The sequence below is a fragment of the Echiichthys vipera genome, assembly GCF_963691815.1.
Source record: "Echiichthys vipera genome assembly, chromosome: 2".
In the NCBI taxonomy this organism is placed as follows: Eukaryota; Metazoa; Chordata; class Actinopteri; order Perciformes; family Trachinidae; genus Echiichthys; species Echiichthys vipera.
This window is the reverse complement of record NC_139827.1, coordinates 30,017,550-30,139,445: the sequence shown is the minus strand read 5'-3', so window position 1 is coordinate 30,139,445 and position 121,896 is coordinate 30,017,550. Positions and strand designations below refer to the sequence as shown.

Here is a 121,896-nt window from a genome sequence, read left to right as displayed (position 1 = left end):
ACCACTCCAATAATACTGACTAAAACTAAATAAATCAAAAACGGATAGTTCAAACAGGGACTTCAGGGGAAAACTTTTCATAATGACTCAGTAAGGTATTACTTTTCTTGTTATTTACCAATATCAGAGAGTTAAGCAAAGAGGTCAGTTCTGGGAGGAAATGAGCAAATTTAGGTACACATTTTGCAACGTTTTGTTTATGAATAAAGAATTTTGCGTAAAGGATAACAAAGTTCATCAGGCGTTCAAGGGTATTCTCTTCGTGGTTAACAAAGTAGTAAATAATATCTTCAAGGGTAAGAGGGTAGAAAGAGTTAGCAGCATCAAGAAAATGAGATTCAACATCACTCCAAAACGTCTTAGATATATGACAATAAAAACAAACAGATGTGACAGTGTTTCCTGTGGTCTGGGGCTGCCACTGAACTGAACAGCGGTGGTGACGTCAGACAGACAAGCCTGAGCAACCTTGCGCGCTCGCGACGCCGACGAGCACGAGCCGAGGCTTCCTCCACATCCAGAGCCAGAGCCAGAACCAGGAAGTGAAAGTATACACATGGAGGGTGTGTCGTTCCCTGCCAGTGAATGTTTTATTTTTAAAAACGCAGTCCTCCTCGGATAAACAATGGGGGACTCGGCCAGGACCAAGCGGCGGGAGCAGCTGAAGCGCTGGGCCGGCTCATGCACCGACAAAGCCCCGGCCGTGCCCAGGAGGAGGTGGCGGGGCGATGCCGAGAACGGAGCGGAGGAACCGGGGGCCGAGCTCAACGACCCTCCGAGGGACCAGCCAGAATGTTTAGGCAGAGATGAAACCAGCCCCCTCCTCAAACGACGGTGAGAAAACGTTTCCTGCCACATTTGAACAGCAGCAGCAGGCGAACATCAGCTAGCTTAGCTTAGCATCGGGAGATAAGCTGCAGGAGGAATGTTGTGCGTGGGCTTGGACCAGGCTGGACTAAACATGATACTAGCTCCCCTGCTGCTCAATCTACTGTTTCATTAAGATAGCAATGCTCCGTTTCTTTTTAAAACTGCCAGAGATCCTAGTTTGTAGTTTTTGTGTTAGCTAACATTAGCTAGCTAGCAAGTTAATGGCATACAGTCACATAGTCTGCTTGCCCATCACTGTGTTGCTAAGTCACACATCATGGCTTTTGGGACTTACGGTACATAATACGTACTTTTGCAGTGTTTGTGTTTAACCATTGGGCCGACACAGGCAGGTGCTATCTCTTTAAAGGTGACACGTCTCACTGATAATTGCTGTTCAATTTAGATTTCTTTATACTGTAGTTGCTGCCTCGGTTGCAGGTCCATCCGTCATAAATACTGCAACAATATAAAAATTGGTAATGAAAAGTCAATATTTGGGATTTGAGCAAACAGTAGTCACCAGAAGATCCTCCTCACCAACATTGACTGAACATGACTGAAATGGACATTTGTGTTACAACACAACAAGCAGGAATGGCAGTGATACAATCTTGTGTTATTTCATATCTCGCTTGTATCTTTCCATAGACTCACACCATTTTACAAAAACTATTATAAACACATTGACTGCAGTGGTTCTCCAACTTTGTACATGATGTACCACCTCAGCAAACATCAGGGTCTCTCGAGTGCCACCAATGTTAGAATACAGCAGCGTAGGCCGACACTGTTCAGCTACGGACAGGAAGGTTGATTCCTGATCAGAAGGTTATTTATTGTTGACTGTCTTCAGCCACAGCCACGCTGTAGGAAGGGGCAGCATCAGAACGGACATGTCAGTGTTTGAAACCAATCATTTTACCTCTGCTTACTCTGCCATCACAGTTTAGCTCCTAACTCATGAACGTGGCTACGTAGCAGGCTGATACTGAAACAAAGATATGAAAGGGAAAGGCTGAACTTATTTTAAATGACATTTACTAGTTTCTTAGTGTTAATTTAGTAATTAATGTTACTTTTTTTGTTGTTTTGGAGATTCCCTCAAGTACCACCAGAGAGAGCTTGATTATCACCAGTGGTACACGTTTACAAGTTTGTTTTACACAGTTTGAGAATCACTGATCCACACGCACTGTTTAGCTGGGTGACATGTTCCTTCAGTAACTTGAACATGGCCACTGCGTTTTGTTTTTTTACTCAATTCCACATATACCGTCCTGCGGCCTTTAAATAATCACCACATCCACAGTTTTGACAAAAGTCACAAATGCATAATTTGCTCCTGTTTGAGTATTGTTTGCAGAAAGTCTAAAAGAAGTCTTCAGTAGGAACAAATGATCTTGGGGCTAAGATCCACACGCAGGGTAGCAATAAAAATATAAAGGATAAATAAATCTTAGAATATTGCCAGTCTAATCCTGTAACTAAACTCTATTAACAGTCTGATCAAATCTCACTAGCTTTTTCTCAGGGCCACTGCGTTTCTTTTTTTGTCTATTCCCTGTATGAAACACTGGCGCTTCAAGTCACTTTTCTTCTTTAAAACGGCAAACCAGCTACCACAGCTTACCAGGGAGGTCATCTCGCTGCATGTGTCCTCTGTCTTTAGGAAAAGGGTGAGGTTTGACAGGGCTGCAGAGTTCCTGGCTGCCTGTGCCAGCGGAGACACGGAAGAGGCCGAGGTGATGCTGATGGAGGCCAAAGAAACCAAAATGAGGAATGGAGAGGATGTTGCAGAAATTATCAACTGTTCCAATGCCGATGGGATCACTGCTCTCCACCAGGTGAGGCAGTTTCTCCCTGAGGTTCAATTAAAATGACTGGTTGATGCTGAGACAAACGAGAAACATTTACAGTTGCATTTTGGTTTTCCTCTCTTCTACACAGTCCTGTATAGATGGCAGCATGGAGATAGTCTCCTTCCTTTTGGAGCATGGTGCAACCGTGAACCAGGTTGACAGTGAGGGATGGACACCGCTGCATGTTGCTGCCTCCTGCGGCTACCCTGACATCGCAGAGTGTGTAGTATTTGTCTCTACAGTTAGCAGAATACAGCAGCGTAATACAGTACTATTTGCCACTTTGGGGACGTCAGAATGCATCGTGGGTGCCAGAGTATTTGTGCATTTAACAATACTTACGTTGTTGTCCTATTTGGCAGGACAACAAGTCAGCTAAAGCATGAGTGGGCTGGCCTGGCACACAAATGCTTGCAGCTCAGATGATTTAACAATTGATGCACCTTTTTTTGCCTTTACCCTCTTGTTCTGTGCATTTTGGTCTGGGGTAAAGATAATGTGATGTAAGGTGTGTCTGTTTAGACTTGGTTGTTTTTTTTGTAGACTTTGTAACAGTTTCTGCATTTAAATTGATTCTGACTCTACATGTTTTTTTTGTTAGTTTTCTTTTGCAGCAAGGCGCGTCTCTCTCTGCTGTGAACTGTGATGGAGACGTCCCTCTGGACATTGCTCTGGATGAGACCACTGAGTCCCTCCTTCAGGCGTACACTCTGAGACAAGGTGAGTGCTGTCCTGCTGAGCTAGCACACATCTCTTTTAAAAAGATGTTTCATTTTTGTGCCTAATCCTCAGCATATTTCTTTCAATAACATGTTCTGTTGAATTCAAAGCATTTGCATGCATGGTGGTTGGCCGCCCCAAGCGTTGAAAAAAAATGTTTTGTATCATGCTTGGCTCTCCTATTGCGTGACACAGGCACGTTGGTGTTGTTCCCAGTTAAAAGCAAAATGCTCACAATTAATTTCTTTGAGCATTAGTGTGATCATTTAATGTGTATCTTTAGTAATGCCATCAACCATTTTCACCATCCAGTTGTTTCTTGAACATCCTTGCTGATGGTGGGACTTGATGTGCAGTTCATGGGCTGGTGGACAGAGGATTTAAAACAGGATTATGCTTGGAACAAACTAGTTAGCATGATATGTTGTTCGAACGCGCCAGGAAGAAAAGGTGTTAATACCTGGTTTAAACGACACACTCAAAGGCGGGGTGATGGTTGGCCCTCAAAAAGAGGGAGCAGATACGATAATTGTTTAATGCTTTTAAACCGTTTTTTCATGACAACCTTTTCTAGAAGGCATTCAGTGTTGCCCTTGTTTGTGCATAAAGGGACAGAAGTTGTTGTGTAAAGAATGGAAAAAAGAGCTTAAGGGTGCGCTCACATTTGGCCTAGTTGATCCAGTTGATCCGTACCGTGCTTAAGCCCGATCCATCCTCCTCCGCCACTATTCCTCCGTGAGTACCGTAGGCTACACCGCGGCTAACACAGGTACTATGCAAAGGCACCTGCAGCATCACCACAGCTCTCTGCTAAAATCAACCCCCCTGTAAAGAAAATACTGACATTTTTCAAAATAGTGTTAAAATATCTTCGCTTCTCGTGGACAATGTCGTGTATCGTCTCGTCACACCCCTTAGTTTGAACGTATGGTATATTTTTTTATATTGTACTGTCATGACAGTGATGGTGCTGTCGGTTAACCTTCTATTTTGCATCTTCAAAAGAGCGCAATAAAAATGTGACTCTGAATTTGAAACAGGTCATTGTAATTTGTGCATCCATTATTGATTTATCGTGTGTGCCTCTAACATTTCTGGTTGCGCCCCTAAAATTTTCAGTTGGGGGCCACAGTGCTCCTAGTGAAAAAAGTTAGTCTGGAGCCCTGTCTCCTTTGCGGGGAACTGTCGCATATAAATGGTTGCTAGGACCGCCTTTTGTGCTTGTGCAGTCGCACTGTGCCAAAGCCTACATCTCTGAACTGGTCCACGGCTGGGAATTGCTCCATGGCTAGGCATGATACAGCTGCTCTCATACTGGTCAAACGAACTAGACTTTGGCTGTGAAGGGTGCTTGGGCACGGTACGAACGGTAAGTGTGAGTAGACCATAAGAGAGAAGCTGAAACCCTGCTTACTAAGAGAAAGCATAATTATTTGGGATGGACCGGTATGGGCTTTTAGAGCTGATAATGATATATTACTATATATATTACTCTATATATAGATATATATATATTACTATATATATATTACTATATATATATATATATATATATATATATTACTATATATATATATATTACTATATATATATTACTATATAATGTATGATAATGCTGAGCCTCCATATATATATATATTACTATATATATATTACTATATATATATATATATATATATATATATTACTATATATATATAGTAATATATATATATATATATTACTATATATATATATTACTATATATATATATATATATATATATGGAGGCTCAGCATTATCGAACGGAATCAAGGCTGAAATGCCATTATTGTAACAATAATTACATACTCTTGCTCATCATCCAATGAAATGCATAATAACTAAACGAAACGCTAATAACTAGCTAAATGGAAAGCCTCCTGAATGTGTGTGCTGCCTTATAATGTAGACAATGATAAAACAAGGGACGCATGTGTTCATGTGATCATTTCTGTTTGTGTCTAGGTGTGGACTTGGAGGCAGCCAAGCGGATGGAGGAGGAACAGATCATGACAGACGCCCGGACCTGGCTGACTGAAGGCCTACCCACTGATGTAAGACACCCCAGGACCGGGGCCACCCCACTGCATGTGGCTGCTGCCAAAGGCTACTTAGAGGCACTCAAGTAAGCATCTCCTGATGTTTTTAATAATGGATAATATAACATTTGAACTTAGAAATGTTATTTTCTTCTTCCGGAGGTCTATATTCCATTATACAGTGTCTCTGCTGTTGTCACCTTGCTGTTGTGTTGTCCAGGATCCTGTGTCAGTGCGGGCTTGATGTATCAGCTATGGACTTTGATGGATGGACACCTCTCCATGCTGCAGCACACTGGGGTCAGGGGGAGGCCTGTCGCATTTTGGCTGAACAGCTGTGTAATATGGAGGCCCGCAGCAATGCGGTGAGGCCCAAAATATTCTGAAGACTTTTCTCTACATCATACTTCTATGTTCAGTGTTCTCTTTCCTTTACAAAACTGGTATTTTCATTGACATTTATGTAATTTATAGGGAATTTATACCGTAAATCAAACAAGGATTTCATGTTTGATTTTTTCTCACTTGTAGGGTCAGTCCCCGTTTGATGTAGCTGATGAAAGTGTCGAGGAGCTTCTGGAGGAGTTGTCACAGAAACAAGCAAACGTGAGAATGAGTTTGTCTTTCCTTGGAATGAAATGCATTTACTTAATGTGATTTAAAAGATCACTGATAGCTGCCTCTGTCTCCACAGTCCATATTGGACAGGCAAAACCAACAAGGCTCCACCGCTGCAAACGCACAAAACAAACGGCGGAGGTTAGTATCCATCTGGAACTTATGCTGAATTCAATATTTTTATATATTGTCAAAGGGATATATAAATGTCTTATTGTATATATTTTTTCTAAATCATTTCTATGGCAAGGTAAAACAAAAACACTGGCTAAACTCTTTTTACGGCAATATTTCCGTCATTTTGGACATTTCTGAACCTTGCAGGAGCTCAGTGTGCAGGATGAGCAGTAAAGAAAAGATGAACGTGCAGGACCAGTCTAAAGAGAGGGGAGTTTCAGGAGGCCTGGAGCTGAGTGAGGAGAAAGAGAGCAGCCCCGGTAAGCAGCTGCTGTGTTGACAGTTTGATCAGGAGTACTACATATTCTGTACATACACGTGATTGTGCGAACTCCAAATGATGCAGGTTCTCTTTTCTCAGAAAGCTCCACTGGGTCCAGTCCAGAGAGTGGGACCACATCCGCAGTCAGCCCCGCTGACAAGGTAACGGTCACTGAGTACAGCCCAACATGTCACACAGAAAGCTTTCTTTCTCAGCCAAGTGCTTTTATGGACTACATCTTTTGGTGCTTTTGTCAGTTCCTGCATATTGTGCATAATGAAAACTAAAGTGTTGAATAAGTTATGATATCAGATATTTAACAGCCTTTTCTACTGCCAACACATTCCCCTTACAGCATTGAAAAGAATTGATTTTAACATAACATTACTAATTTACGTATTTTTCAGACTCCAGCCCAGTTGTTGTCATTACAACTAATTTGAAAATGTTCCTACAACCCCCCCCCCCCCCCCCCCCAAAAATTTTTTTTTATGGCAGTGGAAACACAGCTGCTGTTTGGCTGCATGTTGCCATATAATTATATAAATATTTTTTTGTTTTCATTCAATATATTTCTTACAATTATGTTATAAAGCGGGGGAAAAGTCAGAGACTATGGGCCTCCTCTCAGAAGAAGCTTGGAAATAGCCACCCCTTACCTTAGTCACTCAATTCCTGGATGCCTGTGGGATCGTAATTGTTACAGTATTTGATCCCACAGAGACTCAACACTTGAGCCAAGATAGTCTACATATCTCACAAGCTGACATAACTTTAGACTACACCAAAAACACAAAAAAGATCTGTCCTGAAACATTGTTTTAGTTTCGGACTCTGGAAAAATGGAAAAAACTGTAAAATTCCCAAGACTACTGTATCTCTGAACTATCTTTTAACCAATCCACACACATTTAGGCTTTTCTGTGTGATCTTATTATTAATGTAATGTTTTTTCACGTCCATTCAGTGAGCCTTCCCTGAAACTGTTTGGGGACCCCCCTCCCACTTTGAAATCCTCTGGTATAAGGAACAAAGAATGACCAAGAACAATATTATGAATATTAGGAAATCAGGAAAAAAAAGTGTCGACTACAGTTAAGATTTTGGCCTTTTTGTGTACTGTGTGGTTCAGACACCAGAGGAGAAAGATGAGGAGGAGAAGGAGCAGGACAAGGCGAACCGCACTGCCAGAGTCCAACCCACTCCTCAGACGAGGGATGCTGCGGCTGAGAGCCCCAACACCCCCAACACTGACCGGCGCAAGTAAGAAACAACAGCAACATAAAACATTTTTGGATTCAATAACAGTTCATTTGTAGTTAATGCTGTACCCAAACAACTGTGATTTAAAAAGCATCCTTTTAAATATATATATTACTGTGGATGTGATATATCATTTGTGGATGTTGGTGTGCTTAGGTTCCAGGCTCCAGTCAGAGACGAAGAGTCTGAGTCTCAGAGGAAAGCTCGCTCTCGGCTGATGCGACAGTCTCGGCGCTCCACTCAGGTACTGCTTCTTATCACCTCATAACTGTGCAAAAATGGTGTTTAAAACAGGTGATTCAATGTATATCTCAATATAACAAAAATTCTTTCTAGACAAGCAACAGTATGCTCCTTCAGGAAAAACCCAGACACCCACTCAGAGAACTGACCTTACAGTCCAGATGAAATTCTGTGACATTTTTGGTTTTCATGATGGTGCCCCATAGTGCTGCATTAATCCGGTATTCGTCTTTGTAGAAATAGACCTTATTTTGAAGCAGCGAATCAAATCTTGCATAAAGCAGTAACGTCACACTGTCAAACATGGACACACGTCTTGTCCTGAAGCTTACCTTGTTGAACAAGCCACCAAACAAACATTCAGTGTGGAAAAGGGCACTGCTTAGTTCGGTGTGCACTAATGCTTCAGTGCCACTAACAACACACTGTCTGCCCGTGACCTGTAGCTACAGCACAACTGTGTTGACTTTGCACTGTGGCAGCCTGCCAGCTGCTGTCAATCAAACAGACACCGACAGCATTTCTGATATTTTACCCAAAACCCCTTTCCCAATGATTAACAATACATAAAAATCCCTGCATTGACATTAATTAATTTGATTTCAGTTTAGACTTTGAAAGATCTCAATATTCTTACAAATTTAGAACCTGTATCTTTCTTTCATTCATTCTTTATTCCAATCTCTATTTACCCGTAGGACCTGGAATCATTCAGTAACTGTGTAACCTTTGTCTGCGTGCACATACATGCAGTGTTGCATACACCGCTATATTAGGACAGTCGGTTCAATAGCCACTTGCCTTCTAGCTGGAAAAAGGAAGCGTGATCACATAACACCAGTATTGGCCTCCCTCTACTGACTTCCTATTCATTTCTAGATTGATTTGAATTGAGTTGGTTTTTTTTGAGTTGAGCTTGATACTTTGGCTTTTCTCTTGTACGGCAATTATTAGACTAATTATATTTATTGTTTTCTCCTGATCTTAGTCTTGTTTGCTTTTGTCTTTATTTATGTTAGTATGTCTGTTAAGCACTTTGGTCAACCGCAGTAGTTTAAATGTGTTATACATATATAGTTTGACTTGACAGATACTAACACGTGACTGCTAAAATCAAACATTGTGTCACTTTTTATTGACTGATACTCAGTTGGCTGGTGTAACAATCTCACTAACGTGTGTAGGTGCTACCGATAGTTTGCATGATTAAGTATTTGAGCAAACAGATTATGTTAATTATGATGTGGTTAACCTGATTATTTATTGACTAAGTGGAGCTTCATGCTCTAATGGGCTGGACAAAATCTTAATACAAGTCATTTCATATATCTAACGATATACAGTGGACATATAATTAGAGAACACATTATAAATACTTGATTTATTCATAAATACTGTTATTTTTTTCATTGTTCAGAATTTGATAGAATATCAGATGTGGCTATACCACTGCTGTACTAGCATGTTTTTTTTGTGTGTGCTTGTTATTGTCGATTTAAACAATGTCACTGTGTTTCATTAAATCTCAATATGAATTTTTCACAATATGGATTCCATTGAAACACAATAAATGATCATATTGAATTATCGGCCAGCCCTGCTGCACACCTCCTGAGCTGCAGCTGATGTACTGCATCAATATTTTCATTCTCCATAGAAAGGCGGTATATTTTCACTAAAAAAGATGTTGACTTCTGCGTGCAACATAAAGCCTCTGAGTGATTTGTTTTTGCTCCATGCTGGCAGGGTGTGACTCTGACAGACCTGAAAGAGGCAGAGAAGACTGTGGCTAAAGCTGCTGATCCACCGCCGCGCAACATCCAGCCCGTCAGCCCCATTGTTACTGTCACGCCTGCTGAAAGGGGTGAGTGAGGACGCAATGCTCGAGTCACTTCTGTTTACTGTAATACAAGACTACCAAATATAAACATGATGTACATTTTGGGTGGAGTGCTCTTGTGGAGTTTTTAAAAGGAAATGAGGTTTTCTCACATGGGTTGTAATGACCACCGCTGCTGGTGTGGAGCATTAGGTGTGGTTTCTCTGGCAGGGTGGTTACCAGAAACATATCATTGAGAGTTCAGCATATCTTCCTCTCATCATGTTTTGTCACCCCACCCCACCCCACACTTCACCCTTGCTTGTTTTTTGTGGGGGAACTAAGTATTTCCTTGTCTGATAAATGTGATCGACCCCGTGTTTACATAAATCAGCACATCAGGTCAGGTAAGAAAGATTTTGCTTGAACAGTAGCTCTCAAAGCCAAATAACATTCTGTTCATGTTGACTGAGCTCGCTGCTCTCAAGCCCCAACTTGCATCGATCTGGAGTAGAAAATGAAATCGGAGATAGGACTGTTTCCTCTTATACAAAAAGCTGCATTTGGGGACTAATCTACCTGATGACTGCATTGACTCTTGAACCGAGCTCCAGCCTCACTCAAACAACATCTGTCAAGCACATTTTGTGTTCCAGCTGTGTAGATTAATTTTGATCTTTACGGTGGCATGGACCATGATTAGTTAGACCTTTGACTCAACCAAAAGTCCTTCAGTAGTGTTTTTTGTCATCCCCCCCATGTGTTTCAGATACAGACCCGGTGAGCCCAGTGGAGCCGGAGGGAGATAAGCGTCTAGGAGTGAAGGACAGGAGGAGAGGGAGGAAGGAGAGACGCTCCACTGGCATCCATCAACCAGGTGGAGAGGTAAGAAAGAAACAACCGTACATCATTCCAAACACGGCAGAGAGCTCACCCTGCTCATTACGTCACAGATTTGTGTTGAACTGTAGAGGTTTGCTTTACAGCTTAACAGTTAGCAGCTGGTTTTAGCAAACACAATAATGCACTTTTGCAGCGATGTGTGACAGTAGTGTGAAAGTAGGTGAAAAGACAGCCAAACCAGTTCTTATTTTGTTGTGATGTAACTGAATATTTGATGAGTCTTTTTAAAAGATGGAAATGTTACTGACAGGAAGTTATAGGCCCTGTTCAGACCTGCATTAACGTGCGTCTTGGATGATCACTGATCTACGGTTGGACAGCTCAGGTGGGAATGCACCCAGGAAGCATTGAGGACGCATTGAGATCCGATCACTCCGACCGCATGTTGTTTTTGGCCACATTCTTTTAGCAGTGTGTACATGACTGTGTCCTGGACCACACTGAAGGGCCGCCTTCTCAAGTCACATCCTCTGTGTAAGCGGAAGCATGAGCTCCTTCATTGGCTTTTCCACAACGTCTGAATAAATCAGCCAATAGACATATCCGAGAGCATCCTTGAGGTCCCTGGAGATAGCCAGAAGGCAATAACCTTGTTTATTTAGGTTCATAACATGTACTCAAATTCACAAATATGCAGACATTCCTGTAATATTACATTGCAGCGTCGGCCCTGTAAGCCATGTGCTTACTACGCCTTTATTTGCATATAGAACGCACAAGTGGTCAGTCAAGTCACAAACAGTCAGAGCAATGAAACAATGTAGCACTGAAGGACACATGAGGCAGTGCTCGGTCCGTTTCAAGCAGGAAAACAATGGCAGCCGGGTCACAGACTTCATCAAATTACAATTAAACATACAGCAGTAAAAAGGGTTTCTCAAAACATTTAAGGTGAGATGCGCTGGATGCAGAACACAGGTTACTTTAGCAACTATCTATCTCAAACCCTCCCCAAATGAGATACACGGCTGTGATTGGCTTCCCCAGGAAGGATCTGGACGGATGGAAATGTGCCTGATGAACATGAGCTCAGCAGATTCGTCTGGTTCCCAGGCTATGATACATTTGTATATCATTTTTATACGTATAAGTGCCCAAACCAGCTGATTATACGGTATATGATACTGCCAGACAGTGCATAATAAGATCATTTTCACAACTTTAAAGTTGTACTTCGTAAGATTTTCTTCTAGTTAATTGTCTTTTAAGTTCCTGTCTATCAAAGCGTGAGTTAAAACAATGGAGATTGATCATATGACCCACTAATGAATGTCTGTAACGACTTTCCCTCCCTTTATGCAAATTTGCCGCCATGTTAGTGACGCTGCTGACAGTGGTTGGTCTGCTGGTCGAGCTTGTCACTGCCAATATTGCTGCGTTCACCTTTAATCTGAAATCTGGAATTTCTGAGTTAAGAGGTGACGTAACGCCCTCTCATGATTTCCGGGTCCAAGCTGTTCCCCGCCTCGTATTATTACAACGCTCAGAGTTTTTAAAAAACAACGTAATTGTCATTTTACCTCTTTCTTATGGATGAAAAAAGGTGTAATAGTGTAATAGGAACATGTGTGTGCGCGTATGGATTTAAGAGAGTAACATATAGGGGACAGACCAGGTGAATGTGTGTCAGTGAAGTTTACAAAGGAGCAAAAAAAAGTCAACACACATAGTGACCCTGAACTTGACAAGATAGAGGCTCTGAAAGAACAGACTCGCCTGCAGTTACATCTTACCGCCAAAGAGGCCGCTAGAAACAAGGTATCTCAAATCTTAGGGAGTACAACTTTAAAGCTACTAAATGGGAAATAAAGTGGGGAAAGCACATGGTTGACGGGCAGATTAATAATTCCAGTCTTTGAATATTTCATAGGCGTATCAGATGTGGAGTGACCTTCCTTGCTGTGTGTATTATCTCAGACATGCAGTACTTGCTAGTAAAGGGCTGCTCTAACTGTAGTGGTGTGCAGCTGACACTATGGACCTTCTTGTTTCTCAGAATGAAGATGAGGATGGTCCTTTGGATGACACAAACAATAACAGTAATTCAAAGTGAGTGATACTAGTTTCAGTCCTTAACTTTTTTTCTTCTCTGTGACATTTTACACATTTCAGAGACAAGCTAGCAGAATAGTTAAAAACCCTGGATGTTGATCATGTTATGACTTGTTACTTTTCTTTTAAGATAAAGGTCTTATATGAGGGCCGCAGGGGAAGACTGTTAAACAAATATTTGACTATGTACTCAAAATTTGCATGTGCACCTGTAGGTTATGACCTGAAGTAGACAAGATACATGTGTATCAGTATCAGGACACAAAGATGAATTTTTAGTTTTATAAATGTATAAAACATTTGTGTGCGTGGAGGATTCCCTGTCAGGCTTTAAAGGTCTCTCTCGTGTCTCTCTCATGTGTTTTGCAGTGAGAGTCCACTGGAAGACTCGTCAGCTGTCTACAGAACGGTACGTGTCTGACTTGTCACAAAAAAGCTCAGCTCACACATTCCTGAAAAAAAACACACCTGAGGGGCTGAAACTGAATTCTGAAATCTAAACAAACCAAGACAGGAATGATACCCAACAAGCTCTAGAGAGAAAAGAACAGAATCCCCGGGTAGGCTGTGCTGTAGCATGGGCCGAGCTATTTGCTACCTGCACATATGAAGCTTTTGTCTTCTAAGGTTGTCACAAAACCAGCATTTTAAAGTCCCATACAATATTAGCATAAAAAAACGATGTCTTTGACATACAGTAGGATCTTTTTTTCTTTTTATTGCGATGCAGATGCAGAAAATGTCACTGAACACACATCACAACTGTTCAATTTTCTTTCTTTCTTTTAATAGCTTTGATACTTTTGATACTATTGAATGAGGAATATTGTGTCGTTTTGAAACACGTAGTATTGAAAAGCATTAGAGTGTCGGACCTTTGATGACCTTATATTTTTTAGGTTGTTGTAGTCTGAAGGTCTTTGATTTTATATAGCTCATTTTCGGTGCCCAGATTTAAAAAGAAACAGTAAACTGTGGAGACAATAAATACGGGAACGGCATGTATCAGTATGTGGTGTAGTATGTTTCCTTTAAAAAAAAAAATATATATATATATATATATATATATATATGAAACAAAAATGTATGAACATAGGGACTAACTTCCTGTTAGGTTCCTTCCTTTACTGAAGTCTTTGTTGTGTGTGCGTGTTTTCCTGCAGCTGTACTTTGAGGTACTGCAGGAGAACATGGCTCTGAAGGACCAGCTGCAAGAGAAGGAGCTGCTGCTCAGCCAAAACAAAGTGGAGCTGGAGAGACTGCGACAGGTTCGGCCGGTTTGCTGCTACATCTTTGTGTGTGTGGACATAATTACCAGAGGGATACCATGCTGGCACTAATGTTTGTCTGAGTCAGCCATAATAAGGAGAGTGTGTGTGACCGTGGACAGCAGCACAAATCAGCTTTTAATAGTTGTTTATGTTTCTTTTCTTATTTAATTTAACAGCAGCTGCAAGTTCCTAAAGCACAAACCCTCCCCTCTGTGAATGTAAATCTGATTCTTTCAAAGGTTTTATTCTTTCTTAGAAATCAAATTTGAGCATTTAGGTTTATTAGGATCATGTGTTTAAAGTGAGGTTGATAACTATAAAATCAGTGTCTGTTGTATTTGCCATAGACTGCAGCAGTTGTGTAGTTCCACAGTCACATGTATGAAAACGGTTTCTCTGTGTGGCAGAGTCAAGAGAGCAGCTCGGACAGACCGGCCCTGCTGGAACTGGAAAGATTTGTAAGTCTGCTTTTTTACTGTCTGTTCTTCCAGGAACAAACCTCCTCAACTGTATACATAAATACTAATATATACTGCATATTTAGTGTTGTATCACAATAAAGAGAAAAGCATAAAGGTTGTTAAAGTAAGCGTTTTGTTCTTGAGCCGTGAGGCTGAAGGTCGCTGTGTTCTCCACATTTACTGTGTATTTGGTTTTGTATGGTGTGATCAAATATGAGACCAGAGAATGACAAGCAGCAACACATAAGTTGAGTGAAGCGTGAAGCCAAGGTGTCAGAAACAATATGAGCCCTTGCTTACTGTTGCGTTTGTGATGTGAACCTGTTCACAGGAGAAGTTGGCCCTCCAGAGGAAAGCAGTGGAACTGGAGGATGAGCTCAAGGTACAGACTTTCACTTCCAAACTAATTACTTAGTGTACTAAATTAAAGTTGTACTCTGTCAGATTTTGATCTATTTGTTGCCTTTTAAGTTAATATCTATCAAATAGTGAGTCAAACAATGGTGATTGATCATATGAGCCACTAATGAAAGCACTTGTTGCTGATTATTCCAATGCCTGTGTCTGTGGCGACATTCCCGGGCCAGATTTAAATAAGCCGCCATGTTAGTGACGCTGCTGACAGCGGTTGGTCTGTCGGCCCAGATCGTCACCAACGGTTCTGCTGCGTTCACTTGTATTTGAAGGAGGCTCTAAAAGAACAGACTTGCCTGCAGTTACATCTTACTGCCAAAGAGGTCGCTAGAAACAAGGGATCTCAACTCTTATGGAGTACAACTTTAACTTGATTGTAATCAAATGACTCTGTTCCCAAATGTTTACACTGAGTGCAACAGTTGCACAACAAATGTTGCTTTCAGATTGAAACATCAGAGTGAACCTCCACAAAGAAACATTTAGAGAAAGGGAGTCTATTGGACTTCTTATGTGTTACGCTGGTGAGCATCATATAGTAGAGCCAACTACATCAGGAGCTTTGGTCCATTACAGGTTTTTGGATTTCTTTGCTCAGCAATGAAATGTCCTCAGTGTCCAGACACTCACTCTCAGCACTGTCCTCCATCCCTGATGAGTTCATACAATTGAGTTGAAAATCAATATTTCATTTGTAAAGCAAACTGGGAGCTAACGTTATTGATGACCCTGATCCTGATCAGTAGTCACATCACTGCAACATATCACTGCCCATCTTTTTGTATATGAGGCACATTTAATGTACGTTTATTTCATGGGGCCTGTGGGATTGTTGCCATCTCGTTGGCTTAGCTGCAGTTAGAAGTTTAAAGGGAAACACCACCTGAATGATGAAGTCCAGTCTGTTCTCTCCGTGGCCGGGGAAGTTCAGTCAATATTCATGAACATGAGCTTCTTTCTCTCAAAACCAGAAACCAGAGGAATAAGTCTCAAACTTGTGATGTCATCAAGTATAAAGTGTGGAGCTGCTCCATAGACAATGAAAGGAGACTGATTTAGTTTGTTTTCTGTTTTTAGACCCAAATGATCTTTATTCTATTGAAGTGTTGTCAGGTAAACAGAAAATGTTTCACAACATTCCCCTGGTGATCTCACTGTCATCTATAACTTCTGTCACAGTTCACTGTCCTGTGGAGCAGCTCCACTCTTTATACTTGATGACATCACACTTTTGAGTTTTAGCACTCTACCATTTCTATAAATGATTCAATTTAGCACCAAAGTTATGTGGTATCAACCCAAAAAATGCTGCGACAATAATGAGACACACCTGTAAGTGAGAACGGAAATCTTACATTTAAACCATAATGTTCTAAACCCTTGTTCACTCTAAACTTTCATATTGAAAAGGTGCCCTAAGTCCCTGTTCAGACCAAAGATTTGCGACGTGCAACGTGCAAGGTTCTGAAACCTGCCAGTTCACACCAGTAAGACGGTGTATCATCTCCATAGCATATAAAACATAAACGGGACAGAGACAGCTGCATTTATAGAGTTTTATTTCTCTGATTCACTGCTTTGTTTTCTCTCTCTCTCTCTCCTCTCCTCTCTCTCTCTCTCTCTCTCTCTCTCTCTCTCTCTCTCTCTCTCTCCTCTCTCTCTCTCTTCTCTCTCTCTCTCTCTCTCTCTCTCTCTCTCTCTCTCTCTCTCTCTCTCTCTCTCTCTCTCTCTCTCCTCTCTCTCTCTCTCTCTCTCTCTCTCTCTCTCTCTCTCTCTCTCTCTGAGCCTCTGTCCTAAACGGTCTATAGACCAGCTGCAAATCTTTGGTGGGCTGAACAAAATGCTGCTTAGTACATATTTATGACTATAATAACTTGACACACGGCACTGTGCTGCCACTGAACTGAATCTTCAGGTTCCAGCTTTCACGTGATGTATACTTCTATATGACATCTACTGTCGACCTGCTGTCCCCCCCTGAACATCCCCTGTCTCCCACCCTCACACTTCAGCCTTGCGGACGTACGATCAGGTTGTTAGCAGTGAATAAGGGTGAGATGTATTACTGCAGTGTTTTAGAACAGGAGTGCACCTCCTCGGCTAAAACAAAAGACCATAAAAATTAATTCACTTGGGAAAAAGTAAAACATTCAATGCTATGGTAAAAGATCAGATGCACAAGAGAACACTGTTGCTGTTATTAATTGTAATGCTTCATGATGTCTCTGCAGGTTCTGGGAGACCTCAAAGCAGACAACCAGAGGCTCAAGGATGAGAACGCCGCTCTCATTCGAGTCATCAGCAAACTCTCGAGGTGAACCTAAAAAAAACCAAGAAAACAACCTACACGGAGATAAAAAAAAAAAGTACAGGATTCTTCTTTTGTTCAGCTCAAGACACAAAGCGGGAAGGGAGACGGCAGCACGGGCCACCTGCACAGCACATTCAACAGTAACTGGAACAGTGTATAGATTTCAGGGTTCTTCGCCTGTGTTTGGGCCTTTATGTTTCGGCAGATCTACTGTATAACGAGCTGAACTGCACCTCCCGTGGACTGACGGGACGCCCCTGTCAGCCTCCACTTTTATATTAAGTCTTTATTGTTGTATTTTTTTAAACTGGAATATTAATGTGCTTTGCTCCTCTGATACGTTGCATAAAATCTGTATCAAGAGACCCGAAGCCATGCACCGTACGAGCTCACAGTAACGTTTTAGATAGCCTTTTTGACCTCTGATGGGACGGAGACAAAAAAAAATGCCAGTCAAGTGTATGGGGTGGTTACAAGAAAAAGAGAAAGAAAGACCTTCCGTAAATGTGCCAAAAACCAGCCCCAGTTCTGCATGGCCTTCGGGGGAAACTCCGAGGGGTCAGCGTTGTTTCTCAGGACGAGTCTTGGGTCGATGCTTTCTGTTCTGGCTGACTGCTGTAAAGGTGGACCAAATTTGCATGCTCATTTCTCCCCGCTTCTCTGAATGTATATTTAATGTATATTTATGTACAGGGGCCATCTGTCCTGACAGTGATGTAAAGGCGTAGCCGTGGTCTCTGTTGTACAAAGGACGGGACAGTTTTGGGTGCTAATCGCGGAAGTCAGGTGCAGCTCACGTTCCGAGGGATTTTTACAGAAAATGTGTTACAAACGTCAGATCTTTCAAGAGCTTAAGGAGAGCGCACGCGCTACCTTTAGTACCGTAAGTCAGCAGTAGTTTTGCTTTACCATTTTGACTGGACGCTTCTGAAAGCAACGACCCCTAAGCTAAGTATTTACCCTGTGACGGACGGCTGTTAGTATTCGACAGACAGGCCAGATGGGTCAACCTTTTAAACGTTTACTCCGATTTTAAAGTAAAAACATGCATGTCAAATTGTATTATGATGCTGTGCCTTTCGATATACATTTCTAAGTAATATTTCTATTTTGCTTTGGCAGACGTACACTGTTAAGTATAAAATACAGTATGGGCATAAATGAAGTCTCTGTCGTTTCTGTTCCTTTTACCAAAACACTTTACATTGTCATTGTTTCTTCATAGTTCATACATGTGTAACTCTGAAAAGAAGAGTGTGGAGATGAGAAGTATTACAGGGTGGACACGAGAGCCCAGGCAGCATATTTGCCAATATTATCTTACTGCAGATATGTCATTGGGGAATATGTAGGCTGGTTTGTAACATGACATTGCATTACTGAAATGTAAATATTGAGAGCACCTTTTACAAAGTCAAACTCAAGCACTTTTTAAGCATTTCAAGGTGCATTTTCAAACTTAACCATCACATTACAGCTGTGGTAAATTACATATTTACATACAGTATATACAATAGTATGCTGATATTAGAACTTGACCGTCATTCTGATCTCAACTACACACCTGGAAAGTTTTGTGACTGCATGTTGAATGGTTGTGCCGCTGTCAAGGTGACAAAACTGTCCACAGATATACAAACTGGCGAAACCCTTAAAAACCTCTTCTGTGCTAGTTCCTGCTGCAGTAAGTGTCTCCGGCACCACATTTTAACGCAATGACACACAGGGTGAAAACAATACCAGGATCGCTGTCATGCCTGGTAAAAAAAAAAACTGTTATTTGGAGGTTCAGTGTGTGTAGCAGAACTACAGTGGTGTACTTACTGTGAAAAGAATGTGGCCATATGTGGCCCAGAGCGGGTCACTGCATCCGGGGTCCATTCTGTGTGCCAAGCGTGTCCACTTGCAGTCAGGTCACTCAGGACGCATGATAATGCCAGGCCTGAACAGGCTGACACATCAGGGTTATTTTTATCAGACTTCTCCACAGTGACAGATGTATGTGTAATGCCCCTTTATTAGCGTACATAACACAGTCAAATGAGACTCCTGCAGCAGTGGTTTTCAGTGTCATAGGCTGTGGACCTCCCCTCAGACCAAACTAGGTAAAACAAGCTACACAGTTTCTTCATACCTATGGGATCATAATTGTTACTGATCCTATAGGCATTCAACGGTTGATCCAAGATAGCTTAATGCTGCTGTTTGACATCATTTCAGACTACACCTAATACATGAAAAAAAGTCTGTCCTGAGGCATTTATTAGTTTCTGACTCTGGGAAAGTGAAATTCCCTCAAACTAGCATATACAGATATCTATCTCTTTAACCAAATCACACACATTTAGGCTATTCTATGTGATAGTTTCATAAATAGTGTTATAACGACATAACGTAATGTTTTTCACCCTATTTACAAAACACCACAGTGCTGGAGGCCAAGTTGAGCAAAATCTTTATTGGCCAAGAAGAGCGATCACAAATGATTGAATATACAACCCCACCAGCATGCCAGCGTTTTCATAGAAACTGTACAATGTGAAGGAATGTATGGAGCAGGAATTCATAGTTATCATTATCAGACGAAAAAAAAAAGTTACATCCATATGTTCTGGTACAGTACAAGTTGTTCAAAGAAATGTTTCTGATCAGTTATGGTTCAAAACCCTAATCCTTTCTCATTTAGTATTGAGCATGTGTTTCCGTGGTAGTGTCACCTGACCTGGTCTCACTGGGTCAAAAGGCTGGTCAGCGTTCTCTCCTCACTACTAGTGTCTGTCTGTGGGTGAGACCAGACACCGCCGGGGTCTCCGGCAGCAGCAGACGGTGCCTGGCTCGGCCTCCTCCTGTGCTTTCTCTGGGGCTGGTGCTACTCCTCCACACCTGGGGTCGCCTGACTGCAGGCTACGAGTTATGAAGCTATCTGAACGAGCGGAGGGGGGCTTTGCGGGGGTAATGATGTACATTAAGGCAACAACAAATAATAATTAAAAAAAAGGCTTAATTAGAAATGTTTGTTTTACTCCATGTGATCATAGTTAGTGCTAAGGCCTCATGGCTAAAAGGAACAAGAGTGCTGAGATTCATCAATAGGGATTTTCGCTGGGTTTGTATCCCTTCTCCAATTGTTAACATTCAGTCTCCTCCAATTACAAGTCTATTTAGCAGAGCGTGTATCTGACTAACCTGTATAAACAGTCTCTACTACAACAGGGCTACAGATGGTTATTGGTTGGTAGTGAGAGTAAGCCCTTGATATACAGACTACCTGATCCAACGCACCGCTTGTACTTTCAGGCATGCTAAATAGACATTAATAGGTTTAGACATTAGCTGATACATAAGGCAGCTTTTTGTTTTTACCCTTATACTTTTTACTCCCTTGATCACTTTGGGCCCAGTCCCCACTTGAAGGGGAGTGGGTGAATACATTTAGGGAAGCGAGAGAGGCGCCATAGAGCAGCTCTGAATGAATTGTTTTTACAAGGCAGGTATTGGTAATTATATCAAAAGACAGCAAGCAAAGCAAAGCTGTAAGAGGGGCAGATGGACGTGGTGGGGCCTGCTATGAACAGCTGATTAAACAGTGATGTGAATACAGTCACAATACACAACCATTGATACAATTATATTAAAAAAGAGGCAAACCAAAGTTGATTGTACAGTTGCTTTTCCACATGTACTTCATACTGAGAGAGGAAGACAATTCTGGAGGTGAAACGAGGGGTTAATCTCTTCAAGCAGCAAAAATCCAGGACGAAAGAAAAACAGCTGGGTGTGGGTGAGAAAAGGTGCTACATGGCACAGCTCGGTGGGGTGGGTGGGGTGACAGGTAAGTGGACAGAAGTGGCTCGTGCAATCAGTGAAGCGCTGGGCGGATAAGGAGGTGCTGGATGGGCGGACGGATGAGGTGAGGTGTGGGATGAGGCGTGCTGCTGCGGATGCTGACAGAGAGGGGAGAAGGATGCTGGGGTGTTAAGACAGCAAGGCAGTAACTAAGGCATGAAATGCACAACAAAGTAATAACAAAGGAGGCAGAAATGGTGGACACAGGGCGGGGGTGGGGGGTGAGGGGGGGCTGGGTAACGCAAAGGGCTGGGGGATTTTGATTCCCTTGCCCCCGAACACAAAGGCCTCTTTTAGTCTTTCCAGTCCTTCTTGATGTTGAGGTTCCACTCCCAGCACAGGTGGTCGTGCTTGTCGTCGTCAGTAAACCTGGATTTGATGACGTAGGTGCCGCGGGCCATCATGCCTTTAGGAGCCTCCTCCACCGTGGTCAGGAATTCATATTCAGTGGGACGAGGCCCGTAGCTCCCCACCATGTAGTCCGATTTATCAACTGTCAACAGGTGAGAATGGTCATTGTGGTCAGAGAGAGTGTAGATTATACTTACCGGTCACTTCATAAATTACACAAATATATATAAGACGACCCAGACCTGTATTAATGCAACCCCCAAAAAACGCTGCGATTTGGGATTAAAAACTTTTGTATTCATAGTGAATGGATGGCGAGCACTTGTGTTGTGTAAACTGCTCAGAAACTCCTTTATTGTCAGTGTAACTAAGTGAAGCCATCCGTCCCCTGAAAGCTCCAGGTCTCTAGTTTGTGGTTGTAAAGTTCATGAGGCTGTGATTACCCTAGAGGTCAAGTTTCTCTTGCTTTTGATGATATTTGAATTATATTTACTTGAATGTCATTTGATATATGTTTTATCTTTATTGAAATATTTGCTTTTAATGTTTTATGTAAAGCTATTTGAATGACTTTATTGTTGAATTGTGCCATACAAATAAACTTACCTTGCCTACACTGAAATGGCTCCTAAGGGGACTAACATCATCACACATGGATACAGTTGGGTTCATTGAATCCACAAGAGTCTCAGCTTTACAGATATACATCGATGTAATTACAACACTGTTCATGGACCACAGTGTGCAGAAATGTTCAAACTGGCATTGCATTATACCAACGTGGGCATGTCTGTAAAGGGGAGACTTGTGTGCACACATAGAACACATCTCAATCAGGGATCTTGAGGTCAGAGGTCAGGGGACCCCTTTAAAAATGACCATGCCAGTTATCCCTCAACGTAACCCCTGTTCCCTGACAAGCTGGTGCAATTCAAGAGGCTAAGTGTGCAAGTAATGCGCAATTCATGGTGCTACCAGCTCCAAATGTGTCTATGAGTGTTTAGAGGAAGAACTTGTGTTTTTCAATTAGATCAACAATAATTGTTCACTCACTCTTAATTCCTTTCCTGAATGTCTGCTGCACATACTTCAGACCCGACACGATCTCCCTGTTCACCTGAGGAGACACAAACATCGTACAAGACAACAACGAAACTTTATAGAAATGTCAAAGGACGGGGAAATATGCAGGGAACCCTGTTTTCCATCCACCCGTTTCTTTCACTGAGAGATCAGAAGATAGACTCCAACTTTCCTGCTCCAGATACTATTCACACATTATCAGTGTCAAATTGAATCAACTTAAAAAAACAGTTAAAAATTGTATACAATCATATAATTTAAAATCCCTAACCCCAACGAAATAACTAAAAAGGTAGAAGCAAATAAAGCACACAGCAGTCATTAGGTGTCAGACCCCGACCCCACCGACCCCAACAAGCCTCGATCAACATGTAACATGGATTTCAGTATTTCTCTTCAATAATGGCAGTGAATAACAAAGACAGAGACAAGACCATGGTATAGTATCTACTTTAGCTCTCACCTTAAAGCTGATCTTTATTTTGTATTCGACGCCCTCCTTCAGAACAAACGCCTGCTCCTTAAAGGCTTCCAGGTCTCCTGTTAAAAAACAAAAGGGGAAAAAGCACAGGCATCAATATTTGCTTCATAATCACAATTCTCTATGTGTTCTCCTCAAATGTTAAAACTAACATATATTCAACAGACCAAACATCAATAACAGTAAGCGTATAGTTATGGTTTATGACATATGACATAAGCGTCCGTGTCACAGGGTGCATATAGTGCTAGCGGTGGGTTTTCCAAGTCTGCCAGTGTTGGCCCCTGTGCCCCTTACTGACCAAATTTAGTAACGTAACACAGTAACGTTCTAATGCTGCCATGGAGTCAGTAAGTTGTGCTTTGGGCTACAACTTGAGCCCTGTACTTTTTTACCATATACTTGTTTTACATTTTGGCATCATTCAAAATTTGCAGAACATTCAAAATTTGTAGAACTAGCAATTAAGCTATTAGCGCTACTAATGTTCTTAACCCTAGAACAATATTGCTCAAATTTAAAACACTATCACTAACGCCGGGTGATTTTTACCCGAGATCATATACCCAATAAAAAGTACTTCATCAAAACATATCAAAACAAGCCAATACATGACACATTTGAGTAGTGTTCTTTTATTTTGTGTCACATCTAACAAAATGAAAGAAAAATGCTAAAAAAAATTCAAAATTAGGATTAGGAATTTCGGAACAAGAAATTCCTAAAAAAAAGAAAAAAAGAAAATGAAGATGGAAACTTGGTTTTTTGTCCACCCATTCCAGGCACATAAATAACACTTTCCCTGGGTAGAATCCACCAACCAAAAACCTACTTTACCTTCTATCACTGCCATCAAAGATGTCAAAGAGAATGCTGAAGCTAAAGAGACTCATGACACTCAGATAAACGCAGCAGAATGAAAATCACATACATTTATTTGCCGGAAATGGTGTTCTAGAGTTAATAAAATATGAAAACACAAGGTATTTAAATCACACTTGAGTATTAAACAATAAGCTTTACAATGAAGTTATTTCATATGGATTATTTATGCAATGAATTCCCAGAAAAAATAAATGCAATATTGCGTCATGTTTTGAGAATCTCTATGCTAAATCCAACATCAGACAGGGTCTGGTATACAGAAGCTGCATTGATTCCTATACTGGTAGTGATCTGACTCACTAACTTATGACTAAGGGCGCACTCACACTTTCCATTCGTACAACTGTCCAGCGTCCAGGCACGGCATGCTTGCCAGCCACGGCCTACCTTGAGAGAGGTGGGCTTTAGTAAAGCATGGATGCACATGTACAGGGATGCTCACAAGTACGAGCACGAGCCCGAGCATTGACTTGGTGTCTATTTACTGTATATACGACTGTTCCCCACAGACATTAAAGATGCCGTCGAACAGTTTTAAGTGGTCCATGTGGAAGTGGAGTGGAGTTGAAAGCAGATTTGGTCTATTATTTCGGAATCAAAACCTTCTACTTGTCTCCTAGACTCTATTCCAACTAGATTACTTAAAGAAGTGTTACCTTTAATTAGCACTCCTGTATTAGATATGAATAATATGTCTTTATCAGCAGGTTATGTACCACAGTCTTTTAAAGTAGCTGTAATTAAACCTCTTCTTAAAAAGCCCAGTCTTGATCCTGAGGTTCTAGCCAACTATAGACCTATATCTAACCTTCCTTTTCTCTCTAAGATCCATGAGAAATTAGTTGGCAATCCGTTGCGTGACTTTTTACATAATAATGACTTATTTGAGGACTTCCAGTCAGGATATAGAATGAATCATAGCACTGAGACAACACTGGTAAAAATCCCTGACGACCTTCTAATAGCTTCAGACAAAGGACTTGTCTCTGTACTTGTCTTACTAGATCTTAGTGCTGCCTTCGACACTATTGACCATCACATCCTGCTACAGAGACTGGAGCATCTGATCGGCATGAAAGGAACCGCACTGAGCTGGTTTAAGTCCTATTTATCAGATCGATCTCAGTTTGTACATGTTAGTAACGGAGTCCCACAGGGTTCTGTCCTTGGACCAATTCTATTCACCATATACACTCACTGGCCACTTTATTAGGCAAACCTGGTGCTTAATAAAGTGTGGTCTTCTGCTGCTGTTCCCTATCTGGTAGAAAGTAGGTGGTGTTGTGTGTTCACAGATGCTCTCCTGCATTCCTCTGTTGGAACCAGTGGATATTTGAGTTACTGTTTCCTTTCTATCAGCTCGATCCAGTCTGGCCATTCTCCTCTGGCTAAAACAAGGCATTTGCCCCCACAGAACTGAATATTTTCTCTTTTTGGGACCATTCTCTGTAAACCCTAGAGATGGTTGTGTGTGAAAATCCCAGTAGATCAGCAGTTTCTGAAATACTCAGACCAGCCCGTCTGGCCCCAACAACCATGCCACGTTCAAAGTCACTTCAATCACCTTTCTTCCCCATTCTGATGCTCGCTTTTAACTGCAGCAGATCGTCTTCACCATGTCTACATGCCTAAATGCATTGAGTTGCTGCCATGTGACAAATCCTCCACTAAAATGGCCGGTGAGTGTATATTAATATGAGCTGACCCTAATCATCAGCGATTTGGGGTTCAGTGTCTTACCCAAGGACACTTGGACATGCGGAACGGAGGAGCCGGAGATCGAACTGCCGATCTTCTAAATGGAGGATGACCTGCTCTGCCTGAGACATTTTTTTCCTCCCAAGGAGGTTATGAAGGAGGTTATGTTTTCATCTGGGTTGATTTTCATAAAACTTGGAGGAAGGGTGGGGCACAGGCAGAGGAAAAACTTGTTTTATTCTGCAGCGGATACACTTATTATTTTTCATCATGTCAACATAGCAAGATGGGCATTTGTGCTGCATTCATGTGGTGTCAGAATAATGTGAAAAATTCACACTGTAGAGTGCAGAGTTCACACTGCATTAACATTGTGACATAGGGCATACCTTGGCAGAGATCTGCACTCTCCCATATCTGTGACAGGGACTTTCAGACCAATTTAACTGTTTTACTTCTATCAACAGGTTAGGCAGTCATTATTTTTTAGCTGAGATAGTAGGAGAATCAACGTGATGCAGAGAAAGGTAGGCACAGGAAAGAATATTCTGTATGGATGGAAATCTAGGTCAGCTGGGGCACGAGCAGCTCCGGAGGCAGGGTCTTAACTGCTAAATGGCCACTGGGAATATCAATTACAATTTTACAGCCATCAGCCAAACAGAAACAATAATCCAATCTATGCAACTCATAAATGCCTATCTATCTCTGTAGGAAATCAGTAAATCCATATTCATTTACAGCATGCTCAGCACAGATTCAGGCCTTCACAGATGGATCTGTAAGTACAGTAATGCTGGATGAAAGTCAAAATAGGCAGTGCGTGCTTGGATCAATAGTGATGCTAGATTTGACTGGAACAAATAGTTACTAGGAGAAACATTTGTGTTGATATTGTGTGTGGAAAATGTGCTGGAGTGACATATTGTAGATTATCAGCTTAACTATGAATGTTTGGATCCACAAGATCTCTTTTAATTTGATGCACAAGCTCTACAATCAATCAAAATGATCTGATAGCACTCATTTTGCCTATGAGTTCCATACTTTTCACTTAAGGTAAACATTATTGAATGAATTTAACACATAAAGCCTGGCATCGCCAGATTAATCGCAAGCGCTTATTAGTCTGGGCCCAGGCCGTGAGAAACTTTGGGTGCACCTAAATTATTTGCTGCTGCACCTAAATTAAACAGTTTGGTGCACCAGTTCAACCAGTGTATAAAGTTAGTCTGCGTGTCATACTTGATCAGTGCTGTCTAGTTTGACAGTCTGATCTGAGTTTTGTGAGCTTGAAAAACTGTGCTGAACAGACCTGCGGACTGGACGGTCATCATATTAAACCCGCCCCACATGAGATAAACGGTTGTGATTGGTCCGTACTATCTGCCAGAACCAATGAAACATAAGAATCATCTGGTTTCCAGGCTAAGTAATCTCCTTTTTGACTTCATAAACCAGTCCAAATAGAGACTCACCTTGCAGGTCCAGGATCAGGGGGTTGGGGGCGGTTTCACATATCAGAGACATCTGGGTCACTTGGACATTTTGAACACTGGGATCTGAAAGAAAGAGATGGTTCAATAAAGCTAACCAAGACACTTTTCAAATGTACTTTCCCGGATCTGACATTTAAGACACTTAAATGTCAGATCTGGGAAACTCCTTATTAAACACCTTTGACCAGTATTCACCACCATAAACCACCAATGCAGAGAAAAATGTCCCTACATTTCTGACACTGCACATTGTCATTTCTTTTGTCATACAATGCAGACTTTTCTTGAAATGCTTTTAACCATATAAGCCCTAAAAATCAGGATGCCAAGTAAGACACCAAAGTGTTTGTGTACAATTGTACAGGTTTTTGTTTTGACAACACTTGTCTTAGACCAGGCTCCAAACTAAAGGCCTGCACAAGACACAATCTGTAACAAGCAGCTGTCTAAGGCTACATCCACACAGCTACATTTTTGTAGCATATATTTTGCTCCATTCATGCCCGCTTATGTGTTTCCAAGCCACTATATCTTAAGAAGTTTGGAAACGCTCGGTCTGGACTAAGCAAGGGAGTGGAAACAGAGACCTTTGGAAGAGATGATAAGAGCCTTTTTTGTTCTAAAATGATATTTTCAAATGAAAAGGTAGTGCTGTGGATGTAGCCTAAGCATGCTCAAGGGAAGTAGAAGCAGGACAGTTCTGCTGTAGTTAGGGACAGGCTCTGCATTAATTACACTTTAACACTGGGTCGCAGATTCACAGAACCCCCTCTGGTTGTCTGATAAAGCTTTAAGGATGTGCAAATCTGGAAATCAGGCTCCTTAGCTCTCTGTCAAACTTCATCTAAATCAGGGGTGACCAATCCTGCTCCTAGAGGGCCACTGTCCTGCATGTTTTAGCTGCAGATGCTTCACCTGCTTGATAACGAGCACATGATTAGAATCAGGTGTGTTGGTGCAGGGGGAACCCTAAAACATGCAGGACAGTGGCCCTCTAGGAGAAGTACTGGACACCCCTGATCTAAATAAATAAGTCTCTGACATGACCTACATCCGTTCTTATGGTATGATATCGAACTTTGCTTGGCTGTTTTTCCAAATGTTAAGCTCATTTTGTTAAAAACTCAAATGCTGTGACACAAACAAGCCTTGAACTACAAAGCTACAACTCTGATTTAGGGCTGAATGATTGACAATTTTAATGGTAGTGACTCATAATAAAACCAATGTATGTTATGTTTCATATCCAATATTAGTCACGTGTGTCAAGTATAAGATTACGATCTTAGTAAATGGTTATGTTGATTCATTTTCTGTACACACACAGACACACTCACACTCACACACTCACACTCACACTCTCTCTCTCTCTTACCAGAGTCAGCGGCCGCAGCACCAAGCAGGGTTTCCTTGTATTTGCGTAGGCTCTCATCATCCTTATCCAGATCTTGGATCTCTTTCAATGACTTTTGGGCTGGTGGCTTGTAGTTTACTGACTCAGGCTCTTCATTTTCTGCGGCAATGGCTTCTAGCTGCTCCGGAGTCACCTCATCTTCAGCCATGTCTGGAGACAGAGTGGGTGCAATGGGAAGAAAGTAGTAGAAATTAGAATAGAGAAAAATAACAGGAAGAGATTCTCAAAAGCACAGCATGCAGAGAATTCTAGTTTTATTCTTCCACTTGCCTCTTGGAGAAGAGTTAGTGAATAACTGCAAAAACAGATGAACACTGAAAATAATGGAAGTGAGGAATGCTGAGGTGAAACGTCCAGTCCGAGGAATCTGCAGCAGCTCTGGCGTGCGACTGTGAGTTTGTGCTGATAAGGTGGCTGCACTAGCGTTTCCCCTTACACTCCTGCGGCTGATGACCTAACTCTGGCTGATGTGTGATATCACCTGAACACATTTCTCTGAAATAACATCATCACCACCAGGAGAATCATGAAGGTGGCGTCATGCGTCACATGACATAAAGCCCCTCACAGGCCCAGACAGTATTTAGGTAATAGTAAAAGGACTGTGCTCCTTTGGCCTGAGAAAAAGGAGCCAGCAGGGATGCTTTACAAAAAATGGGCCAATCAAATCCTCCTACTTCCAGGAATAAGATCCTACTGTAAATGTCCAACAGGTTGCTATAAAACATTTTTTGCCAGCTAGATGTCTGATTTTTTTTCTCCATCTGTATTGAAAACAATATTTTGTGAAGAACAATTTGAAGTACGAGCACAAGATAACTTTTGGGCAGAAAAAAAAAAATCTGATTAGTAGGCCATACCATTCATATCAAGAAATGTACACTCAAAATGAAACTCTGAGTTAAAGTTAATGGGTTTAAGTTTAATTTTGAGAGTAAATAGCATGGCTGAACATCTAAGTGCAATCCACGACATATTTACATATTACTCGTCTGTCGCGAGTACGTGCCAGAGAGGGAGAGAGATGGTAGATGTGCTTGGCGATCGCAGCAGAGAACAAATTAGCAGGAAAGTTGTGTTATATTATTAATAACAACAACACAGATAAATAATTAGATAGAGGTAGATAGACAATATTGGTCTAAAAAGATTGCAATTAGAGGATTCCCCCATATAGTTGAGCCCTAATACGTGGCCTTGTTTGTTCGGTCATCCCTTGCTAAGAAGGTGATAGAATATCCTTTGTGGTTTCTCCTGAAACATAACAAATAACAAAAGCAGGAAGACCGTTGTTTATGCAAAGACTCTTGCATTAAGGCCACCCCACCTGCTCAACTACACAGGCTTTGGATTCTTTGCTAAGCAATGCAGTGTAGACATGTGAACCATTACGATTTGTGTCCATTCCTTAAAGTAAAATTCTCCTACACCAACTTAGTGTTACCTGTTTATCATTTGAATGCTGTAAATAACATTTTGAACTATGCTACACCAGGAGAAACCTTAATGGTTGTTCTGTTTACAACAGTACTTTGCAGGGAGTCTAATCCTTCACCTGAGTGCCAGATATGAGGGTACTCAGCTGAGCTGCCCTGAACAAATGGCACTGTAGACCTGTGAGAGACTTGCAGATACACCAGAAGACATTTCGCATATAGCTGGAGCTGAAACCATTAGCCCATTAATCCATTTGCAATGGTTGTGACGATTGATTCATCGTTTAAGTATTTTTAAAGCAAACTCAGGCTGTACATGAGAATTGGTTCTCAATTGTTTAAATAAAGTTTTTTTTTCTTCTTTTTTTTTTAAAAACAGCCAAACATGCTGTGTATCTAAAAAGCTAAAAAGTGGCAATTTGTTGCTTTTTTCTCTATTTGTCTATATAATTGTAAACTTAATATATTTGGGTTTTAGACTGTTGGTCAAACAAAACAAGACATTTGTTGACATCACTTAGGGCTTCAGTAAATTGTGACGGGCCATTTTGACCATTTTCTAAACAACAGAATTAATACAGAACATAATCAGCAGATTTATTATTATAAATTAATTGTTAGTTGAAGCCATAATATCAGGGTCTAAAATGACCAATTGCAAAATGTGAGTAAAAATACAGTGTATGCTGGCAAATAAAATAAATTAGGTCAGTCGCTATTGGCGTCATGCTGAATTAGGCTTACTTCACTACAAACTCTCCTCAATCAATGTTATTGCCCACCTTCTGTTTTGCCTCGACTCTGCACACTAGCGGTAGCATCAGGTTTCCCCACAATTACAAACGTGTCAAAATTTGATCCAAATGTCAAATTGCATTTATATCTATAGGATCTTCTTTTTTCCTTCCCACAGAACGGGGCGTGGCCATGGCAATCTGTTCTGGTCTACCCCAGCTGCAAGTTGACCAGATTTGTTCCTGTGAACGTGATGAAACCCTGGCTGTCTGAAACTAGTTATCACTTCACCCATGAAGTCTTGCAGCAGGAGAATATAAAAAACACCATACAGACATGTTAACAAGGTTAAGAATTTGATGCATTATTTATTTTTAGACGCATTAGCTGGCTTTCTTAGCCCTCAATGTTTTAGACGGTTGGATTTAAAAATCAGGCAAAATGATGGCATGACGGGCTTTTTGTTTTTACTATTTTCTGACTAAACAAGGTGATAAGTCAGGAAAATAATTATTAGACATGGCAGACATAACTTAATTTCCCTCAAACAGTTGTATGCCAGTAGTAATGCTTTTAAACCTACTTGACATCAGTTTACATTACACAATGATAGCAACGATTGAAATTAGGGGAGTACGGTATAAACGGTGTAGATGGTAGGAATTTGCGCTGCGGTATGGAGTTTGTTTTGCAAAACAAAAACGGATCCAGCCCACGAGGAAATATTTACTGTCCCTTTGGGCAGGAACCTCCATGAAAAAAGTAATTTGTGGCTGATGTCAACTGCGTCAAATACGCAACGGTCGGCGTGCTTCTGCTACGTTCTACTTTAGCCTGTTGTTGTTCTTGCAATTGTTTCAGTCTGGTTAAATCAGTGGTTAAATCACCACCACAATATTTCCTTCTACTTTGAAAGAACGAAAGGTTGACACATAAAACCAGCAATTCAACAGTGAATGGACAGAAGAGAAGTATTTGTTTCTAACTGTCTGTGAAGCCTGTGTGTTTACTCTGTAACAAGTGTAATCAGTGTGAAGCAAAACATCTTAATTGGTATCAGATTATCAGATAAATGGAGTGGAGTAAAAAGTAGAATATTTCCCACTGAATTGTAGTGGAGTAGAAGTGTTAAGTAGCATGAAAAGAAAATACTTGTGTAAAAAACAAGGGCCCCAAACTTGTACTTCAGTACAGTAATTGTACAGTATTTCAGACGCATGTATATAGAAATTTAAAGTTGTATCAATATACTAATAATAGAATGTGATTTCTTGAGTTACCATAATACTCACCCTGTTAACATCTGTAAAGGTGGTTATAATCATCACTATATAGATTCCTCCTTCTGGTTTGAAGTGAGAATCTCTGAACATACCTCTACCGTGGTCTTTCCTCTGACCTGCCCAAACTAGCAGCTATCAGAGGAATGAGAATGCCAGCAGTAAAGGCGCAAACTCTGCCGACTGAGGAGCTTTAGTCTGCACTGCAGTCACATAAACATGCCTGAGCACGGCCCTTTGCTCTCCTTACTATTCCACCACTGTACATACACATTTTGGCACAGATAACAAGTCAGTAACTCAAAGAACCATCTGTAAAATAGAATACTATAACGCTCAAATTTACCCTCAACCAGTGGCACAGACTTTCTGTTATCAAATCTTAATTTATATAAAGATACATTTGCTTATACAAAGTTTAGTTGAGGCAAGTTACCAGGGCTCTTTGGATAAGAGGAATATGACTTCAAATGTCATTCAGCTTTTATGGAAATGATTCTGTAGGCCCAGTAGTAGGAGGATCAGTCATAAAACAAAAACACCAGACTCTCTATATTGATAAATCATTTGATCTCAACATTCCATTGTTTTGCATAACTACATTTTTATATTTAGAAGAGACAAACTTTGGATCAAGGGTGTCTGTAATGACATGAGAGGGGCTGGTGGAGGAGGGGGCTTCAGAGCAAATGTATTGTGTAACTGCTGGAATTCGACAAAAAACGAAGGAGCTACTCTTGCATTGTTATTGGGTGAAAAGTCTTCATGTACTTAACTGCAGTGGCAGGTAGTTAGTCTTAATGACAGATGATTTTTTTTCCAACATACCACTTTGAAACATACCACAATGTCTGTTGCACTCTGTCACATTAGTTATTGTTTGATTTATTTTATGCTAGCTTTCTTTTGATTTGATTTATGTTAGCTTGTTGTTACTCTGATCCTTTCCCATCTGTGCATTGAAACTGTTGCACAATAATTTACCTCGGGATAAATAATGCTTCTTGAATCTTGAATCTTGAAAAGAAAGTATGATTTCCTGATTTTCCTATTCAGCTTGATCGTGTGTGCTTTGTTTCTACAGTTCAAATGGGTTCATAAGGACAATAATTAAGAAATTGTCGAGCAAAACTAATGGAAGAGGCCTCGTCAAGCGCTGCCCTGCAAAACATTCATCAACATTAAGAAATGTCAAGATTGCACTGGAATCCAATGTGACAGGCCCACCCCACCCACCCAGCCAGCCAGCCAGCCAGAGGGAAAGAAGCAGCCTTCAGCCTGAACAAGACAGAAAGCTACAGCAGTGACTTCAGTTCCACATATATACAGAAGGATGGAGACCCATTGTCTCACTGTAGTTTGCATCTTCTGTCTGGCCTGGGCCCCTTCTGAGTAAATCTATTTAAGTATTAAACAATAACAGACTACAGGGCCGCAGCACTACCTATCCAGACTCTTATGGTCCCTGCTGGTCTGATACAGAGAAGAAATGCCAAGAATGATATGGAAACTAAGAAAACAAAAGAACTATCCTGTTCTCCCATTGTGATAAACGTGTGATTAAGTTCTACTGGCATATCGATGTTACAAACCACAGCTTTCAGAAATCAGTTTACATTTATTTAATAATGAAATAAATATTGTAATAAAATCGAAATGTCGACAAGTGTGTCAAGTGAGGATTGCTGTGAGGAGGCTAGCCGCAGCTACCACAGCGACACAACGGTAGCTCCGGTGCATGTCATGACTGTGGTAGCCGGCTAACGCTACCTCTGTAGTCCGGCATCTTCTCACACCATTGGCTCTTTTGACAGCACGCCAGGGCAGCGGCGGCACAACGACAGCTGCAACAAAAAGTTAACTAGTCCGAGTGGTTAATTGAGTTATAATCAACAATGCGGCCCCCACTTCTCTTTGCGCCGACCCTCTTATACAGGGTGGGACTGAAGAAAGGGACAAGTGGCTAGCTGGGAACAATTCAACCAAGCTAACCAGAGCCTGCGGCTAACATTAGCCTGATAAGTTATCACCAGTGGACGGAGAGCTTCAGGCCCGTGTGCCGGAGAGGATTGTTCTAGAAACTGTGTCGCTGGCCGCCCTTAAAACTGAGGGACTTACCTTTGTATTTAATGCAGTGGTGATTCCAGGTGCCTTTAAGTGCGTCTGTTGCTCTGCGCTCCTGTGCAAATATGGCGAACAAGGGAACGGCGCCGCCCCGTGCGCGACACGGTTCCGGGAACAGGTCCGCGCAAGTGACGTACAGTGCGGTGCGGTGCCGCGCTCCACCAAATATGTCAATTACATTGATAAAGAACATTTGAGAGACAGTTTACAGATTATTTTTTTTGTTGAAAGTGTTTATACTTTATGTATAACGTTACGTGGTATGGGCACCTGGGGGACACTGACTACCCAGAGCTGCAAACGTGGTCAGTGAAAGTATTGGGAAAGAGCAGAGAGAGCTGGGATGTGTATACAAAATCCTGTTTATCCCCTTTTTAAAGATTTCATAAAATTGCTCTTGGGAAGACACGTTTGGATTGAGCCTCTGCAGCACCAAGAGCTATGTTGTCATTTATTATCATATATAATAAATATATGAAAGGTGATTTACTACGCGTTTCAGCCAACATGTTTACAAACATTACATCCTTTTACCTTCAATATGAATTCTGGACCAGTTCTTGTTTCTTTTTATCTTGAGCACTTGTTCTAACTATCATTTGACCTAATGAAGGAACGTAATGTCTCCAGTAAAGATACCTAAATACTGGTCAGGTGTATTTAAAACTGAGAAAATAGACTGTCACTCATCTTCAACGGCTTATCCGGGATCAGGTCAGAAAATATACGATGTAACTTTCAAAAAGGTATCGTAAGAGAAGCCTCCAGTTACAGATGGTGGTATGAACACCAGCGTATGGTGGCTAAAGTAAGCACATTCTTAGTTGATGACACCTTAACTTCAGTAGCCCATTTTATCCCGACTCAGGACATTGGGATAGTTAAAGCTGACATATTTAAGAAATATACAATATACAGCTAAATTAAATCCATTGCTAGGCAAAAGCTTTGGTCCTTGTTAACTTCCTGTCAGCTGATGTCATTCACATTCACTGCAACAGGAATCAAACTTGGACACATTTAGAATGTTTACAACTTTGAAAAGTACTATATATTATGTTGGTTTTCATTTTGTTTAAAAGGCAAATACTGTCACACTGAAGAGAAACTGCACTTGTCCCAGGTAGAGGAATCTCAAAATAAACACCAAGAGAAACGATTCAGTATAACTATTTATGTACAAAACCCTTTGAAATATGTCTATGTCAAGTATACAGTACCAAATGACAGAACTGATGTACATGAACATTCAACATTAATTTAAACAGTATTTCAAAACCACTGAGTCATCTTTACATGATTTAAGAAAAAGAAAAACGATGATGTAGGTTTATGGCAATTGTCCATACATTTGGAAAAGAGCTCAGCAGCTGGTGACCGAGGAGAAAAACATTTCAAAACATAAAACAGCCCCAGGGAAACAGGTCTACAAAAATACTGAGAAATATTAAAAACAGAAAATAATGGTCCTTTCAGTAAAATGGCTTTAAACACAAAAAGTGTAATAGAGTCCAATCCTCAGAATTAAAAAAGAAAAAGGAAAAGCAGATCCCTTCTTCTAACTGGTGTCCATCTGAAAATGAATGAGAAATTGAATTAAATGATCAATAAATGTTAACAGTATGGTCACATTATACAACATAAATTATTGAATGCAACCTAAGTTTATACCTTGGCATTGTAAGCATCCAACTGTGCATCCAGCTCCTCAGCCGAAAGTTGGGGTCTGTTTCCACCACCTCTACCTCTTCCTCTTCCCCTTCCTCTGCCTCTGAAGCCGCCTCCACCTCCACCTTGCCGCCGTTCACTCCTTTCGCCCCCATCGGCCCTGTCATCCCTTTTACTCCAGTCATTTCTTTCAAACTTGGGCTGCCCAAGCCTGCTGCGGTCAAACCCTCTGAATTAAGAAAAAAGAGAAATGTTTAGAGTAAATTAACCAGATAAAACCTCAACTCACTAGTACATAAATGTTGTGACTGGTCGAGCAAGCTCAGTTCAATAATGTTGCCCGTCTACCCATCATCTTCTCAAACTGCAGTCAGAGTGCCTGACCATTTTCACACGACTCACCTTTGTGTGGATTGTCTACTCTGTGTGTCATCTTCTGAAGTCAGCTGCTGGATTTTCATGGGCTGGCCTAAAAAACAAACAAAAAAATGTACCGTTTGCTTTAAGTACGAATGACCAATCAGTCATAGTACAACAATGCTTATGTAACGTGACTGCCAAATCCTCACCATCAAGCGGGACGCCGTCATAGTGCTTCATGGCTTTGAGTGCATCTGCCTTAGCTTCAAAGTGAACATCTGCGGTCCCTTTACTACGACCAGACCTGTCGTAGTGTACACATGCTTTCCGTAACGGCCCAAACTCCAAAAACAACTCCTGGGGAGCAAAAAAGAAACGTCAGTCATGTTCACAACACGGTATTGCTGCTAGCAGCAGTGGATTTGCTGGGTTTAGTAAATTACCTTGATATCCGAGTCAGAGACGCCAAAGTCCAGATTGGACACCAGCAGCTTGCCGGTACTTTCTACACTTCTTTCGGCTGCTGTACTTTGACTTCTGCGTCCACCAGCGTGCTCCTCAAACATGTCATGTTGCCATTTGTCTGGTAACTCTCTGGGCTGTAAAGAGCAAGAAAAGACGAGAGGACAGGATGATGAGAAGTCTCTCAATGCGGAATCGGTTCAACACTGCAGCTGGAGTTTCTCGCCAGTTCAGTGCTGTTCAGGGCAAGGATCTGTCTCTGCACAGTGTATCGCACTGTTTAAAACTTTTTGGACTGAAAGCCCACTCTGCAGTGACCAAACCTCTCATTAGCAGAAAGAATAATAGGCGGGACTTATCTTTACGGAGGAGCATGTTGTGTGGACATTGTTCAACATTTGTTCTCTAATTCGATCTCCGGTGTATGGAAAACAGGTGTATTTTACTGGAGTGGGGGGGGGGGGGAATCGCTCAAACTCTTGGAAAACTAAAGGATTTGATGAACAGCTCCTACACACCGTGGGCCAGTTTTCCCCTATAGTTCACTTTCAAATTGTAAATTTGTAATAAAAAGGTATTTTTTATGCATGTCATTAGTGGAGTCTCCTCAACACTTAGGGTAAGCTTAATCAATACGTATTATTGTTTTCAACTTTCCCAATAAACAACTTGAAAGATGGGGATTTTTTGAGCTGGCAAAAAGTGTGATAAACAGTACGTGTAACTGTGTTCAGACACTCTTCCAATTGTTCATTGAAAATGTTGGACATCATATATTTCCAGTTTTTAATTCAACAAGAAGTTGTTGTATTTTCCCAGTGTACTGAAAGCCACAGAAAGGCAGAAGAGAACACATTGAAATATATAAGTACTTGCGAGTAATATCATTATCACGATATTATCGCATATTTTCCTAATATCGTGCGGCCTTCAACCAAACAAAGCGGCCATGTTGGCTAAAGTGATGTCACGTGGAGACGGACGCTTTAATGACGCCAAACTGTTTTGTTTTAACACACTTAAAGGTCGAGAGCACCCATATAAACAATTTAACACTAGGTAAATGTAATTCAGGAGGGGCATGGCGCGTGTATTTCAGGCAACTTTAATTCAGGAGCCTAGCTTCGCCCTGAACATTAGCTGCTAGCCTGCTAACCTGCTAACCTCCACAGTAGATGCTAGCGTTAGCCCGGGGAAGCCCGCTTAGCGCCGTCGATAAAACACGGATACCTCCTTGAGAAACATCTCGCCACGTTACTTTTAAATTATTTCCCCCTAAATAATGAAACCAAACGCCTCCCCCTAGTTCATACCCTGGTGTACGGCGTCGGTCTGTCGTTTCTCTCACGGTTGAAGTTATTCTGTCGACTCCGCACCGGCCTCGACGATCCACCGGCCCGACCTGAACCTCCACCCGGCCTGGACGATCCTCCCGCGCGGCCGCTGCCTCCTTTCTTATTGAGCTTGATAATGTCGTCCAGAGACATGTTCATCTTATCAGCCATCGTGTTGCCTCAGCGTTCAGCTAACCCCGAAGAAGAACAAAGAACTTTCGATGTGGAGACTCGGCTGCCGGCTGTTTATCAGTGGCTTTTCTCCGGTGGCGCGGCGCTAAAACAAGCGGAAACTGCGTCTATATTTTGCAGAAGTGACGACATACCGAAAGCCCCGCCCCCAAAAACTTTATTGACAACAGTAGCTCTAGACTGAGCTGTAGGCCTACACCTTTTTTAATAGTCTGTGGCCTACACTTATAAATCAAAGACACATTTTGCTTGACTAGTGATAGAAAAATTCAGAGCACCAAACCACTAATATCTGTATATGCCAGGATACATAGGATTATTATGGGACAGTGTTGGAGTTGTTGTGTAAAGGAAACAGAGATTCTTGAGTATTTGAAGTGTGTGTGCTGTGCGGGGGTGTTTTATGTGTGTGTGTGTGTATGTGGTGTGTGTGTGTGTGTGTGTGGGGGGGGGGGGGGGTGGCCGCCTGCACTTGCTAAGTCCGTGTGCTGGGAGAAAAGTGTACGGACTATCCCAGGAAAATGGGACATGAGAATGGGGTGTATATGCATATGCTAAACTGGGGTTATCAGAGAATGAACAGAGACAGAAAGGACAAGTGAAAAAAAGATGGCTGAAGAAGCCAGAATAATGTCTGAATGTTTCAGACAAACGTGACGTAGGTCCGTGACCGGATCCTCCTCCATATGATGTATGTCTGATGATATAGACTGATGATGTTATGTCTCTCTCTCCTGATGTATGCTATCGAGATAACCATCTGAGAGGTGGCTTCTGACGGTGAGGCCATGGCTGTGGGGGAGGAGCAGCCCTGGAGCCCTGCAGTTCTGCGCCCTGTCACGGAAAAACTATGTCAAGTCTAGCCTTTTCATTCTTTCTGCTGATGAGAGGTTTCTTAAATGACGAGACACTGTGTGCAGAGACAAATCCTTGCCCTGTTCAGCACTGAACTGGAGACCAACTCCAGCTGCAGTGTTGAACCGATTCCGCATTGAGAGGCTTCTCATAATCCTGTCCTCTTGTTTTAACTTGTTTTACGTGGACAACCGGCCTTTTTGAGGGACCTAAATTAATCTGTGTCCTTGTAAAGTTTCAATCTTCTTGAAATCACAGACTGTGAACACCCAACCTCTCTCTGATGGCTGAGAGGGTGGTCCCTTTGGCCTTCATCTGGACAACCTGCTGTCTCAGGGTTTCAGTCACCTCAGAGCAGCTTCCATCTTACAAAGTAACCAGGAGAGCTGCAAATAAATGTCCAACAATTAAGTAAACTGTCACCAGGTGCAGATTAACACCAGTAACTGGGAGGGATCTGAAAGAGTTCTCTAATTTTGCTTTTTCTTTCACAAAATAAAAGTTTTTGTTGAAGTGCCTTGGTTATTTAAAAAAAATGAACAATAATAATAATAATAATAAAATATATCAAATTCTTAACAATAAAAAAATACCAATATTTCAAAATCAACTATTTGTAATTGGTTCTCTAATAGTCAACTGTTAAAGGGCACTAGTGTGTTTTGATATCATGCATTTTAACCTTTTTTCAGTGTCAGAAATATAATTTTATACAAAAGTAAAAACAGGAGGGAATGTTGGAAAAATCCAGAACAATATAATGTGCGAACTCTGGCTGCATTCATTGTTTTGTGCATGTTGAGGAGTCGGCAGGAGAGTTGGCGAGACTGCGGATTGCCATGGGAAGAGCTGAGATAACTTACTATGTTTCTAAATATATCACCATGACAACCGTTATTGTTCAACTGCATGTTAATTGATTCAGTGGGACTGTCCTCAGAGCATGTTTGAGACACTGACACTTGATTCTGATTCCAAACTAGTCCTTATGTTGAGGGTTTTTCTAACAAAGAAAGAATCTCTTTCACAGCAGACTAATCTGACATTGTGACTTGTTAGTGTATTTGTTGTGTTACCCATCGAGAGTATAGTAACTGCAACATGACTCTACCAGCAGATACAACATGTAGATTTCAGATTCACAAACTATTCAGTGGTAAGTCTTATGGTTCCATATTATTTTGCAGCAAGGCGGAATGAAAACACACACACACACACACACACACACACACACTCCAATTTTCTCCAATTTCATAAAGTTTTTCTTAATACATTTTAGGCCTTTTCATGCCTTTATTTGATGGTGACAGGGGGGGGGGCTTGCAGCAGAGGGCTACAGGTGGGAATCGAATCCGGGCCGCTGCGTTGAGGAACCCGCCGAGACGCCAAATAGACTTTTAAGGCATAATAGATCGATAGGTGTCAGGGTCAGAGAGTGACACATGTTTACATTTGATTCTCATCATATTACTCAGAACTCTATCGTTCGGTTTTGAATCAAAACACAAAAAGCTTAGATTGGATTAGAGGAGATAACATTGGAGTAACAGTAAAAACAGTTCAAGTGTGACTCCTTTCAGCGGGTTTGACTGCACGGACATGGGGAATAACACCACTGAGGAGGGGGACGCTGCCGGCCCCACAGGCTCTTGTGGCACCTTGAAGAAATGCTTGAATCGTTGTGTGCAGAATAAGTTTCTGGCCTCAAGTCTAGCAGCTGTTGTCCTGGGTAAGTGATGACTGACTTACAAAATAAAGCTACACAATGTCACATAGACAGGAAAGTTATTTGCTAACGTTATTCACCTTACGTTAGTTAGCCAGTCACGTTAATGACGAGGCAGTACACTATTAACTGTTACATGTTATCAGAAACAACAAATAGGGTATTTAAAGTGACTGGAGTCGGAATTCAATCTTTATTAAAAAATAAAATGAGCTTTATGTGACATTAAAACATGCTTTAGTGACAAAATCACACTGTATATGACCCTTTTTAAAAGAAAATATTAAAAGTCATTTCCCGGGATGCACCTGCATAATTAGCGGAGCTGTGTCATGAGTCGGACAGTTTTTTGGCTCAATTCTATCAAACTTTCTGCTTAACCTACGAATAACCTACGGTAATTTAATGGTGTTAAACTAAAGTCTAACTGCTTATCTTTGTAACCAAATATCGTTTTAACGATGTAGTATAGCTTTGTGTTTAGACGGGTCGTCAAAAGGACGCTAACACCGGTGAGTTAGCCCTAGTTTTGTATCAGCCTCTCTGCCCAGGTCTACCTCGCCGTAAACAGTGGGAGCTGCTGCTCCTCCACGTTAACATCAACCGGAACCACAGTTCAGTCCTTCACAATAAGAGTACACGCTTTAACGGTCCCAAAATACACCGTGAAACATAACTTTATTTGACTAATTTGACATGTAAATGCCCATGTACAAATATGAAACTTCACTTGTATATTCTTAGAAGTGTGGGGTCATTTATTCTACTTGCACTTTGGTGATGCTCACCCAGTCAAAGCAACACGACAAGACCGGAAACTGCGGCAAAGCAGATGGGTCTGGATAGGGCTAATACCAGCAAACGGCGTCCGACTGGTGACACATTCCCCTATACGTTGTGTTGTAACATTCATTTTGTTTAGCTTGCACCAGTCACAACATCCTGCTCTGCTTTAACGTTAGCTAACATTAAGATGTCAAAATAATTACGTTCTTAAAAACAAACAAACAAACAAACATTAACATGTCGCCAGGGCAACCATAGAGGATTCGAATGAGTGTGGTCTATACGTACTCTGTAAAGTGTCCTGAGATAACTTTTGTTATGATTTAGCACTATAAATAAAATTGAATTTAACTGAATTGAACGCGGTGCTTTGATAGAAGTAAAGTGTTATTTATGTGGGTGCGATGTTGCACCAACCTCTGTGACCCATCAGATGTTGTGTCCTGACATGTCATACTTTCATACTTTATCACAGAGCCATACTTAGCTTTACTGTGAGTTTTTCACAAACTGACACAAGCTAAGAAATCAAGTGGGTCAGAGTTACAGAGAAATAGAAAGATGGTTTCTGATTTAAATTCTGGGGAATGAACTGCTGATCTCTTTTATCCCTTGTGTTATGCCTTTCTACCTGACTGTATGAGCACTGTTGGTTCCTGTAAGATGTAAAGATACATCCGATTATGATTAGTGATTATTGTAGGTAGTGGCCATTCTAAAGTCAGTTAAATTACTCCGATAGACAGGTTAGATTTTTCTATTTTATTTTGTTTTACATATTATATATTTATTTAGTTTGGCAGAGTGGGATATTGTTTCCATTCCTGCTTAACTTGTGGATGGCGTGTTCTTCTGATAAATGGCTGTCAAACAGGTGGTGTTTTTGGTCATTTCATTATTGATCATTTTACTGGACTAGACCTTTTCAAAGTTGTAAACATAATCATTCTAAATGTGTCCAAGTTTGATTCCTGTTGCAGTGTATTTGAATGACATCAACTGACAGGAAGTTAACAAGGACCAAGGCTGTTGCCTAGCAACAGAATCCAATGGAATGAAAAAGGTCTATAACTTGAGATCCAGTACCTTGGATCCACTTCATGTAGGATTTGAAAATGTCTCTTTGGTGCTATCCAGTGTTAGTATAAACAATAACCGTTTTAAAAACAAGCATTGGTCAATGTGGCTTTGCTTAAGAATTTAAAGTGCTCTACAGATTTCCACCATGTCACTTATGGTTGGCTGAGAAGATGAACGTCTTTTCAACGTAAATTGATTTACTGCTTCTGCATCCCTATTCCCAGATATAGGAACCCCAAACTTTCTGTGCTGAATTTCTAAAATGTCTTTGTTACTGTCACTTTGTCTCACAGGTATTGGCCTGGGCTTGGTTCTGAAAACCTATTTCCATGTAGCCGATAACGAACAAATGTTCATTGGCTTTCCAGGAGAAATACTCATGCGGATGCTTAAGGTGGTTACCGTTCCTCTCATTGTTACAAGTGTGATAACAGGTAAGCCACAGGACTACTTCTCACACTGTTAACTGTTATATTGAGTTATACATGTTGCACACACAGCATTTATACTGGTGGTATGGCAAGATTAGGCTTATTAAACCTAAACAGAGTGATGGATACCAGGATAATGGTAAATGCTAACACATAGTGTAACAGTAGCACAAATGTAGAAGAGTCATGAAATGATCAAAGTGACTAAGTGATGTCACTTACACAGCAATATCTACCTGGCTAACTTTAGCCACTGTAAGCTACTGCTGACACCAGACCAGCATCAAAACCTCTTAGCAAAGGTGCATTTCATTGCTTATGATTTCAACTTTTCATTTGTAAGAGGGTTAGACATGGTTCTAGGGTTATCATAATGATCCTTATGTTATCATCATAATTGTTAGACATAAACATGACTGTTGTATATGTAATACATGTAACACAACCGATGCTTCCATAGGTTACAGTTATGAACATTCATATTTTAACGTAGGTACTTTTTCATGGGATTCATTTGAAATTAGACTACTCCAGCATTGAATTTGAAATCAACCATATACGCACGTACCAAAGCCAAGTTTTACATTTTAAACAGACAGCAAGTGTGTGAAAAATACAGTGTTTTACATGTCTGATACCAATGTCTCACAATTTAGCAACGGCATAATGCATGTCTCCTCACAGAGGTCTCAAACAAAGCACCTAAGCTCACTTGTTATTCCTGAGGTGTAACAGTGTTCCCCTCACTTTCAATCACATTGCACTTATGTACGAGCAGATGCATCGAGCGGATCAACGATTGGATGGGGCAGGATTTTCTCCAATTAAACGGGAAAAAACCCTGTAATTATTGTCTTTGGAGCCAAGGACGAACAATTAAAAGCACCCAGCCTCAACAGTAATGCTAAAAACCACAAACCAAGCCAGAAACTTAGGTGTAGTCATGGACTCTGACCTGAACTTCAACAGCCACGTTAAAACAATTACAAAGCCAGCCGACTACTAAGAATATATCAAGGATTAAAGGACTTGGACAAACTTGTCCATGCATGTATCTTCAGCAGGCTCAACTTCTGTAACAGTGTCCATTACAGGTCTCCCTAAAGAGTCCATCAACAAACTTCCAGAAATCTGCTGCAACTCTCAGTTCATTTAAATCAAGACTGAAGACTTTTCTGTTTGCTGCTGCCTTTCACTAAATTATTTTAACTGCATGTGCTATATTTGAACTTCTCCTGATTTCTTTTTTTTTTAAATGTCATTTTATATGTGGGGCGCCACGGTGATATGGTGGTTAGCACTGTCGCCTCACAGCAAGAGGGTTCCTGGTTTGAATCCCGGTTGGGGCCCTTCTGTGTGGAGTTTGCATGTTCTCCCCGTGTCTGCGTGGGTTTTCTCCGGGTTCTCCGGTTACCTCCCACAGTCCAAAGACATGCACATGTTAGGTTCATTGATGAGTCTAAATTGCCCGTAGTGTGAATGTGAGTGTGAATGGTTGTCTGTCTCTGTTTGTCTCTATGTGCCCTGTGATAGACTGGCATCCTGTCCAGGGTGTAGCCCGCCTCACGCCCTATGTCCGCGACCCCGACAAGCGGTTGAAGATGGATGGATTTTATATGTGATTTTATATGGGTTACCTTCAAATATTTTTGATGTTCTGCGTGAAACACTTTGAGGTTGAATTGTGCACTATAAGTAAACTCGACGTGACTTGACTACTCATATATGACCTTCCTGACCCTGCAGCCTGTAACTTATGTTGTTGTTTTTTTCCCTAGGTGTTTCTGGTCTAAGTGCTGAAACCTCCAGAAAAGTTGCTTTTCGTGCAGCAGCATACTTTGTCTCAACCACTGTGGTGTCTGTGACTATAGGTAAGAGAAATAAAGTGTTGCCTAGTCAGCTCGTTATAATCTAGCTGCAGTGTGTTGTGCACATACTGTGTGTGAAAAAGCTCTAACAGACACAATGTTTCTGCTTCTCATACTCAACCGTGGCTTGTGTGTTGTAGGGATTATACTGGTACTGATTATCAAGCCAGGATTTGCTCATGCTGACTCAGACGAAGATATGGATGACGAGGAGTCCTTTTCCACTGTCGATGCCTTGATGGATCTAGTTCGGTGAGAAGAAAGTGTATATTTTGACATCAATTCTGGTTTCTCTGCGTATTCAGTTAACAGAAAGTACTGGAACGTCGGACCAACTCACATCCTTGTAGTCACCCGATTTGTTAACTGTTTTTTGTGAAACTGAAATAACAATCATCTTTAAGGTTATTAAACTTACATGGAAAGGGGAGAGATGTGCATTTTTCTTAAAAGTATCTAACACCCAGTGTGTGAAAGATTGAGTGACTGAGCGAGCAGAGATACCGGAGCACGCGTGTGTCTCTGTGTGACTCCTACCGGTGTTCGGAAAAGCTAAATATACATGATCCTGGCAAAGCATTGACACGCTCGTGAAAGCACTGCCAGGTTCATGTAAAGCAGACACTGAATCTACACCAAACGTCACAACACGAAAATATGATGGAGCATACCCTTCCCTTGGGTTCACCACTACACATTTTTATCATTAGAAGAAAGCCTGCAGAAAAGGTTTGGGAAGCACTGGCTTTACGTCGGGCATATTATAATTTATAATATATAAAACATGCTGTTAATGTCTCGAGGCCAAGAGTACGACAACATCGTTCACATCCATTTTTCGTTTCAGGGGAGACACTACAGGGGAATTGGGCCGCTTTGTTATTATATTAGAGTCAGAGGTAATTTTGGATCTCTTTTTATCTCTCCATAAATGAGAAAATACTCTTTACAACAATAAAAAAATCATTTTTTCCACGTTTTTAGGGTTAAAGTGTTGTATAATTCAGGCTGTGAATGATATATAAACCCCTCTGTAAAATAGACTATTATAGGAATGTCATGGTTACTGAAGAGGGAAAAAAACTGAACTAATTGATCTCACCATGAAATTTCCCAGTTGATTACTGTCATTAAGAAAATGATTTCATGAATTACAAGTTTTCTGAACTGTAATGTTTCAATATGCAAAAGAGGCGTTATCTAATCCTAACCTTTGGTTAATTTAAGAGAAATCTACAGACGCAGACAGTGTTGGAAAATAAAAGTTTTCTTCCCGCGACATGTTGTGGAAGCTCAAAACTGACCAGTGCGTAGTCTGTACCCTTAAACAGAAATAATCCAGATTTTTTTTATTATTAAAGATTATTTTTGGGCAGTTTTCAGAGCTTTTATTAGATAGGACAGACAGGAAATGCGGTGAGAGAGAGGGGGAGACATGCAGCAAAGGGAAAAAGAGTCGAACCCCGCGGCTGCTGCCTAGAGGACCTCCAGCCTCTTAACATGGGGCGACTGCTCTAACCACTAATCCACCGGCCGCCCCATAATCCAGTATTTTAGGTGTTTGACAGAGTTACACAAGCAATCTGTGATAAAGCTGCATTTCTCGAGTTACCAAGCCTACTGACAGTGTGGTCTTTATTTATTGTTCACAGGAACATGGTCCCATCCAACCTGATTCAGGCCTGCTTCCGACAGGTATACTACTCATTTCCTCTCTTTCCATGTAGCATCTATGATGTGAACACTAATTATATTTTTTGTTTATTACAGTACAAGACTGAGAGGACGGAGTTTGAAATTGAAGCAGACGAGCCAAACTCTAGCCTGGAGACAGTAAATATTGTCCCCTTGTCACTATGATTACTTACATCTGCAGTGATAACCTTAGCTACATGAAGCGGCTCTCAGACCTTTATTCTTAATGAGTTCCTGGTCTTTGTTACAGAACAGGACAGAAGTGAGACTGGTGGGTCATTATGTTGACGGAGCCAACACGCTGGGCCTAATCGTCTGGTCTTTTATCTTTGGCGTGACGCTCAACAGGATGGGAGAAAAGGGGCAGGTCCTCGTAGAGGTCCTGACTTCCCTTAACGAGGCCACAAAGTGTGCAGTCAACTTGATACTGGGGTAACGTGAATCAGCATAGGATGTTCTGTCTCCGCTGTTAAAACAATTAGAAACACAAGTTTTTTCCACAGTTTGAAGTGCGCGTTTATGCTAAAACACTGAATGTAGTGCAAATGTTTCTTTTTTTTTCTCACAGTTAGAAATAGTAAAGTTATTGCTGACAAAACATCTTCTAAACCTTGTTGCTGTAAATGTTACCTGTGTTCAAAAGCAATTTCAGACAAAGTTTTGGCATCCAACAATATGTTTTCATTATCATTTGGATTTCTTTTGGACTAGTATATTCATGTTATTCAAGCCTGTTTACTAAGTCACTTAGTATTTCCTTCATTATTGTCATTTCATGGTTTACTTTCCAGTTACTTACCACTTGGAGTGATGTTCATGATTGCAAGCCATGTTGTTGAGAGTCATGACTGGGAATCTACCATCAAACTGGGAAAGTTCATTCTAGTGGTTCTTATTGGGTATGTACCCATTATTGTATTAGTACTAAAATAACACATCTGCATAGCATTGTTTAGGTCGACACTGCTCCTTCTCTACACCTTGTCATTTCATTAGCATTAGGAGTTGAAGGAGAGTTATACGCGTCATGTAAGTGCAACGCTATCACATAAGAGTGATCAATGATCACGATAGACTTTTAGGATCAAGCTAACTAAAGAAGGGTGTAAGACCAAAGTTATGTGCATGGATACAAGATTGTCTTTATCCTTCAACTTAATACAATATAATATTGAATATGGGCGATATAGATTCAGAGGTATAGTTTTTTGATATGTTTTTAAAACAACATTTTTGACACATTGAAGTAGGGCTGATATATTGCTGTTTTCTTAGTTTCTATTAGTCTTTTTGGATGTTTTATCGACCTTTTTTTGGATGAACCACACCTGCCATAAAGCTTATAACCTATTTGTGTGCATTATGTATGCGTGTGGATTACATTTTTCCATAATTGTAACCTGACTAAGATCGGCTTCAAAACGTTTGAAGGTGCTAACTTTTCTTTATAGCATTTGCATTATCCCGTAGCTGTCACTTTAGATCATATTAGCAGCTGTCAGCAAACTGACTTAAGACTACAGGTCATAACAACCTGATTGTGTCAAACCGCACAGACCACCATGTTTATCAGTATTGACTGTGCTTTGATCGTGTGTTTCAGGCTCATAATCCATGGAACAATAGTTTTACCATCGATCTACTTCCTGTGTACGAGACGTAGCCCCCGTCCTGTTATCGTGGGGATTTCTCCTGCCTTACTGACTGCACTGGTCATCTCGTCCAGGTAAGATGATGGAACACAGTAGCATCACAGGGAGCTTACGTGTTCAGTCATGTTCAGAGCTGCCGGAATCAAGTAACATTCATGAGAGGTTTACACTTTTAATAGTCTTTAACGAGTAGTGTACTGACAAAAGATGCATTGTTCCATAAGCTCTGCCACACTTCCGCTCACCTTCCAATGTTGCGAGGAGCGACTCAAGGTCGACAAAAGGATCAGTCGCTTCATGCTGCCCATTGGGACCAACATCAACATGGACGGAACGGCCCTTTATGAAGTGGTCGCAGTAATTTTCATCGCCCAACTCAACAACATCCAACTGGACTTGAGCCAGCTAATTACTATTGCGTAAGCCATTCTTCCTGTTCTTCAAGAAATCATATCAACATCATAGCAATTGTTAATGTTGGTTAGGGCCTTTAAAAGGAAGTGACTTGTTACAGCTTCACGAGTACAGCATCTGTGTTTGATCTGCAGCGTGACAACGTCAGTGTCCAGCATAGGAGCAGCAGGGATCCCAGCTACAGGAGCAGTGACCACTCTTTTTGTTTTGACGGCTGTTGGTTTACCTGGAAAGGAAGCCTCCATTCTGGTGGTTATAGAATGGATCCTGTAAGTTTAATCTGTGGTCCTGGAAATGTGTGTAAATCTCTAATCTAGTTTCAAACTACTGATTTACTCCATTAGTACTTAAAAAACATCTAAACTACTAAAGGTTAAAGGGTGAAGAAGTAGAATGAGCAGAACACCGCCATCTAGTGTCTCAAGATTGTAGTCACAACCACAGAAAATAATTCCAGCAGTTGGGTTGCCAGGTTGGTCAGACCCGGCCCAGCGGCCTACAGGGGACCAGAGCCTGTTTTGCCCTCCGGCAAATCGCACCATAAAAACAAGTATTAGAGGAGTTTGACTGACAGTAAGCGTTAGCCGTTAGCGTTAGCCGTTACAGCTAAGTAAACATGAAAGTGATGTTAGCGATCAAGAAGAAATGTAGCCATTTCAGCGTGCGTTTTAATGTCGTTTCTCCCCTTTATCTCTCTCCATGGAGTGAATGCTCGGCCTATATTGACTGGTTTTTGCCCGTCTCCGCTCACTCAGCTGCTGGGACAAATAACGCCCCTTCGCTCCATTTCACCCAGTGCCAGCCTACTGTATCTGCGACAAACAACAGACAACCCTGGTAACCTGCAGTGCCGACCGCTATTGGCTGATACAATGTAAACAGAATGTGACAGAAAGTCATTGTCAAACCTGTCAAAAAAAAGTAAAATATTAATTCAGACTAAAAGTGCTCAGCGGGTGTTTTTAAAGTCCAATCAAAAGAAATCAACTATGTAAGTTACATACAGTAAGTTACATATAGCATCACAATGTGCACAAAACTAAATTCAAGGAAGTGCAAGAGACTGTGTTTATGACCAAATTATGAACCGTCACTTTGTCTAGACTAAATTGGAAATACTCCAGATATGATTCGTCAGATCTAGTTCATATGAGGACACAGCTTTGGTCGTTCAGTCTCACATTATTAGCACAAAGTTTTGTAGGATAATTGTGTAATTGTTGCGAGATGTAACTAAAAATTCACTTCACTGTTAAAATCCTTCTATAGTAGCATTTTTTTGCAACATTAATACAACATCTTACAAGATCAAAGGGTTAAAAGAAACAAAATCAGTGTATTTCAGCATCTGTTTTTGTAGCCTGATGTTATTTTATTTGTGCCTTTCAGAGACCGCTGCAACACTGTCATTAATGTCATGGGGGACTGCATTGGCGTGGCTATAATTCACCAGGTGTCAATAAAAGAGTTGGAGACCACGGATGAGCATGGGCAGGAAATTACACGGTACAAATCTTAATGGTCTCAGTGTTTCTCTACTTTCTTTTAACCCAGTACAATTGCAGAAAACAGGAATTACATTTTGATGCAAAGGATTGTTATGAGACTAAAAGCAGAGTGGAGCAGCAGAAATCCGCTACCTAAATTAAAAACTAGTATTCTGTTTTTTCCCAACCATTAACGTTGTGCTTTCCCCGACTGGATTGGATTCCAGTGATGCTGAGGGCCGCGACCCAAACGAGATCCAGGTCGACATCAGCAGCCAGGCGTCCAGTTATCACACCATCCCCACCCAGCCAGAAAACCAATCACCTCAAGACAGGGGTGCAGGCAAGCATGCCCAGGACAGGGACCAGGACGGGGACCAGTTCAGTGACGCCTCTGGTCTTCAGATTAAGCGCAGTCCACCAAAATATCTGTCAGACCAAGACAGCGATGAAGACTATGTTTAGTGTTAGCTCAGTGCATTGATGTAATGGATGTAGTTATTGTATTTAAGTGATGCAATTGAATGGAATTGATGTAATGGATGTAGTAATTGAATATAATTGATGTAGTAGATGTAGTTATTGAATGTAATTGAATTGAACTGGATTTATTTCAGTATTTATTGCTAAATAAATATTAAATCAAATGCAGAAATGTATTTTAATACTTGTATATTCTTTTAATGCAACTGTAGCATGAGACACCACGGTGATTATAGATGCTGACTACAGTGCTCTCTCTGCCTCACTTCTTGTCTTCGCTCTCGGGTCTACAATAATGGCTAGAAAACCCCCAAAACAGTGCCACTGCAGTTTTATATTTTACGTTAAACTTTATCCCGATCATCAAACATGCAGTGGTTTTACGCTGATAAAGGTGGAGGCTGATATTTTGGACTGAACTGTTCCTGTCCTCCCGTCCTGTGACCGGCCCATCAAATAAAAACTAAATATATACAGTAGGTTACGTACAATGAAGCTTTGCGCATCCTTTTAAAATACCCAGAGGGTCCGATGTTTGTCACTGCAGGAGTGAGCCTATTCCATGCACTTTTAAGAAATCGTATGTTTAAATGTATGTTATGACTGAAGGAATCTGGGAATAGCATCATTGTGGGACATGTAAATCCCACTCTGAGTTGTTATCGCTATGCCTCCAGTCTGAGGATGCCCTGGCTGAAATGTTTGTATATAAGCTGACTTTTTTCATTTTTGTATTGTACTTGTCTTGTGCTAATTATGGACTTTTAGTCTGAAATAAATATTTTACATCATATCATATATATATATGAGGAAATACAAAGGGTTGTCTTTAAAGACCCATGGAGAAGCCCTGTAATCTTGACACTTAGTTGCACACTACCTAAACTGACGGTAGAGGGCAGTGTTCCGCCTCCCCGCACACAACCGGACGGAATTTCGGTAGAGGAAGAAGAAGAGGGACATTTTTCCCGGGTTGCTTAAATGCTAACTACGTGTTGTTGACTAACTGGCCATAACATGGTTTCTAGGTTGCAAAGACACATTATAGCTGAACTGGATATCTGAAGGAGACGCTGCCTAGTAAGTGGAGTTATTTAGCTAATATGTCTGAACAGTCCTGTCAACATTAGCTCACATGCTAACTGTAGCCGGCTCGTTGCTAACGGGAGTGTGTCACTGAGTGTTTATGCTGTTGTCAGAGGCGCAGGATGAAGGTAAAGATCAAACAGTGGAACGGAGTGGCCTCTTGGTTGTGGGTGGCTAATGATGAAAACTGCGGGATCTGCAGGATGCCCTTCAATGGCTGCTGCCCAGACTGTGAGTAACCGAGCTAACGTGGTGCTACATGTCTATGTACAGCTCGATGTACAGTATGTAGCTGCTTAAAATGTGCACTTCGTGCAGGTGGACGTGTTATTACGTCACTGCCACAACATTTGGTCGCGTTCAGATCCATATGAGGAAGGGTATCCACATTAGAAGGACACAGGGCTTCTTAAAGGATACAGATTCTAAACAAATCCCACATTCACCTCAGTTTTAATGAGCTATTTCTGCTATACTTGGCCTCAAGATGACAGCATTTTAACCATTGTTGCCTTTTAAAATAAATGGTTCATTATGAAATAATACTTGCAGTACAGTAACATTCCCATCAGAAGTATGCTCAGTGGAAGAAATGGGCGGTTATTTAGAATATAACAAATTAATAGCCTGCATTGTATTTATTGTATATGCAGTATTATACTGTAACTATAACTGTGTAGGCAAATGATAAGTGTGATTGTAGTCAACATTACAACATTTAGACAGTTATCAAACAGAACAATAACATATTGAGCAATTCCGAGTAGGTCATTTCATACCTAACAATATATATCACAATATAGCGTTTCCTCTGCTAATTCAGTAAATAAATGGTCTCATGGGCCACATTAAAGCCTATTTTTTGTATACTCCAGTGTGAATTTAATACATAAGGGACAAAAGTATTCTCATTTTATTAAGAACTGCAGTGCAAAACATAAACTGATATATATTTCACATATGATTTGTGTGAGTTAGTATGTGCTCATTATTATCAACCACAATAGTATCAGTCACGATATCTCGATATACTGTAGGATAATTCGATTCCAGTGAATGATGATAAATAATCAAATTATCGGCCATCACTTATTCAAGGTAATATTGTTAAAACTAAGCAAAAATGATTGGCGCACCTTAAATTTGTTAAGAGAATTTAGCACATTATGAAAACTGAGTCGAAGAAATCAATGTACTGCAGCTGCAGTCTAGCAGTTCATTTGTACTTGACATGTCTTTTAACTATTCCTATAGTTTAGCATTATTTCAGATACAATAATCAACATTTTTGTTCAAAGATGATTGATAAACTTAGGTTTGCTTGTATGATAACTATTTAATAAACTGAACTGTAATAGTAAAACTGTAATGATGCAGCAATGAAGGCATAATACCCAGTGTATTTGATGGTTAACATTCCTTTCTCACTGTTGTTACTCATCTTGCAGGTAAAGTGCCTGGGGACGACTGCCCGCTGGTCTGGGGTCAGTGCTCTCACTGTTTCCACATGCACTGCATCTTGAAATGGCTGAACTCGCAGCAGGTGCAGCAGCAGTGCCCCATGTGCCGACAGGAGTGGAAGTTCAAAGAATGAAGCAGAGTTGTGCGCCCACAGAGACTCAGAGAGAGAGAGAGAGAGAGAGAGGCCTGCTCTTGGACTTCCTTTTCATATCGGCTGTACATAACTATGTTTTTGTATTCCTCTTTTTGTTGTAATGTGAAAGACACTTGGAACCTGTTGGATTCTGTCTACAGATTTAGTATTTGATGAAATAAAAAAACATCCATCACATGCGCTTCTTACGTCTTGCTTTGCACGCTTCATGTGAGTGACACTGTTTCATCAGTACGGCTGAGTGCCCCAGAAGCCTTTGGCAGCAGTTTTGAAGCATATGACCTGAAGTCAGCGTGCTGCTGACTGATTCTGACTTTAATCCCTCTAGATGAGATTAACCAGATTGTTTTGTGTTTCCAGTAATGAGCCTCAAGAGACTTTTAATAAGTAGTTTAAATCAGAGTCAAATTCTTCCTTTGAAATGGAATTGGAGATTTTATATATTTGATCGGTTGGCACGGTGATGTGGTGGTTAGCACTGGCGCCTCACAGCAAGTGGGTTCCTGGTTTGAGTCCTGGCCCTTCTGGGTGGAGTTTGCATGTCACCTGTCTGCGTGGGTTTTCTCTGTGTTCTCCAGCTTCCTCCCGAAGACATGCACATGTTGGGTTAATTAATGAGTCTAAATTGCCCGTAGGTGTGAGAATCTGTCTCTGTTTGTCTCTATGTGCCCTGTGTCCTGTCCAGGGTGTACCCCGCCTCACGCCCGATGTCGGCTGGGATCGGCTCCTGCGACCCCAATGGGGACAAGTGGTTGAAGATGAATGGATATATTTGATATTTTGGTTCATATATTCATGAAGACTTCAACTTTTGTAAAAGGTGCATCAGTTTTTTAGCCACATGGGGGCAGTGAAGGAAGAGGAAAACAACATTGTTAGCAAACAGTTGTCTATTTATTCACCATCCAGCAGACGCAGAGCAGCTTTAGCATTCATTTGCAGTTGTGTTTCTGGTGATTCACTCTCAGCTCTGGTTTGCTCTCCAACTGAGAAAGTAAAGCGGAGATATTTAGCTGCTAAAATGCTCATTAGTGAGTTGCTAGGGAGTGCACAGAGGGTTTATCAGAGCGGTTTTGCCAAACGCAGCTGTTTGCTGCTGGAAATGAGGTAGACGAGGGTGTTTGTGGGCAGAAAAAAAACAAGATTAGGTGTTCTGCAGAGGGATCATGGAGTGACCCACTTCTCATACATGCTCATTAGCTGGATTGTTGAAGTAATGGTTGTGATTTTTTGAAGTAGGGTTGTATGAGGTACCATAGTCTGTACATCAGACTATGGTACCTCATAAAACCCCAGTTTGGAGAAATAGGCATGAGTACCGACCCAGAAACATGTTTTGCTGTGGACAGGGGCCTCAGATAAACATATATAAGCCACCAAAAAATTTTTTAAGTGTACGCTGTATTTAGAATAATTTAGCTTTACCTTGCTGTAAGGGAGTCCTTTCATTTCTCACTACATTTTCACAACCTTACAACTTCTGTATTATATATATATATATATATATATATATATATATATATATATATATATATATATATATATATATATATACATATATATATATATATGTATATATATATATATATATATATGTATATATATATATATATATATATATATGTATATATATATATATATATATATGTATATATATATATATATATATATATATATATATATATATCCTGTGTCCAAACAACATGTTGGCCATCAGTCATGATAACCCCATTACAAATGTTGCAGAAGATTTCATTTGCTGCTCTTTCACATGCAACTTGCTCGTAGGTGAGGTGCCAGAATCCTTCCGGTGTGTTAACTTTGAGCGGATCGTGATGATCATTTAGATGTTGGTGGTGGTGCTTGGATTAGGTCTGCTCTCTCACTGTGGGGCCAAAAAAAATGGCAGAACAACTCAAATAGTTTGATGCGCTTTATTTTAAAAAGTATAAAAAGTCATATACAAACAACGACTAATGAATACAGTTAACTAAGTGTAAAACGATCAGATTTAAAAAAGCCTTGTAAACACATTTGATAGTAAGACAGTCAACACAAGCTAATTTTAGCTTTCAGGTGCTAATGGGCGACAATTTCACAACATTCACAAGCCCAGATAAGATCAACTGATTCTTTCACTTCATTACAGTATAAAAATATCACAAGCTGATACAGCAAATCTGCACTGCTGCAGGTCAGGGGGCAGCCCCTTCCAGCAAGAGTTCACTTCATTCAGGAGGCAGCCAATCGGCTGTCAGCTCTCCACCTGCCAGACCTCCACAGTCTTTGACCTCCAGAGCTCAGGCAGCTCACAGGATCAGGATCTGGATGCTGGACTGACTGCGGCCTTTTCTGTTCATCCCTGCAGAACAGTCGGATCACCTTTCGGATGAGTTTGTGGCGAATACTCTGTTGTCTCGCGAGACAGAAGGAAGCCGTTGACGAGTTCTCAGTCACTGACAGTCACCCCAAAGAGCTCCAGCAGCTCCTTGTTGTCCAGTTCGATGAGGTCAGCCGGCTTCTCCCCGCAGTCGTTCTCCAGCTCACGGTCGGCACCCAGCGAGAGGAGGTAGCTGGAAGAAACAATATAACCCTGCTTACTAAAAGAGAACCAAACTTGCTGCTTTGCAACCTTGGCAAACTCTTGCGTTGAGTTTCTATGCTCCAGTGTCAGGGAGGTCAATGGGGTGCAAGATATGAGCAGGTCCCCCAGCTTCTCTTACCTCTGTGGCGTAGGAGAGCTGTCGTGTGTGTGTGCGTGTGCGTGTGTGTGTGTGTGTGTGTGCGTGCATGTGCCTGTGCGTGTGCGTGTGTGTGTGTTGGTATGTGCTGGCAAAAGTGTAAACGTAATATCAGCTGCTTCCATGTTGAGATCAATTAGAAGTGTCATCAGCAGCTTTAAAGCAAGACTGCGTAACTTTTGCCTTTTTAAAGTAATATCACATTCTTCCACTTACACATGGAAAGTTGAATTCAATTTAAAAACAAAACAAAAACACCCTTACTCGATTCAATACACTCTGGGGTTTTGTTTCTACAGTCTAACGTCTGGTATAACTAGTAGCTTTTGGTTGCTAACTGTTAGCTGTTACTAACTAGCTCAATATTGCTTGACAATTGACATCACTATGCTGATTCTCTTCACTTTTAATTAGTCATTTTGTTCTCTGTCATTGTCACATAGTACTGTAACACTGTTCAACCATAGTTCTATAATCTCTAAGGCTGCCCCTGTTTAGTCTAATCAATCGTCCTGGTCTTAGTCCACTAAGATATTTTAGTCCATTAGTCATTTTTTTATGCTTTTGTTCATGTGCTCAAGTTTCTTGGAAACATATGAGCACATCACTGGTAAACACAAGATTGTCCAGCGACCCAATATTTTAAAAAAAGACAAAAGTAGATGCTGACCGTGCAATGTGTGGGAAGCCGTCGCTGCAGGCCATGTGAAGCGGGGTCCACCCCTCCTCGTCTCTCTGGTGGATATCTGCCCCGTGGTGGAGCAGCAGCTTCACACACTCCAGGTTCCCAGACAGCACGGCCTCGTGGATTGCAGCCATGCCTGCATAGACAGGGCAGTGAGAATAATGTCATGATTTAATAAGCACACTTTCAAACGGCATAAACATTTGATCAGGGTGATGTTAATGTTTCACAGGCTCTCACCGGAGGGGTACATGGTGTCCAGCTCGACTCTCCTGGCTCGGATGAAAAGTCCGATCCTCTCCAGCTCGCTGTGTCGTATATAGTCCAAGAAAACAATGTCATTGGGGAAGTGCACACTGCGGATTGGCTTTAGAGAAGCAGAGCTCTTGAAGTTGACTGGGACACCACAGTCCTGGGTGTAGGTCTCGATTCCCATAGCCTGGGACACAGGGCACTGATAGTACTTCATCCTGTTCAGAAGTTCGGCTACCCTTCGGCCTTACTGAAAAACTGCTCAAATGCGAGAACACCCTTACAAATACTTAGTCTGACTTTCTCCAAGTCTTAAAAATCTGAGCAGACTTTCTTAAAAGAGGTCAAGCTGGATCAGGATCAAGAGCAGGATCAAGCAGCAGTCTGCAGTGTGGCTCTCTTGCTGTATAGTGTGTCTCCCCTGTGGGTCACCACACCTCCCTGTGGGTCTCTTTATACTCTCTGCAGAGCTATTTAGGACGCGACACCTCAGAGCTCCTGTGGCAAGGTTTGGAAGATGAGTAGCCCTCTGGTCAGTTCACTCCCACTTGCATGTCACAAGTCACTGATACAAGTCACGTCTCCAGACATGACAGCCAGTAACCTCTGCCTCTGTTGTCAGCCTCACATACCCAGATGCTGCCCACTTAAAGATAGTGGTGACATCCCATGAGCTGGGAGGGAGGGGGAGGCCGGACGCTTCTAGTAAACACCAGGCGCGGTAAAAGGGGTTTACCGCACGCTGAAGTGTGTCGGTGCCAGCTGCAGGGGTGCGGAGGGGTGAAGTGCAGGCTGTTGACCACTAACTGCACTGACATAAACAGTCAACAAATGTCTTCAGAGTCACATTCTATCTTAATCAGCAATGTGAGACACAGGGTGGGTCATTTCCAAATGACTAGAGGCTTTGCATCATCCTCTTTTTTACTGCGGGGAAATCACTAATGTAACATTTAAAAACAGAAAGGTTGTTTAAAGTAGCACAAACGTTGTTCGCCTCAGGCGTATAAGATGTGAAGATTAGTGATAGTGAAGATTTCTTTAGTTTTATTTCATTGAATTGATTTGTCTTATTGGTGCATCCAGTTACAGGAATCCTCACTTTGGGCTCTGGGGAATGTTTTTATAGACTAATGATTGGAAAATAAAATACAAATAATTGCTACTTTTAGCCCTGATTTCCATTGTCATGTACCCAAACAGTAAATACTAGTGGCACAAATAGGATAGGACAGATAGGCAGAAACGTTGCATCAGTTGAGGACACTGAGGTTATGTCCCTGTTTCTGGGAGTTCATTTGTTTATGTGTGTGTGTGTGTGTGTGTGTGTGTGTGTGTGTGTGTGTGTTTTTCTTCTTTTAAGATCATTTTTTTGGCAGTTTTTCCAGCCTTTTTATTACAGAGGGCAGATAGGAAAAGGGGTGAGAGAGGCAGACATGCAGCAATGGGCCGCAGGTCGGAGTTGAACCTCTTTACATGGGGCGACTGCTCTAACCACTGTGCCACCGGCCACCCCGCTTTTTAATGACTCTCTAACGAGCGTATCGATGGTGTAGACCAAAATGTCTCTGAACAAGATTAGATCCCCATCTACTCAGAGCAACAAAATAATAAAGAGCTGAGTGACACATGAAAGTTGGGGAGTTGGAAAAATGGTGTCTGGGTGACAAACTGGGTCAAATTACAGCACAGTACATTGTGTTTCAGAAAACATTTGAGACAAGAACCAGGTAACACAGTCACAGAGTCTTGATTCTTATCTGATCAGCGCTGCCCAGTTTGTTAATCTGAGTGTCGTGAGCTTTGTAAATGTAGTGGATGGAGAAACGTTAACTATACATGCATGCATGATGCAATCTTAAATCCGCCTCAGATGAAATAAACGGATGTGATTGGTCTGCTGAGGGCCTGGTTGACAGGTAATCTGTCCGAATGTGAGTGGGGCCAGAGCGTGGATGTATTAAGATAACCGGATACAGCGTTCCAGTCCAACTTTTTTAATGTCAGTTTTTTTGCAGAGCTGACTAGGTTTGGTTTAGTGCTCTGGCTGACTTCAATGGGACTGAAATGATTAAATGGTATGACTCTTCTAGACTTTCAAAATGCTATCAAATGGATCAAATTCTGATAGTGAAAGGAGTCATTTTGTGGGGGTTGTGACACTCGGAAAAAATGTATCCATTGAATTACAGCAGTTTTGCCGTGTAAGTCAACGGGAACTTCTTGGGGGCCCAATGGCATCGAGACACAGTATTCGTGGCCACCTGAATAAACAAAATATGAAAAATCCAATGGTGAGCTTTTTTTGATTGTGGGTGGAGATTTTCTGAGGGAGGTAGTGTTGCACTTGGGAGATGTGGACTTTCTAGAATTCTGGCTACGGTCCTAAATGTAGAACAAAAAAGACTACAACAAGAGTCAACAGCCATGCTCTCTCTCTGGGAAGCTGTGTGCAGTGCTTCTGGCTAAACGTTAACATGGTGGGCCTGTATTCACCAAACATTTTAAGGCTAAACCTCCTAACTTGCTCATTTAGAAGTAACTCTAAAAAAGGGGTATGTCAGTCAGTAAGTTTGGGTCTAAGAGTATTTTTGGCACTAAAATCAGCTCCTAAATCTGTGAAAAGTTAGGAGTAGGCAAGAGGACTCCTAAGTCACGCAGAGCAAATCACAAACAATCCCAAAATAGCTGCTGACGGCAATCGGACTCATGATCATGTTAACATTTGCAAAACCTCCAATGATAGTAGGAAAGCCACATTTATTTCCATCTGTATATTTTCACACGCTTATTTTTTGTCATTTGCACCCGACTCTGAATTTTCATTTAATAATGCCGTTCCTTTCATGCAGAAGTTAGACAGGAAGTAAAATCTGTTTTTGCGTCCAGTTTGGTTTTGGTTTGCACCTCTCACCATCATCATGGTTATAGTGTTCTGATCATGATGAGGACTCTCAAATGACACCAGCTAACTGCTAATGAGCTGCCAGACATGTAAGAGACTGACAATGAGCTGCACATACTGTATACTGGACTAGTCAGTAGCCTCTTACTCTTTGTTTCATGTTCAGTCAGTGATACTTAGCCTACATTTGATTTTAAACTATATTTGGATTTGGTGGTTAGCACTGTTGCCTCACAGCAAGAGGGTTCCAGGTTTGAATCCCGGCTGGGGCCCTTCTGTGTGGAGCTTGTATGTTCTCCCCGTGTCTGCGTGGGTTTTCTCCGGGTTCTCCGGTTTCCTCCCACAGTCCAAAGACGTGCACGTGTTCGGTTCATTGATGACTCTAAAATTGCCCGTAGATGTGAATGGTTGTCTGTCTCTGTTTCTCTCTACGTGCCCTGTGATAGACTAGCATCCTGTCCAAAGTGTACCCCGCCTCACGCCCGATGTCAGCTGGGATCGTCTCCAGCCCCCCCCACCCCCCGCAACCCTGATAGGGAAAAGCGGTTGAAGATGGATGGATGGATGGATGAACACACTTCCTACAGTATTTCTATCATGAATTCCCTGACAGCGACCCCAAACAGCCAATCAGTTTGATGAAACATGACATCATCCATAGCAACCAGGTCAACCTCGCCCTTTCCCTTAGCTTAAGACATCTGCCAATTTCGTAGTAAAAGTTGGTCTCAGAAGCTCTGTAAAGGTTTTCAGGGGAAACGAGTGCTTTTCAGCAGTCCTAGTGGTGAGAGCAGGTACTATGATATTTACCATTTTTCACTATCTTAGCATTTAGCTAAATAGCTCTGAACACAAAGTGCAGTTTTGGATGAGAGGAAGATAATTTAATTTCACAGGTATTTGGTCATAAATCAGAGAAAAGGAAGAATGAATATTTGAACCGACAATGGCGCTAGATGAAGAGGAATAACCAAAGTCAGTTGGATTCATTATCTGGGCTCCTTGAATGTCTCTAGATTTCATGCCATCCGTCCAATATTATTGAGTTTCAGTGTGAATAACAATTGCTGACCAACATTGACACCATAGTGCCAGGGTCCTCGCCAACAGTGAATGACAGGAAAGAGAATACCTTTTGGTTTAGGACCATTTGTCCAACAAAACAAGCCGTTTGAGCTCTGGAAACTTGTAATGGGCATTTTGACTATCTCCTAACATGTTATACAGGCTAGGAAATAGACATATAGGTTTAAGCCCTGCAGTTACTGTTAAGACATTTAGATCTTATATTAGGCTCCAACTAGTGCTGCACTGTTTCAGCATTACATCACACACAGCTTCTTCTTCCTTTTTGTTGTGGAAGTTACTGTGCATCCAATGAGTGAATCCAAGGGTCATGTGTGGAATACAGTTGTCAATGAGGTGCACTTAAAGAACACAAATATGAAGACAATTGTATTTTTTTTCCAATTTTTCTTGTTTATTGGCCACCATTTCATGTTTTTCCACATCAATTTGGATATGATGGAATGCTTTGTTTAGTTTCCCCCACCGCTGTAGCTGTCAAACCCATCACCTTGCTCTACTCAAGCCTCCCCTCCCTGCCAAACACACAGTACATTCATCCTCCTGTTCATGGACAACCAGAAAATATGAACTAGTCTTTCAAGTCAATTTACACACCATTCACACAGCACACTCACTCCCTCACACACACACACTGCTGTTGTTGCAACAAGGGTGTTGGGTAGAGCCAAAAGGGATGCAGGAGGTACAGTATGGGTGAGGAGTGGGGCTGTGCAATTGTTCCCTCCCACTTCAGATATAAGAGACACTTCTCTCAGACCAACCTGACCAATAAACTGTACCAATCTCTGTCTGCTTTAGTAACCACAGTGAATCTCCGATTAGGCATAAATGCAGTGCGACCTATCCGAATTGGCTCCAAAAACCATCCCGGGTCTGAGAGTGTATCCAAGGGCCAACTCTACCCAAACAGGGCCAAGTGGCTACACCTGGGCACGATGGTACATTGTTAAAAATGTCAATAACTAAATTTTAAAAAAACAAAACAACTCATAGTGAAAGCAATTAAATAAAATAGGATTTCCCCTGAAAAGTTAACCTTGGTTCCTTTTAGAAAATAGTCAGTAGCCGTGCTAAAATGAGGAAAGTGAACTGAGATATTATTTGGGAATGAAGAAATAACAAAGGAGACCCCACTCCTCCCCCCACAAAAGAAAGAAAACTATTGGTCTCAGCTACAGACAGGGGGTCCTTTGTGCTACACTGGACAAGCTCTGTGGGGTTTATTTTAGTGAAGACATCAAAATAAACACATCTACAGGATGGCCCCTTGTCCCCTGAGAGATCAGTCCTTACAAAACCACCTCACAAAACTCTGGTCCTCTAGATTTCCATAAGAGGGGAAAGAACATTGGCAGCCCCCCCCTTACCTACAAATACAGGTTACAGCACTCATTTAGCTCATACCCACACTGAAGAATGGCAAAGCTTTTTTAAGAGGAGGGGAGCAAATTCAACAGGAAAAAAAACAAACGTTTTGAAAACTGGATCTCAATGCCACTTTTACATTTGGTTTAAAATATACAAGGCAAACAGCTGATGTTGAGCTTTGTAGAGAAGGCATTGAGGTCTCCCATAGAGGTGGTGCGCTGTTCCACAGAGTCCCCCCCAGGTGGGACAAGACGAGTCTGGCTAGAAGTGGCGAGGTTGGAGATGTGGCTGGCAGAAAAGGCCGTACCACGCCACTGATGGACTGACTGACCAACTGGCGGGCTGGCCAGCAGGCCGGCTGACTGACTGACTGACTGAGAGGCAGTTAAAGGGGAAGTATTAATGTTCACAGGACAGGGAAGGTCCACAAGGAAGTGAAGGTGGTGATGGTGACTGGTTGGAGGGGTTGGGGCAGGACTCGTCTCCTCTCTCTTTCTCTCCTCTGCCAGCTCTTACAACTCGTCATGTCCATCGTCGTCTTCACCATCAGAGTCTATGTCCTGACCATCGTCCACATCATCTAAATCCTGGAGAGCAAAGAAGAGGGGGATGTTGATTTAGCTGGAATCTCTCAAATCTGTCAAGCATGCAGGTCTACTTTACAGTGAATGCACAATGCCCCCCTCCACCCCACCCACACCTCACATTTACAAAACTATGCTGCAAGTTATAGCCTGCAACTGAACACAGACTAAACAAAGAAAATGCAGTTTTAAATACATGTGCACTCACACTTGGCTATTATGTAATCAGTACTATGTCGGTCGACCACTAATTTGAGAGGTCTGAACAAATCAAATCAATCGTCACTCAGCAGAACGTGTAATGAACACTGTCACGACTGCAGCTTGGCATATAGATGATGACATCTTCAGTTTGCACAGCTATTCTTCCGTGTCTTATCCGAGGACAGGTGGGTGAGGAGATAAGTCAGACACAGGTGGGCCCTAATGTTGACTGCAGATGTGTCTGCACGTGCCGCTTTTATCAGGTCTCCAGGCACAGCCCACTAAGAACAGCTGCAGGAGGTATTAGCACACAGCATTCAGCTGGGCTGCAATTAGACTTCTGAGAAGGGGGCGGCGTGCCAATAGAGCGGAAAGCTGCTAGAAAGGAGGATCCCCACTTATGTGTGATGGAAGCAGCAGATTTGTGGCACACAGGAAGGTATGGAAGAGGTATCCTCTACATCTCTTCCTCATTTTACACCAGGAGTAAGATTAGGAAAGGTTCCGTTTTTGGCATATTTTCAGGATGGACATTTTTCTTCAAATGGCTATTTATTCCTGACACCTTAAAACGCTCATGTTCATCAGGTTTTCTACTAGTGTATTGCAAGCCTGGCAGAGGGTCAATTTAAGCAGTATTTTTACGATATTTATTGAACTAAAATGTGTTTTGCAAGTAGCAAACTTCTTTAGGGAAAAACTCAGGAACATTCAGCACTAAACCTAAGCACTGAGTGTGCAGCTGAGAGTGTGCGTGTGACGCAAGTGTAAAGTTGAACAGAAAAAAATTGTCATTTCGGGTGTCTGACTCACCATGGACGGTGTGTGCAGGCAGCTCCCCCCTACCCGTGCAAAGCGATAGCGAACATTGAGTATCAATTAAGCAGTAAAGTTATAGCTGTGAACGTAGCAGTGCAGTGTGTACAGTGTATTTGAATAAATGCTACAACTCCTCAAGACCTAAGCCAAGTCCCCATGTGAAGGGGGTTAGCCCCGAAGTTAGCGTCATTTTCCGCTCGGGCTCGTTTAAGGTGGGATGACCTTGAAGGTGGACCGGCACTTGACCACAACTTTTCTGGCAGAAACCCTTGTTCAGTTATGGCACTCCCCCTCCCCCTGAAAAAGCCAAGTGGGTCAGTTCTAAGGTTACACCCTAAATCCTCTTGCCTTGGTCACATTAACCCATTTTGTGTAGCTTCAAACATGATGCCTCTAAAAGGCTTTGGGATTTTAATGAGACGTATACACGCACCTGAATCTGATCTCTAGACTTTAACAGCATTATATTTTAGTATTCATCTCCAAAAAAAAGTAATGCCAAAATAATGTTTAGAATAATAATGCACAGGTCATTGAAAACAAGCCCCTATTTCGGCATGCTAACTCTATGGCGGGGTTTTGATATGCTGTGTGTGTATTTTCTGGTTGAAAAAGACTTAAATGTACAATAAATCCCCTAAACACTTATTATCCACTGAGCAGCAACAACAACAACAGAGAAAGAGGAGGACAATCAGCCTGTAAATCCTCACGCTGCAACTACTCTTTCAATTTAGCAGCTGTTGTTCTCGTTTTAGTCACTGTCATCTCCAGTTTCCATCATTTATGGCGACCTCTTCTATATGAATATGTGCACAGTGGTGTTAAATATCAGTACACACTCTCTCTCATGACAAAGTCCAGAGCACTGCATAAAAAAGCTAGCCTTTTGTGTAAGCATACTGCTTCTTTTATGTATTGTATTGGAAACATCAAGAGGACGTTAACATATTATTGGTCTAGCTACATTTATTGAAGCTCCAGCAGCTTCTTCTTTTACTGCTCTGCTTCCTAAAGCACATTAATGCATCTCACCCAGATGATCTTACCTCTGCATCTAGATCGTCGTCGTCGTCTCCTGCAGGGGCACCGCCGTCCTTACCGCCACTCTCAAGGAACTTAGTGAAACCTTCCAGTGTTCTCTCCCCGTTGTAATCAATCACCTGTTGATCAGACATTACTTCAGATAAACCTCCAAGATTGTGTAGAATCTAGAATATGCAGATGTGTTGGAGAGATTTTGCTGATTTTAATACAGGACTGTGTCATGGCAATGTGGGTATTGTGTTAATGGTGTTTGGCCTGTCTCTGGTGGAAGTCCCTGTGGAACAGAGCATTGGAGATCTGCCAATATCCTCCGATGCTCCGTTCTTTAAGCCACCGAGACAGGTCAAGCGCCGTTCATCTGAATAATAATAATAGTCACATTGTCATAACACAGACCTGGATTAAAATGGTCAAAGTATCTCTTTAAATGCAAAAACAGAAATAGCACTGAGCCTTTGACACCCAACTGTGCCATTTGAAAGCAGCCGATAAAGTCTGGCACTCAAACGGTGCCAATAAGTTGTCCAAGGGTGATGTATGATCAGTAACACAGCAACAAGCAGGTGGGATAGATGATAAAATTAGGCTGCACATTAAAAGGACAATCGAAGGACATCTCCAAGCATTTCGTTTTTAGCTACTAAATCGGGCCAAAATGACTTCATGGCTGCAGCCCCGTCCTTTCTTATGGCGCACTCACACTGTCCTTCCGCACCAGGCCAAAACAGGTTATTCGGCTAAAGCCTAGTGCATTTGACCAGTGTGAGTGCACCTGCTCTACGCATAACTACGGCCAGCTGGCCTTCCACGGCCTTTCTGGAGAGGTGGGCTTTTGTAGAGCGTGCGCACGTGCACGAGCACGAGGCCTACGGCGGTTCTGATGTAATTTCTGTGCGCCTGTTCGGACATAGAAAATAGAAGGACGGACCATGCACGGACATTTAACAACAACAATGGCAGCGAAACGTCCACGTTGGTGTGATGCGGAGGTGGAGTGTTTACTGCAGATTTGGTCGGATGAAAATATTCAAAAACAGTCGAAAAGACGCACAAAAACTCAGAAGTCTATTGAAAGATTTGTAAACAAAGCGACGCATCGCGATGACGTCAATCAATGCATGTGACGTGTTACGACGTGATTACGTATGGACAGGCAAGAAGCATTGGCCGAGGCCCAGGTAGTGCGAGTACAAACGGGCTGGCAAGCGGGGGGGAGAGGGAGGGGAGACAAGTACCCTAAAGCAAGGGGCACGGTGCGGAAGGACAGTGTGAGTGCGCCCTTAGCCTTCTCCTGGGTCTTCTGCATGATTTATCTAAGTGGGGTCATGGGCTAATCCTTAGACTTACTATAGGGTGGCCCCAGTATATGCCACTCAATTATTATTGCTACACTGAAGGCTGGCACGTGAATGCCGAAAGGAGCACTATGGAGAGGGACAGCTGCAGGCAGAGAGACTCAGTGTGAGTGAAGTCATTGAGCAGGAATCTATAAGAACTAACATAACGGTGCAGAAACATACAAGGAGGTGAGCTCACGTTTCCAGACAAGGTTAACGCTGCTAAATCAAGAGACACATTGATCAATATATCTCACAACTGCAAAGGCATGTAATGAATGAGCTGGCAAAAACGAATATTACAGGTGGAAAGGCTACGGAAGCTCGCTGCTTTTTTATTTTTAATACGTTTTTGTTGTTGATTGAGGACATGAAAACGTCTTTGGTTTAGTAAATTTCTGCTCTGTCAGCTGGGGAAGGCAAGTTATTGCGCCGCTGTCACTCGGCTCAGCAGACAGATTTTGTTAAATGGGGAAGATCCTGACAAAAACTGATGAGAGTTGAATATCTAATCTCTGTCTGCCTATGGATCAAATAGAGTAGAGAAAAGAAAATATTGTCTAGACAGTTAAAAACCCTCACCTTGCGCTCTTCTCCTGCAGGGAAGAACTTAAGAGTGGGGAAGCTGTGCACTTTGACGTCATCGATCTCGTTGGCTGTAGAGTCCATCTTAGCCACGATGATGTCAGCACTGTCCTTATACTTCTCTCCAAGCTTCTCCCAGATCGGTGTCAGCTGTTTGCAGTGTCCACACCAAGGTGCATCTGGAATACCACAACAAAATGTATATATTTATATAAAGTTTAGTCTTTTATCATTTTAGACTTGCACTTTCCATCCATTTTTAATGTTAAAAAAAAACCCAACACATTATTTTTCCTCATACTGTCTGTCTGAATAAACATTCACCCCGTCTGAAACGCTCCATTTTAGCGGCTGTCTCTTTAAAGACACCCTTGTGAAAAAACACTGTATGCTCTAATTGGTCAGGATTTGTGGTTCTTTCACATCTGCTTTCTCAGCATCTCTGCACCATCATTCCAGCTGGGTATAGTATAGTTGTGACTTCACAACTATACAGAAGTTCTTAAGGCTTTAAAAAAGGCACAGTTTCTGAATATGGGTTCACCTCAACACGCTTTATGATTAAAAAAAAACCCTGAACTTTTACAAAATGGGACCTTTAAATTAGGCTCAATGATCAATATATGGTTTGATTTCAGACAGGCCTATACATCCTGCTGCAATGTACAGCTGGAAGCAGGAAACACACACCGACTAAGTCACATGCCGCCTCAGCTTCATGACCCTGCTCCTGTTGACTGGCCAGGAAACCCCCACCCCCCCGCACGTGTCGGCTGATTCTTTAAAAAAACAAGTGCAAATTTAGATTTGGATTGCTGTAAAATAAATATCTAGCAGCTATATTTAACTGAGCGGGTTAGTGAGCCCCTAGCATCAACTCTTGGTATTTGAAAAGGGCTTAGCACAAAGCACAGCAAGGAAGGGCAAGATTTGAGTTTCAGACACTGAAGCTTTTGCCAAATCTCCAAGCCAAGGCTCCATCGCTAACTGCTAGGGGTGTGACGAGACACTCAGCTCACGAGACAAGACACGATATTGGGAGATGAGACAAAATTTTAACACGGTTTCTAACTTCCAGTATTTTCTTTTCTTTATAGGTGCAGTTTTTTAAGGAGAGAGCTGTGGTAGCCATGGTGTACGGCACTCATGCCCGTATACTCCCGCAAGGCAGGGGGGCACCGCCTTCCAAAGGGCCCCGCCCCCGCCTGTCAACATAGACTCTATGCTCCACACAGTCAACCACCACTTGCTCATCTCACAGAATAGAACCATTTTCATTTTGTTAAATATATCCTTTCCTCCCGCTGTATGTGTTTGGAACATATGAACCGTATCTTCATTGACTGATCGGCTCAGTCTGTGTGCATCACCTTCCTCACTTGCTGCACTGGGCGGGTGGGGCAAAGCAAAGTTGTGTGAGAGATGGTCGGGGAGAGGAGAAATAAGCAAACTTACGGCTCCATGAAAGAAACAAATAACATTATTTTAACGCAACATAAATCTTGATTTACACACTATTGTCCTGTATCATGTTTGAAAATATATCAATATATTTTAAAGTCTTGAACTATCGCCCAGCCTTATTGAGAGTGCAAATTCCAAAGCAAGCTGGGAGCAGAGCTACAAACAGACGCCCACTTTTATACATTGACAGACCTGTGATCAAGTCATTGTAAAATAAAACGTATTCATGAATATATGTTAATGATGTTAACATGGAAATGTTTGCTAATGAGAGGAAGCTCTTACAGAATTCCACAAAGACGTTCTTAGAGGAATCGAACGCGATCTCCTCAAAGTTCTTGCCGACCAGAATCTTGACGGGGGTTTTGTCCCAGTCTTCAGGGATGTCTTGACTCATGAGGTGGGGCTGTAAGAGAAGAATTAACTCGACATTAATCACATATATTTATTACGTACATGTGCTGCCATCACAAACCACTCCTCTCTCTCCCTCACCTTGAGTTTGCCTTCAGTGAACAGTGTGCAGAAGCTGATAATGCTCTCTGCTGTAATCGCGTCACTCTCTGGCTTGTACTTGGTCATCTCGTCCTCCAGGGTGATGAGGCGGATGGCAGGGCACTCCTCTTTCTTCAGACCGAAGAACTCCAGGATGCGCTGGTTGTCATCTACGTCGCTGTCAATGAAAATGAACAGGATCTGGACAGGGGAGACAGGATATGTCAATATTTGACATCGTCTTTACAGATCATTCAAAATATTGTATGCGTGCTAAGTCTTAGATTGAAATGTGTGTGTTCAGTGTACACAGAATGCATATCCACCCTATTTGACTGGTTAAAGTGCATTGCCAGTTCACCTACCCGACCCTTGAATCCCTCTGCAGCTTTCTTAAACTCTTCCATTTTGTCCTGGAAGTCTGAAGCAGTTTTTGGCAGAAACATGAGGATGTGGGACTTGATTTCTCCACCGAAGATTTTAGGGGCAGTCTGCGGGAGAAAGAAATATACATGTTTGAGTTGATGAGATAACATGTGGAGTTCAGTGTTTCCCCAACGACAACCCCAGCCCCCCTTGAAAGTCAAGTTAATTTTATTTAATTGTATTTCTGAATAGCGTCAGATCCCAACAGGAGTCATTTAAGGATCCCATTACTATAGAACAGCTCTTCACTTTGTCCTTTTAGTAAACACACTAAACAGCCTTATGTTATTTATCTTATTTACATGACAGCATGTAAATTCTGTCTCTACATGGTTTCCTGTTTACATTTCTCAGAAAACTCCGACATCGTTGGAGATTCACTTGTTCAAAGATCGTTTTTTTAAATTGTTTGTGAAGAGGCTCCACTCCTAACAGGGAAAACGAAACTGAAACTTATCAGAGATCCTTTATTATTTAGAAGATGATTTTGAGAAGATGATTCAGTCATACAAAAAACAACTTAAACAGTATCAAACAAACTGAAATTTGTTCTTTATTTCATTGTGCTTGAAACCAAAAAGCGATTTCTGATATAACTTAGTGTGGAGTGGCTCCAGTTGTTACCTGCTCTGTGAACTCAATAACCAGAGGCAGCTGGTTGGACTTGACGAAAGACAGGAGGTTTTCTTTGGTCAGCTCTCCATCAAAGGTATTGCGTCCTTCATCAAACTGTGGAGGAAACATGGAAACATTTCAATATAAATACTATCCATCCATCTAGTCTGCCTGTGAACACCAAACATAGATTTACCGGACGAACCACTTTAAAAACCCCAGTAAACCCCCACCTGACAGAAGAGCCAGCAGCCAAAATTGACTTTTATTAAGTGTTAAGAATAGCAGTGGTACAGCTGTGCCAAGCAACCCTTACTGATATACAATAGGAAAAAGGACATTTAGCCGGTGGCATACTGCCAGCCCTGAGGGCACTGACCAAGGCTGTGAAACTAATCTTCGGACCTCATTGCGATAAACAAGTGATAGCCATCAGCTGTTTATCGAGACTGAGCCCCTGTTTTCGGAGAGTCTGTCTAACTGCAAGCAACAAGCCCACATGAGAGTGGTGTTGTATCAGGGTCAAGTTACCAACATGGATCAGCGGCCAGACAATGCCAGTGGGAGGACTGAGCCTTAGTCCATGTGCAAAAATGAAAAGAGATCATCTGTAACTCATAGGATTGAGTGCAGAAAAATGCAGAGATATTTAGACTTTGTTGTTTCTTGTTGAAGCAGCTGTTAACATTTCATTATCGATTTACTGCACACTATGAAAATGTCACAAACAGTGATGCCCATCACAAGGTACCAGAATGAAATGTGATATGGCATGCAGGACTGTTAAATTAATCAGAATATACTAGGGGTGTGACAAGACCCTCACCTCACAAAACTAGACGGTACACGATATGGAGTCCACAAAAACGAGACAGTTTTGAACACTATTTTTAGCTTCCAGTATTTTCTTTACAGACGTGGTAGATTTTAGCAGAGAGCTGTGGGGGTGCTGCAGGTGTCTTTGCATGGCCCTTGTGTTAGCCGAGGTGTAGTACTCAGGCTGGTTCAGTGTCAGCAAAGTAGGTACCGGCACTGAACATATAACTTGTAGCCAAATGTTAAGGAAGCAACAGGGGCCCACGTGTTACGTGTTTGTGTTACAGGGGCATTATCTTCTTAAATATTGTTCTTGTCTTATCTGTCACTGTGTTGCCATTTATCCACATACATATTAATAGACAACTTTTCACGCCAACAATTCGGTTCAAAATAATTCAAGGATTGAAGTTATATTTGACCTGCAACTGTGTATTCAAACTCAAAATTAAATAATGTGTCGAGATTTGATTTAGAGTTAGATTTGCCTGGCCACAAGCACACATTAGCTGATAAATGCTTCACTATGTTCACCAGCTAGTCTCTAACTGTTTGCTGCTGAGCAGCTAGTGTACAGTGAGCTTTAGAGCCACTCACGAGCATGGTGAGAGTGACTGAAAACAGAAAAGTTGTGGACAGCCAAACATTAAGTTGAACTCCCTTTAAAAGCTCAGTGATCAAGGGGAGCTGCAGAATCATGTAAAAAATGTCTGTAGGTTCATTCCTCCTTTCAAATTGTTGTTTGATTATCTACTTCATTCAATTCGATTAGTCACCATTTGTATTTGAGAAGCAGCTTATGAGTTTCAAACATTTGAGCTTCTTATAGGAACACAAGAGATGCAGTCACTTAAACCCGAGCTTTGTGAGCAGCACGAATCAGACTTCATTATCACAATCATTATTTATATGAGCAGCTCTTATTGTTTAGTTATATATTAATTTAATGTTTGTTCACTGTGCGCCAGAGCACAGTGGCATTATTCACTGTGTTTATCTTCATTAAATCGCCTGAAAACGACATCAGGCCACACACCATTAAACACAGACTGCAGAGTTATAACTCGACCCAGCCAGACATTTCTGTTCTCGGCTGAGACGGACGGCACAGCGCTGCAGTGTTTCGGTTTTTACACTGTATAAATTTGCTGATTTCCTTTGCTCAGAACAGTCAATGAATTTGAGCCTGCTTGACAGTATTTTAGGCCTAACATTGTTGTAACAGAGCAGCCAATATTGGTAGCAGAGCAACAAGTTAGTAGACTGCTGAGTCACTCCTGCAGCTGCCTGCTGTGCACCCAGCCCCAGCATGATGAGAAGAGGGAAAAGAGACTAAAGACAGCAAAACACAGTAAAGACTCACACACTGAGCCAAAATGGAAAAACTGTGCTGCAACACGTGTCTTTCAGATTTATTAGAGTGCATAATAATAATAACAGTTTTGAAAATAATAAAAAAAATACTCAAATTCCAAAATTCAAAACTGAATAACTATACAACTAACGAATATCTAAATATTAGTGTCCAGCCCTACACAATTTTATATTGACAGATGAACTGGACCTTGACCCACTTTGACAAATCCAAACCCCGACTTAGATACCGTTGTGCTGATAAGTAAGCCAAATGATTTCTGACATAACCTGAAAGGGATGATTATAGACCATGCCGGATAAAAGAAAAGCCTCAAGAAAACAACACATCTTCAGTGAGCAAATAAGGAAGGAAAGACAGCCTAATTGGGCTACACAGATAGCACCCACCTGCCATCCATTCATCCTATGCTCATAGCCAATGGGGCTAGTTGAAAGATGCACCATCACCTAATACAGCTCTTCACCATTCATCACCATGAGCTCAACATGCTGAGGTCATTCACCGGGTGGGTTGAGCAACAGGCCCAAAGGCGGGCGCACGTCTAAAACGCACCTCAGACGAGCTGAGATTAGCAACAGAGAGATGATACTGTGAGGTCGACAGCATCACATTACCAAAGTGTAAATCAAAAACACTGGAGGTGTCTTCAACAGCTCGTCTGTCAACAGTAATATGTGACGGTGTGTTTGAGGCAAATGCAAGGCCCCTTATAACCTATTTACAATAAAAAATGACTACAACTGGTGGCAGTGAGTAAACACTTAAACTAATCACGAGGCAAGCAACTAGAGAATCTGTCTTACAAGATGTGATGCAACCCAAGGCTGTGGAAGGAGGCTAGGACACCAAAAGAAAATGGCGTTGCTTTAGGGTATGTCCATAGACTGTATAAAAACTGGACGTAGCTTCTCTGTCAAGGTCCGTTCTCTCAACTTGATTCAATCGTACTCTCCTACGCGAGTCTCAATCTTGTCAGACTTAAACTCCACCTCATTTGCTCTTACCAAAAAAAAGGGCATTTATGTGACATGGGTGGAGGAGGGGGACACGTCCATCTGGCTGGCATATACCTCCAGGAGAAGTGAGGGCCAGGGGCTAGCTGTCACTCAAGAGGCTGCCCCCTATTTATTCATAAACTTTAACCTCCAATAAAAAATAAAAAAAAAAAACCCCTCAGTATTGTCATGGAGATATGACCTAAACATACAGACTAGAATATTTTTTTTGTACCAGGCCTTAAACAGGTTTAATTATGCTGGGAAAATGGCCTGTTTAACATGGGGGTCAATGAGAAACTGCTCTATTATGAAACCTGCCCCTAGTGGACACTCAGAACTGACGCATTTGGAGCTTCCTAATTGGATCAACCAGGAAGTCACTGTGGTTGGGGCATGGGTATGAAGCATACACAGTTGAACTGGAGCTGTGCTATTTGAGGCTTCCAGCAGATGGCGCTAGAATTAAAGTAATTAGTGAAAAAAATCAGTGCAATAGAAATCAAGTATGATTACTTTCCAGAACAACTGTGCATGAGTCATACCCCCAAGCTCAGCCATTCTTTTTGGTGTCTCAGGCTCTTTCTACTAGTCTTGATACAACCAAAGCGTGCTCATGTTTGAATACAGAAATGTAAATTTGAGTGCTGTTTATGCTCTATGCACCGTATGTGTTAATGTGACATCTAAATGAACAGTGAAGAGAACTTGAAGTTACCTTCTTGAAGAGGACAACACTGTCCTTGGTGACCTCAAATTTGGCAAAAACAGCATCGTCGGCGGTCATGGCATAAGGAATGTCATCTGTGGCTTCAGCTGCTTTTTCGTAGGCCTTGGCGCCGGCAGAGTCAGCATCCTACAGACACATAAAAACCTTCTTTAAGATAAAGCACTGTGCAAGTGACGCCCAATGATTAAAACGTACTTTTAAACATTTAAACTGCACAATTTTAGATGAAGATTACGCCAGAAAAAATATATTTGAATAATGAAGATATTGAACAGCCCCAAATGTAATACTGTGCTTTTGAGATGCTTGATATTCCAAACATTAATATTAACAATGCACTTTGAGATATCATACTGTATGCATTTGGGAAAGTTACTTTATAACATCATCAAGCGAAGAATTTAACCAAAAAGTACGTATCCAATATAAACGGAAGAAGGTTTATTACAAAAATGACTTTTATTTAAATATGAATTTATTGTATTCAGGGCCTAAGAGATCCTACCTTAAAGAATCCGATGACTGCCACTTCGTTGTCAGCGATCAGAGACTCTGCCTCAGAGACTCCAGCCAGGGTGGCGACGGCCGGTCCTGTGCGCTTCTTCAGCCAGTTGACGATATCATCGGCCTGCCTGCCAGCTGCAACACAACAGCAGACAAGAACTCAAGCACTTCTGGTTAAAAGACACAAGTTGAATGCTAAAACACTGAAATAAACTATGCAGAATCTGATCAGCTTCATGCATATTTGGAATGTATGACAGAGCCAAAGATACAGATAGTGATGTACCAAAACTCAGCTAGCTTGAAATTAAATACTCTAGTGCCTCAGGGGTGCAGATGTTAAGTCAATTCAGACTACCTCTCCTGTGATCAGACTGAATATGTGCAGACACACAGACAACCTTCATAGATTTTCTGGTGTGAAAGTTTAAGTGCATTTTGAAAGTGAAAATAAGTCAACAGAAAAAACAACAACAAAAAACACATCATACATCTGAAACCTCTAGCAAACAGCTTGCAACTTCAGATGCCAATAGAGAACTACTCATTGGATTTCACTTTCAAAGCCAAGCACCATGTTATAATAAGTGAAATAGAGAAATTAAAAAGCTTATGCCAATTCTGTGAGGCTGCAAAAACACATCTTATGAGTAATTAAAGTGGGTTGAATGACAGATCGGGTGATGCAACATAGTAGTAATTTCACAGTTGTTCCTGTTGCTGAAGTGATACAGCACGTAGTCTTGAGGTTTTGTGGTAGTCATTCCCACATTAAAAAGACTTCCCAACCTACTCTCCAAGCCCAGGCCAGCAGAGAAGAGGCAACGTGAAGAACTGCACATAACTCCACTGGCTCAGAGTCAGCATGAGGAGGAACGAGCAGCGAAGGCCCAACCCACATTTTGTCTCAGCTGTGGTGCTCAAAGCTGATTGGCTGACTCACTTACAGCTTATGCTGCTGTGCAGCTCATATTACCAGGGTGAAGAATGTCATTGTCAGAATGGATTCTTTATGCCATCTATGAATCCTTTCATTAGATTATATTATGAAATAATGTTCACTCACTTTCCTATGACAGGAGTTACTTAAGATTACATCACTTTGTGGGGGAAAAAAATCTCCCATTCATTAAGCTGCAATGGTAGAGAAAAACCAAGTGGCACTGTTGGCAAAACAGACACTTAACCTTTTATTTCAGAAATAGGTGGATGACTAAATTAAAATACAGTTATATTGTGTAATTTGGGAGAACATGAACATTATAAACATCCAATCTTAATCAAACATACTAGTACATAAAACCCTTTTCTGTCATAAACTCAGAGTTCATTTCCCACCACTGCCTCTAACTAATCTATCTCCTGCAAACAAGTCTGTGTGAATAAAAACCACAATAATGCTCACCAGAGTACTCTTTGGGTGACTCCTTCTCTCCGCCCTTAAAGAACTTGATGGTGGGGTATCCCCGCACGCCGTACTCTTGGGCCAGTTCGGTCTCCTCTGTGGCGTCCACCTTACCCAGGCGGACCAGTGAGCCCTCGGTCTTCAGCGCGGCAGCGGCCTTTGCATACTCTGGAGCCAGGGCCTTGCAGTGACCACACCATGGGGCATCTGCAGGAGTATCAGAAGGACATTTAGCAGGGCACACGCACACATTTTTATTTTTGTGGATAGGCAAACCAGATTTAGAGTGTTGATCATCTTAGCACTAAAAAAAATCCTTCACAATGCTTTTAAGCTACATTTTATCATATCAAATATGAGAAAATTAAAAAATGCAATATATGGAGCGCCAAAAAGCTTTTGTTATTAAGGATTACCGAATTGCATGATTTTTTTGATGATCACTCAAACAAAAACTCTATACCTTAATGAGTAACTCAGCTCTTGAGCAAGACACTGTCCCGCTTATACAGAGCAGAATATAGTGGTTGATTCATCGAGCGATCAAGGGACAGAATTGAATGAATGATTACATGTTCACCAATGGATGTAATTCTAACTTAAATATCATTAGGTTTTGGACTGCTGGTTTAAGCAAACAAGCAGTTTGAGGACATGAGCTCTGGCTCTGGGAACTTTTTCCTACCATTTTCTGACATGTTATAAACTAAACATTATATATAAAACACAAAAATGTCCAACAGATTAATTGACGGTGAAAATAACCAAGTGGCAACCCTATATTAATATGTTTCCAGTCAACTTTTTACAAGGGAATACTTTGAACCTAAAAGTAACACCTTTGAGTGGATGGAGCAAACTACCATCAAATGCAGGACAACTTCATTTCTACTGTGGTTTTATTTGTAAAGGTCTGGAAACAAATTCCAAACAGATACTCAGGAATGACACGTCGAATAAAATGCCCTCCATTGCATCACCTGAGATTCTTGAGAAACAACAAAACTTCCGTGTCCCAGGTCCAGGCACTATAAACGCACAGATGAACTTTTGTAAAGTACACGTCAACCTAGCTCCACATCCCAGTAAGATCCCGCCCAGTTGGCAAATAAATGAGCAAAAACCAGAAGGCCTGCATCCCGCCCATCCTGAGCTCATTGGAGAATCTTCCCCACGGCCATCTCTGACTGGTCCACTGATTTGTCATAATACATGAGCAGGTCAACAATCTGACAAAAGTGTAGCGGGATGGGCCCGCCTGCAGGCTGTGAAGAAGTGCTTTGACACGCACACTCATCCCATTATTAAGAAAGAACCTAAGAACTGCATGAACTACACAGTAAACGAGACATCCAGGTTGCACAGAAACATGCAATATGAAAACACAGCAGGTAATCGAAACTAACAGCCCCACACTTGACTGCTTCACCTAACGCGACTCTTCGCTCCTGGACGTTAAAGATTATGTTATTACAGTGATAACAGTGCGGCATGGAGACCTACTATTCAGATTTCGATTACACCCTGAAGCTATTACTAAATCAAAGCAAACATGTGGCTATACAGGAATAGCAGTGGGAATAACGTCAGTAGTAAAAGGAGTTGGGGTGTCACGGCTAGTTTGGTACCCTCACCAGAACCCGTTCACACTTTGTGGATACTCGGGGCTAGCTCACGTTCATGGAAATAGTCTGACATAAAGAAAATTCAAAAACAACGCCCCGTCCATTTTTTTGCCCCATTTGAACTGCGGTGAAGTAGCTGGTGTGAAACTATGTGCAATGTATTCACACACAGACGCAGAATTAAGCAAGGCACCAGTGAGTTAGCCACTATCAACAGCAACTTGTCACAAGTGTCGAAGTTGAATGCTAACATTAGCACAGGCTGAATTTAGCTAGCTAACCGGCGACACTGTTGAATACGGCTATCTCTAGCTGCACACACCGTAAAGCTACTGTTACTCACAGAATTCAACCAGGATGTTAGGGTGAGCTGCGAGAGCCTCGTCGAAGTTACTTTTCTTCAGCACCAGGACGTCTTCTTCCTCACCGAGCTCGGCTCTGCTGGCCACCGCCAGTGAGCAGATGAGCAGAAACTTCAACATAGTTACCGTCGAGTATTGTTCCTGACACAGAGACGAGAGCTGCAGACACGGTCGGCTACGGTTGAGCTGTGAAATTGGTCTTAGTTTGGGTCTTTTTTGCTGGTTCTCGGTTGGGAGAGTAGCTGGTATTTTGTGTCTACCGCTACTAACGTGGCATCGCACGCAGAAACCGGAGGGGTCAGCCGTAGTGCGCATGCGCATTTATCAGGCCGAAAGCAGTTCGTGTTGAAATGTGACTGGACCGCAGCACACAGCACCTGGAAGTGAATGAGCGGCGCTCCCTGCTCTGTGCTGGCGTGTCTGCACATCAGCACACCAGCCTGAGCACTGATAACACCGAGGAGCTGTACGGGAGAACACCGTGTTTAAGCGTTTACACTGTTTAAAATAGACACAGTCAGCCAACGGTTAACACAGTTTCTATTAGATTGCAGCTAAATCACGTAGTATGCTATTCTTTTTGATTTATTCAAATGTGTGAAAGCCTACACGTACAGTGAAATATGTAAACTGTGGGTGTTTACGAAAAGAAAATCTGACTGCGGGCTATAGTTATAGTTATGAATGAATGAATGCTTTATTTCAAACATGTGAAAAATATATTACACTTTAACCACTAGTCATTAAAACCATTTGTATGTTTGAAAAGGAGTAGGAAGAAGCATTCGCTTATTAATTCCTACCCCTTCTCCACCTAGTACCTAGTACTATAGGTTTTCTTACTTCCTGTGGATCCTGTTTTTTTTGGTATGGCAAAATGTGAGAACCCTAGTGTTTGTATATATATATATATATAAAATCAAATGTCAGAATATTGCACAAAAATATGTATGTACTATAATTATAATTATTATCATCATCATATATATATATATATATATATATATATATATATATATATATACATAGTATATATATAGTAGCTGGCTTTGTATTTAACTCTAGGCCTAACTGATGCAATTTTTGGGATATGAGGGGGAGGTTTTTGGAGATGTGTCTTTGTGTTTACAAAGGGGACAGGCCAAAGTCTGAATGATAAGTATGGTGTGTCGTTATGTTCTGCCACTGTAGAGAAAAATAAACGCTTGCCATATTTAAATATTGATTATATCTTGGTGGGATAAGTGTTTCAGGGTTGGCACCTCTTACTTTGACACGAAGCTTCGTCCGTTTACCCTTTACAAATGACATGGTGTTTGTAATTACCAGGGTCATTTTATACATTAGATTATAAATAATAATAATAATTTATAATCTTTTGGAAAAATCCAAATCAAATGTCAGAATATTGCACAAAAATATGTATGTACTATTATTATTATTATTATTATCATCATTATTATTATCATTATTAATATTATATACAGTGCAGCCACAAACATCAGTTCTACAAATATTATTTATATTTCTTTAAAGATTTAAAAACATTTTCAGTACAAATAAAATGAATTTAGCGTATTCAGCATTCACAGTTGATCAAATCAAACGTTTCTTACAAAAACAGCACTAACAGGTGTGGACTGTATTCTACAATGCGTTGGATGCTGTTTCTTTTGTGTCCCAAAAGCAGTTCATGTTGCTGCATGCGTACATGAACTGATGAAGCCTCTTGGATGAGAGGTGAAACGTCTTCCTAGACAGATAACCAAGTCCAGTTGCTTTTGACTGAAATTGCTTTGGGGATAACGATGACCTGGACAAATGAGAACATTCACAGGCTTGTTTCTTTTGTGCAACTTTTTGTTGCTGCAGTTTTAATTCAAAGGCCACATGGAGCACTTTGCTCTTGTCACGCAAGAAGAGCACTCATTACATTACTTACTTACATTTAAATCGTTCATCTTCTATTTTTTCCATTTTTTGGATTCTGTTTTTACTTTGGCTGTCCTGAAGCACTTTGTAATTTTGTTTTAAAAGGTGCCGTACAAATAAAGTTTAGGATTATTATTAACATTATTCTTTTTTCCCAATAAATAATAAAAAGGAATCCAATCTCTGTAAATAATCATTCAACAAAAAAACAACCATTAGTTAAGGCACCATTTACAAAGCTGGCGATCTGAGAGGAATCATTTACTTTGATATACAGCAGAAGAACATGTTTGGCATTTAGAATCGGGATCAGGAAAACAAGTTTCATAGTTTTAAAATGTACATATTTTAAAGACGCAATCAAATGACTGATCAAATGTAACTATAATTACACATTTTCTAAAAATAGTTACCTATTTTTGTAATCAGAGTTTGTGATAACTCTAACAGTAATCTGCAACTAACCAACAGTGTGTCGAGAGCCCCTTGAAGGATGACAGTAAGATTCTTTGTTACTTGGTTCCCCCTGGTCCATAATGGGTTGGTCCAGTTATAATACACTGCCAGTGTAGGGAAACACCCTGAAATAGAGAAAAGGACCTGGTACCAAAAGTAGGTTGAGTTGAGTCAAGCTGAACCATGCAGTGGAAATGAAGGCCTAGTATACTCAGTCCCCCACACCCCAAGTCCTGCACCCCTGACTGTGGCTATACTCCTTACTGCCCCTATCCCAATTAGCACAGACAGCATCATTGAGCCACACATGATTTGCACCTGTTTCACTTCTATCAGATAAAACAGATGCTTACAGGAGTTCAGCACAGGCATGTCAATTCACCGCACAGACGAGATCCAGTTAGTGTTACATCCATTATGATCTAATGTGTCACGGCCATAATCAAAATAACCATTAGCCATGTAAAGCTATATCATCCCATGGCTATAGTCATAATCACACATACAGTACAGTCAGTTTTAATCAGCCTGGGCAGCTGTCTGTGTGAGAGCCAGTTATCCATCTAGCTCTAGGTTTTGAGAGATCTGTCACCAAGATGGTGTGCTCAAAGGAAAAATTTCAATGTCTCTTTCCCGAAATATTGTCCTAGTTACTCTGGATAACCCACAGAACGCAGAGTAAACAGTTTTTATTAGGGATTGTCCTATCAGGATTGGCTTTTAAATTCTCAGAGGCAATATCTTGAAACCAAAACTATACATGTGGCTAGATACTACTTAAGCAGGTGAAAAATACATTTTGTTTTTTTAATTCGGGTGAACTGACCCTTTAAGGCAGGGGTCTTCTACATTTTTTTAAGGCCAAGAACCCCTCAGCTGAAAGAGAGACGGAGCAGGGACCCCCTACTATAAATATTGTATTAAACTGAGTTGCATATTAAACTGGGCCTAACAGCTAGGGTGACCTAAAGCCATACACACAGCTTTTTATGGTGCATACAATACTAAGATATTACAGTGATCATTATGGACATATTCATCTATTTATAAAGCAGACAGTATGTTAATCTTAAACATACATTTGGAAGGCCCATTGAATCCTTCAGCTTAATTGTATCTGTGCATGGCTACCTTAGTGGCTACCTTGATTATAAGACAGTAAGTCAGTGTAATATATGATGATCAGTATGTGAATGAGGAACCTGAGAAGCAGTTCAGCATGTGCAGTCAGTGCTCACATCCAGAAATACTGCGGATCACGTTCAACTGGTGCTAGTTTAGGACATCATTATTGAAAAGACAAAGAAATAAAGCATTCTAATGAAACAATTCCTCCCTTCATAAAGGTTACATTGTTTTTGTCTAAACTGATTTAGAGAGGTGTTGAGTCAGTACTTTTGGAGGCTGCAGTATTTGGTGCTGTAGCTGTATTGCATTATATTGAAGGTGTTTCTATGGTCAAGGAAAGTTCAAACAATATTCATGAACATGAGCTTCTCTCTCAAAACCAGAAACCAGAGAAGTAAGTCAGTCTCGGACCTATGATGTCATCAAGTATAAAGCGTGGAGCTGCTCCATAGACAATGAATGGAGACTAATTTAGTTTGTTTTCATATTTTATACCCAACAGTGATAGCTAACATCAACAAGTTGAACTGCACACATGCTGTTCTTCTGTTAGCCTGTACATTCTCCAGCAGCAGCCTGAGGATGGACCTCAGGTTGGCGGCTGATTGGTAAGTTGTTTGATGCTCCGGTGGGGAGTCGGACTGGGCTCATCTCTATATTTCCCAGGTCCTATGTTTCCCAAGTGGGGAAACCTATGCCTTTGTTGATTTAATTCAGCATTTTGTTAAGGTTAGAGGTTACACTTAGGGTCAGGCGATTGTGCTGGAGGCACAGCATGTGTGGACTCTGTGTTGTGGTGGTACAATAAAACCATTTTACACTGGTGCCGATTAAAATCCTAGAGGAAACACCAACATGTGAAATATATTGAGGTTATGTTGCATGCACATGTGGCCAAATTGCTAGCTAGCTGCTGTAGCAAAGTACTTCCTTGAGTGGATAATGTCAGCTTATTCATCCAGAAAGCGTGGCATGGATCTACCGCTGGTTGCTTTGTAGCGTTGGCTGATGGAGTGCTTTGCAAAGAGTAAGCTAGCGTTATATTAAATATGAATATTATGATTCATTATACCAACATGATGAGTGTGGGGGCATGCGAGTACAAGGAACAGGATGCTGACTGTAGTTCACTAATGGCCACCAGTGTCGCTAATAACATTGGTTTTCTGAAAGTTACACAGAGTGATATTTTCTGATGACCAATCAGGAGAAAATTGACTTTGTTTGAAACTTGAAAGAAAAAAAGAGACCACAGCTTAGCTAACATCAACTAACATTTGGGACCGCCTCAGATAAATCGTTTTTGTAATGCTAAATATGTCTGTTAGATGTGTAAATATCTAATGTTGGCAAAAGAAAATAGTTTAAAGACATCATGCACATATAACTTTTCATCCACATGATGTTTACTACATTTAGTGGGCGCAGCCTACTTTGTAGTAGGCTGCAAAGTAGGCTGCGCACCATTTTGTTCCATTGGTACACCTTGAATTGCATTTTCTTTATTACAAAGAGTCTTTGGTCATACATGTATGGATTTCGAAAGTGGCCGTGGTCCCCCTTTAAGGGCCAGATTCAGTTGCAGTATGCCTAACACCAGGTGGTCAGTGAGCAGTGCTGATGATGATGATGATGTTTCAGTGGATGTTTGACAGAGTAGCCTGAAGGCCTCTATTGTGACAGTAACTATATTGTTAATTTTGTGTGTGTGTGTGTGTGTGTGTGTGTGTGTGTGTGTGTGTGTGTGTGTGTGTGTGTGTGTGTGTGTGTGTGTGTGTGTGTGTGTGTGTGTGTGTATTGGGTTTAGATTTTATGAGTCAAACTTTAGAGGCTGATTAAAAAAAAACGATCAAAAGAAGCAACAGAGGCAGAGATATCATGACCTTTAGTCTCTATATGGGTCAGTCAGACACCTTTAAAAAGACAGAAATTAGTAGAGGATGATTCTACCAGCTGCTCAGTATTTAGGCATATTAACAGAACGTAGAAGTGCCCTCTCGCACCCTGCTAAATTAAAAATCAAATGCTTCTGTTGATTCAGTCTAACAGATGTTAATCATCAAATCAAGCTCTCCAAAGACTTTGTGCCGCCACAGGCCATATGTTTCAGTGTGATTACTCAGGATCCTCTGGCAAACAACCCTTTGGTGCTTGCAGCCGCCACCGGCTTTGTTTTTTCTTCATACCTTCTGATGTTTTACTACAGGTCCCACAAGATGGTACAAACTTGATAAATATTACATCAGCTATTATATATTTATACATTCAATCATTATTTTGAAAATAACATCGTCTCCAGCATTTGGAAACTTGCTCATGTTATCTGCCTGCATACTGTAAGTGTGGAGCCTGACCGTACTGACATCAGTTATCACTGCCTGGCTAGTTCAGTTGTACTCCAAGGTGGTTTCTGTGTTAATACAATCATTTTAAGAGAATATGTTCTTTTGTTGGTTGGATATCTTATTTTGGAATTAAACTCTTTGGTTTTACTTGAATTGCCCCCCGGGGACAAATAAAGTTTTTTGAATTGAATTGAATTGAAGACAAAAAGTTTGTAGATGGGCTGCAACGTGAGATTAACGATCAAACAGTGGTTTGGTTTCCTGGCAACAAGCTTTTCTGAAAGAAGCAACAGTGTTAAGGCACATCAGAATTCATCCCCACCTTAATTATACATCTCTGGATCTGGAGCTGTATGAATCGTGATATTATACGGTGGCCATAGAAACATATGGGTAAGTTAAGGTTGCTAATATCATGCTTACCTACAGTCTTTGCACACAAGGTGCCCTGGAAATGAGTATGGTACTCTGTGGACCGGTGTTTACTTTGCTTTATTGAGATTCTGTCAATATTTCACAGAAGTCTTTGTGCTTATGCAGTAATAGTGCTTGTAAAACAAATTCAGTATATATAATGCACCATAATGCCTCAGTGCAAGATTGACATTTCCTTTCCAGCAAGGACAAAAAGACAAATGGCCTCAATTTTCTTGTTAAAGTCTAAGCATCATGAGCGTCATGAACACATGGCACTCCTCAACATTTTGTCACTTTTGCAATCTGTCACAGAAGAGGAACCACAATAATAAAAATAATATTTATATAAAGTCACCAATATTATGAAAAAAAATTCCAGTTGTAACGTTAGAATTACAACAGGTGATCCTGGTGAATGTTCATTTTACTGCACTCACAGTACACTCCTCCAGTAGTTTTCACTGTGTGATCTCAATACATTTTACACATTTTACAGTTTCAGCAAGACATGAAACAATTTAGTCGGATTAAGGGAGAGGCTATCTGTTTATTCTATCAAAGGCGGTTGTTAAATGCAAACATTGCCCTCCCTAACAGCAAACTTCATATCATTTTTATTATTTATTTAACAGTTGTGTAACAGGCAGGTCAACCTTGAACAGTCTGCTTTGCATGATGATGGAAGATGAAGAAGATTAAAGGACATAAAGACATATTATACTCATTTTCAGGTTCATACTTGTGTTTTGGGTTTCCACTAGAACGTGCACATGTTTAATGTTTAAAAAAACCCACCCTACCTGTATTCCTCTCTGTCTGAAACGCTCTGTTTTAGTGCCTGTCTCTTTGAGACCCCTCCTGAAAAGCTCAGCCTGCTCTGACTGGTCATCGTTTCTGGGTCTTCTGATGAAGGCCTTTCTTGGTGAAATAAGCCACCTGTGGCCGAAGCCGATACAATGGGAGCGGTGAGAGTGAATAAAACAGTAAAGTCTTGGGTTGGAAAACTGGACTGAATCCTTTCACCTACAAGTAATCATGTGTTCAGTCTAATATTAAAACATTGATTATAGTCACTCCCACTAGGCTATATGCGTGTCACCAGCTAAAACCTGCGTAAAGTATCAAAAGTAAAAGTACTCTTAATGAAAAGTGATTATTTTGAAGAGTCCTCCATTACTATAGCCTATAGAATAAGTGGTAAGCAAAGTTTTATAACTTTCTCATTCTACAGCTAAACAGTACACTAAAATATGTGTGTTTATGCAAGAAATAAGCAATACAGTAACAGAATATGGATTCATACATGATCAGCGCTGCGTTGTTTCACAGATCAGAGTTGAGAGCAGTCATTGCATAGGTGACTCCTCGGCTGTGAGTGGTTGCTGTAGGTCAGGCGCAGTGGAACATTGCAGATGTCATCAGCAGCACCAGGTCGAGGCAGAGGAACAGGATTTTTCACGGATTATAGTATTTGCTGTCAGGATATTTCAGAAAATATGAAAAAGAAATTGTCATAGAAAGTTATCAAATCCAGCTTAAAGACACCTAAAAACTGTCTCAACCCATCCCACTCTCCCCCAGTCATACGTTTTATAGGTATGATCTTAATCTGCAGTAACCACAGCTGATTTTAAATGTTTCCACTAGTGTGTATACATCCTGTAGCTAATAACACCAGAAAACGTATTTATTTAGCATTCAAAGATATTCTGTGAACGAAAGACTGGCCTGCTCTGTGTTTTGTTCTCAGAAGGACTTAAAAAGCTGGCAAAGAGGAAATGTAATCGTTTTTATGAATGAGTACACCAGGACGTTCAGTAATAAGCACGATTAATTCAGACAGGAGGATATGAAAGAGGAGGACACACTGATGGACGTACACTGCGCCTCAGCTCATGTTTGGACCAAATGGATGAATCCACGTCATTAAAGCTTAATGGGATTTTAATAAGGATGGGGGACAGGCAGGAGAGAGCGAGAGATAGATGTTCACCTTTAAATACGTTTTTTTTTCAAAGTGCAGTTGCCATGCCAACGCTGTTAGTGCAAGCCTCTGGAGTCCTTCAGGTTATTGGAGGGAGGACATTCAATTACAGGGAACTCTGAATATGATGTGAGTTCATAATAAACAATGCAGGCGCTGTCATTGCCAAAATGAGCGTGTGTGCTGGCGTGTTCCATTTTATAATGTGTACCATGTGAGAGGATGCCATAAAAAGAACATTAAAAAGGCACGTGTTATGAACTGTCATGTTGCTTAAAAAGAATAAACTTTAGCCCATTTGAATGTTTCTGACAGCACACATTTATGTATTGGAATAACACATGAAGGTATGAATATACACTGTGTTGGAAAGTATCAGGGGTGTGTGTTTTCAAACATTAGACGTATGGTTGATGAAGTTGATGCTTTTCAAGAGTGTTACTTCCCATTTCCAAGGACGTCCTGCAGAGTCATTGCTGATGTATATCTGTGTGCCTCTTCTGTTATTTGCTCCCCGTTTGCTCAATGGCCCTTACGTAAAAAACCGTGACATGACAACGTAAGACTGGTGCTAGATCCTCTTTTTGTGCAGTAAGATTGAATTGTGTGTGTGTGTGTGTGTGTGTGTGTGTGTGTGTGTGTGTGTGTGTGTGTGTGTGTGTGTGTGTGTGTGTGTGTGTGTGTGTGTGTGTGTGTGTGTGTGTGTGTGTGTGTGTGTGTGTTTATGTCAAAGAGAGGGAGAGAATTGTAGATAAATGTAAATGATTGTGATTAACGTAATGTACAAGGGGCTTATAATAACGAAGTATTTGCAGATACTGTATACTAATATTATATACTAGGATCAGGGCTATATTAATAGATATTTTGATCTGTCCTCGACCAAAGCTGGAAACACAGTACAGACATACACTCTTTATAAGGTACACCTTACTAGTACCAGGTGGGACCCCTTTTGCCTTCAGGACTGCCTTCATTCTTCGTGGTACAGATTCAACAAGGTCCTGCAAACACCCCTCAGAGATTTTGCTCCATATTGACGTAGTTTGCAGATCTGTCATCTCTTTCATAAAGAAATCTCCCGTTCCTCCAAAGATGCTCTATTGGATTGAGATCTGGTGACTGTGGAGCCATTTGACTACAGTGAACTCAGTGAAACCAGTCTGAGATTATTTGAGCTTTGTGACACAGCGTGTAATCCTGCTGGAAGTAGCCTTTAGAAGATGGGTCCACTGTGGTCATAAAGGGATGGACACGGTCAGCTCCAGTTCTCAGGGGGGCTGTGGTGTTTAAACAATGGTACTAAGACTAAGGTCCAAAGTGGGCCAGGAAAATGCCCCCCACCCCAGTAGCCTGAGCTGTTGTACAGGTTTCTTTCATTCTTTTATGTTGTTTATGCAAAATTCAGTTTAGCTGTAAAACTGGAGGGTTTGTCCGGCCTGTTGGCCGATGCGCAGTGCTTGGTTTCAGCTGAACTTGGTCACAAACCTTCTCATTTTACAGGATTAACAGTATACTAATACAGGTTCAGAGGCAGTCATTAACACTGCCTCAGAGACTCCTTGGCTCCGATTGGTAGTTTTCCTTCGGCACTGGGATATTGCAGATTTCATTCGTAGCACCAGGTGGAGGTAGAGGATTATCTGTCATATCATATAATACTGACAGGATATAGTGACAGTTTCAGCAAATATGACAAGAACTTTAATTTTATAAATGTAGTTTTTCTGTTGCAAATGTCCCCATAATGTAATTAAAATATGTTTCCTAAACTTAGTTTGATATTTTTCTCTGTATAGTACATACTGCCATATTCTTGCTATTTCTACTAATTCCAGTCCTTGCTTCATTTACAATGTCTAGTTCGTGTAATTGTAATAAGTGATTATATCCTGTAATGTTCTGCCACAACCTGGATCCATATATGTAATACGTCAAGGCAGTTTTATTTATATAGCCCAAATCATAAATCACAATTTGCCTCAATGGGCTTTACAATCTCTACAGCATATGACACTCTCTGTCCTTTGAACCTTGGATAAGGAAACATTTCGCCCAGAACAACCTTTAACAGGGAAACTGATGCCAACAAACACTGAAAACACCTGTGAAGTCAAGGGGAAGCTGAACATAAACTGGATATTATTAGTGTAATAGAGCCCCCTAGTGGTGAATACAAGGGAGATCACACTATTGAAATATACTGTACTGACTGGAATGCTTAAACCTTTGTGGTTAAGGTTCAATTCAGAGGTTGAAGATGTAACCAGATTTTTATTTGTACATTTATTTAAGTTAAAATAGCAACACCACAGTGTTGAAGTACTCTGTTACAAGTAAAATGAGTGCATACATGATGTTACTTAAATAAAAGTACAAAAGTATGAACATCCAAATATAGTAAAGGTAGTAGCAAAGTCGTAAGTAGTATCAAGGGTTCACATTATTTCAGAATAACATGTAATGTATAGATGTGTTCATGTTCATCAATGATGTTGCAGCTGATGCAAAGGGTGGATTTATGCTACTTTATATACTGCAGAGTCGCTTAATAAAAAAAAACATCATCATTTTGTATTAATAACTTGAATCTGCAAACTAGTAACTAATTCTATCAAATAATTGTAGTACAGTATTTGCTTCCAAAATATAGTGAAGTAGAAGTAGCATACCCCTTAAAATTAAACAGTACTTGAGTAAAACTATACAGATGTAACCACTGGTTAAATTCAGTAAACAAACTATATCATATTAACGTTGCAGAAATGTTATTTTTTTTAGCCGTCGGAAGATTTAACAACACAACAACTGACTCTCTTCAACATCACACACACAACCACACACATGCAACATAGCCAATGCACCTGAGCGACTCTGATCTCAAGATACAGATTTTAGCTGAGAAACTCTGTGGTATTCATTGTGACTTTTAACGCACATGCTCTGTTTATTTGGACTTTTTTCAACCACATGTCTTACAATGCTATTCAACACCCAAAAATATTTGATCCAAAGCAGCATGGTGCAAACTGTGCATGAGCATTGAATATTACCATATATGATTGCATACTGATGTTCTGATATAAACACTATTATGGATGGTTCACTATATATTGGCATGCTGTTTTACTATGCATAAATGATATATTGTATGTTATATACCATAGTAGTGTCACATATATCTACGTAACCTCAGGATATTAAATGAAACGAGTACAAAGCACATGCAATTTGGTCCAATACAACAACCATAACAGTTGGAAGGTCCAGTACATCTACTGGTGAACTCACAGTTACACACACCACAGGCAATATACTGTTATATCTATAGCTATCATCTTACACTGAAGGCAAAACACTATATCATTTTTCATGCACCAGTCAATATGTTTTTTTTGCTTCCATAACATGTCTTCAAGTTAGAAATAGATAATGCCTCATTTGTATATTTAAAGATAACATTTCAGAAAACTTGTCAATTAAAAATAATTGTTTCAATGGAAGTAACCAACTGGAGTTTCATGGTGACAGTTACAGCTTTACTGTATTCACCTGTAGTGATTTATACAACATTTCTTTCCTAAAAACATGGCGGAAATGTTTTTTTTTATGGCAAGAGATATCCAAAGTTCCCTCTGTAAAAACCTTTAACTCTACTATGTCAACAAAATGAAACATTGATTTTAAACCTATCAAATGTTTTTTCACATGCTTCTCTGGAAATATCTGCAAATTATAACATGTTTAATAATGCTGCATCTGCATATTATACATAAATTCCAGAAAACTTACTTAACAGTCGCTAACTGCCGGACGTGGCGAACACTGATTAGCTCAGGGCATTTAAACGTCTTTTTTAACCACTAATACTGCTCAAAATAACACCAAACCTCTGCAGTAGCATGAGAAGAGTCCCTACACATTAAGCACCAACAACGTAGTTAGTGAACCTGGAGTTTATTAAAATTGTTTTAAAGACTTACCTAGTGGCCCTTGTACCAGCTCCTCTCATAGTAAAGTCCTTTCAAGTCAATCCAAAAGGAAGGAGCCCATTGTTGCTTTGTTTTATGTGTCAGGACTCTTTTCATGCTACTGCAGAGGTTTGGTGTTATTGTGAGCAGTATTAGTGGTTAAAAAAGACGTTTGAATGCCTTCACCGTACTGTGCCAAGCTAATCAGTGTTAGCCACTTTTGGCTGTTAGCAACCCTACTGAATTTCACCGTTTTTTTGTTTTGTTACACGAAAACTGTCTCAGTGGCTTATTTGAAGTGCCGAAAAAGACCCTGGGATGATTGTACTCCGGAATTACACTTTAATCTAAGTATTCAACTGAGAAGTGATATCTGCTCACATTGCTATGTATTATAGTTTTTAGCCTATTCACCTGTGTGTCTTCCCTTAATATTAATATTAATTTTATTTTACATCCACCCCCCTCGTTTCCTCTTTAACATGAATAATAGAGCCATGCACAAATTCCAATGTGTTTGCGCTTTGTTCCAATGCAAATGTAAAACGAAGTTACTTATACTGAAGTTAAGTTGTGTTTCTGTGAAAAGCAAAATATAAGATGTCACTGATGACAGTGAAAGTAGAAGTTCTTTGTGTGGAGATGTTCTGATACCATTGTTTCCTTCCCCATATCAGTTCTGATTCCTGAACTTAAGTATTGGCTGATACCAAGTACTGAGCCGATACCAGTGCGTTAAGAAATGTATAAATGAAATACTATTTACAGCTGATTACTACTACCACTTTATGGATGTGATATGATCGCTTTCATTGTTGCATTGTAAAACATGAACAAATACATACAGATAATGAACACAATACAACTTTCTTCGTCTTTCTTTCATCCGTCAATATGGTAAAAGAACACTTTCAGGGCTAATTTATGTGGTTTCACATCAGTGCATAGACTCGCATACTAGCCGAAAGGGATACCAGCATTTTTGGTATTGAATGAACTCTACATTTTGAGCTCATTAAATTTCTTTGCAGCTGTAATATCATGTTCGCCGTCACACCCCAGATAAACACGCAAACACACACAACAAACGCAGTTAGGATACATGACATGGCTTTATTGATATAAAACAATATTTACAGCTCATTAAGCAGTCAGTTATTTCACATCTTGAAAAGCCAGAATGTGCTTGGTAGAGATGAAAAAGGTGTAGATAAGAGACAGGAGTGGAAATGGAAACAGAAGAAGGCGATAATCACTAGTCCACTGGCACGGGCAGGTCCTGGTGGTTGTTGACCTCTGGACAGTGGTGACTAATCTCATGTTGTTCACTGTTGAGCTCAGTGTACTCTACTGAACCCTGTTGACACAGAGCAGAGCCATTAAACACTGTCATGGGCGACTGATTTATTATCCTGATCCTCAAACACTGGCACACAACACAGAGCAGTTAAGACTAAAGCACACATTATTATATAAGTACCAGGACTGTGATATTTAAAACCATCCCAGGACAAGGTTAGAAAATCACTTCTGCGGCTTCTGGCATTATGTGCAAAACAATTGCTCCTGCGTAAATTCAAATCTGATTTTAAACTGTGTTTTCAGCCATCTCCCTAACTACCTAAGTGCTAATCCTCATTTTTACTGGAGCAAAACCTAATACTACACCCTAGGGATGCTCTCTTTCTCTCCGTAATACAAACTCTAAATTGTCTACTGAACATCGGTTTCCTGAGGAGCAGACAAACCATAATACTGTCAGACCCAAGCGCATAATCTGCCATCAAGAAGATACACTGATGAAAGAATCGACCGTTTTTAGATCATGATGTCACATCCTTAGCTTATTATTCGAAGCTGCCTCTAATGCCATGTAGGGACAAACGGGGCAGAGAGGAGCAGCGGTGATTAAGGCGTACTGGGGGACAGTTTGCTGGCTGAGATGGGCTTGGAGGTAATTTGACTGGGCCACAGCGCTGATCTGATCAAGTGATAGGGAAGGAAGCCCCAGCCCAAATTCCTTTGTTCTTGTCTGGAAACTATGACGACCATTTCCCTTTCGCTCGGCCTGCAAAGGATCCTTGTGACCAGGAGGTGGCCAGTGACACATGGATCCTTTTAGTCATTTAGAATCAAAGTAACATACACGAGTAATTCTAACGTATAAAACTTCTTATTTAAATCACTGTGCAAGTTAATGGTGAAGGTGTGACTTAAATCAACAGTACATTTATCCAAATCAGTCAAAAGGCTTCTAATATCATTTACTATTTCTTTGAATACTACACACACACACAAACAAACAAACATTTAACGTGTCACTATGCAAAGTGTTAAGATTGAACTAGTGAAGCATATATGTGTGTGACTGCTTGATTTTTCACATGTAAAAAACCCATTGACTTTAATGTATTAGCCGAGAAAGAGATGTAATGGAAGGCTTGAAAACATTTTAGCATTAGGCTTTAAAGGATTTCAGTATTTAGACTGTGTTATTCACAGTAAACGAGTGTGCACAGTGGCTGTTTTAAAATGTGAATGGAGTGTGTACTGTCTACAGGTACTGAGTTATAAATACAAACTGTTCAAACTGCACAAACCTGTGTTATTTGTTCAGAAAGACCAATGCAAGAAATGTTGAACTAGAGATTGTAATGAGTTACATAGCAGAAGCATAGTAGTAGTAGTAGTAGTAGTAGTATTTGGGGGGAAATAAACGGTACATGTCATCATAGCAAGCTGATGTAAAGTTTGAGCATTTTGAATTTTTTAATTGACTGTATTCAATGGCTGAGATGTCAATACAATGGATTTATGTTTTTAAAGTTATTTTTTTTCAAAGGCTTGTCAATAATCAAAGTCAAAGACAGCTATCTACAACAGATTTTGTGACAGAAACTGTAGGAGATACAAATCAACTGTCAACTGGGTTTATACATACACACACACACACACACACACACACACACCTGTATACCGTATACATATAGTTGAAGACAGTTGATTATATATATATATTTATATTATATTATTACCTGTTTATCACACTTATATATATATATATATATATATATATATATATATACAGGATTTGTGATATGTGATATACAGGTAGGTATGTATTTGCAAAAGTACTCCACTACAGTTCATATTGTACTTTCTACTCCTCTACAATTAAGACATAACTTCAGTTACTAGTTTCTTTTCAGATCTGAGCAGGCCTACTTCTACCAGCACTGACTGACAATGATATAGGTAGTGTAAAAGGTCCTTAAGTTACAGGCGAGTAAAAAAAAAGAAAAGGTACAGACGTATAATGATGATAAGTAGCAAGAAGAAGCTGAGTGTGACTGTGCAGCTTATTACTCACATAGTCATGCTGGTCAGCAGCACCTACAGGAAAAAGCATCACAGGTTAAATGTGCATCCTGCACACTCTCACCGCATAGTTATTCATTAGTCATCAGTCATTTGACAGTTATGACAGTGGCTAAGCTTGCTGACTCACTTATTCTTCCTGCAGAGGCCGTTGTTTAAACCATTCATTGTACTGTATGGTTTCTATCAAGTCCTGTCCCTGTCGTCTGCATGAATATTTAGAATATCTCCTCCTGCTTTTGCATGTGCTCCTCCCAGCAACTCAGAATGATTTTGTTACTGTTGAGCAGGAAACATTTGGACTTCGATGGACTGCTTGATAGACACATCCAGCGTCTGGCTGCTGTTTTAATAACAGGAACTTCCTGCCAGCAGTAACAGGATATAGTAACAGTAAACTGTCAACCTACCTGGCAAATACTCCACTGTGTTCACTATCTTTGCTAACTGTGTGGGCAGGTAGTGTATAGTGGGTTTATCAGCTGCCTGTTGTGGCTGGAAAATGAAGCTAAAGAGAGCAGTGAGAGGGAACCAACACAGTGAAACTTCAAAGCTACGCAGAGCTGATGAGTAATGCATGATGAGTTGGCTGATATTTTTGCTTTGTCATTACTAGCAATGACTTTCACAATTACACACAGTCATTTAAGTCATTTCTTCAGCTTTAAACATGTACAACTCACCATGTGGAGAGTTTTGGAGCTCGCTGTACACTGTGTCTGTGCCTTTCCTCACTGGGACTGTTAATGCAAAAAGCAACACATTAGCCTGCTTGAACATCAAAAGACAAAGTTTAGCTGATACTGTCAATTTATCATTAGCAGGAATCTAAAAGTAGGCGGGCTGTGTGTCACATTCTATAACTGCCATCTTCAGCCCATCGGGACCTTGAGCACAGGACCATAACGAAGAAGGGGCCAGTATCAGAAACCAGCGTGGCATTTAGCTCAACCCTTCCTGTTTATGAGGTCTGCAACGGTTCTGGAAATCCCAGCAGTTATCCCTGCCGTTACAGCAACTTGGAGATGTATTAATTATGGGTAATTATGCCCCTCCCAGGAAGTGTTGCTCTGCATTATCAACTGTAAAGGAATGTGGGGAAAGCGGAGAAAAATGTTTTGGGTTTTTTTTTTTTTTTTTAATGGGGAGGTTTGTAATGGAGGGGAGAGAATGTGTAGACTGGTTAAGAAAAAGAGATTGGAGGGTAAGAAACAAAAACAGATTGGCTGGGGGATGGAGTCAAAGCAATATAATTTAAAAAAACAAAAAACTGTTTACCTCTGGCAGTATCTACTGGCCGGGGATGCACCACCTCAGTGTACTCCACATCCGGCTCGGTGGACGCCACGCTGCTCTCCTCATCATCCGCTGCATCCAAATACATGAACAAGATTCTCTGTAAAACATGCTTAACCCCCTACATGACTTCATTTTATTTTAATGAGGGTAAACTTTTCTTAAAGGGATAGTTTAGATCTTTTGAAGGGGGGTAGTAAAAGGTACCATAGTCTGTGTATAACCAAAAGTAGATGGTGGTCACAGAAGCTATAATATACTGCTGTGGACGGGATCAGCAGCTAAACATATTTTAATCACCCCAAAACATCAATGTCAGTTTAAATGTCAGTGCCTCAACTGGTTAATTTACAAATTAGTTTGTAACCCTTCAAAACATCAAAGTCACACAATGACACAAACAAACGAACCGATTATGCTAGCAGTAGACCAGCAACTCCTGTGTTCTACGAAGTAAAATTATTGTTTTTGTCAATGGCGTCTGGTGGATTTGAAGAGAGCACAGATGTTTACAAAAGCTTCAATTCTTTAAAGGCAAAGAAAAGCAGTGGAAATATCCTTAATATAGCATACCATTAAACAGATAATGAGTTCTGAGGTTAAGCTTCTGCCCCCACAGCGGTACATTGCTAGGTTTCTGCGCCTGTACTCCTCCATGCTTCTTCAGACCTCCATCTACTGTAGGTAATTCACTGACCTTGGATAAGTAGCCTGCCTCATACAACCCCACTTTCGAAAGATCCAAACTATCCCTTTAAGTATAACAGTTAATTCGTAACCTTGAAAATGGAAGTCTAACGAGAAAATTCAAACTTTTAGACCAGTTACTTGTCTTTTCCGGAGCTTTCAATCATATGCTATGTGCTACAGACCTTGAGTTGTTGTTCATGCTTAACATAGGCGTAGATGATAGAGCTATGGATGACAGCGACTCACATTTGAAAGATTTGGAAAAAGCTAGTAAGTGGATCTTGGGGTTGTTTTTGTGAATATAAAGTTTTCTCATCTCTTCTTTCTTTATCTACGTCATGGGTGTCAAAGCCAAGGCCCGCGGGCCAGATCCGGCCCGCAAATGAATGATCTTGGCCCCCGGGATGATATTTGATTAGTATTAGATCCGGCCCGCACGCCACAGCCGCCTGCTGGTGTTTTTCATGCACCAAAACTACATTACCCACAATGCAACGGTAGCCCGCAAACTTACTGCAGCGCCGCAAGTGGACTGCCTCGGTTTCATTATTAATCAGCATTCAGAACATTGAACCAGTCCGGCCCTCGGCTTGTAGCAAATTTGTTTTTTTGGCCCTCTGATGTATTTGACTTTGACATCCCTGATCTACGTCAAGTAAAGTTCCACAACTGGTTCAGCAACTTATTACACTTAAAGCAAGACTATGAAATAAGCATAGCCTAACTAGGTCTGGTATGACCAGTGGCCAATGTTAGCTAATGTTAGCAAGGTTTAGGTGGATACTGCTGTGCAACTGATATTACGGAATCCGTTTGCTAACTTTATGACTCTTCCCTACTTACCTTTCAGCTACAGTGTCAACTGTTATTCAAACAATGAACATTTTCAGTATATCAGAAGTCCGACTCACCGGCTTCAGGTGGTCGCTCGCTCCACACACTGACCGCAGCTCTGTCCACCCTCACTGCACACAGAAAGACAAACATCAGGTCATAAGGTGGACTGACAAACACACACTTTAATTATGTTGTCAAAATTCTGCACCAATTAAAGAAATGTATCTTAATAGGTAATTAGCAATATAATTAGCTACACATTACAGAGCCACATGTATGAATGTCACCTAACATATAGGTGATACGTGTTTGAGTACGTGTTGCTAAACATTTTGGCAAACACACATATTAAGAATAATATCACTCTTAACTTTATATGCTAAATATAAAGCTACTGCCAGCAACCAGTTAGCTTAGCTTTTTTTTTTTTTTGCTCAGGTTAGTTTATCCTAGCTTAGTTTAGCTTTAGCATAAAGACTGAAAATTGCTAGCCTAGCGCTGTCCAAAGGCAATGCCAGTCTCTAACTCTTGCTTATTAGCATGTTTTATCTTGTTTGTTTCAAAATAAAACTTAAGTAAAATCTAAAGTTGCAGTTTTACAGCAGGGATATTTGCAATTCTTACACTTTGGATTAAAAAAAAACTTTTGGAAAGAGCCACGCCATCTTTTTCTCCCTTTCAGTCTTTATGCAAAGCTAATCTGAACTACAATAAGCTAAGATGGCTGTATCCAGGCTGTAGCGTTATATTTAAGTCGGAGTTGGCAAATGAATACCATATTTCCAAGATGTCTAATTATTTTTACAAGAACTAAAGTCCAATATCAAGATTATATCATGTTCTTAAAGCAATAATGGAGAGATGAGGGACACTTTTTGTGGTACATCTTGACAATTTGGCCTTCTTAAAATAAAACCAGTCACAAAGGAGCAGAATTCAAGTCTTCATCTGGTACATACAGAAATTTCCCCAGGCCTTGTGCACAATAGGCTGTTAATTCAGCAGCGGCCGCACAATAAGCTCTGGCTAAAACAACTTCCCATTGCAACTTCCCAGTTGGTAATGTAATCTCACACACAGCTCAAGCAAGGCTTATGTGATTCATTTCCTCAACCTGCTGCATGCATTCAAACTTGCCTGGCCTGAAACAAAATAAGCCCCCCCACCCCCCCATCACCTCTAGTGTTATCAACATTGACCCCCCCACCTCACCACACCCTACACACACACACACACACACACACACACACGCACACACGCACACGCACACACACGCACACGCACGCACACGCACACGCACGCACACACGCACAAACACTGCTCTGTGCCAACATGGGAAGATTTTTTGCAGACTCTATTGTTTCAACGTTTCAGGGAAGTCTCCGTTGTGTGTTCCTTTTTAGAAAATGAATCCAATTTGTGTTACGTTGGTATTCTCGTCTTGGACCTGCACTTAGGATGGTCCCAGCATCCAGCACATATGGAGGATTAATGCAGGCATGATAATAATAACCATTGTGCATTTTGTGCAGCATATAAAAGGTTTTAGCCTCAGATGCAATAGCTGGAGCAAAATGAATGGTACTGACACACTTCTAAATAAAACCAATGTCTTTATTCTACAAGTGTCTCTTCCAACCAGTCAGGGGATCAACCAAAAATATATACACACATTTCCTGTGATGGTGATAACATGTATATACAAATCAATGTCACCAAGGCCATTTAAACATGCACATCAGACAACAATAAAGGACATGAAATCACATGGACATGGTGATCGAAGAAACAAATGACAGAGACAGTAATATTAAGTATAAAATTGCCATCTAGACTGGAGGGGGAGGGGAGAGGGAGCAGCGGGTCGTGGTTTATATTGTTTCATAACACACCCCTCCTTTTCACTGAGGAAACTGATCAGTGAAGAAAGTGTCCAAAATCTACAACACCTGGCATCACAAAAACAATTCCTTTCCATTCCTTTCTCAGAATTTCCTTTTCTTGGAAAGTTTTTTTTAATTGTCCCGCCCATTGTGGGGCATCTCTATACTGTGGCTGGGATACTGTAGCTGCTCCTGTTGCTGATGTCAACGGGAAGCGACGCCACGCTATCTCTCGCCCCATTGGTCACTCTCCCCTCTGTGCCATCATAGAGTGGCGCTGCGTCTGGAAGAAGATGATAATGGGCGCTCTAAGTTTTCAACAATTGACAATCAATGTCATGTTCTCTGATTTAACTACTGAAGCAGCTTCTTCCTGCATAAACACAGCCTGTACCTCGAAGAGTTTATGTCCTACAACAACTGTTTTCTAACAACATCCGACTTTTCCTGTCGCTGCAAATACATACTTAGACACACACACAATGTACATGCAAAAAATAGTCAGAGACAGACGAAGACAATACGCTCAAACATACACATGTTTATGCGTGCAAATAAACTTGAACAGGAAATCTTCAACTGAAAAGCAGCATAGACAGTTACATAAACAGAGGTAGCCCGGTCACCACAACATGGGCCCTGCATGCATATTAGAACATGGATCATGGGATGGGAATGGATTGCTGTGGCTACAACATGCTATGACTTTTGAGGCGAGAGAAATGACTCATGGTTGTTAAGATGAATTCTAATGAGGACATTCAGTGGTACACAGGAGAATAGTAAAACAGCTACCTGTGGCTGCGTTATAAACCTCTGTGTCGTGGGTTAGATTCACTGTTAAAGAGTCATCTGATTTAGGGCTCGAAGGCTTTCTGAGAGATGGTGAAAATGAAGTCAACTTGGGCAGCAGTGAAGTCAAGGAAAAATCTACTAAATGCCAAAATGATTTAAAGCATGAAAACCATTTGCAAATAATAAACTCTGATACACACTGATCATGCATTCGATAACCATACTGGTGGCCTTTAAGTTTGGGCCTGTTTGTACTTTTTTGTGTTTTCCTGCACTTTTATTCAACTCTTATTACATAGAATACCTCTACCAGTGAGTATACATATATTTCATGTACAGTTACTTTTATCTTAATGTGAATTTCAGGTGTAAAGTCATCCCAGGGTCTATTCAGGCAAATTTGGTCATCAAATAAGCCATCGAGAAAATTTGTTTTCGTGTATGAACTATTAATGTAGATTTTCCAGGGAGATTCTAACAGCTTGCCGCGGTTAACATGGATAAGCTCGGGACGGCAAGTTGGACGCATAAAAGCAGCTTTTTTTAACCAGTAATACTGCTGAAGCCCGTTGATGATTTATTCCAGCAAAACACGTAAAGGCTGGTAATAGATGGTAAAAGGTGTAGAAAAGTCCTACACAGCTTTTCCTGCAGCACCGAAACATAACAAAGATCTCAGGGGGCAGGGGTCGTGTGTTGCCGGTAGACGCACAGCATATGTGAGTTCAGGCACGGGTAAAGAAGACTAGCCTGCAACTTAAAGTGAAGAGAGACAGAATGGTTCGTGTTTGTTTCTTTCCCTGCTGTGAAACAAAAATGAAAGCTTTCAACCCAGAATCTTTTCATAGGCTGCCATTGCAGTACGTTGACCGTGCTCTGATAAACCAGTGGCTTATTGTTTGGAATCTGGGCATTGAGACGCTGATAGAGACCCTTAGGCAGAGGGATTACCGTGTTTGCCACAACCCACAACGTTTAAGTTTTTTGCTGGAATAAATCATCCTTCCCTTTGGATTGTATCTGGTAATTGACTTGAATGGAGCAGCTGGTACCGGGGCCAGTAGGTAAGTCTTTAAAACACTCTTTTAATAAATTCTAGGTTCACTAACTACGTTGTTGGTGTTTCGGTCAATGTGTCAGGACTCTTCTCATGCTACTGCAGAGGTTTGGTGTTATTTGGAGCAGTATTAGTGGTTAAAAAAGACGCTTGAATGCCTTCAACTCTCCGCCCCAAGCTTTTTCTTGTTAGCCGTGGTAGGCTGTTAGCGACTCTCTGGAAAGTCTACGTTAATATTTGTTATACTAAAAATTGTCTCGATGGCTTATCTGATGACCGAATTTGCCTACAAAGACCCTGGGATGATTTTACACCAGAATTTCACTTTAATATCCAAAAATCTCTTACATTATCCTCATGACTAGTACTATTTCTGAACACTACCACCCGAGAATATAGCTTATTTATATATATATATATATATATATATATATATATATATATATATATATATATATATATACATAATTTTTTTTTAGATTGTATTTATTACACTGCTTTGTCGAATGCTTGATTTTGATTGGTTAGTTATGGCATTCTGACTGTTGCTTTGGTTCTGATCATGATGGAAAACCATTTTTAAATCAATAAACTCAGTTTTAAATCAGTATCTTTTGTCAAATTATTGATTTCTTTAGTAAGAAGTTGTGCAATAATCAGGATAATGTAGAGTGAGCAGGAGCCTTCAGGGTCATTCAAGACATCCTGCTGGGGTTTAATTTGCAATAATGACCTGCTGGCTCTACATTATTCCTTACTTTAGTTTCTGACCTACCTATTTATTTTGTCGTGATTTACATGATTTGGTGACTGTAACACAGCAAGTTCCCTTAGGGAGTAATAAATTACATTTATTATATAATAATAATAGATAATAATAAATATGCTTGTTTGATACCGATACCACTCTTGTGTGTGTAGAAAAATAAATTTACGGAGGGTTATGTGACTATTTGTGGCGGTTTTATAGTACAAACATGCAAAACAACCAGTATGGTTCTTTCAAGGCTATACATACCAGAAACATAACACTCACAGAGCCTCATCTATTAAACTAGTAGACACACTGTCACTAACTTCTACCTTATCTGTCACATTTAGAGGAAGCAAGTAGTCGAGCCAACTCACACTGACAATTCAGCAGCTGCTTCTCTTTTACCTACAATAAGAGAGGAGAGGTGAGAAGAAGAGCAGGAGGGGGTAGGCGGAGGAAGGATGTTTTTCATACATAGTTAGATATAAGAGGCCTGAGTTGCTGGAGGACTGTAGGTCTCTCTACCTCTCTTGGATTTGAAGCACAGCACACACACCACCACCAACACAGACAGCGCCAGCATACAGAACCCGCCGATCAACGCTTTCTTCCACAACGCCAGGCGCACTATATGGAGACACAGAAAAAAGAGACAAGGGGTTAAGAAAGCAGGGAATAAAACAGGAGTAAGGAAGAGAAGATTCAAAGGTTTGAAAAGATACAAAAAGGCACAAAGGTCAAAGAAGGTCCCAAACAAACATTTCTGGTTCTTTTCTGCAAAGCTTAATGTTTTCCCTGATAAGTCCAGCTCTCTTATTTCTTAGGGACTGACACAATTTAGTCTTTCTGTTCGTCAGCCAGTCTCACCCTCTATAGTGACCTGTTCACTGAAGACGGCAATGTTGGCATAGTTGACAGCCTCACAGAAGTACGTGCCACTGTCCGCTTTGGACAACCCAGGGATCTGGTAGTCTGTGTTGTTCTTGTCGGAGGTGGTGGTATACAGTGGCTGTTCTCTGCCAACACGGTACCACTTAAAGGAGACAGGTGGAGTGCCTTTAACACCACATATGAGGTAGAGATCGTCTCCCTCAGAGATTTCTGGTACGTGGGGGATGACAGTCAGAGTCGGCTGCGTCAGAGGCACTGGGAGAAGAAAAGAGGTGCGATTAGTCAGCACTGTCTCAATTATAAAGTGAGGGTTTTTTGAGTCGTTAAAACATGGCACATACCCTTATTACATTAATGATTTCTTTAACCCTAAGAGACCTGCCATTTTTATGAAAATAAATTTGAGATGTGTCAAGTTTTTTCCCTTTCCAAAATTTTGCCTGACTTTGGAGTGTTATTTCTTAAGAAGCTAGCATGACATGCTGGTACCACTGGATGCCTAACGCCTTCTAGTTTCATATGATACCAATACCCTCAATCCTTTTTTCTTACCTAGACTTAGATGAGAAGTAAATATGAAGCTACCACGAGCATACGGTTAGCTTAGTTTATGATAATTACCTGTAAAAAGTCAATTATCGTTTTTATACCTCTGTTTCTGTACAGATTAAACACACAAGACATAAGGCAGTGAGCGATAGAAGTGCTGGTGGCTAAGCTAACAGGTTGCTAGTGATAGCTTAGCTCCCTACATGAGTTATAGTTTAGAGAATAGTTTTATAAGGCTGATATGGCTCTGCAGTGACTTTATTGATGAGGCAGATTAACAATATACTAACCATGTAAAAATGAATAAACATACTAGCTCTGAATATTTACCTATGACGGTAGCGTTGAGTCTTTTACTGAGCGGGGCTTCCCTGGCACTATTGCTCGCCTCACACATGTACTTGCTGATTTCAACAGGCTTGGTGATGGTGACTGTGAAGACAGCTTTTTGAAGGGGCAACTTGACAGTGATTGTGCTCAGTTGGTCGTACCCCCTCAGCAGGGTGTAGTTTATCGGCAGGCTGCCAATGTCCGAGTGACATAGGATCTTGACAGGCTTATCTAGGACTGCTTTGCCAACCACCGAGATCCTTGGAGTGGAGACCAAAACTAAAGAGGAAAAAGATAAAAAATAAAACACGCTGACTCCATTTGGACAAATCCTTTGAAGCAAAAAACAAAAGCCCTGCTTGCACTACTAGCCTAACTAGCTTTTTGCTTTTTGTCATTTGGTCAGAGGTGATGTCGATGTAAATGCTTTATTCGGTTACTGTTATGATGAAAACCGCAACACTCACACAATAATAGCAACTTGTGGAGGATGTGATAGAGGATGGGATATTTAGCATTGAGTACAGTACAGTGATACAATAAAGAAGTATAGTGTTTTCTGTTCTCTCACAGGTTGCATCCAGACCACCAGGTGCAACAGGCTTTTAAGCCAGTTTGATAAAGACATACATTTTCAAGTGTCGTGACCGCCACAGAACTTAGGACTCGAAGACTGTGAAGACAGCTTTTTGAAGCTTATTTATATCATAATTTGATCGATTCAGCCAAATAGCATTTGGAAAGCCTAATGTACTCTGGAGCCTCACAATTAATAATTTCATCCCCATTCAAGTTAGCAGAGCACTACACCAGAGGTCTCTCGTGCGCCGGCTCTATGAGCCCAACAGTGCAGAAGTAGTAACTCATCTTGTTATCTTTAGACGCAGCAGTTGAACTTTTTTGGCTTCATGCCCCACTTTCATAATATGCTATTAATGTCTGTTAATTTGGGAATTGCACCTGCAGTAACATATTTTTTTGCTACTTTGCAGCAGAGGGAACTAGCTGTGAAGTCAATGCTGACATTACTTTTATAAGCTGACATGACAAACTTGTTAGCAAACCACCAGTGAGCGACATTAGCCCTAATTTGAATTTGTGTTTTGCCACCAGGTGAATGTAAGTCCAATATTCACTCTTCCTTAAGCTCTGTTTTTAGTCTCTACCAACTCTGAGGGACATATCTTAATCTGTAGCTGCCAAATGCTCCACTATGTCCTACAGCTAGTCTCCAGTATTTAGGCCGTTTGGTGCTGAGCAAGTAGTGTTCAGTGGATTTTCGGAGCTTTTTGTGCAGAGGGTAGTTGCTTGCTGTGGCTAAAAACAATGCAATGAGAATGATGAGAATGAAGCAAACCAGTAAAGTTGCAGGCCAGAAATCAAAAGAATGAGCAGAAAGATGATAAACTGCTCAACAGAGCTGGGGTGAGCCGCAGATTCAGGTGATATAGTTCATCACCATGAGTGACCCCTTTCATATGACAGTTATTTGATTCTTTGCCAATATATAATACTGACTGTAGCCGCTTTAAGTTGGGATCTATTACTTCTTTCACATGTTGTGTATTGAGCATTTTGCTGGACATTCATGCATACATCCATGCAGTTGGTATGAATACAAAAAGGAAATATAGAAAGGGGTCTGATTTATATTATTATCTTGTGTTTTTTAACCTCTTTTTCTTGCACAAAAAGAAAAAAAAAATACTGATATCATACAAGTGGAAGTAATTTCAATAAGCTCATTTGTGGCATTTTTTGGTTAACAGTTTAATAGTTTGACATTCTGGGAAATGTTCTTCTTTACTTTTTTTGCCCACAGAAAAAAGTTAGCTGAGAAGATCGATACCACTAGCATTTCCCAAAATGTCAAACCACTTCTTTGAATTTATGCTGTAGCAGCCTTTACGTTAATCCTTTATTTAATCAATTCCGATTTACGCTGTGCCTGTAGTTTTACAACAGAACTCTTACTTGGTCTGATCTGAAAGGATACAATTGTGACTGTTCCATAAAAGTTACTGGGGGGTTTTCAAACATGAAGTCAACATGTTAAACACTTACATAATGAGATGAATGTTTAAAATGGGTCCACTCTCAATCTGTGAATCAGAATTTGCATCTGAAAGAAGCAAGCAAGCTTACCTTTAGGAAGTACAGTCAGGGTTTTACTGTGCTTCACGATGCCCTTGGCTTGAGCTACACAGGTATAGTTGAAATCATACAGCAGGGCGTTGCCAGAAAATACTCCAGTGCTCTTGGGGATCAGAGGGCTTTCGGGTGGATCAAGAGTGTAAGTCAACTCTTCCCTGCCGAGCCTTTCAGAGGCAAAACTCTCACTTTTGCAGGTTAGTGTCATATATTCCCTTTGAAAGACTTCAGCAGGATACATGGTGAGAGTGGGCACTGAAAACAGCTCTGTGGATAAACAACAATGAGCAAATCATCATCTGCATTGATATCATGCAATAGAGTAAATGCTATGTGTGGAGCTTAAAACTGACAGAATGTAGTAAAATAGTCAGACAAGTCAAAAACTTAATCATTTGATCAATCAAAACTTTATTCATTTCATTCTTCTATTTATCTCTCACTAGGTCATTTCAGTTTTCAGCCCTCTCTCTCTTTGATCTTGCCACACATTTGATAATATCTCTATTTCTAAAAAATATCAGTAGTTAGAATACAGATTTATATGTACAGTGTGCACACCAAATCACACACAAGTCATCTTTCCTCTGTCCACTCACCTGTCACTGAAATCTTCTTTGAGACGAATTTCACTACAGCTCCCATTTCCAATCTGCACTCAAACTCCCCAGGGTCCTTGGCCAGTGCAACCATGCTGTGGTTGACTTTGGTGTCTCCACTGCTGAGAAGCCTGTTCCCCTGGATCAGGTCAAGGTGGACACTTTCAAAGCTGTGCAGAACGTTTCTGACCATGCACGAGATGACGAGTTGGTCTCCTTCATAGATCTTGGACCGGGGTAAAATCTCCAAAACTGCTGTGATGGGAAGCTCTATGGAGACAAAATGAATGAAGAAAAAACCATGAGACAGGTCCAATGCTTTAAAAAGTACAGACATTTCAAAATGCTACTTGCCTTTGACTGAAACAGTGACAGTGTGGCTTTCCTCAGATTTGAAAGAGTCAGGCGTTACAAGGACAGTATAGGCACAGTGAATTTTGTAGATGCCAATGCTGCTGATGCGAAGCTTGGCCTCTGCCTGGTTGGAGTTGACCTGCTTCTCCAGGATCTCTTTGGAGTTCTCGTAGAAGTAGAAGAAAATGGAGCCTGTCTCGCCGGGTGCCGTGCATCTGGCCGTTATCTCTTCCCCTTCACTGACCACACCCTTGTTAAGGTGAAGAACTGGTTTTGACAGCCCTGGAAACAAAAAATGCCAAAACTGTGCTCAGATTTAACACAATAGTGCTTGAAAAATGAAATGGCAATTGTAGTGGGAACGTACCTATGTTCCCCGCTTTGTATATGACCGGGGAACATAAGACTGCCCCCCCCCCCCATGTTCCTTGGTCTGTTATTCCTGGTCAGTGCCAAATTCCCTGGCAAATAGGCTTACGTAGACCCTAACACTACCCCCTAACCCTGACCCTCACCCTAATTCTAACTCTAACCCTTACCTCTACAGAGGCTTATGCGACCGGGGAACATAGGACTCTTTTGGGAAAAAAGGTTCCCGAGCGAGGAACATCGGACCCAGCGAACAGAGGGATGACCCCATTGTTGCCTATTAACTGAACTTTTCAAACCACAACAGATTCTGCTACTGTATCCATAATAATAATAAAACCAACCTGATACTGTGAGTTTCTTGGCATCACTGGTCATGGTTTTCCCCTCGATGCTGATCTTGCACTTATATTTGCCCGTGTTGGAGACTCTGGCCTCGGTGAGAGGGTACAGGAGATCCTCCGAGGTGCTGGAGGTCTTGGTGTAGATTGTGCTGCTGTCCTTGTATATAGTGTACTCACGACTCAGTGCCAACTGCCCAGAGCTGCTGACGGTGGCCTGGCATCTCAGAGTCACATTGGTGTCTCGAACCACATCAGCACTGGGCTCTATGGACAGGGTGATGTCTCTTATCGCAAATACTAGGGAGGGAATTACACAACATAATGAGGCTTGAAGTTCGTACTCAATTGATGACTTGTCCTCTGTACTTTGTCACTGTGCTTTCCTTCTATATATTTACTAAAGGACACTAGTAAAATACATCCCCATCTTTTTACTTTAAACTTGGTTTTAAAATTTTGCATTCGCACGACCTTCGGTTTGACATTTTGGGAAATACTCTTAGACTACTATAGAGCTAGAGCAGTGAGGCAATTACCTGAGGTTAGCATTTGGAGAGCTAAGCACCTAACTCCCCCGTTCAGCGTACAATTATTGTTACACATAATAATAATAATAATAGTTAATATTTATATTGCGCTTTTCTCAGTACTCAAAGACGCTTAATATAATAATAATAAAATTAAATAGACAATCAAGCAGGAAGCACGTTAAACAACACTAGAACAAAAGAACGTCACATTAATAAAAGAACAGAGGGTGGAAGATGGTGGATTTTAGTTGTTGTAGGTGAAGAGATGGGATTTAAGCTGACTTTTGAATGATGGGAGTGTTTCTGAGTTCCAGAGGGTAGGGGTGGCGATGGCAAAGGCTCGGCCTCCCAGGGTGCGATATTTGGTTTTGGTGATGGGGTGAGAAGGTTGGTGTCGGCAGAGTGGAGGCGGAGAGTGGGTGTGGTGATGGAGGAGATCAGTCAGGTATGAGGGTGCAAGGCTGTTTAGGGCTCTGTAGGTGATGAGGAGGATCAAAAAGTTGATACGTTGTTGTAGGGCAAGCCTGTGAAGTTCACGGAGAATGGGAATGTGATGTGTGCTCTGGAGGTGGAGTACTGAGCAGTCGGGCGGTGGAATTTTGTACATATTGCAGTTTTGGAAGTGCAGTGGAGGGAAGGACATAAAGGATGCTGTTGCAGTAGTCGAGTCTGGAGGTGGCAAGAGTAATGGCTTTGGTGGTGATGTACATCTGGGTATTGTCGGCATAACAGTGAAAGTGAAGACAATGGCGGCGGATGATGTGACCTAGTGGGATCAGTAGCCTAGCATCACCGTGGAGGACTTTTTTTTTTAGATCAAGGTAGGCAGGTAGTTTATACGATTATGGTCAGCCGATGGTAAAGCAGGTCGAGAAAGTAGAAAGCTGGCGAAAAATAGTAGAAGTAGCAGCAGAGAAAGCAAACTACTAAAAAACTTTGAAGAGCGGGAAGCAGCAGCAAGGAGCAGCAGCCAAGACATGCCAGCGTTCTCTATGACATATACAAATGTATTAAAGGAGAGTCATGTTAATTAGTGAACTTTATAAATCGTGTTGAGATTTGGATAGAGCCATAAAGATAGCCCACTGCTATCTTTATGTCCAGGTAACGCCAGGCTAGCTTGATATTTCCCATACAGATTTGTGTGGAATCCATCTTCTCATCTAGCTTAACTCTTGGCAAAAAAAACAATAAAAGCGTAGGCCTAACGACCAAAATGTTGAGGGCTATAACCTTTAGTAAAACGTTCCTAATCTCATGGCTTGTTCTTGTTGGATGATTACAAATGACCACCATTGTAGCCTGAGAATGTAATGTCCATTATCCAGTGTTTCAAACTGAATGTTGTCCATATGATTTAACTTCTATTATACAGACCTAAAGTTTTCTGTATAGAAAATATTGTATCTACTTTTTACTCTTTGTACTCACATATAATTAACAGATATGTATTTATAATACATTTTTGCTCTTTTTCTAGTTAACTGTAGGCCTATTTGTTGCATGCTTAACTTGAATACATTTAATTTTAATTTTTAAATATTGGATATATCTGTTTTCTACTTTGTGATTTTCAGGGTGTTTTTGATGGCTCTTGTTTTTTTATCCTGAAGAAGGCCATTATGCCTAAAAGTCCCAAAACTGTGCTATACAGAAAGACTATGTTGGAGTCATGAGTGTTCAATTTATCCCCACGTCCTTTGACCTTTGACACAGTTTGCATAGTAGATTGAATCGAATTTCCTTCCACTTCCTATTCCCATTCAAATAAGCACTCCCAAAAGGCCATTATGCTGGCATATTTGAAATGACTGTTGAAATTTCTATTACTGGTGCCATACAATCAAGCATTGGCCTGGCACACAGGAAGCTGGTGTGTTACCATGGAATTTCATCATACCGGTAATTACATCCCAACTGGGTATGAGTCACACATGAGACAATGCGTATGCGTGACTGTAAAATTCACTGGTAGCTTAAAAAGACACCACCAGAGCGACTTATTTAGAGATGAGAGGTAAGGGGGCTTGGTGAGTATAATTGGTAGGCCTCAGTTTGTCCAACCTGATCACTGATCTTACACAAATGGTTCATGAAATGTTCAACTATCAAAGCAAAATGTCCACATACCTAAATGACAGACTAGGTTGTTGGCTAATCATACCCAAAACGACATATGACTATTAAACGTTGTGGAAACGGTCACAGTTTTAAACACGTGGTAAATGTAAAACTGAGTTACTTGTTGAAGTAAAGGCAACAAAACTACATAATTAGGTTTAGGAAAAGATCATAGTTTGGGTTCAAATGTGTTGGTGTGGACATGAGTTTGTGATGTTGTTAACGTGTCATGATTACATACTAATAGTTAAATTGGTTGACTTAAAACCTGGGACAAGAACAGAGATCTCCTAGGGGAAAGTCCTGTTTGTTTGACCCAGACCGCCGACCTACTCCCCACGCAGACTTTGGAGCTCTTTATACTACGTTACCTGATTTCCATCTGTTCCCCCAACATAACTACTACGGTCCCTAGTAGTCAAGGCCTAACAATAAACATAAATATTGGTCGTAATAAGCTGCTTGATTAATCAACCTATATGGACATTTTTCTGGTGAGGAAGAGACGTGCAAGGACAGCCAATCCTGTTGCTTTTTTACACTGTCATGGTTTACTTCCAGGATGCTCTCTGACTCTCAGCCTCGTTGTCTCTGGATTGATGACAGCAGCCAAATTGTGTCATTTGCATGACCACATGTGAGCGCTCAGACAATCACCTGAACTGATCCCAAAGCCATGAATTTGTGTGTGGTTCACAGGCAAAAGCAGGTGGAAAGAAATAGGAGATATTTGGTGTCAGGTTCAAAATTGTAGAAGCAGGTTTCCAAGACTAAAAGCAATATTTTGTCTTTTCGGATATACTAAGAGGTAACTTTTACAAGTGACCCCAGCTTAGTGTTCGGCGGTGTAACCGGAGACAGAAAGCATCTGTACACATATGTCCATCTTCCCCATCAGACATATGGTCGAGTATTAGAGACAACAGACTGCTGTTGTGACTCAGACGAGGGTGTTGTGGATCAGTAAACAGTAAAAAAAAAAGGGCAGGAACAGCACTTTGTTAAACAAACAGGCTACCCGGGGGACAGATCACCACTTCAGAGCCTGCTGAATCTGGCCCACGCCCAGCATCATTCAGCAGGACCTGGCAGGGCTGATGATGAGAGAAATCAGGCGTGCAGGGCAGAGATTTTCTATGGGCTCATGATACGCTGTGAGAGTTATGGCAGCTAGCCTATATGTTGAGCCAAAGGTGGTAGCTAAGTACATTTAGTCAAGCCCTGTACTAACATACAATTTTGATGTACTTGTGCTTTACTTAAGTATTTCCACTTTATGCTACTTCACACTTCTATTCCACTACCTCTCAGAGGGAAATATTTTACTTTTTACTCCACTGCGTAAACTGTATATGATTGCTATAATTACTTTATTAATTACTTAATCAATCCAGTTACTCCCTTACAAAACGTTTTGAGTTATTAGATTCAGCAGAGAGTGATTACCCTCTAAACCTCTCAGAGGGTTTTATTTCAATAACTGCTTAAGGCCAAAATAGGTCAAATTATCCAATATTACATGGAAAAGCAAAGTTTAGAGAAATATCTCACAAAATTAAAATCAGATTTGTGTACCCGACTGTTTTTAATTACAACACAGCCTCTCAGATTTATCTTGTGTCCCTTTGGAGAGTCCTGAGTCCTAGATTGGAAACCACTGGACACAACTACTGAACTGTGTATAAAGTAGTGAAATGAGCTCCACCTGACACAATCACCAAATGCTGCGTAGGGCTGCCGTAATTCTTTAAATCCACAATTCGATTAGGCTTTTGATGATAAGATCCAGATTGGATTCAATTTAAAAAAGACATTAAAAAATCAGCACTGATACCCACACAACTCTCATTCACATTTTCAAATTCTTCTCTGAAAAGAAAGGCTACATGGTATGTAAGTATGATATAGCTGCCATTTTCTTTTATGATGTACCACACTAAGGCCAAATGGTCCAATTGAAATAATTATTTTAAATATGCTGAAATCACTGATGCTGCTTTTGATTTCGATGATGAGCTCCTTTCAATCGATTCTTTTAAATTGAAATTGTGACACTCCTTTTACACATAAATGTATCAGTGTTAAAAATCAAATGTCATATACAAAAATAGTCATCTTTCTACAGAACAAACACATTTACTTTTGATCCTGTAAGAACATACTTCTTTTTCACTTAAGTAAGAATTTATTACTAATAATTGATTAATAATAATAGTTTTTTTATTTGTCTTTTGCATATAATTTGTTATGTCCGTGTTATTCTGTTGTTTCCTATACTTTTTCTCTCTATGTTTAAAATCTAAACTTTTTAGAATGCCCATTCTCATGTAACTCGATTCAGTTTTTCAGTAAAATGTTGTTAAGTGCAGGACCTCTACCCCCAAAATAGTATTTTTACAGTGGGGTATTGTGAACACTTCTTCCACTCCTTTTCCTATATATTTTCTAATAATTGTTTTCGTGAAAATCCCACACCAATAAAAACACAGGTCTTTCTCTAAATCTGGACCTTACCTCCATCTCTACTACAATGGATCCAGGCTGACTCATGCCTTCCATCATCCACCAACTCAAGGGAACGGGGAGGCGTGTGACACTGCTCACCAACATGTTCCCAACGCTTCCTACCACAGCTTTTCCACCAGTGCCAGGCGGCAGTGATCATCAGAGAGCTCTGATAACAAACAGGACTGTTTCCACTGACAGAACATGTGTCTCTCTTGGCTTTGTGCTTGGGAGGGTCTTTTATTGGGTGACAACTGATTAAAAAGTCTTCGAACTCAAAACATGATAACTGACTGCATATGGAAAGTAAAGCAATGATACTCCATAAACACTGGAAACAAACTCCACCTTCTGCTCTAACCAATGACAGCAGATATTGCAGCAGATATTCAGTTAACTGTCTCTATGTAGAGCGTAAATTGTCTGAGGTTATACTTACACCGCTGTGCGTCCACCACTCTCCCTGGATGGAAGTCTTGGAGCAAGATAAGAAAAGTAAAGCACCAGGTTAGAGACACATCTATCAACTACCTCCACAAAAAGAAGTCCAAAAGGTTCCTAAAGAAGAAGACAGAAGGTCAGTAGTCTTACAGCTCAACAGGAGCGTGGAGGTGAGCAGTAGTAGGAGGCCCATACTGTCTGAGGAACACTGATGCTCCCAACGCTGCTTGGTGTCCTGGTGGTTTACACACTTGTGACTACGCTGGCTGATGGGTGGTGTGTGGGGGGCAGATCTGATTCTAGTGGGCGGGAGCGGACACTAAGGTGGTGCTCTACCTCAGCCACTCAGTGGTCAGCCAGCGGTGGCGGTTATCAACCAGAGCAGCCGTCGGCTTGGCTTAATTTGCCAGGAAGTGAGTGTTGTTTCCTCAGGATGTTCGTGCTGCCCGGCTCTTTGCTGTTGTGGAATGTTCTCTTCTGGTCTCCTTCATATGTATGTGTGTGTGTGTGTGTGTGTGAGTGAGTGAGAAATGGTAGTACTGCACGGGGTACAGCAGTCAGGCCTTTGACCTCTGACCTCTGACCCTTGCTGGCAGGGTTGGTGCAGGTAGCGAGATGACCAAGGAACGGAAAATATTCTTTGTATAGCAAAGCCCATTTCCCGAGGGGTAGATAATGGTTTAGCTCAGCTACTGACAAGTGTTTTCACAGACATAAATCTCAACCTGGATCTCACCGGACACAGGTAGGTGGAGCTATTATGACTGATGCACATACTTCACATCGTGAGTGGCCCCAGGCACAATGTTGGCTGTCTGAGAGGCAATATTAAATACATAAATAATTATATATCATATGAATACATAAAGGAAATGATTTAGAAAAAAGTTCTAAAGTATGTATTTGACCCAATTACATTTTTATTTCATGTCACTTATTTATGACAATGGAGTTGGCATTAGTGCCTGCCCGGTAAGCTTTCAGCCAATCGCTTGTGCTCTCAGCCTCCCAGCAGGATGTCACCACCTGATCCAAAATGGAAGAAAATGTTCTTCTCCTAGGATGGCAAAGTCATTATGGCCCTACTCTGCCTCTGACTGGCTCATACTTGTTGCCTTAATTGGTGGGGTTTAGACATTGGAAGCCAATCAGAGGCAGTATGGTGGGTCATGCCTTCGCCCATCCAACTGGACCATCCATTTTAATCCATAAATCCATCCTGAGATTTACCACTGGATAGAGTTGATGCTGGAGAATGGATGTTCCAGAGGGACATGACCAACCTCTGATTGGTTGATGGGTTTGTTAAGGTTAGACGTGAAGAGTGAGATCGGTTTAAGTTACAGTACGAATATTAGGGTAAGACAATCAGAGGTAGAGAAGGTCGAGTCACGCCTTCGCCTGTCCCTCTGAGCCATCCATTAGAGCATCACACCTGCCCAGCTGTCACACAGCTAGCTAAATCCAGATTTCTTCTCTTCACACAGATGTCTTTCTCTTTAGAATATCTTTAAGAACATCTTGCAATGGGAATGTTAAATTTACACTCTGTCTCTGCACCAATGCTCTTAACTTTAATGCTGAGTAATAAATCCAAGCTTCAAATCCAAAATTAAGCTGAAAGTGGGCAGTGGCCATCTTGGTTGTCTGACTTGGCAACTGTGACATCACCTATTGGTTTGTGGACTACTGTTTTGATGCCAGGAGTTTGGCACCATCTTGGGTTTTGAGCCAGAAGTGACCATATTTGGACAGGAGGGCAGAGCTTGGCCGTGCTAAATCACTATCGTTTCAATGGTGTAAAGGGTTAGCTGTGCTGAGCTAAAGAGGGAAACTGTTACTGATTTTAACTGCCGCTACTCATCTGATGGACTTGGTTGAAGGGTGAGTTCATGGTGTAGGCACCTTTCATCTGCATTCATCTGATTCTTACATTAACAGCTAACGCTAGCGCTAGCTTGGTTGTCAAGGCACAACTACCGAATGCTGATCAAGGCATTCTTCGTTGACCAAAACTTTGCATTTAACTTTGATGAAGTGAAAACGCACTATGAAAGGGTCAAAGTTCTGATATGATAACACTGAGAACACCTAAAAAGAAATTCACGCCTATTTTAATGTAAACAGTGGCGTGGATATGTATCACTAAGCCTCTATCATGACAGGTGGCCGTGTACCCCCGGCGTAAAGCATACCTTGTATTATTGTCTATTTGGGACCATTAAAACGAACATCATGCTGTATTGAAGTAGACATGAAAGTAGTGATCGAGACCATAAACACATTAAGAAAATGTTTACTGAGGTAATAAACTAAGTGAGTAGGGTCCTTTTATCATTGACTTCTATACTAAGCACTTCTTTTTGCAACCAGTGGAATCACCCACTGCTGGAGATTAGATAAAATTCTGGTTTAAGGCATTGGCTTCACTTTTAGGCCAGGAAGCTGCGTCCTTTGTTTTTTTTTTTACAGTCTGACACCAGTTTTTGGCACTTTGGCTGCCTTCATTTTTCAGCCATGGAGGTTGCCACTTGGTAAAAATGTATAAGAAATAAAAATAAAAAGACTTTGAAAAGAACAATTTGAAATAAAATGTTCTATTATTAAATAAAACTGAATTATCAATATACTAAGAGCTAGAAGTCAGGATACTTTGGCCTTTAAGTTTAACCCATTTTTTCACTGTCACTTTTGGGGTCCCCTAACATTATGGAAGTGCAAGAAAACCCTTATACCTTTTAAAAAAAAATCCACACAAATTTAAAATAAACATCCATCCATCTTTAACCGCTTGTCCCTGTCGGGGTCGTGGGGGGGCTGGAGCCGATCCCAGCTGAAATTAGGCGTGAGGTCGGGGTCCAACCTAGACAGGACGCCAGTCTATCACAGGACACAGAGACAAACAGAGACAGACAACCATTCACACTCACATTCACACCTACGGGCAATTTAGAGTCATCAATGAACCTAACACAAAATAAACAGTAATACAATAATTCTTTGTCATTATTAGATAAAAAGATATAAAATAAGGTGTCCTTGATTTCTCCCAACAGAAGCTTTGAGACCACATCAAATGTCAGAAACAGACAAGATCTGGTGTTGTATTTGGTTTATTTCATCTCCTGTCTTATAAACCAGTCAATAAAGCAGTCTAAAGTCACAGAGACAAACCCTGATTTTTTTCCATTTAACTACTTTGTTAAAGTCTCTTCTTTTTTCTCCAGATCTAAAATCTTAAAACTCAAAGTAGGACACTTTGAGATGAATGTGATTCTGAGCTACTCAGTGGATCTGAGTGGGTGTAGCAGGTGAACCACACTGAAGTGCTGAAGAGCTCAGCGACGGGGTGATGGTGGAGACTAATGTGGTGACTGCATCTGCAGCCATTTATGCCAACGGTTTGGTGTGTGTTCCCAGTTCACTTCCAGTCCACGAGTCCATTTCTCGTGTAACGCTCGGGACAACTGATGCAGAAGTGGGCGTGGCGGGAAAGAAAGGAGGGGGGGGGCCTGTTGGGGTACGTTGGTGATGAAAGGGGGCATGGTGGGAAAGGCAAGTGAGTGTGTGAGTGTGTGAGTGTGTGTGTGTGAGGGTAAGGCTGTCTCCACTTTTTCCCCACCACCTCACTGAGGCTAAGGCAAACAAAATAACAGCAGAATTAAAAACATAAAATTTACAAAACAGAAAGGGAAAAAAAGGGTTAAAAAAAAAAGCCAAATACATGTAAGCTAAGCTGCAGCCCCAGAGAAGAGGCACGTCAATGGTGATATTGCAAAAAAACCCAACAAAAAACCCTCCCCTGCTAATAAAAGAGGTGTCTTTAGCAAACAGCACCACAATGACATGTACGTCAACAATGTCCACCATCTATGGAGCAAATGACAGCGCCTGTCCATTGTTCTGCAGACACAGGGGAGGCTGGCAGTTGCTCGACAGGGGTTTGAGGTGGCTCATGAAGTACCTGAGGGAGATTTAGGACGCGGACTAAAGCTTGACACAGAGAGCGTGTACAGGTACAGCGCTAAAGAGTGTACACCCACTAACGTGCAACTCACTTTATGCCTCCAACAAAATCAAACCAAACAAGCCTGGCTTATCTAACCTCACCGTGGTTAGATGAGCACCCTGGGTAAACTTCTATTCATGAAGCCAGAAAAAGATGGACGCGCACACAGGGGCCAAAATGAACGAAACAGCTGGGGGCCAGTGCACTCGTCAGGTCAAAAACGTATGTGCAGGGCTTCTAATGATTCCACATGGGGAAGATTTGGACATATTGATCGCAGAAAGTTTAGTAAGACAAGAAAGTCAATTTAATTGATATCTTTCCTGTCACTGGTGTGAGTGGTAATAATGCATCCATCTGGTACTCTAAGTACAAGAGGTAAGTATACTGTATAAAGTAAAAGCTGAGCCTGTAAATGGCTGTTTTTATTGCTATACTGTGGCATCTTTGGATGCTGTAGATTGGGTTCTGGGCGAGCAGTACAACTGTCTTAAGCTATTGATGCTGCTATCACCAAACTGAAGCACTATTTTCCATCAGAAATGTCAGGGGAGGACCTTGAGGCTGAATCATTTCATGTTTTTATTGCTTTGCAGGGCAGGTGGGCATGTGCCGCAGGCTCCCTGGAGTACTGGGTGCTTAGCTATTACCAATCTAGTCCTCCTCTCACTGTGCTAGATATAAGGGTATGCATCATCCTAGGGGCACTACATGTTTTCCCTCTTTAGAGATGATAATTTAAAAAACAAATAAACCAAAAAAAAACCCACCCGAAGAAAAAACAAAGGGGCTTGCATGGAAAATGTGAATATGTCTGGCTCGCAGGGGAGCAGGAAGGAGAGTTCAGGCATGGGAGCAGGCATCTCTTTTGGGCATCAATTAAGTTCAAGGCTATGAAGGCCCACTGTAGGGCACATCTGTGCTATAATCCACTTTAACACACGCACAAATAAAACACTCATCACGTCTGCCAGGTCGACGTGTCAGGCCAGAATTAGCACAGTCCTCCATTTCTGGGTCCATCCCTACAAATGTCTTGCAAGTGGTGAGCAAAACTCTGTGTCCTCTGGCTGTGAGACAGCCATTAAAATGAATTCACACCAGGGTCCAGCGGAGGCTCAGTCTGTGTTTTAACAGTGTGTGTTGTCTTCTGGGTGAACACCCCACACCCCCCCACCCGGCACCACTTCTAGGTCCGCTGGCGTGACAGTTCGTTCAGGTAGTGATGCTCGCCATGCAGCCAGGAGGAGCCCCAGTGATTGGTGGGTACCACTTCTTTAAAATAGAACCTCTATTCTTCTGTATAGGCTATTTAAATATACACACTCCTCAGCACAGCCAAGTTTACAATCATTAGCTTCATAATAAGAGAATGAATAAACAGTGAGAATAATAATAATAATAATGTGTATATATATATGCTGTGTAAATATATATATATCTATATATAAACACACACAGTATATACATTTATGTATATTTATATATAGCTATATATACAGTATATATATATATACAGTATATATATATACAGTATATACATATACATATATACATATATATATATATGTATATATATATATATATATATATATATATATACATATATATATTTATATCGTCGTTCGTAGCAGTTTTAGTCAGCAGCAATCACTAGAACATTCAGGGTGGTAATTACATTTGGGCTGACCCGAATACCATTTTCTGAGCTTGGGATATTCGGTACTAATCAAGCGAATAGCGGACTTCCTCTGCTCAGAACACAGTGGTGAATCTCAGTCTGCATGCATATTTTTCCAGCCTAACATTGCTGAGACAGAGAAGAGCAACAAGTTAGCTCCCTGCTGTGCATCCAGCACAGCGTGAGGAGAGGGTAGAAAAGTGAGTGTAAATGACAGCAACACGCAGTAAAGACTCTCACACTGGGCTGAAATGGAAACACTGTGCTGCGACATGGTTTAATTAAAGGCATTATTTTTGAAGGATTCTGTTATTCTACAGTTTTGGAAAAAAACAAAAAACGAATATCCGAATCCCAAAATAGAATATTCGGGTCCAGCCCTAAATTGCATATGTACATATGTGGTGGGGTGGGGTGGGGAGATACATGATGGTGTGTTATCTAAGCCTCTTCTCCGCTGAATAGATGGACATGTAGTAGTCGTTGCTGCCTACCGCCAAGTGGGGCTGGAGGGAGACAAAGAGAGAAAGAAGATTTGACTTGTTCTGTTCATTACAGGTGGAATGATGGGAATGCTGTAGCAAACACAATATGTTGAGCAAATACCATTTAGAATACAGTCCATGTCAGTATGTCCTTATTAAATGCAGTGCTAATCTAATAAAGCTTAAAAGCCTGCTAATGTAAGTTGGCTAATGCTCGTTTCAGTGGCAATGAGTTAAGGTAAAATACATGAGTTCCCTGAGCAGAGAAGCGATGTGTTTGTGATACTTTGTGCCAGTAGGTGGTTCATATCAAACCTTTAAATACATTTGCATGAGCAGTCAAAAGAACAACCACCAGGGCCTGTAGTGATCAACCTGCATGTCCAGGTCGCGAGGTACCTGTGACCGCTTTTCCCAAAAAGGGTCCTATGTGCCCGGTCTGCTATTTTTCCACATTCAGTGTCCAATTCCCTGGCAAATAGGCTTATCGAGACCCTAACACTACCCCCTAACCCTGACCCGAATCATAACCCCTAACCCTAAAAACTGCCAAATTAAATCAGCGGAGGCACAGGCTTATGCGGCCGAGGAACATAGGACCCTTTTGGGGAATAAGGGTCAGGGAACATTGGAAACATAGGGGTGACCCCTCCAGGTCTAACTGGGCAAGCAACTGCATATTTACAGATCAAAAACAAGCGCAACAACAGCATGCAATTAGTGTTGTGTTTATGGCTATCTGTGAGTCCGTTTTTCACTGTCTTTTTAGCTCCATTTTGTTTTGGCTCCTTAGTTGCTAAATGGTCCAATATGTGTACCAGCTCTATTCACACACAGCAGTAGTACCTGTGGACCTCTATCAATTTGTGTTAATTTCAGAGGTTTGGGATCTTAATCCCAAGTGAATTTGCCATGTCTGTAATTTGTCAGAATGACTAAAATGACATTGTAAATAAGCTACCAGATTACACCAAATGGAAGGAGTTGCCATAATATTAGTCCTGTGCCAAGTATAAAGGAATATGTCGCATGAAACACACACGGGGGGTAATTCATCTGGTAATATTAGTCAAGTGCTTTTGTCTGTCTTTAGTTTGGCTCTGGGCAGGTAGTGGAAAATGTGCTATGCACAGCTTTTTCACTGGAAACAGCTGCTTGCTGCCGCTGAAAACAAGGCTGATGGAAACACCTTTGCAAGCTAGAAAAGCAAAAGAACAAACTAAAAGAGGCTAAAAAGCTGTGCAGAGCTGCTGGGAACTGCACAGTCTGGTGATTCTCTTTGGGTCACTACGAGGGACCCCTTCAAATTGTCAACCGGATTACAGAAAACCTACTGGCCGGATTTTAATGAAACTTGGTAGAAGGGTGGAGCAGAATTGAATCATGGGATGGGTATGCTATTTATTTTTTCAGTAACATTTTGAGATAGGGCATTTGGCCTTTAGTGGAGGTCTGCGCTATCTGTGCCTTTCTAGCTTATAAAAAATATAGGTGCTTTAAAGGCTGGAATGTTGAGGTAGCTCACCTTCTATTCTTTCCTGTCTACATTTCCAAATAAAATATTGTACTTTTTACCTCAACAATACAGTAGTTATTAGTTGCTTTAATATGTTTAAAACATGACATCAATTTACAAATTATCCCAAACTCCACAGAATGTGGAGTAATGCTGCTGTGGCCAGTGAATATCAGTGTTTGTTTACCCAGTGAGGATGGAAGGCTAAACAGCTGATGGCCCCAATCCTTTGTCCCATGAAGCCGTCATAATACTTGATGTTGCTGATCACATCGCCATTAGCGTTGTACACCGCTATGAACTGGTTCATCGACCCGCTGGAGCAGGGAGAGAGAAACATAACATCACATCAATCATACGCTGGGTGTACTGCATTGGATTTCTTTTGGGGCAAAGCTGGTTGGATGTCAGTTAAATTGGTTTTGTTTTTCCAAGTAAATACCTAAAGAACGATATTCTACTCCTCTTATTTAGACATATGGAACAAAGTAAGGAAGACTGAAGGTATCTGACCTAAACATTGCAGACACTTGTTGGGCTATTCTTGGGACTGGAACATGCATCTACACAGATAAACTCACCAGGCGAAGAGGTTGGCCTGTGGGTGGATGTCCAGGGCTGTTAACCCCTTCACTGTCTGCAGCACGTTGATGGAGTCTGGTGACCGCGGCTCAAAGAATCGAACGTCTCCATTAACACTGGTGCGAAAGGCCAAAGTCAGTTCAGGCGAAAAAATAAATAAATATATATTCCACGTGACTCTAAAGAGACAAAGAAAGAGCTTACCTGACACTGATAATATGTCCATCCGTCTCCTTCTGTAGATGAGCTTTGACCACCCACGCTCCATGTTCCCTGTAGGTCATCACCCGACTGCACATACACACAGAAACTTGTTGAGCAAATGTAATAAATAACACCAGAGCTGTGAGACTGTGAACATCATCAGCTCCAGAATGCTCCAAGCCTAAAAAGCTGTTATACAACAATTGTAAAGCCAATGGATGTATCATAAAATCATCCCTTGACATTCAATAAGTGAGTGAAATACAAAGGAACAGCAATAACACCAAAATAAATAGGTATAAAATAAGTAGTATTATTCAGTGTTCACTCTATAATAGTACAGGCCTGGCAGCAGGGCCAACGGAAACCCCCGCCAGCCCCGAAAAATCTTTGTTTTAATGCCAGATATCCATTCCAGTGTTTCTCCTGTGTTCATTCTGCATTAACTGCAGCTATGCACCAAAGTGACTCCATGAATGCAAGTGTCTGTGATTAGTTCACAGGACAGCGCGGTGAAGAGGTGAAATGCTGATGAAGTTGTCGGTAGCCTTGTGGTTAGCAGACTCTGTCTTTCCTTGTTTTTAGCTGAGCTAGATCAGAGAATATTCTGTTAAAACAGATTGCTGATGCTGTTTTCCCGAATTTTCTCTCCGTAAAGTTTGTGGGAAGTGATGTAATGTAGCCCTGGTGGAGTGCTGTGCTGGACTGCGTTTAAAAAACTTGGCCTTTTGATTGCCATATATTGTTGACATTGCCAACAGTGTGGTAAGTCACCAAACATACAGTAACTTAGGATGCAATTTGGCCTTGGGTGCGCTGATTAAAAAAATAGCAGGAGTAACAGGCAAACCAGCTTTAAAAGTGACATATTTTATTTTCGTTGTTGCTGTACGGTGGAGCTACGTCGTGCCTGTGTAATTAATAATAATAATAATAAAAATTAATAATAATTAACTGAGCTCTTTGGGAGCTGAAGTGTGGTGGTAGCAAGGTCATTCGATGTCACAGTCTGTACAGAGTCTCACATGAATCAGACTTTGCAGCAGAGCATGCGCTGTTCATGAAAAAAAAAACTCCAGTAAAAAGAAAACAGCAGCACGAAAATACAAAAGCATGTCTCTTTCTGCTGTAAGATGTAATACAGGTGAAAAACCACTGGGTGGCATCATGGCACCATGACTGACTACATGAGTTCTCCTCCTGCAGAGACTGAGGTGGCATCAGACCTGGAAACGAAAAATCCTTCCATCTCGTTAGAACTGAGCTGTATCTGAAAATACGCTACCCATAATGCACTAAATTAAACTTGGACATATACATCCTGACTGTGACAGGAAGTACATTGGCTCTCCCTAAATCCCAAAGACAAACCACATTCATTTACAACAATTAACAGTCATTTTAGTTCATAAGAGACAATTTGTAAAGTGCTGCACACATGAGGCACACAAAACCCCAAACATGACCTGTCTGTGCCTGTCTACTGGTCCTTATCTCAGGAGCAGCAACATAGTTACTGAAGGATGTTGCTTCATGCCCGAGGGGAGTA

General features: G+C 41.1%; 9 protein-coding genes across 12 annotated transcripts in view; 3 read left to right on the top strand and 6 right to left on the bottom strand.

The window, feature by feature from the left end:
* The first annotated feature begins 498 nt into the window (after positions 1–498).
* On the top strand, positions 499–18,452 carry ppp1r12c (protein phosphatase 1, regulatory subunit 12C). Its single transcript, XM_083933501.1, has 20 exons — positions 499–834; positions 2,543–2,717; positions 2,821–2,951; positions 3,334–3,452; positions 5,439–5,598; positions 5,733–5,877; positions 6,044–6,118; positions 6,207–6,271; positions 6,455–6,567; positions 6,669–6,730; positions 7,702–7,832; positions 7,989–8,076; positions 9,822–9,939; positions 10,664–10,779; positions 12,794–12,846; positions 13,219–13,258; positions 14,013–14,117; positions 14,528–14,578; positions 14,913–14,963; positions 17,227–18,452. The coding sequence occupies exons 1-20, from the start codon at positions 626–628 to the stop codon at positions 17,311–17,313; spliced, it is 2,094 nt and encodes a 697-aa protein (XP_083789627.1). The 5' UTR covers positions 499–625; the 3' UTR covers positions 17,314–18,452.
* Positions 18,453–21,310: 2,858 nt separating this feature from the next.
* On the bottom strand, positions 21,311–34,217 carry LOC310964409 (rho GDP-dissociation inhibitor 1-like). Its single transcript, XM_083937529.1, has 6 exons — positions 34,133–34,217; positions 28,525–28,713; positions 27,129–27,212; positions 23,050–23,126; positions 22,557–22,620; positions 21,311–21,645 (listed from the first exon to the last, which is right to left on the bottom strand). Exons 2-6 carry the CDS (start codon positions 28,709–28,711, stop codon positions 21,446–21,448), a joined length of 612 nt encoding a protein of 203 aa, XP_083793655.1. The 5' UTR covers positions 28,712–28,713; positions 34,133–34,217; the 3' UTR covers positions 21,311–21,445.
* Positions 34,218–35,308: 1,091 nt separating this feature from the next.
* On the bottom strand, positions 35,309–38,223 carry LOC310957211 (THO complex subunit 4-B-like). Its single transcript, XM_083927681.1, has 6 exons — positions 37,942–38,223; positions 36,610–36,765; positions 36,376–36,523; positions 36,209–36,275; positions 35,810–36,035; positions 35,309–35,711 (listed from the first exon to the last, which is right to left on the bottom strand). Exons 1-6 carry the CDS (start codon positions 38,131–38,133, stop codon positions 35,697–35,699), a joined length of 804 nt encoding a protein of 267 aa, XP_083783807.1. The 5' UTR covers positions 38,134–38,223; the 3' UTR covers positions 35,309–35,696.
* A 2,385-nt stretch (positions 38,224–40,608) lies between these two features.
* On the top strand, positions 40,609–50,613 carry LOC310956613 (excitatory amino acid transporter 3-like; the record flags this gene model as incomplete). The annotated part of the gene is made up of 13 exons (XM_083926906.1): positions 40,609–40,738; positions 42,895–43,035; positions 44,811–44,903; positions 45,041–45,152; positions 46,553–46,595; positions 46,671–46,733; positions 46,846–47,027; positions 47,387–47,494; positions 48,199–48,321; positions 48,472–48,666; positions 48,796–48,930; positions 50,051–50,167; positions 50,376–50,613. 13 exons carry the CDS (start codon positions 40,609–40,611, stop codon positions 50,611–50,613), a joined length of 1,680 nt encoding a protein of 559 aa, XP_083783032.1.
* A 956-nt stretch (positions 50,614–51,569) lies between these two features.
* Positions 51,570–53,465, top strand: anapc11 (APC11 anaphase promoting complex subunit 11 homolog (yeast)). The gene is made up of 3 exons (XM_083934019.1): positions 51,570–51,711; positions 51,831–51,948; positions 53,166–53,465. The coding sequence occupies exons 2-3, from the start codon at positions 51,840–51,842 to the stop codon at positions 53,309–53,311; spliced, it is 255 nt and encodes an 84-aa protein (XP_083790145.1). The 5' UTR covers positions 51,570–51,711; positions 51,831–51,839; the 3' UTR covers positions 53,312–53,465.
* Positions 53,466–55,252: 1,787 nt separating this feature from the next.
* ppp1r27b (protein phosphatase 1, regulatory subunit 27b) lies at positions 55,253–57,423 on the bottom strand. The gene is made up of 3 exons (XM_083930923.1): positions 56,999–57,423; positions 56,744–56,894; positions 55,253–55,905 (listed from the first exon to the last, which is right to left on the bottom strand). The coding sequence occupies exons 1-3, from the start codon at positions 57,225–57,227 to the stop codon at positions 55,782–55,784; spliced, it is 504 nt and encodes a 167-aa protein (XP_083787049.1). The 5' UTR covers positions 57,228–57,423; the 3' UTR covers positions 55,253–55,781.
* Positions 57,424–61,396: 3,973 nt separating this feature from the next.
* p4hb (prolyl 4-hydroxylase, beta polypeptide) lies at positions 61,397–78,052 on the bottom strand. Its single transcript, XM_083935586.1, has 11 exons — positions 77,745–78,052; positions 75,777–75,983; positions 74,373–74,506; positions 73,856–73,993; positions 69,958–70,062; positions 69,273–69,398; positions 68,908–69,108; positions 68,698–68,818; positions 66,946–67,127; positions 65,029–65,142; positions 61,397–62,959 (listed from the first exon to the last, which is right to left on the bottom strand). The coding sequence occupies exons 1-11, from the start codon at positions 77,881–77,883 to the stop codon at positions 62,885–62,887; spliced, it is 1,542 nt and encodes a 513-aa protein (XP_083791712.1). The 5' UTR covers positions 77,884–78,052; the 3' UTR covers positions 61,397–62,884.
* Positions 78,053–91,186: 13,134 nt separating this feature from the next.
* Positions 91,187–112,109, bottom strand: pecam1b (platelet and endothelial cell adhesion molecule 1b). 2 transcript variants are annotated; one of them, XM_083935841.1, is made up of 14 exons: positions 112,021–112,109; positions 111,869–111,904; positions 106,274–106,570; positions 105,561–105,842; positions 105,207–105,476; positions 104,602–104,874; positions 102,457–102,735; positions 101,554–101,832; positions 101,212–101,313; positions 96,272–96,325; positions 94,653–94,742; positions 94,058–94,114; positions 93,367–93,389; positions 91,187–91,353 (listed from the first exon to the last, which is right to left on the bottom strand). In XM_083935841.1, exons 1-14 carry the CDS (start codon positions 112,061–112,063, stop codon positions 91,252–91,254), a joined length of 2,187 nt encoding a protein of 728 aa, XP_083791967.1. In that variant the 5' UTR covers positions 112,064–112,109; the 3' UTR covers positions 91,187–91,251. The 2 variants fall into 2 exon arrangements, with proteins under 2 accessions (XP_083791967.1, XP_083791968.1); XM_083935842.1 differs by lacking the exons at positions 91,187–91,353; positions 93,367–93,389; positions 94,058–94,114; positions 94,653–94,742; positions 96,272–96,325 and adding exons at positions 97,888–98,363; positions 98,876–98,955; positions 101,061–101,091.
* A 5,516-nt stretch (positions 112,110–117,625) lies between these two features.
* Positions 117,626–121,896, bottom strand: part of rptor (regulatory associated protein of MTOR, complex 1) — a 204,966-nt gene continuing 200,695 nt past the window's right edge. For all 3 annotated transcript variants that reach the window (XM_083924337.1, XM_083924336.1, XM_083924338.1), the window contains 4 exons: positions 120,348–120,434; positions 120,143–120,259; positions 119,749–119,878; positions 117,626–118,066 (listed from right to left, as the gene is read on the bottom strand). In XM_083924337.1, coding sequence (XP_083780463.1) covers positions 117,998–118,066; positions 119,749–119,878; positions 120,143–120,259; positions 120,348–120,434 — 403 coding nt within the window. In that variant the 3' untranslated portion in view covers positions 117,626–117,997. The remainder of the gene's footprint in view (positions 118,067–119,748; positions 119,879–120,142; positions 120,260–120,347; positions 120,435–121,896) is intronic.

Coding starts and splice junctions, on each gene's coding strand:
- ppp1r12c (XM_083933501.1), top strand. CDS start 626: ATGGGGGACTCGGCCAGGACCAAGCGGCGGGAGCAGCTGAAGCGCTGG. Junction 2,952..3,333: donor GGCTACCCTGACATCGCAGA/GTGTGTAGTATT, acceptor TTTTTTTGTTAG/TTTTCTTTTGCAGCAAGGCG. Junction 6,119..6,206: donor TGTCACAGAAACAAGCAAAC/GTGAGAATGAGT, acceptor CTGTCTCCACAG/TCCATATTGGACAGGCAAAA.
- LOC310964409 (XM_083937529.1), bottom strand. CDS start 28,711: ATGGCTGAAGATGAGGTGACTCCGGAGCAGCTAGAAGCCATTGCCGCA. Junction 22,621..23,049: donor AAATAAAGATCAGCTTTAAG/GTGAGAGCTAAA, acceptor GTGTCTCCTCAG/GTGAACAGGGAGATCGTGTC. Junction 21,646..22,556: donor ATTCAGGAAAGGAATTAAGA/GTGAGTGAACAA, acceptor ACCTGTTGACAG/TTGATAAATCGGACTACATG.
- LOC310957211 (XM_083927681.1), bottom strand. CDS start 38,133: ATGGCTGATAAGATGAACATGTCTCTGGACGACATTATCAAGCTCAAT. Junction 36,276..36,375: donor TGACGGCGTCCCGCTTGATG/GTGAGGATTTGG, acceptor TTTGTTTTTTAG/GCCAGCCCATGAAAATCCAG. Junction 36,036..36,208: donor AGTAGACAATCCACACAAAG/GTGAGTCGTGTG, acceptor TTCTTAATTCAG/AGGGTTTGACCGCAGCAGGC.
- anapc11 (XM_083934019.1), top strand. CDS start 51,840: ATGAAGGTAAAGATCAAACAGTGGAACGGAGTGGCCTCTTGGTTGTGG. Junction 51,949..53,165: donor CAATGGCTGCTGCCCAGACT/GTGAGTAACCGA, acceptor CTCATCTTGCAG/GTAAAGTGCCTGGGGACGAC.
- ppp1r27b (XM_083930923.1), bottom strand. CDS start 57,227: ATGAAGTACTATCAGTGCCCTGTGTCCCAGGCTATGGGAATCGAGACC. Junction 56,895..56,998: donor GGACACCATGTACCCCTCCG/GTGAGAGCCTGT, acceptor CTGTCTATGCAG/GCATGGCTGCAATCCACGAG. Junction 55,906..56,743: donor GGCTTCCCACACATTGCACG/GTCAGCATCTAC, acceptor TGTTTCTTCCAG/CTACCTCCTCTCGCTGGGTG.
- p4hb (XM_083935586.1), bottom strand. CDS start 77,883: ATGTTGAAGTTTCTGCTCATCTGCTCACTGGCGGTGGCCAGCAGAGCC. Junction 73,994..74,372: donor CAGTCATCGGATTCTTTAAG/GTAGGATCTCTT, acceptor ATGTGTCTGTAG/GATGCTGACTCTGCCGGCGC. Junction 69,109..69,272: donor CAGAGGGATTCAAGGGTCGG/GTAGGTGAACTG, acceptor TCCCCTGTCCAG/ATCCTGTTCATTTTCATTGA.
- pecam1b (XM_083935841.1), bottom strand. CDS start 112,063: ATGGGCCTCCTACTACTGCTCACCTCCACGCTCCTGTTGAGCT. Junction 101,314..101,553: donor TGAACAGGTCACTATAGAGG/GTGAGACTGGCT, acceptor GTCTCCATATAG/TGCGCCTGGCGTTGTGGAAG. Junction 94,115..94,652: donor GCCAGTAGATACTGCCAGAG/GTAAACAGTTTT, acceptor TTGCATTAACAG/TCCCAGTGAGGAAAGGCACA.